The sequence below is a fragment of the Cupressus sempervirens genome, chromosome 10, assembly GCF_028749045.1.
Source record: "Cupressus sempervirens isolate cs-2001-9-10 chromosome 10, ASM2874904v1, whole genome shotgun sequence".
Taxonomy (NCBI): domain Eukaryota; kingdom Viridiplantae; phylum Streptophyta; class Pinopsida; order Cupressales; family Cupressaceae; genus Cupressus; species Cupressus sempervirens.
Window position 1 is genome coordinate 476,561,370 of NC_143127.1, and position 144,179 is coordinate 476,705,548.

General features: G+C 33.7%; 1 protein-coding gene across 1 annotated transcript; it reads right to left on the reverse strand.

Annotated features, from left to right (window-relative positions):
- Window positions 1-35,592: 35,592 nt before the first annotated feature.
- On the reverse strand, window positions 35,593-78,529 carry LOC149534757 (uncharacterized). Its single transcript, XM_089806070.1, has 3 exons — window positions 78,431-78,529; window positions 78,128-78,192; window positions 35,593-36,895 (listed from the first exon to the last, which is right to left on the reverse strand). Exons 1-3 carry the CDS (start codon window positions 78,527-78,529, stop codon window positions 35,593-35,595), a joined length of 1,467 nt encoding a protein of 488 aa, XP_089662196.1.
- Between the last annotated feature and the right edge of the window lie 65,650 nt (window positions 78,530-144,179).

Here is a 144,179-nt window from a genome sequence, read left to right on the forward strand (position 1 = left end):
TTGAGGATTTCCCAATTAATTATAATAAGACCTCATTAAGATATTGCATATTTTTGTAATTACAAATCACTGTTGGCTAAGATCCTTTACAACTTCTCACATGTGCAACCTCCATCCTTGCATATTCAATGACATTGTCACCAAGGTGTCTTCTATCATAGTCTAACTGCACTCATCATGATTCTATCCCAGTTAAGAAATATAAATCAATCATCAGAACCCACTTATTAGGTACTTTGTCTTCTTATTGTCTTCTATAATTCAAGTACATCTTCTACATGCCTTCAACTCTATTATGTACACTTGTCCACTTCATTAAGATATAGTGTATAATACTTCTTTAACTACATTTGGCCTAATAATCAATACATGGTTTGTACGACCTCCTTCTATGTCTACTACTCTGCCAGTCTTCAAAGAAACAATACTATGTTGAAAAAAAATGATACAGTCATAAATGCAACATGTCACTCATGTACATAGTCCCTCCAACACTTAGGATACTCCTTTGAAGGAATACCATCATCATTCATGCTAAAAATCTCCCTGTTTGGCATTGATGGAAACATAGATGAAAAACATCTAAGTTCCAGGAATACTATATCAAAATTTCTATTGTTGTTGTTCTCTTCTTTTCAAATCCTCTTTATCAATCAAATCTGAAACTCACTAGAACAATGCTCTATGATTTCTCATTCTTAGGATTAACATTAGTTTTTCGTGATCTAACTCATAGGAACAACTTACATGGATGGAAATCATTTATTTACAACTTCTCCCCCATTATGTTAGAGAGCTTATTTTTTCCATCTACAACACCTCTCCCCCATACGTAAGAGTTTTCATCTTCAAAAATTCTCCCCCATACATAGGAGATGTTTTTCATGCAATCTCTCCTCCTTTGACATCCATGATAAAGGATTTATTATGTTAATCATCTACTCCAAGTCTTCAATCACCTCAAGTGTCCAAATGCATTGTTTTATAACAACTACCAAGAGTCCTTGATGACTCTGCTCATCACAGATACTCCCCTATAAAGGAAGCATTAGGATTTAGTCTAGACAAATAATAGTGCTCTGTACCATTGAATTCATGCACTTTCTGCATCATCTACTTAGTAGGGGCATAACCCCAAGCATACCTTGTAAATACTCAAATGTATCTTTGGGTAATGGCTTTGTAAAGATATTCACAATCTACTCTTTTGTACTTACATATTCTAATATGATCTCTTTCTTCGCAAATTTCTCTCTCAAAACATGATACTTAATAGATATATGCTTAGTCTTAAAATGCAACATAGGATTCTTAGACATACTCATTGTACTTATGTTATCACAATGTATGATAATAAGTTGTGAAAATTCTATCCCAATGTCCTTGAACATCTGCTTCATCCACATCATGATCTAATTATAATTGTTTTCTTCTTCTACATACTCTACTTTTGCTGTACTCTATGAAATATAATCTTCTTTCTTTCTCATCCAAGAAACCAATCTTCTTCCAAGAAAAAATGCTCCACCACTTGCACTCTTTTTATCATCTGTATATGCACTCAAAGTAAAATCACTTGATCTACCATACCATAATCCAAAATTAGGTGTACCCTTCAAATATTTGAATATTCTCTTTATTGTTGAATAATTTGATTCCTTAGGATCATCTTAAAATACTTCTACTATCCAAATTTTATTTTCTATATCTGGTCTGGTGTGAGTCATATATTGCAAACCTTGAATCATAGATTTATACTTCTTTTTCTCAATTGTAGCTGCCTCATCTTTGCTAGATAACTTGTGTCCAGTTATCATAGGTGTACCAACAAGCTTAGAACTTTCTAAGCCAAATCTTTTCAACAAGTCTATCAAATACTTATCGTGTGATAAGAAAATACCATCACTGTAGTCTATAGACCCAAGAGAAATTTCATATCACCAATCATACTCATCTCAAATTTATTTTTCATTTCATCAGCAAATTTATCATTTGCTTCATCATTTCCTCTAAAGACTACGTCATCAAAAAATATCACAATGATAAAAAATACATTCTAAATTTCTTTCAAATACAATTTTCTATCTACCATACCTTTAGGGAATCCTAATTTTGCCAAATATTTGTCCAATCTTGTATACCAAGTTCTAGGTGCTTTGTTTAGACCATACAATGCTTTCTTCAATCTGTATACCATGTCTTTGTCTTTTATCAAAGGAAATCCTTCAGGCTTCTCAATGTGGACCTCTTCTCCAAGTTCTCCATTCAGAAATATTGACTTTACATCCATCTGATATACTTTGGACTTTTACTTGCTGCATAAGCTAATGAAATTCTTAAAATTTCAAGTCTGGCAACAAGGGAAAATGTTTACTTATAGTCTATGTCTTCTTGCGATAAATATCCTTTGCATACAAATATTGTTTTATTCCTCACAACTTCACCTTGTTCATTCATCTTATTTCTTAAAACCCATTTAGTTCCTATAACATTATTGTCTTTAGGTCTAGGAACCAATTCTCATGTCTCATTCATCACAATATGATCTACTTCTTTCTTCATTTCTTGAATCTAGTGATCATCCTTGCATTCAACTTTAGAAATTAGACACAATTCTTCATGTACTCTATTTCTTCTTATAACTCCTTTGTCTTTTCTTTCAATAATATGATTTTTCAAGGTAGTTCTTTGTCAAATTCTTGTTCAGTGTAGGTTTTCTTGCTTCAATTCTTACTTCTTCTCTAGGTTTAGATCTTGGTTCTTCTCTTTGTTCAACAATTTGAACATCATTCTGAAAATCATTGTTACTCTCAAAGAAAACTTCAATATTCTCTCTAATAGGTTTAGGATTATCTTCTTCTTAATCAAAATTTTAATCCAACATTCTTTCTTTAACTCCAAACTTTTCATCCACTTTTTTGCACTCAACAATAGTATTAGTTCTTTGATTAAAACATCTATAACCTTTTTTTTCAATGAATAACTAAGAAACATACCTTCATCACTTCTTGCAACAAATTTACCAATATCATCATCTCTCTTTATGTAACACTTCCAAAAATTCTAAAATATTTCACTAAAGGTGCATGTCCAAAACATAATTCATAGGAAGTATTGTGTATACCTTTTTTGATCTTCACTATATTCATGGTGCATATTGTTGTGTTGACTGCTTCTCTCCAAAATTTCTTAGATACATCATTCTCAACATCATTTCTCTTATTGCTTCTATTACAAACCTATTCCTTCTTTCATAAATTCCATCTTGATTAGGAGTCTTAGGTGTTGATTGTTCTCTCTTAATACCATTTTCTTCACAAAAGATGTTGAACTCTCTACCTCTATCTGATCTCAAACATTTTATCTTTACAACATATTCATTCTCAACTCTATTCTTGAACAAGTTAAACATTTCAAATGCCTTAAACTTTTCTTTAAGAAATGATACCCACAACATTGTAGTGAAATCATCAACAAAAATCATAGAGTACCTTTTACCATTAAATCCTCTTGTTTTGGTAGGACCACTCAAATCTGTATGAACAATCTCCAATTTCTTTGTGGTAGTAAACTTCTTGCTAGGAAAGGAAAATTTCTTCTACTTTGGCATGACACATTCTTTGAAAATAACATTAGTAGGTTTCATAATTTTAGGTAGATCCCTAATAGAAAATGCACTACCATCCTTCACAATGTTATCAAAGCTTATATGATAAAATCTTCTATGCCATAACCAAATGTTATCCACCTTTGCAACCAAATAAGTCATCTCTATTGGATTCAATTGAAACACACTATCTCTAGATCTTGTACCAGTGCTAATTAGCTTCCCATCTTTATCCTTGATGATACATGTCTTCTCTGTGAGTTGCAGTAGATAACCTTTACCAACCAACTGTACAATACTCAATACGTTATGCTTTAATCCATCAACAAAATAAACATCACCAGTGTTAGTCTTTCCATCAAGAGTAATAGATCTTATACCCTTCATGTGATAGGCTAAATTCTTAACAACTTTAAAAATTCCTCCATCATGATTACTAAACTTTACAAACTTATTGATGTCTCTAGTCATATGATGTGAACATCCACTATCTATAATCCAAACATATTTCTCTTCAACTTGCGAAACTAGGAATTTTTCTTCTCCAATTTCTTTTTTAGGATTTTCTTCTTTTATAGCTACAAATCCTAATTCATCACCACTTTCACTCTAAAGTCTTTCTTTGGACTCATCATCTTTATTTTCATACAAATAATCTCTAGGTCTTCTAGACTTGAAATTCTTCTTATACTTTTTCTTGCTTTTAGGATAGTTAGAAGCATAATGACCAAATTCATTACAAGTCCAACATTTAAAAATTCTCTTACCATCTAGTTTTCTTCTTATAAGTAGAGAATTTCCTTCTTCAATTCTTCTATCCTCCTTAGATCTAGATCTGTTGATGCTAGGATAGTCTTCACTTGTGCTTGCACTTCTTGGTAAAGAAGGATGAACACTCAATGCACTAATAGTTGTTTCCACTCTAAAAAATTATCCAAATTATTTTAAGCTTACTTCTAGTGATTCTAATATTCCAAGTAAAGTCTCTTTGGTAAACTTCTCAATGTGAGGTATCACTTGCTCAATCATTTTTGTTGTTTGTCTGAATGGCAACATCAAAGTTTTTGAAACATTCCATTTAATCTCATCTTCATCTTTAGATCCCAAACAAGACTTCAATCCTACAACAATGTCTAATATTCTTCCAATATAGATTCTCATAGATTCATATTCCATCATTTTAGCATCTTGAAACAAATATATCTAGTTCTATAGTTTGATTCTTTTAGCATGCTTATCTCCTTCAAAAGTAGATTCCAAGGCTACCCAAATTTCATGAGAGGTCTCTAAGAATTTCACCTGGTTGTGTTCATTCTTAGGAAAAGCTACCAATAATGCTTCTCTGGTAATCATATTACACATAAACAGATCTCTTTCACCTTCACTGCATTCCTCAAGTTTGCTTTCTTCCACAATTTTCTTTTTAGTCAAGTTGTCATCAGCCAATACCTTGGACCCAAGCATAGCAAATGAATCTTGATCTTCTCCTTCTATCTGTCATAGTCAACTCCATCAAATTTTGGAATTTCTTTTCTAAAGTGACCCACCATTGTTCTCCTTAAGTTGTTAAGCTTTTTCTTCAAGGACTTGATGCTCTAATACCAATTGTTAGAAAGTAAACTCCACCAAGATAATTTGGGGGGGGGGGGGTTTAATTAGTTATCCAACCATTAAAACATTTATTAACCTTATTAATCCTTGACCATATGAGAAATATAACTAGCAACCATAAGAAGATACTCATACACAATAAAACTAGATATGTTAACTAAGGAAACCCTTGATTAGAGGTAAAATCCTGGTGGGGATGATACCCACAAAATGATGTACTAATATAAAAGGTCCTTGTAAGAGGATGGACTTTTTTAGGAGCCAATGAAATGCACTCACTACATATCAATCCCTATTAGGAGATTTTGAATCCCCATTAGGTGATTCCAACCCTTTTAGGAGTTATAGAAGGCAAATGAACCCATTGTCCAAATAGCTTCAGGGGTAAGATCATTGAATCTCACTAATCTCTAATCTCTATATTATTCCTTACCGAATAATAGAAATGAAACAATCCAATCTCCTTCTCTGTCCTCTTGTATGGACCAAGCCTCTTCTAGATCTCAATACCAGATTACCAATTTTGCATCCAAATAATCCCTTGGATCACTTACAAACATTTACCAACTTCGCATATCACTTGCGCTCTTTCTCTCATCAATCACATACTTCATCAAAAGGAAAATAACCTTCCTTTATACCATATCCTCAAAATAATTCCTCGAGCTAGCCTTGAGGCTTTACCAATTACTTATAATTGGACCTCATTAAGATATTATGTCTTTTCATAATTACAAATCACTGTTGGCTCATAATCTTTACAAATTATCACATGTGCAACCTCTGTCCTTGCACACTCACTTACATTGTCACTAGGCTATCTTCTATCATAGTCTAACTGCACTCATTACGATTCTATCCTAGTTAAGATATATAAATATATCATCAAAAACTACTTATTAGATACTATGTTTGTTTATTGACTTATGTAAATCAAGCACATCTTCTACAGGTCTTCAATTCTCTATATGTACACTTATCTACTTCATCAAGATATAATGTAGAATACATCCTTAACTACGCTTGACTTGATAACCAATTCATAGTCTATATGAACTCATTCTCTACCTATTGCCAATCTTCCTAGAAACAATACTATGTTTACATCAATGACAAACATAGTCATGAATCCAACATGTCAATCATGTACACAATGTCTCCAATGCTTAGGATAATCCCCCAAAGAAATATATGCCATATTTATGCTAATATAACTTTCTTGAATCCCATACTTCTACCAATCCTTTTTTCTTGTCTTATACTTCCTATCTAATTTAACTTTTTCTCGAGGAAGTCTTGTGCTAAAAAATATGTTTTTTCATAGTATTCATAGCACTTCAATCCTTTAATAATGATGTTTATTGATTTCAAGTGTATTTATTTTTCCTTTTGAATCTATTTCTCGATTTTATTTTCAATTATTTGTTTGATCTATTGAAAATTTGTTTACCACTTGGGCCCAAAATTTTGCCTCTTTTACTTGCTTCTTTAATTCATTTTCTCTCAATACCATATCTGCTAAGGTTGCCTAAACCTCCTCTATTTGTATTGTGGGCACTGATTTTGTTGGTTTAGGGCAACCTCTCTCCATTATTTTCTCATAGACCGTATCTTGTTTGAGGATGATTAGTTCTTCCCAACCTCTCTCAATGTCATTCTTAGACTTAAAACCTACTTTTTTAGCCATTTGTTTTCTCTTTTAAGTTCCCAACTAGCTACAACAATTTTGTACAACTTTTGACTTTCTAGTTGCCCCTTAGCCACTAAAGCTTCAAGTCTCCTTTTAATGTCCATAAGGTCATTTAGATACAACTCTAATGACCAAAGAAAGTGGGAGGAAGAGAGGTTGCATGACTCTTGTATAAACCCCCCTTCACTTGCCTTTTGTTGACCACTTTTTCTATCACATTATCTTTGATTCCTTCTTGAACTATTTGGTCATCTGCTACATCTATTGTATCTACTATAGGGTCCTTTTAGGTACCTAAAGATAGGTTTTTAGCTTCCTTAGGAAGAACCATGAATTTTTTTTTCTTCCAAGCTTGTCTCCATTTTAGGATCCCCAGATGTTAATTTTTCATTCATGTGTTTATGTTGCATGTTTTCCCTTAATGATCTTATTGTAAAATGGATTTTCATTCTAAGATAAACCATGGTTATGCTTGTATGATAAAGATTACATTGTGTCCTTTGTACCAGCCCTAAACTACTTGGGTGAAGGATTTTACCCAAGCTATAACTATTATTATACCCTTGAACCCTTATTATTGAATGACTTAGCTCCAAACTCAGAATGTTCCACATGGGTTTAGAGGAGTCTAGAGGAGCTAGAGACCCAAGAAGCCCAAAAACTCAAAGTGTCTCTATCTCTATCCTCATTCCTTAGCTTGTCTCCCAAAATAAGGTCTAACAAATTTGGTTGCAATGGAAACATGTGTGACATCTATTACTCTACTTGCTCTGATGGAACTCCATTTTTTCCCAAAAATAAATTGACTATAGTTTAAATTTTGTCAATAGATAGCAAAAAACTATAAAAATCTGTCATTGACGTGTCTTACCATCGTGAATAGATCAAATTTTTGGTTTGTCCAATTTTTGAGGAAGCAACAATTGTGAAAGTAAGGAAAATGGACATCAGAAATAGAAAACTCCACTTGAAGAACTAACAATTAGAAGATAGATAAAAATAGCCCCATCATATGAGTTTGTTTTGTATTGCTTGAGAGGCCCCAACCATCTTCAATTTTCTCAAATCTACAATAAATTTTTTGTAGTTCTCCCAATTTTGCAACCACAACCAATTTTTCCCTAAATAAGGAGGAAGAGGAAGATAATGAAATTGCAAAGACTCAGGTGTTCTATATCTACCAAATTTACCCTTTTCATCCCCTATCCTACAACATAGAGTAATCATTTTTACATTGAAAGGTGAGAAATCTCAAAAGATACCTTACATTGTAATATAGCTAGTTAAATTTTATTTTTAAATTTGTTCTCCTTTACTCTAGAGAGTTGGGATCTTTGTTCTCTTTTCATAGGATTTCTATCTAGAATGTTTATTAATTTTAATGCTAAGAAAATGTAATGCATATATTTAGACATAGGACATGGAAGGTTTTGAGAGATAATGTCTTATGCCTACCATAAATCCAAGTTGGTAGGATTAATAAATTCCAAATAGACTTAACTCTTATTCAATGTCTAAATAAATACACTTTTATTCTATAATTTTGTTGTAAGAAATTAAACAAATAACTTTTATTTTGTTATTCATTTTCTTAATGAATTTGATTTTAAAATATTTATTTTGATAAAAAATTTAATTAATATAAATTTCTTAAATATAACTTATTTACAACCATCAATACTACTATTTTTTTAAAAAATGTCATTATAAGAATTTTATTTCTATATTGTTTCATTTTTTTCCATTAAGTAGATTTACAAAAACAATAATTCAAAGATATTTAAATCAAATAAAAATGTCTTTAATATTACTATTTTTATTTGAAAAAATATATTTAATAATTTTATTTTTGTACAAGTTTTTTATATGTGTTTTAAATTTTAATTCTAAAAAGAAAAACATTATGTTTTGTTTTGATTAAGTAAAAACAGGTTTTAAAGGATCCCAAACCTTTACATTAGCAGAGTTCTAGAGAAAAGCAAGAGAGAAGAACAATAGAGAAAAGTAACCAATAACAATAAGAAAGAGACCTCAAAAAACAAATAAGAGGTCACAGAAGATAGACTTGGAAAAGACAACAAAAGTCCAGCAAAGGAACAACAACCGACCAACTAAGGAGTATTTATCAGGTTCATAGCCTGGTCCACCAGATTATGCATGGTTTTAGTAGCAGGCTTCACCTAATCTTTGTTATTGGTTTCCCAAATCTTCTTTGAATGGTCCTGGGTATGTTTGCTTGGTCCTTGAGAATCAACCCCCGAAGGGAAATCCTGGCCCTTATCTGCGTCATTCTTCTTCAGGAAAATAATTACATTATCCACCAAATGTTTAAGCTATTTATCCATGTTACCCATCCTAGTTTCAAGTTTGGACACCTTCCCCTGAATGTTACTGATATCCTTAACCATGACCCTTTGCTTAGCTTCCATCATAGGGATCTTATGCATTAGGTTTTTCACTTCTTCAACATTCCCTATGACCTCCGAAGCTTATCAATGTGCTCACCTAATGTTCTTTCCCCTTTGGCCGTTTTGCTCAATTGATCCATTTCCTTGTTCAACAACAACATTTTATGCTTGAGGATACCAATCTCCTTTTGAATAGATCCAGGGTTGCCAAAAAGTTCCTTAGAAGACCCTAGCCCTCCTTCGGCATCATCACCCAAATTAGACTTAGACCCCTGTTCACTGCCATCTCCATAATTAGAATCCTCACTCTTCTTAGTACCATATTTATCCTTTTGTCACTACAAGGAATTTCATTTCCTCTCCAAACATTGAGCCAAGGGCTCATCATCAGAATGAGGGGAAACCCACTCATCTTGACAGCCCTTACCCTTTCCTTTGCTACCACCCCTTTTTTTGATATGCTCTTTGATAATTTCCTTGACAAAATCACTTTCCTAGTCCCGATCAAAATCTTCCTTCTCATTATTCTTTTTCTTCTTTTTAGTACAACCATCTGAGCCTTTTTTTGAGCTAACTAGACCCCCCTTTGGCCTCATCTTGCATCTTAGAGTCATAGCCCTTATCCTGAATACTCCCTTTAGTATCTTGATCAACCCCTTTCAAGGTTCTGGGTTTTAGAATTTTTTTTAATTTCAGCACATTCATAATCAAGACCATGAGACCTTAATGGAAAACATGTTCACCAGTTAGGTCTTGTTGGATGGCCTGGGTTGAAATGCTAAGAGATTGCAAAAGATAGGAAGGAAAATTAAACCTAATATCATGTAAGAAATGATTTGCTAGCACAAAGTGGTAGCCATACAATTTTGTATATCTTCCATCTAGAATCAAGTATTCCATAATTACAAAGAACACAAAATGCCAAGGATGAGAAACAAAGGCCAGGTTAAAATACGAGTTACCTATCTTAACCAAACAATTTCTCTCCTAATTTGTCTCAACAAATTCATCAATTGCCTTACCCAAGATCTTCCTCTCCCTATAAAAGTTGATCCCATCCAAATCCAATCCAGTAGCCTCTGTAATGGTCTCTTCCATGGCATCTATCCTCTGGTTCCCGACCAACACAGAGCTATCCTTGCAAGATTTAACAAACTGGTGTGTAATTGTAGGGTTATTTCCTTTGAGTCTCTCCATATAACTAGTGAAATTGTCATGCCTGAGAATGTCCCACACCTCCAATTTGTTCTTCCACTTTGCACAGCTAGGCTATTCCACCCATTTTCTCTTTCCCCCCATAATCTTTGTGTCTGATACACTGGTTTGCTTGGTCTGAAAACCCCTGATCACTTTGTGAACACCACTACCAAATCAAGGAGAAGAAGAGACAACCTAGAATCTATGTGAACTGCCCACATTCCTAAAAATTAAAGTGCACCTCACTTCAAAGGAGTTAAAATCATAATTCACTAACATCATCATTATTAAAGGATTTTTTCTGAGATTTCCATTTATCATGCTTAACATGATCATGGCCATTAGGAGGTAAAGTATTATATGACTCCTGTATGATCTTTTGATCATTACACCAAGCTAAATTCAAAGCCCAATTGGTTAAACCATTGGCTTCCCTATAGTTATGGGATATTATGCAATTTTGGGATGAATTAATAATATTAATAACCTTAGAAATAATATTGTTGATAGTCCAGGAAGGTGGGTTGATTTTATTTAGACAATTAATGATATTGAGGGAATCACCTTCAATCCAAATATTCTTCAAATTCAAACTTTTGGCATAAATAAGACCATGAAGAGCAGTAGAGGCTTCAACAACGTGATTGGTTTGACACCCTAAAGGTATAGCCATACCACCAACAAAGTTGCCATTAAAATTTCTAATCACCACTCCACATCCAACAATACTCAGGTTCCCTTTCGAGGCCCCATCAAAGTCAATCTTAAACCAATTTTTTGGCGGACAATCCCATCTTGCATTATCCCTTGGGTTAGGATCCTTTGTGTTCAAATTCAAACTCTTGATATTCCAATTATTAATCACCCCAACATCCCACTCATTACAAGGGTGTTGTCCAGTACCACAAATTTTGATATTTTCATGCAAAAGGACCTTGATTTTATGGAAAACCTAAATTGGATTTGACTCTACCCCTCTAAAGATCTTGTCATTACGTTCCTTCCATAGGCCCCGACACAGATAAGGAAGAGTAAAATCCCATAATTTAATAATCAAAGAATTCTTGGAGGGATCTTTCGAACAAGAAAAGAACAGCTGGATGGTAGCATGAGGGACCCAGTCCATGTTCATTAAAATCCAAATTTTATCCCAAACCTTCTTAGTAAAGGAATAATGAAGCATAATATGATCCACCAATTCCTCGTCATTCTTGCAAAGAACACATCGATTAACAATGAAGAACCCTCACTTCTTAAGATGGTCAAGAGTTAATATGTTGCAAAAGAATCCAAAAGAAGATATTAACTTTAGGAGTCATACCTTTCACCCATTCCATAGCCCAACAAGTTACACCATGATCCTCAAAAGAGTTAGCGAAGGTTGAAGTAATAGAGTACATACCATTAGGATCGGCTTTCCAAATTAGAACATCCTCTTCATGGTTCAAACTACAAGCATTCAAGCATTTAGCAAGCTCTACCAAATTCAGATCCACCCTAAGAAGATTCACCCACAAATCATCCTTTCAATAATCATTGACCATAGTACCAAACTAATTCTTGCACTGCTCCATATACCCATTCCACCTTGGGTCTTCACAAAGGGGGTGATCCAAAATCCATATGTCTTCCCAAAAAAGGACTTTCAATCCATTTCCTACCTTCCATTTTACTCCTCTCCTTAAGATATATTTAAATTTTTGAGCATTCTTCCAGATATGAGAACCCCTTGATCAACATTAGAGAAAAGGAAATGTTGAAAGTCAAAGTTATCCCTATTATATTTATCAGTCCAGATATTCCTCCATTCCGCCTCTTCCTTGTGCCATCTCCAAAGAAGTTTAGCTAGTAAGAGTTCATTCATAGTAGAAATCCTTCATAGCCCAAGCCCACCCTTCCCCCTGGGAATACAAACATTCTTCCATGCAATAAGAGGAAGTCTCTTTTTAGTCTCCATACTAGTCCACAAGAAATTCTTCTATATTTTCTCAATAACAAGTGCATACTTTCTCGAGATTTTAAAGACACTCAAAGCATAGAGCGGGACACTTTGAAGGATAGATTTCAAAACAATAACCTTCCTAGCCTGACTTAGGAGAGATCCCTTCCAACCAGAAAGTTTCAAGTGTATTTTATCAATCTAAGAATTCCAAAAGTTGTCAAGAAGGGATAATCCCAAAGGTAACCCCAAATAATTTCCTAGCAAGGAGCCACTCTCACAACCAATAATCCTTTTAATCTTTAATTTTCTAGCCTCACTAGCATTGATAAAATAAATCACACTTTGACTCAAATTAATGGTTTGACCAATGGCATCCCCATAATCAGTCAAAGCCTTCTTAATGTTCCTAGCATTTCTCACAGAGGCCTCCCCCATGACGATAGAGTCATCCACAAATTTTTGGTCCGAACACACGAGAGACAAGGAAGAAGGGCCGAGGCCCACAAAATCTCCTTTCACCACCATATTATTCACAAATCTTCCCAAGCATGTAGCCATCTAAGGCCCCTTGAAGCCTTAAAGAAAGAGGAAGGGGAACCATTAACAATCACTGAAAAAGAAGCCAAAGAGATTAACATAAAGATAAGATCCCTAAATCTCTTATTAAAGCCAAACGCTTCCAACCCCCTAAGAAGGAAGTTCTAGTCGACTCTATCACAAGCTTTAGAGAGATCAAGCTTGAGAAGAAACCCTTCCTTCTTAGAAACTACTAGAGAATGAGTGTTTTCATGAACAAAGATGATGGAGTCCAAGATCTATCTACCCAAAACAAAACCATTTTGTTATTTAGAAATGATACCCAGAAGAATGGAGAGAATTCTAAGAGTAAGAACTTCAGAAATAATCTTATAGAAAGAATTACACAAATTGATAGGCCTAAACTAATCCATGCTATCAACACCCAACTTCTTAGGGATAAGGGCAATAAAGGTCCCATTTAACTCTTTGACAAGTTTTTAGAACCAAAAAATTCTGTAACACCATTACTAACATTAGCCCCAATGATATGCCAATATTTATGAAAGAACAGAAGAGGAAACCCATCAAGACTAGGGGCCTTATCGCCCTCAAAAGAAAAAAACATCCTTAGAAATCTCATCCAAAAAAGGAATGAAGTAAGGGATGAGTTTTATGCCTCATAGATGCAAGAAGGAATACTCTCCAGGAACATTTGTTGCTTGTCTAAATTCAAATCTGGGTCACATTGCAACAACCTACCAAAGAACTCCATAGCCTCCCTTTTAATGATCTCTTCATTATCAGTCAACCCTTCATCCGTTTTCAGTTTGGAGATTCTATTAACCATCCTATGCTTCAAGGTAGTCATATGAAAGAACTTGGTATTCCTGTCTCCTTATTTAAGAAAGACCTTTCGAGAGTGCTATCTCCAAAACGTTTCCTCCTTAGAAATAAGATCATGAAGTTCAACCAATTTATTACTATCCTCTTCCCTAGAAACTATCTCATATGCATCAGCCTGAATCCTATCTTGAATGTCTTTAAGCTCCTCCAAAATCTTCTTTTTATTCTAAAAAATTGTTACCAAAGGTAGTTTTATTCTAGATTTTAATATTCTTCTTGACATTTTTCAATTTAGCAGCCACTCTAAACATAGTTGTACCCTCAACATTGATGTTCCACCACTCCTTAATGAGGCTCTCCAAATTAGGATGAAGAGTCCACATTTTTTCAAATCTAAAGGGAAAAATCTTATGAAAGTTAATTTTGTCAGTAGCAAAGAAGATAAGATAGTGATTAGAACCCACTCAAACCTGAGCATTGAGTGAGCATTTATAATTCAAAATCCACTCATTACTGATAAGAGCACGATCCAACCTAACCTAAATTAAATCCTTACCAGCTCTTCTATTCATCCATGTTTGCTCAATCCCATGTAAATGAAGATCATGGGGTAGATGAAGGTCAATAAAGTTCATAAGATCTAATCTGTTATCCAGAGTGGTCAGATTGCCTCCCCATTTTTTAGATTCCTTCAAGGGGTATTAAAGTCCCCTATCACCAACCACTTATCCTCAGCAAAAAGCTTTCTCTAATTAGAAATTTCTTCCCACAGAGCGTTCCTCCCCCATTTGGTGTTGGGGGCATAAACATTAGTAAGGACCCAACTAAAACTATCTTTTGAATTAACAAAATGCACATTCATCATATTTCTGCTCTAATAAATGAGTTCCCCCTAAATCCATTTATTAATCCAAGAAACCACAAAACTACTTGAAGCTCCATCAGAATCACTTCCAAAAATCTTTCCTCCCTTAAAAATAGAAAGGCATTCCACCTTTTCCTTGAGCATCTTAGTTTCTTGAATAACAAAAATATCAAGCCTATTATCCCTAATCATATTTTTTAAAATGTCATGTTTGTGAGGGTTATTTAACCCTCAAATATTTCATGAAATGATCTTCATAATTTAACAAAATGTTTAGATTCAAGGATAGTTCTCTGACTGCCATCATCAATGCTCCTGTTAGCCTCAACTGTTCTTTTGTGAAAATTTGAGGGTCTTCTAGCAGAAGATGGAGAAGACCCAACATCACCATTCTTGAGAGTATTCTTCAACCCAAACTTACCCTTAGCCAGTTTTGGATCAACTTTGGATCCCTTCTTGTTGTTTTTCACTAGGGCAAAGTCCTCATCTTTTTTATTATTTTTCTTCCTACCCCTAGACTATTTCCCTACTACTGTCCAATTAGCCTCAAAACTATCCTCTTCCTAGTATACTTCCTCAATATGAGAAATAGTAAGAATGTCCTTGACAACTCCACTAACAAAGACACCATCCTTCAACCCAAGATCATGGTCTAGAAGATCTATCTTCTTTTGAGATCCATCTTCAACAAAAGCCTAATCTTTCTTTGAAAGAATCCCCAAGGCTTCCTAATTTTGCTGTAGGCAAACATTCTTAGGATTCCCCAAAGCTGCCAAGGTAGAGGTAGTCACAATATTCACCTTCGTCAAGGGTGATGCAGAATCAAGATTTTGGAGAGGATCATAAAATATAGAGGGTGCTTTAGAAACCACCACAAGATTGCTACTCACCACAACAGAGCATATAGAAAGATCCTTTGGGGGAGCAGACAAGTCTGCATCCACCCCAACACTCTTTGATGGATCTATCTTTACTGAGTTAAGATCTTGGTGGGGAGAAAAAATCGCTCCCTCCATAGGAATAATGCTCTCATTAGGACACTTAGATTGATCCTTTGGAGGAGTAGACACCTCAACTGCTGCCTCCACCCCTTTTGATAGATCTTTCTTTACCCAAATTTTCTTACTCTTCTTAGCCTTTCCTTTTAGAGAAGGACATTTCTTAGCCCAGTGACCTACTTTCTTGTAATGGAAGCAAGCAAAAGGGATAGATTCATACTCAATCCTTTGATCCCAAACGCCAAGTTTAGATTTCATAGAAATAGATTCAAGAAGATCCACACCACGGGATACCCCAACACAAAATCTAGCATAATTCTATCTCCTCCTAGAAATAGTCATCGGATCTAAAGAGAGGAGTTCCCCAAAAGTATTGGCCATGCCCTTGAATACATCTTCCACCTATAACTCAAGAGGGAGACCATGTAGTTTCACCCAAACAAGGGCTTGAATAGCTAAATCATCCAATGAGTAAAGATTGGGGGCCCATTTCTATAACAGCAGGGTATGCTTCCCCATAACCCATGGGCTACTAGAAAGGATATCTCGCTTATCCTCATCACAAGAAAAATAGAAGGAGAGACAACCTTTGGCCATTGCAGAGATGTCCACTTGACCCTTCAAACACCATTTTCTCCACACAAAAGCTCACACATTTTCAATATTGGATCTCACTCCAATGAAGAGCCCCACCAAGGTAGAGTCCATACAGGAGATATTTCTATCAATGATCTGATCAAGAATTTTGATAGAGAACTCACCTTTTTCCTTCACAAAGATGTCTTTGACTAGCAGGAAAGCAGACTTTCCAGTAGGTTGAATCCCAAACAAACTTGACCATTTTTAATTCCCCCCTTCTGAATCTGCCAAGAACCTGCCATCATCACCATCCCTAGATTCAACATCCCCAGGTTTGACAAAGGAATCCCTAGACTACTCACCAAGTATAGAGGAATTCAAATTTTGATTAGCGCTCGAACTCTCCCCGCTCCTGCTCGCCATTGAAAAAGGTAGTTATTCTTACTAGAGTGTGTTATTTCTCACTTTGAAAATTATAATAAATATAATATATTAGCATATATTAAATTTTAATATTTTATAATAGTGAAGAAAAACATAAAAATATTTTTATTTCCTTTTCTTATCCATTTTAATCTATATATACTTATTGTCTTTTAATGTAAAAATTGCCACATGAGACCATAGCAGAAAGTGATGTGGTTGAAGAGTAACACATGAACTTAAAAGATTGAGGAGACAACATATGTGCAATTTCTAATTTTTCAGAATTTTATATGTGATCATATATGTATAATTTCTTTAAAAAAATAATGCAAAACTAAAATAACATTATTTACAAAATTTGAATTATTTCTATTTGTTTGATGATGCATTTATAAATGCCCTTTATTTGTAAGAATTTGGAGTGGTGGGAAAGTGTTCAAAATATATTCATGAACAAAATTTTAATTATTAAATGAAGTTATAGTTAATATTAGAAGAGACACGAATAGTCTAGAAAGAGATTGAAGATTAGAGGTGAAATTAAATTTAAATACCTTGTCAGGATAATTTTTTTGAGTGGTTGTCTTTTCATTTTAATTATATCATTATAGTTCCAAGAATAGAGGAAACATCAAAGTAGGTGTATAGGTTTTAAAGGCCTTTAATTCGATATTTGGTTGCAATAATTGGCTTCCCTGAAGAACATTTATGATCTTGAACATGCCTAAAATAATGAAACCCAAACTCATTGGGAAACAATTAGGTATTACTAGCACTAAACAAGATTCAAACTATAACTATATAATGGTCACATGGTTAGGCATGATCACGATGTCCATATAATGAAACATTTGAATTTAAAAATCTTTAACACATTTTTTGTTTTTTACTTAAACTTAATATACCCACTAAAAATTTCACATTGATAAAAAAATTCAAATGACTAACCAATAAATCTAGTCATCGAAAATTCAAATGACTAACCAATAAATCTTGTCATGAATAGACATATATATTCATGATACACTTTATTAAATACATATAATAGATGTATAGTTATTTTAAATATTCATTTGTACTCTTCCTATGTTAAACTCTTCATACACATTTTTCATAGTTGCGAACAAGAATTAAGAATAATTAATTGTTCTTAAACTTCTATAAATACACATATTAAACTTAATATTTTGTAGATTGATACATTATAAACAGATTTTTTGTAAATTATATTGGCTTATTAATATTGAAATCTAATTGCATTTTTATAAACTTTAACAATTTATTACAATATATTAATTTGTTTTTAGGTAACTTTATTTTGAATTTATAATTTTTTTATAAAATAATAGATTCTAACATAAGCTCTATTAATTTAAAAGTAATAACTTTGATTTGTAAAGATTAAACATTACTATTTTTAGTTATCTTTCAACAAGAACTTGATTTTTGTATTTTGTATGATTGCAACCACTATTCAACTGTTTCATTGTTAACAAAAGCAATATTTCAAATTTAACTCACATTTTTTACAATAATTTTAGAAAGTTTACCTTCCAATCTAAATCTTAACTACTACCAATTTTAATTTCTAAATTAAAAATTATTTCTTATATTATTTAGTTATTATAATTTTTGTTAACATGCTTGACTATTGCAATTCAAATTATAAAATGACAATCTGTATAAAAATTGAATAATTTAATTTACCTTACACTTTTTTTACAATAATTTTTACCTCTCAAAATGGACCAACAATCTAGGAAGTGGGCTTTGCAACTATATGACTATGGTGATGTATCCATCGCTGGCAGCCATACCCTATGCAGAACCCCGTGGCTTCTTTTTGGACCTATTCATAGCCTTAGTCACTTTTCTTGGTGTTTGTGTTCCTTTTTTGGTGTCCTTACCATCATCTGTTTTACATCCCTATACATTTTTTAGTCTTTTTGGTTCTTTTAGTGCTAGGTAGGGTTTTTGATAACATGCCTATGGAGCCAAGTCCTCTTGGCTCCCAACCTAGTTCACTTGTGTGTAACTCGGGAGGTTTGAAGGATAATAATCACTCTAAATATGGGATGTATATTGATAGGGGTAGTCTAAAAAATGATTGCAATGCCAACCATGATAAGGCAGTACTAGTTAATGATAAAGGAGATGTTAGGCCCTTGTATAAGGTTGTGTTGTCTGAATAATCTAGGCCTGAATGTCCACCATCGACATCTTTTAAATGAATTTTTCTATAGGAAAGAAGGTATTTCAAGAGGACCCACAACTGATGGAGGTGGATTGGGTGGGGGAGTATCCGAAGGAGCAACTGCCAGAAATAGTCAAAATGGTAAGCCCACTCCCCATGACTTGAAAACTCTTTCCCTCTCTCCTAATGAATATATGGTTTTGGCCATTAGGAAAGAGCAATTGAGGTTGAAATACATTGCTATCTTCTTTTTTTGTTTAGATAAAGATTCCTTACCTTCTCGCAAAATCTTTGATGATTGGATTCCTAACATTTGGGGAATAAAGTTAGGAATTCAAATAGTTTCTATAGAAGTATCCAAAAAAGGTTATTTGTGGTTTTCTTCAAAATTTATGGAATGCAAGAAAGAGTTCTGAAAAATAATTATTGGAATGTGGGTAGATCTCTTTTTAGAGCCTCTCAATGGTTGGCCAAAGGTAAAGTTGAACAGGTTGTGGTGTGTTCCACCCCACGTTGGATTGAAATTAAAAATCTCCAACCAAAGTTTTGGCGTTTCATTGCCCAAATCATCCAACCTCTTGGTTTTGTGTTACAAGTTGAAGATGCTAGATATACATTACGACATCTTAATGCTAGGATTCTGCTTACCCTAGCACCCAATATTGAATTCCACAAGTTCATTTTGATGTACTTAGAAGAAGAAAGGTTTGTTTGGGAAGTTTCTCTTCTAGGGTATTTAGGGACATGCTTCCATTATAAAAAGAAAAAGGAGTGTCTAACTCTTAGTAGCTTGCAAAACCTTAGATTGGATAGTAATATTAATGTTAACCCTAAAGAAGGTGAAAAGTTGGGCCAATCTAACAAGATGCTTCTACTATTCATAAATCTATGATTAGTGAATCAAATTTGAATAATCCATCTTCGAATGAGGTTTTGGATGTGAATAAGGATTCTCTTGAGAATTATGATGGAGGCTTGTCTAAAAAAATAGTTGAGGAGACTACTGATAGTGGTAAATATATTAGCCTAAATAACCCTTTATTTGAAGATGATTTTGAAGTGATGCTAGCCTTAGGCTCTGGTGTCCCCAGTTCCCTAATTGGTTGTCAACCATATTCTAATGTTGACAGTGGCAAGGTTGAGGAAAATAATCAAGATTCACTCCCACCCAAGCTTAATGCTCATCAAATTTCTCTTAAGACCATTAATGAAAGAGTTAAGAGTATTAGGAAAACTACCATTGAACCTCTGAATTGAGATAAGATTATAACCATGATACTAAAATCTATAGTGGTTTGTAATAAAAATGATAATGTAGGTGAGTCCATGAATGAGGAATCATTTACTAAAGTTACCAATAAAAATGCTAAGAAAAGGAGGGAAATGATTGAAAGAAACTCTCTCTCTCGAATGATAGTAGGAAATCTAGTATAGTTATTCCAAATTATTTTAATGGATTATATAATTTAACAACAAATCTCTACATTCTAAATGATACACATACAATTGGAATGTGAGAGGTTTAGAGATGTCTAATAGGAAATATATGGCTAGAAAATGGTGTAATAGTCTTAAAGCTAAAGACATTATTTACTTGCAAGAAATTAAGATTGTGGGTTTTCAGGCTTATACCATTTTGAAATTTTTATGGGACTAATCTATTGGTTTTTATTCTAGCCATCCTAGAGGCAAAGGTGGAACTGCTATTATGGTAAGAGCACAATGGCCTGATGAGTTAACCTCAAAATGGTTCCTCTCCTTGCCAAAGAGCCTTGTGGATCACCTTTCTGCATAAAAAATTCTCAATTGGAGTCTGCAATATATATGCCCCTAATGATTATAGGGATCATGTTGCATTGCTGGAATGATTATCTAATAATCTACCCAAAGCACATTGGATCTTTCTTGGAGATTTTAATATGGTGGAAAATAAAAAGGATAAAAGTGGGGGAAATGCATACTAATGGAAAGGAAATGAGTAGTTTTTTTTTGGCCTAATTTCAAGAGGAAGTTTAGAATTTTTGACCCTTTGGCTCTTAAGAAGAAGTCTTATTCTGATATCTAATTAACCTGGTGTAATAACTAATATGGGCATCAAAGAGTCTACTTTCAACTGGATAGAATTTATATTGAAGAACATATATTTTCTATTAAAAAACAAGATGGACATACCCATCTTTGTGTCTCTTCTTCTACTATGTCAGATCACCATCCAATCTATGACAGTGTCTTTATGGACAATATTTCTAATAGTAGGAAGAAAAATAAAAGTTTCAAACTCAATAATTCCTTGCTTAAAGATGATGATAATGACGAGGCCATTAAAATGATGACCAATCTCTGTAAACTTTTCAATCCAAAAATGCAACCTAGGGATATGCAAAATATTTTAGCCAACATCTTGGAGGAAGCTATATCAAATCATTGGAAAGAAATAAGCTATTGAAAGAAAAAAGGAGGAACAATTGGTACAAATTATTCTAAACTCGACTAAAAAAGGAATTAAAATTTTAGGGTTGTGACTCTCAATTGGAAGAGAAGGTTGTAGAGATTAAATGTCAACTAAGGAACTATCAACAATACAAAATAAAAGGTCAGAAGACCAAAGCTAGAATGAACTGGATGAAGGATGGAGATAGAGGGACCAAGTATTTTTTAATATCATTAGAGCCAAACATAAAAGATAATTGATTGAGAATATATAGATTAGTGGTGATGTTACCAATGACCATAATTGTATCAAGGATGCCTTCTTTAGATTCTATAACTTGATCTCTTTACCTCATAATTCAATGAGAATAAGAAAAATGATCTAGAGCAAAGCCTCAATATTATCCCAAAGAAGATCTCAAATCATATAGCTAAGAAACTTGAAATGCCTATAACCCTTGAAGAAATTGTAGCTGAAATTCTCTTTCTTGATAATCATAAATCACTTGGCCCTAATGGCTTGCCAGCTAAATTCTATAAACATAATGTGGAGTGGATTTCTCCCAAGTTCTTTGAATTAAATGAAGATGCTTTCAATTAAACTAGGGTCACTAGGTGTTGACATTTACATAGGAGTCAGCAAAGTTATTACCTAAAGGTGGAGACAAATCTCAAGCTAGGAATTGGAGACCCATTACACTATTAAATATATCCTACAAGATTGTGGCTAAGGTTCTTGCTAGAAGAATTGGAGGTCTACTTAATGAATTTATATCCATAACTCAAAAAGGGTCCATAAAGGGGAGGTTTATTCTTGAGAATTTGATTACAAGTTGGGAAGCTATGCATTAGGCTAGGAATGAAGAGAAACATGTAGTAATGGTTTTATTAAATTTTGAAAAAGCTTATAGTTGAATTGAATGACCCTTCATTAGGGGTATTTTGCTTGCTTTTGGGTTTCCTGTCTATTTGTACAAATGGATTGATATTCTTCTTAAGGATTCTTCTATTGTCATTGATATAAATGGTGAACTCACTGATAGTATTACTCTACAAAGATTTATTGTATTTCTTTAGATGGTTATTTCTTTTAAGAAAACTTGTTGTTGGTAATACTTTACCTCATGATTTAGGTAGTCCTATTGTTTGTGGTGTGTTCTATGTTCCTAAATCTTATGAATATGTATTATTTGAATGTGAATATTCTCATAGGTTTTGGTCCATTTTTTTTTGTATCACCTATTGCCTAGAACAATAGACTTGGTCTCTCATGGAGTGAAGTTTTAGATGGCTTTGTGGAGTCTCTTGATTTTAATGATAGCATTTTTTGGTTTTTTTTAACTTATGGAATTTTATGGTTTCTTTGGACGAAGATGAATGGAGAGGGTTTTCAAAAGAGGAGGTAGCTTGCTAAATTTGGATGAAATCTCATTCATTTTCATATTATGTCATAGGATGTTGCAACCATAGAAATCTCTAGAGACAAATTCATGGTGCTAATGCTAGATGGTCAAATCTTGATTCACAAAGAGGATGTAGTCTCGTGCCAATACTTTTCTATCTACAAGGATATGCTTAGCCAAAGAGAAATTGATAATTTGAACCAGTTCATCAAGAAGCTAAGTAGTGAAGATAGATCTGTTGATACAAATAGAGTACATCATGATCAAGCAATATCGGGACACAAATATTAGTAATATTGATAGGCCACTACTGGATGTATGGAAAGACATCTCTCTCTCATGTTGTGTTATTTCAATGGACTTTTTATATTAACATATTATATAGATTGCAGGTTACTGAAGAATGTAAATGTATATGCTTCAGCAGGTAGCTACTCAGATGCTACCTAAACATTTTCCAAGTTCTTTTTTTTTTTTATACTGCTACTATTTTTGTAACTCAAAATTCTTATATTTTATTGATGTAATCCAAATATGTTCACTATGTTAATACAAAATAATTTTTACCTCTCAATTTAAATCTCAATTATTTCCAATTTTTTAATTTTAAACTAATCATTACCTTAATTTTGATTATGAAATATATTATTTAACTATGGTAAAAACTATTTAACGTTTAATGTTAATAAACATTATTAAACAAAACAAACATTGCATAGACATTCCTGTTCATTTTCATAGATGGAATGATATTAAGTTGCCATTGAACATCATTTAATTTGATCTCCATTTTGGTGCACATCAATTTGGTAGATTTTTTTTTCCTTGAGATCATACATATTTGATTAGTTTAGGAATTTCAATCCCATGTACAATATCTGGTATTTTGATAATACAAAATTAATGGTCAAAATTTTATGACACTTTAAACAGGAACTCTGGGTTTATAATTTGAACATGATTTTGATTCAACTACTTTTGGAAATGAGTAAAAAATATTGTTGATTGACAAGACCAAACACGACGATTCACTATCTTACACCTACCATTGATAGTCATTGTGTAGGAAATTCAATTTTGTTACAACCTCACTCTCATGACTATTTCATTTTTCAACAACTTGCACGCAATAAGTTGTGAGCTCACGCAAGTTTCTAGCTCACCATGTAAAAAACCCTTGAACTACGTCTCACACATTTCCAGTTTCCTTTTCTTGCTCATACCGTTTCCATCCTTGTTTTCTTGTATATTAGATTTCATTGCTTGTTGTGCAAAGGTGATTATTTATAATTTTGTATTAGAATTTGTTGGTTTTTCTTCTGCAATCTTAGAAATTGAGTCATGCTACAAAAACTCTTTGTTTGATTTAAACTATTATTATTTCATAGGTTTATGCTATTATTTTTTTTTTTGTTCATTTATCTAAGTTTTTGTCTTTTTAGCATTATATACATTTGAGATTTCAAAATAGAATTGTTGTATTCGTAGACTGATTTAATGAAATGATCTTGGTCCTTTTTTTTTCAAGAATCATGCACAACCATGTTGTAAACACTTATGGTATTGAATTTAAATTTTTTCGACAAATGTTAAATGTTAAATATCTATATGTGTGTGTGTTTGTGTGTTTTTGTATTTCTAAAATTTAAGCTATTAATTATTTCTAATTTTCCACATAATTTAAATGTGAATTGAAAATATTTGTCCAAAATAATAGTATTAGAAATTATAAAAAATAAAATATAACAATAATAAAAAATAACTTAATTTCTAAAATTTTGTAAAATAGTTTTTAATTTAAAAATTGTTTATCCACAATGTAATAACAACAACAAAAATCTTTAACTAAAACAATGTTGAAAATTACGATGAAATTTTTTAGATGTCGAAACAATTAATGGTAAACAAAACTCTGGGAGCCGCGCTTATGATTTGTAAATTTATTTTTTCAATTTTGACTAATGGAAAGGAAGGGAGTGCATAATTATATATTAGAGATGTTTAAGTTTGACCAATGCTAACTCATCATGAGAGAAAATATATTCAAGTTTCAATCATTATCACTTGTGTTCATTATCAACAAAACTTAATCAACAACCCAAGATAACAACAATATTGACTCATCCAAAGTAAATGTCCATGTCAGGCAGTTAAATAAAATGAAGACATAACATGATGCCAAAGGTTTGGGATAGGAGGAAATAGAGTAACCATCATGAATAAGTGCCATCGTAAATAATCTCTCTAAATGAAAAATGAAGGTCAAACAAAGAGGATAGAGGACTTAGAACTTTGAATATAGAAACAACGTAAAACAAAATAGGTACCATGGTCTGGTTGGGTATGAGAATAGGAACTAGATCAAAAGAACCTAGTAAATTAGTATAAAACAAAGAAAAAGTGCCTCCCATTGTAATGCAGGCTGAGGGAAAAAATTATAATTCTTTTCTAATGTGTTTGTTTCTCATTGTAAATTGCACAAATGGAGACATAGATAGATCAATGGGATAAGATGAGGGAAGCAAAAGGATACAATTGGAGCATGGCAAAAGGAGGAGCAATGAAAAGTTCACCAATAAATTTTAGGATGACTTCAAGAATCGAGAACCTTACATTTTCTAGAGGACCAACAAGGATTTAAGCTAGGGGGAATGATGAGACCATTTTATGGTCTATTTTGTTCCAAGTTTTCCTAGTTTGTCAGCCTAGAAGTTAGTCTATTGTATTTCTTAAAAAACTCTTTTAAGTAATATATGTATAAAGACCTTTATACTATTTGTATAGTCATTTTTTTAATGCACCGATGATAAAGGGATGAAATAATTAATCAACAATACATATGGATAAATTGGTTATCTTTTATAATATATGCTTTCATTATTAATTAAAAATGTGCAACCTGTCTTGCAACCTAATACATCCTCAATTGCAAGAATGTATTAGTTCATTTCTATTTATTAAAATAGAATGATGATGTAATTGTAGGTTGTAAATATGACACATTCTTATACTAACCACCTTTTGCAGGACTAAGTTAGCAAGCACATGGAAATCACTAGTCAAGAGGACTCTGGACTAACTAATTCAACAATTGTTATAATCTAAGTGGAAGGCTGACTACCATGAATGCATTCACTTACTAGTGAATGAGTCAAACTAGAAACTACGTTACCTGAGTGTAGATCTAGTTGGGAAGGAGCCTATATTTCTATTGAGCAATTAATAATAATAAAAACCTGTTATGTCAAGATGAGGAAATATCTCTTTTTTTTTTTTGTAACTAAGTAGAATTCTGCTATATCTTGTGCAGCTAAAATGACCATTTTTGGGAGTCAATTAGGATGTCTTTTGTTATAAATAAGTTGCCTTTAGAATTTTAGTTAGTTATTTTTGCAAGAAGTCTTATTGTAATCTTAGGTGACATTAGTTAATACAATTTATATTCAATATGTACTTGGTTGCTAGTAATGAAAATAAAGGTTTATGTTCCAACAAGTTTATATTGAGTTTTTCTAAGGGGAGCCACTTAGCGACTGAAATTTTTTGTTCCTTTTATTTTCTTAGGCATTTTCTAGTACTTCATTGTTCCTATAGCCACAACGTGAAAGAATGTGTGGTCATCCTACAACAAAGACATAAAAAAGTAGAATCTTTTTTGGTCCCTGGATTTTTACTAAATAGCATAAATTAGCTTAATCTTTTAAGTACTTATCTACCATCATGCAACAAAGACACAACAAAGTAGAATCTTTTTTGGTTACTAGATTTTTACTAAATAGCATAAATTACCTGAATCTTTTAAGTTCTTGTCTACATAAGTTTTTTTTAGTCAAATAGTTGAATATTTCAAGAATGCAATGTTTCCTTTCACTATAATATTGATGGAATTTATTGTGACTTAGTGCATATACCTTGTTGTACTATTTCAAGTTCACATACCTGGGTTGATATGTTAAATGAGCCTATGAGTCAATTGGTATCTTCTTTGTGGATGTCCAATCCATAGGCAAAGGGTAATTTATCCTAGTTTCTAATTGGGAATAATTGGCTAAGAACATATATCCACATATATGCTTTTAATTCTACAAAACCCTATTGAGTTTCATAGAATTAAAAACACATGCCTAAAGTTTTACAAAACCTAATTGAGTTTTTAAATAGTTAAAAACTCAAAAGTGCACTGTGTTTAGCTAATAGGCTTGGATAACGAATTTGAGGGTTATGCATTTTATTTTCCTCAATTTCTTTCCTTTTTCATGTCTTTGGTTCGTCCAAGTCAGTTCCTCAACTTATTGTCCTAGCATTTACACATAGTCAATTGGGTATGTGTAAAATTATGACCTTAATTTCACATGCCTTGTGAGATTTCAAACCATATATATTTTTTCTATTTTTGGAGAATATTAACATATTATAACTTTTCCTTTCATTATCAATGTCTCCATGGTTCTCAAAGACACATGTGTACCATTTTCTTAGTACTTTTGATATCTTGCATCAAAATACAAAAATATTCAACAAAAAAATACATAGCTTCTATATCTCACTCTTAACTATCTTGAACTATCAAAGGGTTGTTCAACATGCTAAATTCAACTATATCTTTTTTGATGTGCATGTCAAACACTATGTTATATTTTCTTGAAAAAATCAGAATAATTTTTTCGTGTGCAACAACTTTTATCCTCTTAATCTTATCTTTGCTTTTAAAATTTTAGTAGTTTAGAAACTAGATTTAGAGCACTTCAATTTATTTATTTTCAAATCTTCTATTTTTTAGTGCATTGGTCTCAATTTCTTCTTCCAAGTTCAATTTTACATGATTTTAGAAAAATAAAGTGGTCACTTATGCTCCCCTATTTGCATACCATCTTGGTGCCCTTATCCAAGCATAAGGAATTTTTTTTCTTTTTCCTTTTTAACTTTCTTTTTCAATTACACGTGTTTCCTTTGGACAAGTATAATTTATCATTAATATATTCACATTTTGACATGCTTGGAAATAGTCTACCTTTCCACTTGTTCCAAATGTAAATAATCTCCCTTTCCTCTTATTCCAAACATAAGTTGTTCCTAATAGGTAATTTTTGAGTACACATTATCTAGCTTTATTCTATTTGTCATCTTTATTTGAGTTATTAGATTTTAATCAAGTGGTTGTTCTATATATGTAATTTATGTGATGTTTTCCTAATTGTGTTTTTATGGAAATTCACATTGTCATATGAAAGTTTCTACACTATTAATTCCATAGAGCATTATAGTAAAATAGTCTCTATCACATTCGTGATAGAATCCCATATTTGATTTTATAATAATTTTTGTATATGTATATCTGCTCTAAATTTTATGTTTTAGATCTAAACCATCAAACTTCAAATCAAGAATATCTAATCTAGCCTTCATCATTACTTAATCATTCCCTCATGTAGAATATTAAGTTTTTGATAATGGTTAGTAAACTAAAATAAAATATTATTGGTAAGAGAATTCAAGGGGCATCCTAGAAAAACTTTTTTAGGAGTGTAATAATTGCTTGTTACTATAAGTTCATCAAGAAAGTTAGAAAAATGCCTTGGCATACATTTTAGTCTTATTACTAGTTAGATTATTTTTTTCATACATCTTTTAGATTGTTTATGAATGTGTAATAAATAATTGATGAAGGTGTCTTATAATGAGGAGGAAAATAGTTACACCTAACACAAAACTGTGTCAAATGATGTATGATAATCATATCAAACAATCTCTTTAAAAAAAACCAAAAGAAAATGAAAATTTGTAAATATTAAACATTTGCCACTTTTCACACTTCTTAACTTTCAACCAAGAAGTGAAATATCATTGAAGTTGTAGACTGGTCAAAATAATTTGTGAAATAACATCTAAATCATAAAATTGTTACTGATGGACAATCTCTATGTAGGAACATGAAAAACTAGGTCTAGGAGTTTCACTTACCTTGCAAATAGACACCGCCTTAACTCATAGTGAAATCAATCCTCATTCCACCTTAAAGCCATGAAGAACACCATGATTCCTAACAATCTATAGGGTTGGGACTATTGCTGCATTTTTTTCAAGAGGAGGAACCCTAGATTGCCTTGTTTACTCAACAAAGGTCTTAAGGTGGGCTATTGGCACCTTAGTGGTTTGACTAAAATATTACACCTATGTAAGTTCAATTTTTCAATTACTAAACATTAATATTTTGAGTCATTTGTGCTCCATGTTCAATCCTTGACCTTAATACAACCATGTAATCAAATATTATGAATGCATAAGAGTAATATAAGAACCATGTTATTATAAGGCTAGTAAATAAAATGATGTCATAACCATATGATATACATGGTAAAAGCATATGTATTTAAGGGATGAAACGTTGAACCACTCCGGACAGCGAAGGAGGAGGCCTAGGTAACAAACGCGTGGCATCAAATAGTTCGCATTTAGAACGCATGAGATCAACGTAGCCCGGGCATATGACTCTGTTTTGTATTTAATTTGCTTGAGAGTCCCCAATGCCATCTTCAATTTTCTCAAATCTACAGTTCAAATTTTGCCGGTCTCTCAATTTGGCAGCCGCAGCCAATTTTGCCCTAAATAATGTGGAAGAGGAAGAGGAAGAGATGTTCGGGTGCGTATGAAATTTCTGAGATTCAGATGTTCCTCTACTGCCAAAGAAATTCTGACTGAGTATGAAATTGCTGAGATTCAGATGTTCCATTTCTGCCAAATTCACCCTTTCAACCCCCCTTCCTGCAACATAGAGCAATCATTTATACAACGGAAGGTGAGGAATATCAAAACCTAGCTTTACATTATAATATAACCAATCTAAAATTTGTTCTCCTTTGCTTCGAGTTGGGATCTTTGTTCTATTTTTCATAGGATTCCTAACTGGAATGTTTATTAATTTAAATGGTAAAAAATGTAATGCAGATATTTAGACATAAGACATGGACGGCTTTTGTGAGAGAATGCCCTATGCCTACCATAGGTCCAAACAGATGGACGCACAGCCAAAAGCCCACAACTTCAAAAACAGTAATAAGCTGACTATCAAATTAGTTCCCAATTATTGATGAATAATGTATCTTGACATCTCTCTCATCTGCTGGCTTATTTGCCAATACGAATTGCAGGATTAAACAAATAGAAAAGGGAAAACCAGCAGAAACTGAAAGTGGTTATAATGTGGCTGGAGACAACAACGAACATGTAGATAATGCTAATCAGATTACTCACTTGTCATGGTTTCAGTAAGCTCTATTGTTTGAATCTCTTCTCGTAGGATCATTTTTGTGTGTGTGTATTTTATTCTCTTTCCCAACATCTATCTTGTCACAAACACAAGTAGAAAATATCATGAAAACTTTCATCTGTAAGGCCAATAAAACCATCTTCAAGCTTTCATCTATAAGTTATAGTCTATAACTCTTATTAGCAAGTAGCAAGTAGCTCAGACCAAAAACTGGCTACCTTCTGTTTGGGACCTGCCGAGGATGTCCTACATGATACAGGGAGAGCCATTACACTAATAAAGAGGATACCCATGACCCTAGCTTCTAGTGCTTAGTCGGGTGAGAGGTATAATGCAAGCCATCTATTAGAAAATATCATCAAAATTTTCATCTGTAAAGCCAATAAAAATTTCATCTATAAGTTATAATCAATAACTCTCATGAGCAAGTAGCAATACCCAGTGCCAGAATCCATCCTCATTGGTGACCATTAAAGAAGAAGATTGTAGCAGGTATCTAAGTAATGTCAAAATACTCGGCGTTTCCTTGGCATTCACAACCATTAAAGTTATTGACAGTACAATCCTTAATACTCTCTGTATAGATTTTGGGTCCAGGGTCAGAGTGAAATTTTGATATAAAAAGTACCAAAACAGATGTCTAAGACCATTCCTATATTTCCAAACATTGGTTAACCATTAGAGGAAAATAGTACACAATTTCATTAAGCCATATTTAAGCCGAGAGGTTTTCTACAGTGGCAGCGATCTTCAATGTAAACATTTCTCACTTTGGAAAAAAAATTGACGTTCATTTACATGTCGGAAAAACAAAATAGAAATAAACTAAATATAATTATAATTAAATTCGTGAAAATTAGAAGAAATGGAAGTAAAAATGAGCCAGATCAAGAGTCTCAAATCATTTTGTCATGCCTCTTAGAGTCACATAAATATGTGTGATGATGAAAATTATGGGATTATGAAAATAGGGCCTCAAAAAGGATATCTCTCGACTTATTTTATATATATAAAATATATATAAGCTAGTTTATTTTATTTCCCATCACATTCAAAACAGACTAAAAGCAAAAGGCTATTCGATTCCTGAGCTCAAAACAAGATTTTTGTAACATGTGGTGAAGAATGTTCAACTGCCTACAAATGACTTACAGTAGAAATTTAAAAAAAGAGACACCAAATGCAATTTCTCTGCAGTTGCTTCAGTCTATTCACAGTTAGATTTTTGCAACCTTTTAAACGAATCAGCAAATGGCCAAGATATGTATATATATATATATAATTGAAAAAAGTTTATATATATAAGACGCAGTACACTGAAGTAAAGTTTCACTTTTGTTAATGAAGTAATAGTTTTAGTTTTGTTCATATTCGGAAACATGCAGTGTAATTAATCAAATGTTTTTTAAATTTTTTAAATCTAGAGGTACGTTAGTAGTAGTTAACTATTAGTTTTTTGTGTAATTATGCATTAATAGAGTTGAGATTAAAAAATCAGTAATTTATGAATGCAGTTTAAGATAGAATTAAGGATTAATTTCTAAGAAAATTATTTCTGTTATATTTAATCAGTTTTTTAATTATAAATCATATATATATATATATGAATGAGCAATCTTCCAAATTCCGTTTGCGGATAGGTTTCTTGTTTCTCGTTTCTGGTAATAAAGCATGCTAGAAAAAATGTCATGTTCTGAAAGATTATATATTGATTTGCCTCATGTATTTGAAACTAACACAGATCAGAAACTTCATAAAGACTCACAAAATAATATTAATCAATCATGATCCTTCAAGAGGCTGAACTAGTTAGAAAAGTATCATTCAGATGAATATCTGGGTGTTTTCTTGCTGAAAACATATATCAACTTGTTGCTGCATAATGAGAATAATTATGGTGATCCAGAACTTAAACAGGCACCAACCATTTTACAAAGACTTCTTGTTTTTGTTGGCAGAACTTATTCTTGTTAAAAATTGCATTTGGAAGTACACCTCTTGCCCTTCAAGATGATTTGTTCGCTGAACTTATCTTTGTTTAAAAATGTATTTCTATATTTCTTCGATTTCACAATACATGATGAATTGTTTTCTATTGACTGTTACAGTTAATATTTCAATTGGCTTGAGAAATGAAATCTGAAGATTCCTTTGCTCTCTAAGCCAACACAGTGGTTAATATGATTTAGGATAGATACATGAATGAAAGCAAAATCTCTAGTTCATGTCACTTGAGAAGTAAATACCAAGGTATAAAGATTCAAATTAAATAACTATTTTCACACCACATAATTCTGTAAATTCCAAAGCTGCTGCAAGATGGTGTACAAACTGTGCAAATTCTATTGATTGCAATCTGAGGAATAACTTATTAATAATTACATTTGCAATTTCTTCTCAGACGCCTTAATCCACTCCAGGGAATGAGTAATTGCATCCTGTATGTAATAATCACATTTGTAATTACATCTTCAATCACCTATCCCTCCAGTGAATGAGCAACCTCATTCTTGGCCAGATCAGACATCACTTGAGGCCAATCTTTTTTCATCACTATGATTTCATTGCATCTAAGATACACCCCAGAATTAGCCATAACATCTGCCAATCTGTTCCCTTCTCTATAAACATGAGTGCATTTCCACTCTTGAAAAGTATCACAAAGAAGTCGAGCATTTCGGATCAGAACATGTTTTTTCCAATCTCCATGTCCTTCACTGTTAAGAGCTTTGACAACATCCATGCAATCGCCTTCTACTTCTAAATTTGTCCATCCATGATCTGCTGCAATTTGGATGCCTCTGAACAAGGCTCTTGCCTCAGCATAATAACTGGATTGGCATCCATAGGATTCAGCGTACACAGCTAGGATGCTCCCTTTGTCATCTCGGAATACTCCTCCCCCTCCTGCTCTTCCCGGATTACCCTTGGAAGCTCCATCAAAATTCAGCTTGACCCAATTCTTGCTTGGCCTCTGCCATTTCACATTCTCTCTTCCAATTCTGCACGCGTTCACATTCTTTCTTCTGATTCTGCTGCCATTCACATGCTCTGTTTTGACTTCTTTCTTTGCATTCTCATTCTCTGTTGGGAATCTCGCATGCTCTTTCACGTTCTCTGCCTTGACTCTGCTTGAGCCAACTGCCCTCCATACTCTTTGGATGCACACACTGCCCTCCATCCTCCTTAATCATCATTCACATCTAATTACGTTGCAATCTCATGCTCCTTATGTTGCTATTTTATCACCTGCGTCTATTTATATTTATCATTTGCATGCTTTTCCCTCCCTTTTTTAGTGAATAGAGCACACGTTGAGCTATATTTTTAGAGGAAAACATACAGTTAACTCTTATTCAATTTCCAAATATATACATATTTATTCTATAATTTTATTTTAAAAAATTAAGGAAATAACATTTATTTTGTTATTTAAAAAAAAAAAAAAAATTTGATTAAAATATTTTTTAATAATATTTTAAATTAATAGAAATTTCTTAAATATTACTTATCTATAATCATCAGTAGTATTATTCTTTTACAAAATGCCATTACAAGAATGAAAATTATAATAAATGTAATAAATTAACATATATTTTATAAAAATGAAAAAGCAGAATATAGAAATATTTTGATTTTCTTATTGAAATGCTTTCTATCGTGGAAAATTAAATTAAAAGTTGTTTGGACGTATTAGCCGCTATCCAAATAATACCATTGCTTTCTTTACCTCATTTGTTTTTGTTAAAGGCGAAAGTAAAACAAGTGCCACGAAGTGGCGGCAGCGTCTATGTAGCCGCGACTCAATTGCTCTCAATAAATCATTTTTAACAATTTATTAATTAGCTTCAAAGTTATTTGTGAAGTGTTTGTTATTTTTTTATTTATTAAACGTATTACAATTAAAGTAAATTGGTGGGCTAGTTAGCCACTGGCTAAAGTGGCTAAGTAGATATTTGAATTTTGTTTTAGAATTATTCATTTTATAGTGCACTAAATTATAAGATATGTTTTAGTTTAATAGTTAATAGTTAGTTTACCAATTAAATAAATATATAAATATTAGTTTAGTGAAGGTCATTTGAATAAATATTAATGTGTCTTAAATTAGATGTAAATAGAGAATGTGAATAATTTATTTTATATATATATCTAAGAATAATATAAATTGTTTAAATTTGAATATGGTTTACATAATTATTTTAAACTTTTTTATAAATAATACTACGTATTAAAATAAAATAGAGAATATCTAGATAATAATTAAATTTTAGATGTTATTAAATATTTTAAAAAAATTATATAAAGAAAATAGTATAAATCTAATTAACATTATATTGAATTAATAGAAAAGAATATAATGTATTTAATAATAATTTATTTTTTATCATATTGATTTCATTTTGAGCATAAAAAATCATAAGATCTTTAATAAATATTTTTCTTTGTATTGCTTGTCTATGTTATGTTGAAATGATGGAAAGTAAAAGAATTTCCAAAATAGTTGGATCATGGGGACAATGAGTTAGATCATGGCAACAATAATGGGGTCATGGTGAAAGATGATTGAAAATTAACAAAATTTATAGTCCAATATTCATAAATCTCCATATATGAGTCTGTTGGTAAACAGATTTGTCACAGAAAAATGGCCCAACGGAATGTGTGGCAAACCGTTCACAACAGTTGGATAGGCCCTTGATATCTGACCTTCCTCTGCGTTTCGAGGGGCAGCTCCCTCATATGATATAATTTTGAAGCTTTTCAAATAGATATAAAATTAAAATGAAAGGGGAGAAAGCTCATGATGACGAATGCACCACACGACTTCAAAGCTTTCTCAAACTACTAACTTAAAATTGCTAATAACAATGATCAAGATCTACGCTTGAAAAACTATTACTAGCACAACGTTGATCCACAGATTCATAAACATCTACACCATACCATGAGAATGCTCACTACAAAGAGAATCAACATTTGAAACAATTTAGATTCGAAAAGAGGGAACTCAAACTGCACATTCCATTATTTTCTTGCACCAAGAAAGCAATAGAGATTTTTCAATTCAGAGATAAAAAGTGTACATACTTTCCAAAATTTATCCCTAGATCAAAACTTCAGCATGGTGTTCCCTTATTTTCCCCCTAAAAGTCCCCTTTACAAAGCCCAAAAGAGCCCTTATATAGACATAGAGGTTAATAACTACCCTTCTGTGGTTAGTAACTACCTCTCAAATATGTGATTTGGGTGAGGTTAATTAACCTCAACGAAATTAACCTCAAATAACAATGACCACTAATTGAAATGTATAGCTTAGAACATGTCTTCAGATGGTCGAATCATTGACTTGTTGTGTTACTTGATAAGACTCTTCTTCATGATCATCGCCAAGTTGGACATATTGAGTATGGACAAAGAAATAATCCTTCACAACATCAATTGCTCATACACTGACTGTAGAAGGAAATGTAAATAGATCTGGTTTCAACCCAAACTGTTGCATTTGATTAAAGAGTTGCAATGCCTCCTCGCCAAGAGAACTAAAACTTTAGCAACACATAAATCACTTCATGAAGATTGTCAGCCCGCTGCAACTATCTAATAGTTTTTTCAAGAAATGCATCTCTTTCCTGAAACCCTAGGATTGGAATGAGTAGATTTAGGCAAAGAAAAAGCTTTATGCATGTCCGTGGGTCTCTTTTCTCTTGGAAATCGGATGCTTTCACCTGATAAACTCCCTCTGTTTTGATAGACATTTGATCTGGATCCGTGTGATTGCTCAGTGGGTAGAGCCACATTCAATGCCTTGACACTTGCACATCCCATAAAGCTTCCTCCACTTGATCTCCTCTGCCGTGAAAGACTTGTGTTTTGCAAAAAATAAGCGTGCTTTTTCTTCATAGTCTTAATCTCCTTGTAATCCAATGAGAAATTCCCAATACTGGCCTTGTCCATGGTATCTCCGCTGGTTATGCTCCAATCCACCGACACGTCGCTGGGTTCACAACATGAACTTCTCGCAGAGGGCATCACGTTGTCTCCAAAATGATACCCCAGCGCCTCTGGATAACTCGATTGGATGCTCAAGCTCTCATCCATGGAATCCCTATTCCTCCTCAATGGATAGCACGCTGTGGCTTGCGTGGTTATGCTCTGTATTTCAAATAGATCCGCACTTGAATCGCTCTCCTTGTCTTGCTCCACATCCCCATTATTGTCCCCTCCAAATTTGGATACTTGATCAGAGTTTGAGTCCAAGAGACCGAAATGTTTGTGCAAATCTTGTTCAGCAGTACGGGTAAAGGGAGAGTGAAATACCTCCAATGATAACCTTGGATTGTCTTCGGACTTCATCGGCAGGGCTGAGAAGGAGAACCCATTTTCTTTTTTTTTCTTTTCTTTTGATAAACTCAGGTGTTCATGAAATGTTTTCGTAGCTCCTCCATTGATGATGTTGCTGTTGACATCACTGAACTCTGAGGCAGTGTCGGCAAAGCCCTCTGCTCGCTGCATTTCAATGGACCTGGTCAGAACTCTTTTTCCGAGACCTGGATAACTGTACTGCATTGAGCTAAGAGAGTTGTTCATCAATGCATTCGACGTCATGGAATTCGACACTGATGGAGCCCGCCTGCTTGCTATCAGAGTGTCATCGATGTCCACAGATCTTTTATCTGAGCAAGGACAACTGCGGCACCCAAATGCCCACTTCCCTGAACTTCTTTTCCCGTTATTTACTGCCATGTTACGAGCTGAATAATTACCGGTTGCCATTGAAAGCAGCCCTGCTTGGCTATTCCAGCTGGCCTTAGAAGACGCCGAGGGAGTGCCATGAGTGGACACCCCTGGCCTAAAGCTTTGATTCGATGCAACAATGGAAGATGCGGGGGATGGAAATGGATGATGCTGATCTCTGTTTCAAAGATGCTGATCTCTAAATCCTTTGTTAATCTCCCAAGCTCCGGCAGTCTCTTACTGCACATGATGAATTTTCAGGAACTTCATTTGATTCATTTCCATTGTTATTGCCAATGGCCCTCATGTACATATCTGACTTCTTATGGAAGATTTTGAAGCAAGTTAATAACTGCCTTATAGAGGTTAAGAAAAACGTATTTTAGTGGTTAACATTAACCTTTTACTTGGAGGTTAAGAAAAATGTATTTTGGTGGTTAACATTAACCTTTTAAGAAGTTACAGGTTAAGAAATACGTGTTTTTGGCGGCAATCATTAACCTTATATATCTTGAGGCTCAGAAGCTAGATTTCAATGATCTCAAGTGCTGTACGGAACTGCTAACAAGCCGGGGACATGGAGACTTAAAGATTTGCAGATTTCACAGATAGAATGATCAATTTAAGGCTTAAAACCAGGCAAGTTTTAAATACGAACCATGACTTATAAAATTGAAAGAATTTTATAACCAAGCAACAGAGTCTAATTGATTCAACCAAATAAAACGTAGAAAAATAATTTAGAAAAATGATAACGTTAAAATTTTTATATCTAGTTTAAAAAAAATTTTGCATCTCGTTTTTAAAAATATAATATTTATATAAAATAGATAAAAAAATTAATTTAGGAAAATATTTTTTAAAAATTTAATATTTATATAAAATAGAGAAGAAAAATAATTTAGAAAAATGGTACTATTAAATTTTTTTATATCTAGTTCTTAAAAAATTTTGCATTTGGTTTTTAAAAAATATAATATTTATATAAAATAGACAAAAACATAAATTCTAATTGATATATCAAATTTGATTTAATAAAAAAATTCAAAATATGTCACAATAGTACTTAGCCTACTGAGAAGGGTGGTGTCTACGGAGCAAAATTTATGCACTTCTATTCAATGTAAATATTAATTATAAAATTTTCATAAAATTGAGTAATTTTTAATTATAAAATAATATTTATATAATTTAATATGTACATTTGTAAATAATAAATAGATGTAATACATATAAATTTGACGGTGATGAATAAATATGATGTAATAAATAAGAAATAGAATATAACTATTTAATTTTAATACATAGTTTATAAAAACTTAATAATAATTTATATATCTTATAGAATTGAATTGTTTCTTTTTTGTGATTATTTTCTTTTTTTTTGATTGGTAAGAGGCCGAAGCCATGATTAATTATTGTGTTATGATTAAATTATTATTATTTATTAAGCGCTTGAGTAGATTTGAACCCAAGACCTTTCCAAGAAGAGGCTCACAATTTACCATTGTGTTGTAGGCTCTTGCCTCTTTAGTATGTTTTTTGATGTAAAATATAATTAATAATTCAATATTAAAATATATATATTTAAGTTTTAAACATATTTAAACTAAATGATAAATTGTTTAAATAAAAAATATTAATAATAATCAATGATATAATTTATAAATTGTAACATTTATCAATTATACATATTACAAACACTATTATAAAATATAATTAAAAAATAATATTGTTTAATTTATTTTTATAAAAGTAAAATAATAGTAATAATTTAACTATTTTTATTAAAAAATTAAAGTTTTTAAAAAATTAGAAATTCAAATACAAAGATATAACATATTGAAATTATATTGCTATTGAGAATTAATATTGATTTGACATATTGTGTGAGGTGGAAAATAAAATGATTGAAAAATAATAATAAATCTTATCATCCTGTCATAAATGTGGAAAAAATAAAGTTGTAATTAATGCATACATGAAGTTGTTAGAAAATATTTGTATTTTTGTTAGAAGAAAATTAATTTTCTCCCCCACCAAAAATAGTATGGACCAATAGAATGAAAGAAAAATATGATTTATAAAATAATAAAAAATAAGAAAAAGATATAAACATTTGAGATTTCATATAATCTTTTAAATTCTTTGGTTTGATCGGTTAGTGTTAATGTGATAATAGCATGACATGAATGCATAAGTATTCCTATCATGGGCAGGAACTAAAAATTAGGGTGAGGCGTTATATATCACGATGGAAAGGAAAAATCAACACCTTAAATGCAAGAAGTGACAGACACTTCCTTAAATTGGTTATGTGCAACTCGTCATCATTATCTCTAGTGTAATGATAATTTTATCTAACATAATATTGGGCCTTTTTTCTGAAATTATTTAAGATTAGAAACATAAGGTAATTTCATTTTATTATAGATTAGATATAAAGTTTTAAATTCAAACAATTATTAATAGTTATTGAATTATTTCAAATTAGTTTGTAATAATTTTAATATTTTTATTAATATATAAAATTCTTATTATTTATATCAAACAAAATGTTGGTTGCAAATCTAAAATAGTAATTATTCATTTTAATTTTAATTTTAATTTGAACAAGTTTTAAAGCTTAGAATTATATTATTATAAAATCAAAATAGTTAATATTTAGAACATTTTTAATCATATGACATTTTTATTTATTTGACACCCTTCACATGAAGAAATACAACAAGTTGTGAGTACATTGTCTCAATGACTTTGTTTTTGTGAAATACGAACGTCATCTCCCTCAAAAAAATATAGAGAATACAATTGGTAAGGAATGTATAGATTTGGAGGATTGACAAATACAAAGACAAGAGTGCACAAGATGAAGATGACACGATTATTGAGTTTAAGCAAGATATGAAAGGTACAATTATAGCAGAAGAGCAAGACAGTGGATTTAACAACATCATTGCAAATGACAAACCTAAGTTAGAGAAGTTATTGCCAATTAGTTTGAGGGTGGTATTGGGACTCAAAATTGCAAGCCCAAATTGAGGACCATTTAAATTTTTTTGCTAAAATGAAACCCTTTTAAGGACTTTTCATGCATACACCCAACTGATTTTTTGAGTCATAGGATACGTTCAAAGTGCTCATTGCCCTTCATTTAGTATGTTCATGCACCTCAAGTAGTTGGTTAGAATTTTTGAGCCATTTTGAGCATTTGAGAAATCTACATTCTTGCATGTGTGAAATAGAGTCCAGAGGGCTAGCTTGCAATTGAATATCTTACACTCGGTAAAGTCTCATGATTCATTGTTTTTGAAATGTCTAGTATGCATATCAAAGAACCTATGTTTTAGATTTTGATTCATTTTGATATGTTTTGATAAGGTTTTGAGTTCTCAAAAGTTGGTTGTTTATTGTTGTCATGCCGATGGTACATTGCTTTGAATTCTAGGAGGCCCTGTTTGATAGTGAATATTTTATGACCCATTAGGCATCTTGAGAAATTGGTCACACCATTGCATTATGGTCATAAAATACATTTTATGTTTGCATTTTCAAGGTCTAATGAATCCATTTAATGAGTTTTGCAAACTAATTCCATTAGAGAAACGTTAAAATAACCCAGTTGTCTTTATGATAGTTTAGCAAGTAGCCTTGTTTGACCAATTTATCTTTGGCCCATTTGAATCTATTGAGAAAAATTATTTTCCACTAGACTCTAGGGATCAAAGACATATTATGTGTCAACTTTGAGCTTATGAAAAATCTATTTGATTAGTTTTCAAACGTGATTCCAAGTGGAGTTTCTAAAGTTCTATTGGTAATTAAAACTGTAGATTGATCACAAGGCATGTTCTTGATGCTATAACTCTGAAACCATCAAAGATGTGGCCAAATGAATTTCACCACTATGTTCTAGATTGAAAATACTTCAAGTGTGCTAATTTCCAAGTCTTGATGAATCCGTGTGCATACTTTCCCAAACTCATTCTGTTTGCAAAAATCACTATTTTTCTACTATACCTAGTTCCACAATTCTCAAAAGCCAACTTTGTATACTTGCCAAATTTGTCCAGTTATTCATCATGAGCCCAAATTGTGGTATATTACTCTCCATATAAGAGTCGACTAATGCCCCAGTTTTCATATCCCGAAGTGGTCATTTGACGTATTTTCAAAATAGAAACTAGATGCAATTATTTGTTTCTAACTTATTGTTTGCAGGATCATAATGAAGTGACTTTTGACACTCAATATCTTTTGACTAAATAATTTTCATAAGGTGAGATATTTTAGACTAAAAGAGTGTGCACTGGAGAATTTAAATACAAGGTTTCAAGGCTTGGTCGAGTGTTTTAGTTAGTTTTTAAAGCCAATTTTAGAGGCTCTCGGCACGAAATTGATAAGTTGTAGAAAAGGGTAAAGAATGGTTTTAAAATGATCAAGCAATGATCAATTTTAAGTCTAATTAGTGAAATGAGTTTAGTGGATCGTGTTAAAGGGTCAGATGTTTGAGTTTGATTTTTTTCTAGCTGGACCCACTTTGGGGCTTGATTGTTTTCATTGGACTTGATGTAGAGTGCATTCGATGTTGGAAAGACGAGAATGAAGAATGGTTTTAGAATGATCAAGAAATGATCAATTTTAAGTCTAATCAGTGAAATGAGTTTAGTGGATCGTGTTAAAGGGTCAAGTGTTTGAGTTTGATTTTCTTTTTTAGCTAGACCCACTTTAGGGCCAAATTGTTTTCATTAGACTTGATGCGAAGTGCATTCGATGTTGGAAAGACAAGAATGATTCTATTGCAGAAGGGGCCCAACTTGAGGTAGTTTCATTTGCAAAATAGAGATGGATAGTGTAAAGGAGCTAACCCAATGGTTATAATTGAAAAAAAAATGAAATTTGGTGATAAATAAGCAATCACTAGTCCATGATAACCCATTGTGACTTCCATGTCAAACAATGGAGTTTGTGCACCGGTATGTTGAAGTTTTACTAGTGCTACTGCAAGAGAAGGAAACCCTACTCTAGGGAAACAAATGAGTTGTTTTATCTACTCTCCATTATATGTATTGAATGCCCAACTAGACCTTTGAGGCACTGAGGCAATTGAAGACACAAATCAATGCAGCTAACTTGCGAATGAGTTTCCATTGCACAATAAGTAGAGGGGATTAAACTTAGGAGTGACACTATTTAAAGATGAATACTGATTTTTCTATTGCCAGTCTGAGGTGAAGTCTCTCAACCAGTGATGTATATGTGTAAGAGAAGTATTTTATAAACAAATCAGAAACAAAGATGGCCCATGTCTTCAATTATGTGTTACTCTTAGTACCCAAGCATGACCATGATCAAATGGAGGAAAATTTTCCATCTTTTAGAGTAAGGATACCAATCCAAAGGAAGAAGCATCAGAAAAGAAAATAAATTGCCTTAAGCATTTTTACATTACCTAGTCTGGATTGTAATTGAGGGTGTGATGATGTTTTCATAAAATATCACATGAAGAGGCATGAGCCAAAAATTGAATAGGGATGAACCCTACTACAACTTGGATTAGTTTCCCGAAGTGCATTTTTTTTTATACTAAATTTTAGGCAACCCATCCTAATCTGGCACACACCCACATGGCCTTTGCAAAACTGGTGTTGAATATGCAATAAATTGGAGGATGCACGTTAGTTTTTCCTGTGATTTAAGTATATAAAATGAAGAACATACCTACATAAGGTATGAAGAAAAGGGCATTGCCACCATTAGTAAAATTGGAAATGATGACAAATTTTATGCGTAGCCTCTGAGAAGATGCGACAATTAGAGGAGTCACTTGTATTAAGTTTGATAATTGGGATTAAAGAAGATAGGAGCAAGGATGCTATAAGATGATGTTGTTTGGGTGTGGAATTGTAAAGGATAGCTCTAAGCCATATATCCCACATCTATTGTGTGTTAGGGATAGTTTGTGTTTTTATATACACATTGGCATATGGTAAGTATCATTAGAAAACACTTTTGGGAGGAAGACAATGCTCATGCATGGGCCCTAGATGGAGCTAGGTGTGGTAGGGGAGAAATTTTGACTATCGACTCAGAATAACATGGACATCTGGCTGATGAATATACATCTAACATGTGGCATGGAATTCAAGGCAGAGAGATATATCTATAGTTAGCAAAGTGAGCAACGACATTGCGCATGCAGTCAAAGAGCAATTTTGTTGGTTATAGAAGACTTTAGCATAATATGGCCGCGTAGTGGAAAAAATCCAGTTAGTTCCAATTTGAAGATGAAGGTCTCAAAGTTGTGAGCGGATGACAAATGGCATGCAGGCCCCACTCAAGGATGATATGGTAATGATCTAGTTACTTCTAGAAGCCATTCAAGTGTGCCATGTGGCACCTATTCAAAGCATTCCATGTGGCACCTAGCTAGTGGTTGACCAAAATTTGACCATGTGCATTGTGAGGGTAATTAGTCTTCAAAATTTCATAGTGATCTTTTAAATTTTTTCCTCATGAGATGAGTGCTCAAGATATATTAAAAGTTTTTAAAGGGTGAAATGGGCCCACACTTTTAAATTATATATTTTTTCATTATAAAGTTTTAACTTTATAATAAAGTGACAAATTTTCAATGAAGAAGAAATTTATTATGCATCCATACTCTAAAACTTCAAAATCTTACCAATGGGGTCATTTTTATCTTGATATAGGATGATTATATACCGTTGGAAAGGTCTCAAGATGAGCAATCACTTAACCCAAATTTATGTAGGTGTAACTAGGTAAAATTTATTCATAGTTTTGTAAAATTGAGGCTTTTTAAAGCAAATTGTGTTTTTCTTCCATGGAGCATGAATTTAAGTTTTAGAGCAAATTGTCAAGGGGGTCTACTTCTGATTTGGCATGGATGTTTCTAGGAGTGGTATTCTACCTTGGAGGCCTTCTAGTAATGTTTTTATCACATGTTTTAATAGCAGATCTAGTCTCCTTTTAGTAGTTGTTTCCTTCATCATTTGGAGATATTTGGATAAATTTGTTGGGGCAAATGATGGAGATCTAATATGCAATTAGGAGAGGAGAGATGAGATGAGAGATGCTTTGCAACATCATGTGGAAGAACTTCAAGTGGACATTTGGAACTTTAGATTAGATTAGGGATTCTTCAACTTCATATATCTTCCTTTTTCTCTCCTTGTACATGGTGGTTCCAGTCTATTGAGCAAGGCTCTAGCTATGATTCCACTAGATTCTCAACATTTTTGTCTTTGATGAACAACAATATTGAAGTCATAAGTGATAGTTCTGGTCCTTTCTGTGTTGTATGAGTTATTTTCATGCATCTTGAACATATTTGTCTCAAAGAAATGAGTACAAAGCAATAGATGATCATAGTTTCATTTTGATTCTTGTCTCTCATTTTGATTGTAATTGAGGGTGTGATAACATTTTCATAAAAGATCACATGAAGAGAAACAAGCCAAAAAATGAATAGGGATGAACCCTACTACAACTTGAATTAGTTTCCCTTAACTTGGAGTGTAGATGTTTTTTTTTACTACTCTCCTCAATTTCAAGCAACCCATCCTAATTTGGCACACACTCACATGGTCTTTGCAAAACTGGTGGTGAATCTGCAATAAGTTGGAGGAGGCATGTTAGTTTTTCCTATGATTTAAGTATACAAAATGAAGAACAGACCTACGTAAGGCATGAAGGAAAGGGAATTGCCACCAATAGGAAAATTGAAGACAATGAAATTTTTTATGCCTAGTTGAGAAGATGTGGCAATTAGAGGAGTCACCTGTATTAAGTTTGCTAATTGGGATTAGAGAAGATAGGAAAAAGGATGGTGTAGGATGATGTCATTTGGGTGTAGAATTGTAAAGGATAGCTCTAAACCGTATATCCCACATCTATTGTGTGCCAGCAATAGTTTGTGTTTTTATATACACACTGTCATGTGGTAAGTATCAAAATAAAACACTTTGGGAGGAAGACAAGGCTCATGCATGGGCCCTAGACAGAGCTAGGCATGGCAGGGAAGAAATTTTGACTATTGGCTCAAAATAACATGGACATCTGACAGATGAATAGACATCTAGAATGTGGCATGGAAATCAAGGTAGGCATGACAAGCACGACCTCACAAAGATAAATATGTGGTTAGCAAGGTGAGCAACAACATTATGCATGTGGTCAAAGTGCAACTTTGTCGATTATAGGAGACTTTAGCATAATATGGTCGTGGTTATGGTTAACCAACAACATCTCTAAGCATGCTTTTGGTTATGGTTGGTGGTTGAGATGTCGTGACTAACCACTAGAGGTTAGTCGCACCTCTCCATAGTTAGTGCCAATTTGAAGATGAAGGTCCCGAAGTTGCGAGTGGATGACAAATGACATGCAGGCCCCACTCAAGGATGATGTGACAATAACCCGATCACTTCTAGGAGCCATTCAAAGCATGCCATGTGGCACCTAGTTGGTGGTTGACTGATATTTGACCATGTGTATTGGGAGGGTAATTAATGTTCAAAATTTCAAAGTGATCTTTTAAATTTTTTCCTCATGAGATGAGCACTCAAGAAATATTAAAAGGTTTTACAAGATGAAATGGGCCCGCACTTTTAAATTAATCTATTTTTTTCCATTATAGTTTCACCTTTATAATAAAGTGACAAATTTTCAATGAAGAATAAATTTGTTATGCATCCATAGTCTAAAACTTCAAAAGCTTACCAAGGGAATCATTTTTATCCTGATATAGGACTATTATATACCATTGGAAAGGTCTCAAGACCAGTAATCCATTTTTGTAACCCAAATGTGTGCAAGTGCAATTGGGTAGACATTATTCATAGTTTTGTACAACTGAGGCTTTCTAAAACAAATTGCCTTTTTCTTCCATGAAGCATCAATTTTAGTTTTAGAGAAAACCATCAAGTGGATCTTCTTTTGATTTGGCATGGATGTTTTTAGGAGTGGAATTCTACCTTTGAGGCCTTTTAGTGATGTTTTTAGCACAAGTTTTAGTAGAAGATCTGGTCTCCTTTTAGAAGTTGTTTCCTTCGTCATTTGGAGATATTTGGATTAGTTTGTTGGGGCAAACTAATATGCAATTGGGAGAGGAGAACATCATGTGGAAGAACTTCAAGTGGACATTTGGCACTTCATATTAGATCTGGGATTCTTCTACTTCATATATCTTTCTCTTTTCTCTCATTGTATGTGGTTGGTTCCAGTCTATTGAATAAGGCTCTAATTGTGATTCCACTAGATTCTCAACATTTTTCTCTTTGATGAACAACAATATTGAAGTCATAAGTGATATTTCTAGTCTTTTGTGTGTTGTATGAGTTACTTTCATGCATCTTGAATGTATGTCTCAAAGGCATGAATATAAAACAACAAATGAACATAGTTTCATTTTGATTCTTGTCTCTCATATTTTTTGTTTGCAATTTTTTGTGGTTTATTGACAAAGAACATAGATCTCAATTGCATCTCATTTTGGGTTATGTCTTGATGTGTTTTTCCATTAATTCAAAGAATCAAGTAAGTGCTTGATGTATCTTGGAAGGATTGCAGGTTTCAATGGGAGGATTTTGATGAGTATGAGATTCAGTTTGAAAATTGATGTCTGATTCACAAAGTGAAAGGATAGATCACTAATATCTTGATGTATGTTGTGATTTGTGGAATACCCAATGGATAGGGCACTAATTAGTCATAGGATCTACATGTTTCTTATTGTTTCATATGTGAGTTATGTTGAAATCAATTAATAATCAAAATTGTTTTCCCTTTTGTGTTGAAGAGATAAAATGATAACCCCCACTTAGCTTGTGAATCTCATAGGTCATGTTATTAGCTATTTCATACCTTGTTAGTGCATAAGTGAAGAAGATTCAAGGGTTTTATTTTATTTTTTCAAATTCAAATCTATATTTTGCATTGGTCATATAGATGAATCTAAGGTCTATCGCCCTAGGTTTTGTAGAGCCTGAAGTGAAGGAGTTTAGCCTTATAGTTGGGCTTGATGTTAGAATAGATGTGTTGGATATGAGAAGTAGCAACACGTTAGATATATTTGTTCTTATCATTGGGTTGTTTAAAACTTATTAAATCAAGAGCCAACAGGTGTAGCCTTTGACTTTGTGCTACAGAGATTGGAGCCACAAGCTAACAAAAAATAGAAGGACCTCACCCAGATATTCATTCGAATGAGGAAGATGAAATTATAAATTTTTGTAAGGAGAAGAAGCAAATGGAGAAGGAGAACACTGAGAAAAAGGAATAGGGGAAGATCAAGTGGAAAAAGAAGACACAAATTGAGATGCATAATAAGAAGGAATAGAAGTAGGAGAACAAGAAAAAAGAGAACACAAAGAAGAAAGTGGAGAGGGAAAATATGCAAAAGGAGGAGAAGGAGAAAACCAAGGAGGAGGAGAAGGGGAAGATGAAATGGAAGAAGAAGCAACAAAAGAAGATGATGAAGAAGAGGAGAAGAAGAAATAAACAAAAAATAGAAGAAGAAAAAGAAAGAGGAGGAGAAGATGGATAAGAAAGAGACAGAGAAGGAGAAGGAAGATGGATAATAAAAAGAAGCATAAAGAGGAGGAGAATGAGGATAAGTTAAGAAGAAGAAAAATGAGGAGGAGAAAAAGGGAAGAAGAAGCAAAAAGAGGAGGAGAAGTACAAGAAAAGGGAGGATAAGATGATGAAGAAGGGGAAGGAGAAGGAGGAGAGGAAGAGGTGGTGGTGGAAGAGGAGAACACGAGGAAGAGGAAGAGGAGAAGGAAAAGTTGAGGAAGAGGATGAAAGAGTAGTATTGATAGCTGATTCTACTTCCATAAATTAGTTGAGATCACACCAGAACAATCTTGGAATCATCTCCAACATCAACACAAACAATTCTTGGAGACCTCTCCAACATCAACACAAATAATTGAGACATAACATGGGTGTAAGCTAAACAAACCACTATATTCAAACTATGCAAATTTGTAAAACATATTGCAATTTACTACATAGATTATAGTATGAGAAGTATTAAAGAATGAAAAATTACTCAAAAATGAAACATGTAGTCCACCTTTTCAAATGATGCAAAATATCTTGCTATCAATGTAATCCTTCACTTAAATAGAGAAAAAAAAGAGAGAGATACACATTCCTATTTGTTGTCTTACTTATTTTGTTAAAATAATTTAATTTAATAAATATATTTTACTATCTGCTAAAACATTGCACCTCTTTTTGATGAAACTGCTAGCATATACTTCTTGTTGAAGTGCTTATTTTTTATGTAAAAGTTGCAAGATGAGACCATAACAGAGATGTGGTTGAAGAGCAACACATGAACATAGAAGATCGAGTAGACAATAGATGTGCAATTTCTATTTTTCAAAATTTAATATGATCACAGTGATCATATATGTATAATAAAAAAAAATGTTTGTGTAAATTTTAAAATGACATTATTTAAAAATTTTGAATTATTTCTTTTACTTTGATTATGCATTTATAAATTCTCTTTATTTGTAAGAATTTGGAGCAATGAGAATGTGTTAGAAATATATTTATGAAAAAAAATTTAATTATTAAAAGAAGTTTTAATTAAGATTAGAAGATATGTGAATAGTCTCAAAAAGAGATTGAGGATTGGAGGGTAAATTAAATTCAAATACCTTTGTTGTGTTAGGATAAAACCATAGACAAAAATAAAAACTACATGTAAATATAACCAATAATAGAAAATAATAGATCACACAGAAATGAACACAAGGCACCAAGATTTAATGTGGTTCACCCAATCCCTGGGCTACGTCCACCAAATTGCAAGTTTGATATTATTACAATCCAGTGATTACAACCTGATTACAATCCTTAATCCCTTATAGCTCAATACCACTACAAGAAGAAATTTCACATCACAACATAACAAAAATACCTAACCCTAAACCCTTTTATACAAGTATTTTATGCCATTTTAGGGTTACAACATGTCGGCCATATGTCAGCCATATGTCAGCTACAACGTCGGCCACAACCCAAATTTTTTTTTCAGGGCGATGCCCCAAACCCCAAAGAATTTATGAAGTATGTACAGTACTTTCTTGATCAGTCACCACAATCTAACAATCTCCCACTTGGGGACTAATCATGCTCCACACTAAACAAAAATCTCCCTATTGGAGACTGATCCTGTAGCAATACCACTACCACATTGGGCTCCCACTGGATCAAACCACCCTGGACTCTGTTGTTCTTTTATTCATGTTCAGTCTGGAAGACCAACCAAAGCTAAAGAGGAGTTCAACTTCTCCCTTGTTACAACCTTTCTCAACATATCTATTGGGTTTTCACTTGTATGTATCTTCTCCATCTTTAATTGTCCATCCTCCAAAACTGACTGAATGAAATGGTACCACAACTATATGTGTTTGGTCTTAGAATGCAAAGCTGAATTCTTTGCAAGATGAATGACACTCTGAATATCTATGAAAAAATAATTATCCTTTTGAGGATGTCCCAATTCTTCCATGAAGAACTGAAGCCATATCATCTCCTTGGCTACCTCCATAGCAGCAACATACTCTACCTTTGTAGTGGATAGAGCATCAATCTTCTATAACCTAGAAACCCAACTCACGGTTGCCCACCAACAGTAAAGACATAACCTGTAGTACTCCGCCTGCTATCAATATCCCTTTCCAAATCTTAGTCAACATAGCCCTATAAATCAGTAGTAGAGCCCCCAAAGTGTAAACACTTATTGGATGTGCCTCTCAAATATCTGAGAATCCATTTGACTGCATTCCAATGCTCAATTCTTGGATGACTCATATACCTGCTAACGACTCTCACTGCATGTGCAATATCTAGCCTAGTGCATACCATAGCATACATCAAGCTTCCTACAGCTAAAACATAGGGTACCTTGGACATCTTATCCTCCTCTTGTTGTGTCTTGGGACACATCTTTTTAATCAACTTCAAAGGACTAGGTAAAGGCGTGCTAACAACTTTAGCATTTTCCATAGAGAAATGTTGCAACACCTTCTCAACATAATCATCCTAAGATAGCGTCAATGTTCTATTCTTCCTATCTCTGCAAATCTTCATACCAAGGATTTGTTTTGCTGCCCCCAAATCCTTCATAGAAAATGCATGTGCTAATTGGTGTTTTAGCCCCTTAATATGATCCATGTTAGGCCCAGCTACAAGCATATCATCAACATATAAGCATAAAATAATTTAGCTATCACCATCCAACCTCTTAAAATAAACACAGTAATCTGAATGACACCTATTATATCCACACTCATGCATAAAACTGTCAAATTTTAGATACCATTGTCGAGGTGCTTGCTTCAAGATATAAACTTTTCTTCGATTTGTACACTAAGTTCTCCTTACCTTTGACCTCAAAACCCTATGGCTGAGCCATATATATTTTTTCATTCAAATCACCATAAAGGAAGGCTATTTTATCATTAAGCTGCTTTAAATGCAAATCTTCAGTAGTCGCAAGGCTTAAAATAGTATGGATAGACGTCATTTTAACAACAGGAGAAAATATCTCATCAAAATCAATTCCCTTTTTCTGTGCAAATCCTTTTACAACTAACCTAGCTTTAAATCTTTTTGTATCTCCTTCCTCTTCTTTCAACCTATAAACCCACTTATTCTGTAAAGCTCTTTTACTTGTAGGAAACTTGCACAAATCCCATGTCTTATTCTTCAACAAAGAGTCCATTTCATCTTTCATTGCAGACTCCCACTGAATCTTAGTATCCACCTACACAGCTTCATCATAACTTTCAGGTTCACCAGCATTAGTAAGTAAAATAGAATACAAAGAGGGAGAAAATCTTTGTGGAGGTCTAATTTGCCTCGTTAACCATCTAACATTCATCGATGTGTGTGATATTTGTTTTTTTGGTTGTTGCAAATCATGAGGAATGGTTGGAACATCAGCTTTTGGAGTATCATCCAACACTACATAATCATCTTCTTTCTTCTCATGTTGCTGCAACAGATCTTTGTACAACACTTTCTCATTGAATATGACATCTTGACTTCTTACAATTTTATGATTTTCAAAATCCCAAAGCCTATAACCAAATTTATTAATGCCATATCTAACAAAGAAACATTTCTTTGATTTAGCTTCTAGCTTGGTTCGATTTTCAAAGTCTATATGAGCAAAAGCTTCACAACCGAAGGTCTTGAGAAAAGAATAACTCACCTTCTTACCAGTCCATGCCTCCTCTAGAATACCACAGCCCAAAAGAGTAGAGGGACCTCTATTAATCAAATATACAGTAGTATTGATAGCCTCTGCCCACATGTGTAAGGGCAACCTAGCATGCAACCTCATGCTCCTTGCATGCTCCATTATAGTCCTATTCATGCGTTCATCCAATTCATTTTCTTGTGGAGTCCTTGGAACAATTTTTTGTCTACGAATACCATTAGTGGAGCAATAATCTTCAAATTCATGACTGCAATACTCACCACCATTATCAGATCCGAGACATTTTAATTTCTTATCAGTCTCATTTTCTACAAAGCATTTCCATTTCTTAAAAGTTTGAAATACATTAGATTTTTGTCTAAGGAAATAAACCCATACTTTTCTAGTTGCATCATCAATAAATGTAACATAATAATGAGAGCCACCAAGGGAAGATACCTGAGCCGGTCCTCATACATCTGTATGCACAAGCTCTAATTTCTCCTTTTTGTTTTCCTTCCCAGTCTTTACAAAACTCTCTCTTTTGTTTTCCATACGCAAAAATTTCACAGAAATCCATATTAACACATTTCAGACATGGTAAAACTTTCTTTGAATGGAGTACTTTAATACCTTTCTCACTTATGTGCCCAAGTCTATTGTGACACAATGCTGTATCAGAATCTACAACAGCTATTTGTTCTCCTTGCTCAACTACAACAATTGTTCTTGAACATTCATTTTTCTCTGAAACAATCAAAGTAGAAGGAACAATATGACCTGTACAAAGATATAAGGTGCCTACTTTCACACCTTTTGCTACTACAAGGGAACCTTTTGAAATCTTCTAATTTTTATCATTAAAAGTAACTACACAACCCTCATCACTGAGTTACCCTGCTGATATTAAATTCTTACTTAGCCTTGGAACATGTCTTACCTCATGTAGTAGCCAATGATTCCCATTCTGCAACTTAATCTTAATTTTTCCCTTTCCAAAAATTTGACAAGATTCATTATCCCCTAAATAGACATGCCCAAAATCCCCTTGGACATAATCAATGAAATAACCTTTATGAGGTGTAGCATGAAATGAAGCACCAAAATCTAAAACCAATGAATCATCAACACTTTCTAAAGACAAAAGCAAAGCATCCTCTTCGGATTTGTTACTTACCACATTTGCCTCCTTGTCTCCATCTGATTTATCTCCTTCATTTTTCTTTTGATTCCAGCAATCTTTCTTTTTATGACCTAGTTTCCCACAGTACCAGCAGTCATTCGGCCCTCTTGATTGAGATCTCTTCCCTTTTGACTTTCCTCTTGATTTCCCCCAATTTCTAGAGTTACTTTCTCTCTCAGTCGTTCTACCACTGATTTGTGCATTCAAAGAGCTTCCTAGTGTAGATCCACCTGAGGATTTCTTATGAGTTTCCTCACTTAAAACAACACTGATCACATCATCATATTTTAGGGTACTAGATCCAGGAACAAAATTACTCACCGCCATTACCAAGCCATTCTAGCTTTTAGGCAAAGAACACAAAATCAAGAGAGCCCTGATTTCTTCATCAAAATTGACACCCATAGAAGATAACTGACTAGTAATAGTATTAAACTCATTTAAATGATCTACAATAGACCCACCTTCTATAATTTTCATATTAAATAAATGCTTCATGAGAAATACCTTGTTTGAATAAGAGGGCTTTTCATACAATGTCGCTAGGGTTTTTATCAACTCTTCTGTCGTCATCGCTTTTGTAATATTAAATGCCACTGATGGTGCTAGGCATAACCAAATAATTTTAAGTGCCTTTCTGTCCAAAAGATCTCATTCATCATTTGACATAGATCCCTAATTCTTGGCTTTGCCTTCCAATAGCTTCCATAAATCCTTCTGATAAAGATAGTCTTCCATTTGCATCTTTCATAACTAGAAGTTCTGCCCATTAAACCTATCAACCCTTATCTTACCCTCATCTACCATTGCTCCCACTCAACTGTGAGACTCCCACTTAACTGTGAGACTTTCCTACAGAGGATAACTGAAAGATAACCTCGCTCTGATACCACTTGTTAGGATAAAAGCACTGATAAAAATAAAAACTACATGCAAATATAACCAATAACAAAAAATAATAGATCACACAAAAATGAACACAAGGCACCAAGATTTAACGTGGTTCACCCAATGCTTGGGCTACGTCCACCAAGCTGCAAGTCTGATATTATTACAATATAGTGATTACAACTTGATTACAATCCTTAATCCCTTACAGCTCAATACTACTGCAAGAAGCGATTTCACATCACAACATAACAAAAATACCCAACCCTAAACCCTTTTATACAAGTATTTTATGCCATTTTTAGGGTTACAACATGTCGGCCATATGTCGGCCATATGTCGGCTACAATACTTTCCTGATCAGTCACCACAATCTAACATGTCAGGCAATTTTTTTTTGAGTGGGAGTCTTTTCATTTTAATTATATCATATTAGTTCCAAGAAGAGAGGAACCATCAAAGTAGGTGTATAGATAGGTTTTAGAGGCCTTAAAGTTGGTATTTGATTGCAATAATTGGATTCCCTTAAGAAGGTTTTTGATCTTGAATATGTTTGAAATAATACAACCCAAACTCAATAGGTATATACATAGTATTTGGTTGCAATAAATGGCTTCCCTTAAGTAGGTTTTTGATCTTGAACATGCAGAAAATAATACAACCCAAACTTGGAAGGAGACAATTAGGTATTATTAGCACTAAACAAGATTCAACCTCTAACTATACAATAGTCACATGGCAGGGCATGATGTCCATATAGTGAAATGTCTTAATTTAAAAATCTAAAAAACATGTTTTTTGGTTTTTACTTGCAAAATAACTTCAGTTGGAAGAATCCAAGATTTACAAAAGTTGTATCAACAAAGACGTTTACCAAATCGTACTCTACAGGGGAAACTCAGAGAGAATTGTACTGTCCAAATAGTCTATTGGGTCCTGCAAACCAATATACTCTTGCCTAGGTAAATAAGTAACAAGTTAGCAACAAATCTAGATCTTGAATAGTTCTAATAATTGAAGTTCTAATCAACAAAATTTAATATTATCCACTAAAAACTCCATGGATAGAAAAATTCAAATGACTAACCAATAAATCTTGTCATGGAGTACCATGCAATAATTGTTAAGTGTATAATATGATAGTCTTTAACTATCAATAACAACATTCTTCGGGGCATTTTTTTGTACTATTTTAACTTATTATATCACATTCCTATATGTGTTTCACTAAGAAAAATAAAAGCAACATAAAAAATGAAATAAAACAAAACCAATATTTTGGGGAAAAAAATTGTATGTAGAAAGAACATGACAATAAATTCCCTTTACATTGATATAATGAAAAGCTTTACATTAATATAGAGCCATCTAAATTCCTATAACAACATGCAAGGAAAAAGTCCTATAAAAACATGAAGAAAAAGTGGACTTTATTTTTAGACATGCACAAAAATGCGTTTCACTAAAAAAAAAAAGAAAAACATTTGGAAAGATTAAAAAACCAAAAGAAACATTTGGAAAGAAATTTCTATATGTAGGAAGAATGTGACAATAAATTCCCTTTACATTAATATAGAACCATCAACATGAAAGGGAAAATGAACTCTATTTTTATGCATAAAAATGTGTTTCACTATAAAATAAAAGCAACATTTAGGAAAGAAATTTCTAAAACTTATTTATGTACAAAGAATGTAACATGTAGGAAAGAAATTTCTGAAATTTATGTATGTAGAAAGAATGTGACAATAATTTCCCTTTACATTTAACATAGAACCATCTAAATTCCTATAAAAACATGCAAGGGAAAATGAACTCTATTTGTAGACATGATGAACTCTATTTGTAGACATGCACAAAGACCCAACCAAATTTAGAGAAGAGAAATGAAAGAACACATTTTTTTATATTAATAAAGGATTGAAAAGATTGGATACGTATTCATGTATTAAACACCTTAAATAAATGGTTTTTAATATAGCTAATCATGTACCTAATATTTTAGGCCCTTAAATTCCCCCAAATTGTTGTGGGTACTTTAAAAGAGATTTGGTCTTCTTACTTTCCATCTTAATCTTCTACCTAATATTTTAGATTGTTAAATTTCTCCTTAATTGTTGTGGGTACTTTAGAAGAGATTTAGTCTCTAGACTCTCATGAACCTCTACTACCATGAACCATTATGGATTAAACTACTCCATATCCTAAGCGCCTCCTATAATAAACACAAAATCTATCCTCATGCCTTCATCATACTTAATATTGTGAAAGTGTTAGAAATGCTTTAGAATAACTGAGAGCGGGGGTGAATTAGTTATTCAAGGTCCAAAATGTCCAATTCAAACTTTTTTTTTTCACTAAGTGTAGTGAGTCCATTCAACCATACATTCATCCAAACTTTAATATTCCTATTCAACAAGTTACTATAAATCAACATGCAAGCATAACACATAAAAGATCAACACATAACACAATGATTTACGTGGAAACCCAATTTGGAAAAAACCAACAATAACATGTTACTCAATTCTCACTCTTCTAAAGTGATGCCCTATGAAAGGCCTGCCCTGTTAAAAGCTTACAACACACTATTAAATGTGACCTGGTTAAAGGATTTAACAACCCTATTCGAAGTGGGCCTGGTTAGAGGACTTTAGAACATTCACTTGGAATGCCACTTTGTTAAAGGATTTATAAATGACTTTTAGACCAACCTAAGTCCATAGGATTTTCCTTCTATCCTAACTGATACAATTGCTAGAGAGTAACAATTAGGGATTTTCACCTGATTACATAATACAACTCAACTTGTAGATCTCAGAACACTTCTCAGTTCTTCTTCATCTGCTTGGCATTCAGTCTATGCAACTCTTAACAACTTGGCCTCCTTTCAAGCTTAGTATCCTTGAGTCTCCATGCTCAATTTACCAGTGCAATCATCTCTTCTTGATCACTTGTAGAAGTAGAGTCTCTGTGCTCTGTTCTTCCTTCTCCCAAATGTCTTCTCCTTGACACCCATCTAACTACTTCACAATTTGGCACTCTAGTAGCTCTTGCTTCTTGGTCTATGACTTCTTAAATAGAAGTCTTAGAGTTCCTTTTCTCGCTCAATTCTTCCTTCCTTTAATTTCAATTCATATAGATTAGGTAGGATTCATTGTATCTAACTCATATTATGTTTCTTCTAGAAACATCATGAAGAATCCTCTCGAACTCTCTCCAAAATAGGTTACGTAGAATTCTGTACCACTAGCTCATCATCCTTATCCTCCAAATAGTTCACAAAATTCAAGGTAACAACTATGTTGGCTTAGATTTGGAAAATCTTTGACTTTTAAAATAATGCAACAGCTTGGCACTATTGAAATCTTGATGCTCGACACATACTGTGTTACTCAGCATCAACAACATTTTTAGTGATACTCGACAGCTAAAGCTCACTCAGTACCAACTAAGATTTTTTGATGCTCAACACCTAATACTTTGCTCGACACTTGAACTTCACTCAACACCTGAAGATCACTCGGCACACACTAGATTTTTCTTTTGCTCGGCTCCAATTGAAAATTTGCTCGACTTCAACTACCTTGCTCGACACCCACTAATGAACTAAGTTTAAGCTTTGTAGTCAAAATTGTTACAACTTATTCCTCCAATGTTTCTAAGTGTGACCAACCTCTATATCTTTGAGTATGTTATCAATACATCATTTACTCATTTTCTTAACTGATCGTTACCCTTTAATACAACATCATAACTCAATAGTTCCCTCAAATGCTTTTGTTACATCTTATTGATTAAATCCTCTTCATCAATCAACTAAGTGATAGTACTTAGATCTTATAAGTAATTTTCATCCCTACAAATAGTAGGTTTGACATCAATGTCAAAACAATGATTGAAAATATTCTGTTAACAACAATCTCCCTCTTTAAATCAATCTTCTTCATCAATGATATTTTCAATCAAATTTCCAACAATATCCCTCTTTGGCATTGATGGCAAACCAAACTAATCAACCATTAGACTAAACTATTTAACCAAATTCAAACTAGGTTATAACAATAAGTCAAATGCCAAAAAGTAATTGTGTTACCATCAGTTTTCACATCTCCCTCTATCTTCATTTGATCAATTTCTACATTTTCTCCCTCTTTCTTCATTCTTGATCTACTCAATAGTTGTTAATCAGTTTCTTGACATTTCTCCGTCTTGGACAACAATGCCAATGACATATTAGCATCTTATCATGCAAGTGTAGCATTTGTAAGTTCATTCAATTTCTCCCTCTATCACCTTGCTTGTGACTAATTTTGAACTTTCAACACTTCAATTACTTTAGGCATGAATCCTAAACTAAACATCCTCTGCATCAATGTGTAAAATCTTCAACAATCATGGAAAAAAGTAATTGTGTTACCATCAGTTTTCACATCTCCCTCTATCTTCATTTGATTAGTTTCTACTTTTCTCCCTCTTTCTTCATTCTTGATCTACTCAACACTCTTTGATCAATTTCTTAACATTTCTCCCTCTTGGACAATAATGCCAAAGACATATTAGTATCTTATCGTGCAAGTGTAGCATTTGCAAGTTCATTCAACTTCTCCCTCGATCACCTTGCTTGTGAATAATTTTGAACTTTCAACACTACAAATACTTCAAGCATGAATCCTAAAGTAAACATCCTCTGCATCAATGTGTAAAATCTTCAACAATTAGCTAATTTGATGTAGAATAGTTTTACTTATTCTTAAGTAGCCTTGGCTAGGGGTATCACCCCTAACTTACCTCTAAGATAATCAAAAGCATATTTAGGTAGTTCTTTGGTCAAAATATCAACACTCTATTCCTTTGAGCTAACATACTCCATCTTCACTTGTTTGTCTTCCACCAACTCTCTTACATAGTGATACTTGATTGCAATGTGCTTGGTTTTAGCATGCATTACAAGATTCTTTGATATGTTGGTAGCACTTGTATTATCATAGTAAAGTATCACAGGCTCATTTACTTCTTCCTTCACACCTTGCAACAAATGTTTGATCCATACAATATTGGTGCAATTGATAGCAACTGCAACATATTTAGCTTTTGGAGTGGACTATGAGGTACAACTTTGCTTTTTTTTGGTCCATGTAATCAATCTTTTTCCCAAGAAAAGTGCTCCTCCACTAGTGCTCTTTCTATCATCAATATTACCTCCCCAATCTGCATTAGTGTAGGATTTTAGTTCAAAAATTTCACTCCTCTTATAGTACAAACCATTGTCATTAGTTCCTTTTAGATACCTCATTATTCTCTTCACTACCATCAGATGATTTTCTCTTGGATTTGCAAAAAATCTTGCCACTATTCCAACAACCAATGCAATTTTTGGTCTACTATGTACAACATATTGCAACTTTCCAATCATTGATCTATACAATGTCTGATTCACTTCAGCACTCTAATCATTCTTGGATAACTTATGTCTTGTTGCCATTGGTGTGCTAACTAGCTTTGAGTCTTCTAACCCAAATGTTTTGAGTATCTACTTGATGTATTTTGATTGGGCCACAAATATTCCATGCTTCAATTGATGTACTTGCAATCCAACAAATAATTTGATTTCTCCAAACATTGACATCTCAAACTCATGCTTCATTTGATCAGCAAGATTTTTGCATAGAGCATCTTTTCCTTCAAATATTATATCATCAATAAAGATTTTAGATATCAAAATGTCTTTACCTTTTTTTTCCTTGATATGCAAGTTGCTGTTGTCATCTGTTCTCTCAAATCTCATCTTCAAAAGATATTTGTGCAGTCTCTCATACCATGCTCTAGGTGCTTGCTTCAAACCATAAAGTGCCTTGTGCAATTTGCAAACCATATCTTTTTTTTTTTGTCATCAACAAATCCCTCTGGTTGTTCTATCTAGACTTCCTCTTCTAGTATACCATTCAAAAAAGTAGACTTTACATTCATTTGGTAGACTTTGAAACCTTTGTATGTAGCATATGCAAGTAATGTTCTTATTCCTTCCATTCTTGCAACTGGGGCAAATGTTTCCCCATAATCTACTCCTTCTTGTGCATAGCCTTTGAAAACTAATCTAACTTTATTTCTTGTTATCTCACAATTCTCATCAAGTTTGTTCCTAAACACCCATTTGGTACCAATTACATTCTTGTCAGTTGGTCTAGGAACTAGGGTCTAGGTTTTTTTTTTTCTCAATCTAATCTATCTCCTCTTCCATAGCTTTATACCAATCATCATCTTGTAGAGCATCTTTCACTATTTTAGGCTCAACCTTGCTCAACAAACATGATTCATTTCTTAGTCTATTCCTTGTCATTTATCTAGCATCCTTGTCACCAATGATTTGATCTACAGAGTGATGTTATCTTACATACTTGGCTAATCTTGGTTTTGTCCTTCTTTCCATGTTTGATCCTTCAGCTTCAAAGTCATTTTTCTCTTCTCCATCTTGTATTTCATCATTTCTTTCATATGTACTATTCTCAAAATGTGCATTTTCTACATTCTATAGCTCAACTTCTAAATGCAGCTCGACATTCACTGGCTGTGACTTGGTTGATACTAAGATTTGTTGTTGATTCCTAATTTGATTGATAGCATTGTCTTCAATAGTCATTCTTTCATAGAAGTATACAAATGATCTATAATCTTTTGATTGTTTAGTTCCATCAACCTCAACTTCTGTATGCTCATTAAAATTTATATTTGTACTCTCGACAATCTTGTTAGTGTTAGTGTTCAAACACTTATATGCTTTGCTTCTAGTGGTGTATCCAAGAAATATGCCTTCATCACTTTTTGCATCAAACTTGCCATTTCTAATGTCTTTAAGAATATAGCATTTACAACCAAAGACTTTGAAATGTCTAACATTAGGTGAGTGACCATATCATAGTTCAAAAGGTGTTACATTTGTACCTTTCTTGACTTTGACTCTATTCAATGTGTAGACTACATCGCTTATAGCTTCTCTCTAGTACTTTAGTACAAAATTTTTCTCCGTCATCAAAGTTCTTGCATAGTCTAACACTGATCTATTCCTTCTTTCAGCAATACCATTCTACGATGGAGATCTTGATGCTAATGTTTGCCTCTTGATACCTTTGTCATTACGGAATACTTCAAATTCTTTTGATGTAAACTCACCTCCTCTGTTTGATCTTAAGCACTTTAGACTATTTCCTGTTTCCTTCTCAACTCTAGCCAAACACCACTTAAACATTTAAAATGCATCATATTTTTTCGTTAAGAACATAGTAGTCATCATCTTGGAATAGTCATCTAGAAATAGCATTATGTATTTGTCTCTTAGGTAACTTTGCACTTCTATTAGACCACATAAGTCTGTATGGACTAGCTCTAGTACTTCTTTGGAAGTGTATGTTTTACTTTTGAAACTAGATTTAGTGATCTTCTCTAGTTGACATTGTTTGCACATTGTGTTTTCAAATTTTTTCAATTTGGGAAAATCTTCAACTTTCTTCTTTTTGCTGATGCTAGTCAGATTTTCAAAGTTAACGTGACACAATCTTTTATGCCATAACCACACATCATGAAGTCTAATAACAAGACAAGTTACATCTTCCATATCTAGATAAAATAAGTTACTCCTAGTTTGTTCACCTTTTCCAATCAAATTTCCATCAATGTCATAGATCTTGACAATTTTGTTTCCAAACTCTACTTTGCAACTTACATTGCCTAACTAAGATAAACTTAACAAGTTGTAGTTCAATCCTTTAACATAGTATACATTATCACATGAAATTTTCTATGTGAGTTTAATTGAACCTTTTCCTTTGGTTTGACATGGAGCGTCATTACCAAATCTAACACTATTTCCATCATATTGAGTAAAGGTAATGAACTTACTTTTATCTCCTGTCATGTGATGTGAGCATCCACTGTCTATGATCTATTTGTCATTCTTGTTCACATAGGTAACCAATACTATTGCTTCATCTTCATCTTTATCTGATTCATCCTTCATGGCCACATAGACTACTTCATCATCATTCTCATCAGAATCTTCTTCAACAATGTAGCATCTTTTGCATTTTTCCTTGTAGTCTTTGCTATCATCTTCTCTATTGTTCTTGTACTTGTTTCCTTCTTTGTAGTTCTTCTTCTATGTACATCTTGCAACAATATGACCTACTTCATTATAATTAAAACATATGATAGGGAGCTTACCTTTGAATTTTCCTTTGCCTCTATGGAATCTCCTAGCTAGTAGTGCTTCTAACTATTCCACATCTTCCTCATCTCTACTGCTATCACTAGATGCATGTTTTCCTTTTCTTCTCTTCTTGCTTGATGTCTCTTCCTCAGTGTCTTTTATTGTCATCTTGGCCTTGAAAGCAGATTCAAGGTTCTTAGGTCTGTAGTTGTCAAAGTTAGATAACTCAAATGCAATAACTCTTCCCACTATTCCTTCAAAGGTTAGTGTGTTTCCTTGTACACACCTTAGATCTTGGATAGCTGAAAATCTAATAGCATAGACAAGGAGCAGAGTTCTAAATATTTTTTGTTGACAGTTTCTTCTTCCAATTGACCATAAAGACTTCTTATTGCACTTACCACTTCTTTCGTTCTAGCAGGATATTGACCAACATTCTCTCCATCCTCCATTTTCATGTCATCAAACTTTCCTCTAGGGCTTTCTCTATTTCCTCTTTAGACATTTTGATCTCCTCCATAGATATTTGTTAGGGCTTTCCACATCTTGAATGTAGTGTCACAATCTTTGATGTCATCATATTCTACATAGCTGAGTGTAGAAGCAATCTCCAGCATTGCCTGACTGTGCTCCTTCCTTTTATTCAAATCTTTTGCAGTAAGAGGTCTAGCTGGATGTATGTGCTCTATTCCAATTGAGGTTTTTGCATAATCACCTATTGATCCAAGTTGCAGTTCCATCAAACTCTGTCATGCAATGAAGTTATCTTTGTTGAGCTTGGGAACTTCTCTCTTGGACATCTTGATCTTCTTGCTTCTAGTAACTTGAAACTAAATCAGTAGATGGCTCTGATACCAATTGTTAGAAATACTTTAGAATAACTGTGAGGGTGGGTGAATCAATTATTCAAGGTCCAACATGTCCAATTCAAACTTTTTTTCTTCTCACTAAGTGTAGTGAGCCCATTCAACCATACATTCATCCAAGCTTTGATATTTTTATTCAGCAAGTTAGTGTAAATCAACATGCAAGCATAACACATAAAAGATCAACACATAACACAATGATTTACGTGGAAACTCAATTTGGGAAAAACCACCAGTAACATGCTAGTCAATTCTCACTCTTTTGAAGTGATGCCCTGTGAAAGGCCTACACTATTAAAGGCTCACAACACACTATTAAATGTGACCTAGTTAAAGGATTTAACCACCCTATTAGAAGTGGGCTTGGTTAGAGGACTTTAGAACAGTCACTTGGAATGCCACCCTGTTAAAGGATTTACAAATGGTTGTTAGGCCAATCTAAGTCCATAGGATTTTCCTTCTATCCTAACTGATACAATTGCTAGAGAGTAACAATTAAGAATTTTGATCTAATTATAGAATACAACTCAACTTGCAGATCTTAGATCACTTCTCAACTCTTCTTCATCTTCCTAACATTCAGTCTTTCAAACTCTTGACAGCTTGCCCTTCTTTCAAGCTTAGTCTCCTTGAGTCTCCATGCTCAATTTACTAGTTCAATCATCTCTTCTTGACTGCTTGTAGAAGCAGAGTCTCTGTGCTATGCTCTTCCTTCTCCTAGATGTCTTCTCCTTGACACCCTTCTAACCACTTCACAATTTGGCACTCTAGCAACTCTTGCTTCTTGGTCTATGACTTCTTAAATAGAAGTCTTAGAGTTCCTTTTCTCACTCGATTCGTCCCTCCTTTAATTTAAATTCATATGGATTAGGTAGGATTCATTGTATTTAACCCATATTATGTTTCTTCTAGAAACATCATGAAGAATCCTCTTGAATTTGTTTCAAAATGGTTTACATAGAATTTTATGCCACCAACTAATCATCCTTATCCTCCAAACAGTTCACAAAATTCAAGGTAACAACTATGTTGGCTTAGATTTGGCGAATCTTCGACTTTTAAAATAATGTAGCAACTCAACACTATTGAAATCCTAATGCTTGGCACATACTGTATTACTCGGCATCAACTACATTTGTACTGATACTCGGCAATTGAAGTTCACTTGACACCAACTAAGATTTTCTAATGCTCGACACCTAATACTTTGCTCGGCACTCAAACTTCACTTGGCACCTAAAGATTACTCGGCACACACTAGATTTTCCTTTTGCTCGGCTCCAACTAAAAATTTTCTCAGCTTCAACTAGCTTGCTTGGCACCCACTAATGAACTTAGTTTAAGATTTCCAGTCAACCTTGTTACAACTTATTCCTCCAACATTTCTAAGTGTGACCAACCTCTATATCTTTGAGTATGTTATCAATACATCATTTAATCATTGTCTTAACTGATCCTTGCACCTCATTACAACATCATAACTCAATCATTCCCTTAGGTTCTTTTGTTACATCTTGTTGATCAAATCCTCTTGATCAATCAACTAAGTGATAGTACTTAGATCTTATGAGCAATTTCCATTCCTACAAATAACAGATTTGACATCAATGACAAAACACTAATTGAAAATATTCTATTAACAACAATTTCCCTCTTTGAATCAATCTTCTTCATCAATGATCTTTTCAATCAAATTTCCAACAGAAAGTGCACTATCCCTCCCATATTACCACCTTGGCTTCATATACAATCTATGATGAGACTCATTTAATATTCTTTACCTAATATATTTACTCTTCAACTATCCTTTCCGTAACTATGTCTCTTTGTCCTAATTCCTAAGATTTATTCCATTCTAAATCATTTGTTCAAATTACAACCTACTCAATAATCTTCTTGCCATTCTAAGAAATTTATTACTTTCCCTCTTGATCGGAATAAGTTACAATTACCACTCAAGCTCATTTTCATATATTGATTTACAATTTGACTTTTTTCTAATAGATAAACAACCTAAGCTTGATACATTATAAAGTACATAGATACATCTAGATAATCAACTTTTAGTCCCAAGTTACATTTTTCAGCCTTCCTTTTAGGACATTCCTCGCCATTTCCTTCTTCTTTTGTTTCTAATCAAGGTCTATATACAATCTAAACACTACATCTTGCACTTATGTTAAGGATATAGCTTTGAAAAGTCATGAAACATGAAAACAAAAATACCATAGAAACAAAATATGAAGTGATAAAATAAATGTTTTAAACAAAAATAAAATATACATCTAATAGAGAAAATTAGTCATTCCTCAGCTGAGAAAACATATCTTAAGTAGCTCAATTATCAAATTGTTTTACACCAAAGAGTGTTTTGCAAACTTAGTTACATTAAAATACAAAAATAATAAACCTATGTTACTCTATTGGCATAAAATGGGGGGAGAGAGGCTCCCTACCATTTTGAATGTCTATTGAGTCCAAACTGGATGACTCCAAAACCTCCAAATTCATTTCAAACTCATTTTCCCACACTCCAACACCATCTCTTGCAAAAAATTTGTTTATCCAATCATATGATCTTGGGATGAAAGATGTAGACAGTGGGTAAAAGATAAGGAAATACCCTTGAATCTTCCTGAGGATAATGAGATGAAAAATATGGTTGAAATTTTAAAAATCTAACCCATCCCTAATTCATATGGAGTTCCTATATTGAAATTTTGTTTTCTTTTGTTTGACCTTCTTCTATACTTATATTAGCTAATTCATCCACTATTTGATAATTTCCCTCCTGATAGATATGATCGATTGTGATCTCATCAAAGGTTTGACATAGTGAGAGGGCTCTAATGTCTAATTTATTAATGTCTCTTGTTGGACATTAATAAATTTATCTTATCTTATCTAGATAATTTTGAGTCCAATCTCCAATTAGTGAGGGATCCTTTCCTTGTATCATTTATTATAATGCAAAATCTTCTCCAATCTCTAGATTCTTGCAAAAAAGAGTTTTGCATAGTTCTAGCCATTCTACTAAATCTATTAATTTCGTCCAATTGTTAGTTTCAATTCCTATAGATCTTGTAACTTTTCTATCTCCATGTCTTATAAGTTATTGATACTACAACCAATTCCTTCTCTTCTTGGATTCCCTCTTGAAGCTCCCTCAAAATTGAGTTTAAACCATCCTTCCTTGGGTAGTTGCTATTGGCACATCTTTCAATTGCTTTTTCAAGTTCCTCCCCTATTCTCATAAAACGGGTGCAGGTTGGGGGTTGCGGGTGGTATTTTAATACCTATCCACTTCCCTCTCATTTTCTCATCCCAATGAGACATTATAACTTCCTCCTTTTGTTTATTCAAAACCCAACTTTTGGTAAATTCAATAGAAAAAGTATCAATTTTTAATTAGAAGTTGTTCTACATTCACCTTCTTATCTTGAAAAATTCTTTAATTGTGTTCCTTCCATAATTCTCATAGGAGTATGGAAGGTGTAGATATCTATAAAGAGTTATAAATACTATCATTTCGAAGGAGGGGCCAAACATGTAGCATATAAATTTGTATGTGTAAAATCTAGTCTTTTGGGATCACATGTAAATTAAAAAATGGTAGTAGCATATGTATATATCAAGATTTGAATCAAACAATAGACTACTAGTATCATTGTGTTTCACTTTAGTAGTGCAACCAATAGAAAGAGTCCCACATGACCTCTGAGCAACTCAACAAGGGCACCCAAATGAGACCTTGTTGGTGTGCTCAAGATTGAGGGATGTGGATTTTCTCTCCCCAAACACAACTATTGAATCCCAAGATTTGATAAATGACCAATGAAATGAAACTAGGTTAAATGAGTGAAGAACAATTCAAGCAATGGTTATGGAGGAAACTATGCTCAAAAGCATTCAAAGATGTGAAGGTGGGTGCAAACAAGTATATCTGATGATGCAATGCTATATGAAAATGCAAAAAACATGCAAGATATTAAAAGACCACCAAAGGTTGGCAATAATCATAAAATCTCTAAAAAAACTCTAGAATTAAACTAGCATGATACCAATACAATGGAGGAGATGAAAATTGCTTGAGACATGGGTTCTATTTATAGGCTTGAGGGAGACCTTCAGGAGGTGACATATATATGGCATCCACATAAGTGCCACAAGGGAGACACATGGGCTAAAGGGCAAGCCATGTAAAAGTCAAAAAGAGCCTTTATGATTTGAGTGGCTCAAGATTTGCTCACACATGTGTTAGCAACCTTGGAGAAAGGAGTGAGGGACAAGAATGTAAGTCCTTTTTGGAGAAGTTAATAAAAGGGGGGCTCATTGGGCTTTGAGTTTCTCACAAATGTGTGAGCAACCACTTAGGGCTAAAAAGATGCTTAAGAGGGAGTTTAAAATTAATAAAGTGGGTGTAGCAAGTGGGTAGGCTTGGGAAGATGAGAGTGATGGGTGGTAGGCTAGGTTCTAGGTGGGATTAAGATTAAATCAAATAGGATTTAATTTAATCATACGATTAGAGAATTTAATAAAGTGGAGGGAATTAAATGAATTATAATTTATTTAAAAGAGGATTTGTGCAACAGTTTGTATTAAATAAATTTAATATATTAGGGGTAGTATTTAAATTAAATTTAAATGTATTAAGGACTGAACCTATTTAATTAAATAAATTTAATTAAAATAAGTAAAAGAATACAAAAAATAAAATTAATTAATAAATAATCAATTATAGGGTCAAGGGAAATATTAATAAATTAATATAGTATTTTGGGATGATTTTAAGCATTTATATTTTGCCCCTCTTTGATGTAGTGTTGGGACAACATTGCATCAAATAGAAGAAAACATAAGTTTCCCCAGAGAGGAGAGGAGTCCTAGGAGTTGCATCATAATGATGACAAGGGAGGAGGGTGCCCCGTCAAAAAAATGGCAAAATGGACCCATTTTGCCTAATTTTCTCAAAAAAGAGCATGAGAGGAAAAAGGACAGAAAGACATAAATTAGAATTTTGCATGACTTATGAGATAGATAGGAATGAACAAGATGATGGTCACTTGCCCCAAAAATATGGATAATGAATCCAAATGCATCCTAACTACATGATATTGATGGGTTCAGTTGTGTTCATATGGGAGAGCACACCCTAGTTTGATTTTGCAAGAGAAGTTATTTATCAGATGCTATATTAACATAGATGATAAAGTTCCTTTGCATGGACTATACTCTCAAACATAATATAGATTTCATAGCTATGATGGAATAAATGACATATACACATTGGAAAGGTCTGCACACACCCAAAGTCTTTTTAGGGATCTTGGTGGAAAGTGTGCTAACTCATTGCCCTAGTGTGAAATTCATACCATATCTCAAAAATTGACATTGATATGCCAAAGAATCAATAACATAATCATACTGCAAATGACATATTTAGTCAATGCAAGTTATTCAAGCATCACCAAGATATTGACGATTGAGGAAAACTTGAAGAGGCAACTATTGACACAAAAAAATGAAAAAAAAAAAACCTCTTTACCAAGTAGTCATTCAGTCCATAGTTCTTTCCATGCACTTTATTGTGAAAGGTAAATTTGATATGCGAACGTAGGAAGGATTCATCCTAAAGGGAAACGATTGATCATTTGATTGAATGTTGTTGAAATGTTTCTGATTGGTTCACTGGCAATTATTTTGAAAGGAACAAGGTTCTCAAATCATTTAATGTTAGTATGATTTTTTGTCAATTCTATTTGCAATCACTATTTTTATGAGCTCAGTTTGACAAGATGAAGGTCATTGTCATGAGAAGAGATGATGAGTAGAATAATTTGGACAAGATGGTGGATGAAGGAATAACTTGATTGAATTAGCAAAATGATTGTGATAAGATTGGGTTGAAGAAAAAGATAGTTAGATAAGATGGAAATTGATTTGTATGAAATGATTGGAAGGAGGGAATGTGATTAGAATAAAGGATAAGTGAATTGATTGCATGAATTAAAAGAAATAAAAATTGATGGAAGGTGGAATATATTAGAACCAATGATAACAGAGAGCCAAGGAATGGTAAATGTATGGTAAGGGTGGGGAGATTTTTATGGATGAGATGATATAGGGATGAAATGAAAGGTGAAAGAATATGGGGAACCAAATGATATGGTATCGGACAATGGGGAGCCAAGGACCATGTTTCAAAGGAGTTAAAATTTCTCATACCAAGGATAGGAAAATGAAAGGAAATATGGTGGGAAAGGATGCATGAAAATGGATAGATGGTGTATAAATGATACACATGGAAGAATTGGAGGTTCATGAATTGTTTCCAAAACATATATGGATATTATTACTTCTTTTTTTGTTATTTTTGGTTCGTTTAGTCTTGATCACAAGAAATGGTATGAAAGTGGAAGAGATATGAATATAGAACATAAGAGGGAGGGTATGAATATGAAACATAGGAATTGCATGAGATAATCAAGATCAAGGAAATATGAAAGGAGGATGGGATTATGTAGGATTATGGATGGAGGATGGATGAAATGAACATGTTGAGGACTATAGGATACAAGTTATGTATATGATGTCAAGATCAAATATGTGAAAGGATAGTGAGAATATGTAGGATAATGTGTGGATAATGAGAAAGGGATATGGAAGGTGCATATGGATGGATCAAAGTAAAATGATAATCAAGATGAAAGTTGGAAAAGGATGATGAATGGTAGATGGAAATGTGGAAGATATATAAGGCAATGCAGTATGGATCGAGCTTTCCCTGAGTGCAAGTGGAAGAGGAAAAGTTAATGGATGGATAAGTGGAATTGGAAGACAGTGGATACATGATAGGAAAACAAAGGGAGGAATCAAGCATCTAGATAGATGGATGGTATCCCTTGACATTTATTTCTCTTTCTTTTTTATTTTCAAGGAATTTTTACTATTTTATCATAGATGCTAGTAGGAAAATGAAAATAATGATGAAATGGGTTGGGAAATGGAGGACAAGGACTTATGATATTTTTTGGATTAAGGGGGTGGACTGGTTGGGAGGAAAAAAAGGTGTAATAGGTAAGAGGAATTTTTGGAGGATATGTAGGAGAAAGTTTGAATTTTCAGATATATAGACCCAAAAATGGATGAAGGATATGATGGAGTTAGGATGGTGGATTTGGGTTCATAAGGACCCAAAATGGATTTGGAAAATGGAAGTTTGAAGGATTTATGAATGAAGGAAGCTTTAGATTAGTAACATTGGATGCCATTTTGAATTTTTCTTTCTAATTCATTGCTTCATTGAATAGCTTTGGAATCCACATGATTTTTGAATTTTTTATATTGAGCCTTTGCTGGTTTTTAATTTCTTCTTGCTTTTGGATTACATTTTTCTTTTTTTGAACATATCTTTTAGAGGTGACATATTGATCCTTGGATTTTTGTGGTTATTTGGCTTTATTCACTGTGTTTTTGGCATCCAATTTTCTTCCATTGGCCATGCTACAAGTTTGTGAGGATAAATAGTATGGAGAGACATGGGTGAAATTATGGAGGGTGAACATTGGAAAGAATTCAAGGATGTGTGCCTTTGTTGATTTGTAATAGGTATATAAGGGGATGGTGTGGAAAACATGCATATGGTGGATGGATGTATGTAAGGACCCAAAATGGATGGAAATGGGGAAGAGAGGTTATTATGGATATAAGATCCCAAAATGGACTTGGAATATGGATGATGGGAGCATTTAGGTTTGGATGGAGTAATTTTGGATTTGGAAGGAGTGGAAGGCATACTAACATTTTGAGACATTATTTGTTTAATGGGATACTTATTATTTTCAATACAAGATGTGAGTCAATGTATATGGGGTTCATGGATGGATTGGATTAATTTTATGGAATCTTGTGGAGGTTTAGGATCATGAGGGGGATTATTAGGGATAATAGGATCTTGAGATGGATTGGGATCATGAAATATAAATGAAGGGGTACTTTTATCTTGACTTATAAGAGGATTATGTGGTGGAATGATTGGATCATGAAATGGAACAAAATAATATAATAGAGTGGAGAGAATGGAACAATGAGATGGAGTGATTTGATCTTGACATGGAGGAGTATTAGTGGATGAAGTGGAAGGAACATCTTCATGAAGTGGAGGATCAATGGATGTTAACTCTTGAGATGGAGGGGAATTAGTAATGGGTGAAATAGAGGTAATGTCTTAATCTTGATTAGGAAGGGGATCATGAGATGGATTAAGAGGGATAAATGGATTTTGAGGGGTAAGGGAATAATGGGATGGAGAAGTTCTTGGATCTAGAGGAGAAGAGGAATCCATAATGACATGCTTTGGAGCAAGTTCTTGACATGGCATTGGTTGTATGACTTTGGGTGATTGGATCACTTTATTTCTAGTTTTGTACTTAGACAAGCTTTCTACCAATGATTGTGGGACAAAGACATACTTACTACAATGTGGGGTTGATGTTGGTTTTGGAGGATTAGGATTGGGTGGCGATTGAGAGCTAGGTAGGGTATTGTGATGATGGTTTTGGACATTAAGCTCAAAGAATGGGGAATTACATGGAGGATTTGGGTTGGATGGGACATGAGGATTATGGACTTGGAAACATGGGGGAAGAGGACATATGCTTTGGAAGGTAGATTTTTTCTTTTGACCTTTGTTTTGTAGGCTAAGGACATAATTCTTGAGTTCTTCAATTTCTTTGGCAATGATATTTCTTTTGAGGAATTATGTGGCTTTCCCTTGTCAAAGGTAGAGGGAGAATAATAAATGTGAGATGGATTCGGATTGGACATGCAATTTTGAGGACTAACTTCATACAGAGGTTGAATGGGAAGTATAACTCCAAAATGCCTTTGAATATCTTCAACCGTTTGGTTAAGACAATTCTTAACCATGGAGCTTAGATGAGGAGTGATGAAAGATTTGATGATGGATGCACTATGACCTTAGGACTAGGAACAATTTTGGACTTTGTTTTGATTTTATTTGGATGAAGGTTTGAGATAACCTTGATTTAGATAAAGACCTTATGATATTGAAAACTAATTGGATGTTGGATTTTGGAGATGGACAAATGATCCAATCTTAGAATAGGACACAAAATAGATGACTCAATGCTTGGCAATGAGAAAATGATCCCAAGTGAGAGATCACAACTATGACAATGTTTGCTAAGGATAAAGGTCTAATATCACACTTTGGAAAGATCTTTCTACCTAAATATTGGATTGAATCTTGATGAAGGAGAATGAGTATTGATGATTTTGATTTGAGTCAAACTTGAATATGATCAAATGTGGGTCATTCAAGATAAATAGGATTAAAGTATAAGGATTATGATGGTGCTCCTAAGTCCAAAGTAGAAGATTTTGTGAAGATTTGAATTAGAAGAGGATTTAAATAGATGAAGTTTGAAAGATATATTTTGGATAAAGATTTAAGAATTATTTAGAAAGTCTCATTGAGAGAGTCTCTTGAGATATTGAAAGAGTCTCATGGGGGGTTTCATTGTACATATCGTCTTGAGAGAGTCTTTTGAGATATTTCATTTGTGCATCCTTTTCTATCTCTTTTTGGAGTAGGGTTTTTCCCATTTCTTTTCTCTATTTCTCTGTTTCATTGAGATTTGGTTTTGATTGGGCACCTCATTAGGCCTTGTTGTCGAAACCCAAGTTTTTCTTTCAGCATTGTAGTTTCCTTTCTTTTTCTTGTATTGTTTGTAGCTACATTGTTTCTCATCTTAAAGAGCGGGGGCGTTGGGGGGGTGGTGTTAGAGTAAAAGGTTAAGTTAATTTCATTTGTTAATTTACCTTTACTCCCTTCTTAAGATTTTCATTTATGCACTTACATTTTCATTTAATAATTAATTAGTAATTATTAAATGTCATTTACCTCTTAGGGTTTCCGTTTTAGGTTTTCAATCTCCTTCTATAAGAATTGATCAATTGTAAATTTCATCTTGTCTTTTTAGTCTGATAATATATTTTTCATATTCTTAGAGAAAACCCCCGATCTCTTATTTCTCGTTTCTTCTCTGTGGTAGGTTCTTACATGCATGTGTTCTTTGGGTTTTATGGATTTCTATTTCTCAAATCCTATAATAACCTCACATATCATTATTGAAATTGCCACTTAAGTCCTTAAGAAATTCATTAATTTGCAATATCACAAGTTTTTCATTTTACCACTTAACTATGTCTTTTCCTAGAAATAAATTTTGCAAGTAGAAAGTATACATAACAGGATTTCTCAAAACTTAAATAGTTGTCTCTTATCTTTGTTGGTAAAAGTTGACTTCTAGGCATCACACTCAAATGATAACTAACATCTTCTTTTACCATTCCAAATGTCACATGAATTACTCTATCGAGAGCGTTGTTGAATCTACTTGGTTGATAAACTCTATAACCAATTACCATTGATGAAAACCTTACTTTCAAATCTTCAATGCTACTGACCTTCATGGCTCTTAAGTCAAATTTTTCTTTTGTTAGTTGTGTATTAAGTTTTCTACTTTCATTCCAATAGATGGCAATTCATTGATTGTGCATAATCCAATAACTTTATGGATGATTTCCTTTGCTATCACATGTGGTATATCTAACTACAACATTTCCTCATCAAGTTTGTTGGAAATGTAAGAGAAGTAACTAAGAGGGGAGGGGTGAATCAGTTACCACAAAAGCAAATCATTTCCCCCTTAGATGTCAATACAAACTTCCACTTATCATATAATACTACAAAGCTCAGTTAACAATATAATTTTATTGTTACTTAGTGTTGGGCATTTGTTTTGCACAAGGTCAACGACAAGAATCTATTGTGTAATTCCTCTCTTGAAAAGAAAATCTTTTTAAGGATCCACTCCAAGGTTTAGTATTTGTCTTGCGACGTACCAAAATCTGCTCAGTAGAAGATAAATGTGAATGTTCACAAGGAGGCCTTTGCTAGTTCTAAAATTCTTTTAGCTTGGAATCAAAGTAAATATGTTCACTATCTCAAAATATCACACCAAAAGAGAACAATATTTTTTTTATTTTCTATTTTTTTTTCAATGAATGTAACTCTAACAATGTAGCTACTATGAGGTCCTATTCTAACAGGGGGTTAGTAAAGCAAATAATGAAACTGAAAGAAAATAACATGAAATTAAATGACTTGAAATTGAAATTCTTAAATGGACATAAGCTACAGAACACAACACGTTGTGAGTAAAACCTTCGAAGAAATCGGTAGGAAACTAATGAAAATAGGAGCAACACTTCCTAGAATCCACTGATGCAATCACTGGTGAGAATCTTTAACAAGTTGAATGATGTTTCACTCTTCATCAAATTGCAAGGCCACATATAGTACGCTCATGCGAGACAAAAAGCTATGTAGACATAATTGGGTCATCTCTTCTCAAGCTCATTATGTCAGCAAAATTCGTATATCTATATTAAACACCAGAACTAAAGGATCGCACAACCATAAACAACATAATAAACCTTTGGCTCAATCACAATCTCATGAATAAAATCCAAAAATAATGACACATTTAGGGAAGAATAACTACAATTCAAATGCTAGCACCAAAAGCATAATTTTATTGTATAATAACGGCGGCCTTTGTTACATTTTACAATGGGTTATTTATAAGAAATCATCTCCTCAATTTGTGTTGAGAGTGAGAGATATCTTGATGCAATAAAATACTTTTAAAACATTTAAACAAACTAAATATATACAAATTGACAATCTAACTGGTGCTTAGAGGGACTCCATCCATATTTTATTCATTAATTGGATGCATGAGCCCTTTACATGTCAAAAACAATGAAAGCATGAGAGAGAAAGTAAGAGGAAGCCATCAGTCAAAATGGAACTGAATGGAGGTGCTAAAAATAGAAGCTAGCCTTTCACTCAGCATGTGTCAAAGTTAACTTGCAATCAAAATGTGTTCCCAATGCATGGAAAGTGCTATTTTTGGATCTGGTAGTCAACTGTTGGTGCACCTCTGAATTGCAGACCTACGGAGCTGCAGACCTATAGAGCTGTAGAGCTACAGAACTCAACTGGGTCAAAACCTCAAAATTTTACTATGTGTCAAAATTGAAATTCTAGCATCTGGGTTTTGTTTATCTTCATCCTAAAGCTATATTTGGATGTTTTCCCTTGAATTTCTCTATCATCTTAGTAATCTTAGCAGCATATGGAAGATCCAAAGCCTCATACTTATCCTTAACCTTTTGCTTATAGTTGTCTACCTCAATTCAAGTCTCTGCAAAATCTTTGAGTTTGGTGTCCAACTCTAACAATGCTTCCTCTATTCTGAAGGCTTGTCTGATGTCTTCATCACTGGATGCTTCCTCTAAAGTCTTCCTAAAATTTTCCATGACTACCTCAACTGGCAATAGCTTCTCTCATTCTTCATCTTCAAAAATGTCCAAGCATACATCACTGTACAACTTTTCTACTTCCAAAATTTTCTCTCGGGCTTGGTCCTTGAGCATATGTATCTCATCATGCAATGTTTCCATCACTTTATTTCCATCTAAAATATTCTCTATCCAATCATCTATCATGTCTAACTCTTCTCTAGTATATACATCAATTAGAATGTAGTATCTTTGCCCTTTTATGGCTTGTAGAGTTTGCAAATCCTTGCTCCATGCTCATAGCTCATCCATTATATTGAAGTCCTACCTCAAAATTCCCACGATCTTATCAACATTCTCTTGTGTAGCATGCAAAAACTTGAAACTTCTTGTGATTATAGTGACATCCTTATCCTCAAGATTGTCTCGCCAATCTTGACAAGCTCTCAAAAATGGATTGAGCCATGCACCTTCCCCTTCTCTAAGAATATTACTCAAAGTCTCCTCAGGGCATTCAGAATCAAGAGGACCAATAGCTTTAGCTAGATATCCCTTTAGGATCTCAAATTTCCTTTGAAGTGTTCTGATTTCAATCTCATCCTGTTCCATGTGGCTAAGAACCTCTTTGACTCCCATAGTCATCGTCTATTGGGATGTATCCCATGTAGGCTTTCCTAACATAATATCTTTCACTTCATAGTCCTCAAGACTAACAAATTTTGCATCTATACCTTCGGGAGGGTGAGCCACTTGTGCAAATAAGTCTTGGTTCTATGTAGTAGTGACAAATGCAAATGGCATTGCATCATGTAATGGAGACTCAGGGTTGTTCAAAATCTCTACAATGTCACAAATATCATCCTCTGAAGCACAAAATTGATTCTTAGCACTTCTCATTATTTCCTTTTGAAACCATCTTGGGATATGTCTCTCTATAGCCTTGGCTCTAGATAATGAAGGGATGTGTTTAACTACCTCCTTCCCTTTATTTCTCTTTCTTGGAGTCTCCTACTGTGAGGACTCTTCTTCTATAGTCTCAATTTCTATAGATCCTATAGTTTGATCCTCAACTTCTTGAGAAGGTTGTTGTACACATTCTACTATATGTGCCTCTTTTGATGGCTCATCAGTAACCCTTGGTTCTGGTTTCTCTTTAATGATGATTCCTTTTGAACATGTTCTTCTTCTAAACTCGAAGGTGGAGGAGTCCCTAAACCCTTATCTACCATCATGACTTGTGGTGGAGATGGAGGAGTGAGATGAGGACCTTGTGTCTCAAGTGGCATCTATGTCCGATCTTGCTATTGAAGTTCACCTATAGGGGTGTCTCTAATCTTATCTCCAACTAACTTTTTACCCACAGGCATGAAATCAAAATCTAGGATGGAGAGAACATCTTCACTTTGCTCCCTTTTCTCACTTCATCTTCCAAAGAAGAGAGTTCTACCATTTCTACTTGGGTGGGTGGTAGGGTATTCATGGCACTCTTTCTTCTTTCCAATTTTGTGGCTTTTTCTAGCTGAGTTCCCCTTTGTAGAGGCACTTGTTCCTCTTCATCTAATTCTTTTTCCTCCTCATCTAATTCTTCCTCTAGAATGGTCTCAGGAATAGATGGATTAGGCACTAATCTTTTATAGACTCTTTGCCTCTTGTTCATTCTAACCTTGATCCTCTTTTGTTTTTGTGGAACCATAGGAGAAGTGGGCTCCTCATGCACTAGAGGAATGGAGGTCTTTGGAATTTCTCCCTCCTCTCATTGACTTGACAAAATAGGAGGCAATGGAAATTCAACCTGGATATGAGAAGCTCCACCATCCTGGGTCTCTTGGGGACTTGATTCCTATTGTTGGGAAGGGACTTGTTCTTCAACATGCTTTGTCTAAAACCTTTGAGGAGAGGCTCTCTTCCTGTTTCCCTTCCTCTCTGAAGGGTGGTAATATCCCACTAGATGATCAAGCTAGTAGACTATTTCAGGCCTAATAGGAGACTAGAGTGCAAAGATAGGAACTGTGACTTTCCTTCCCTTACCCCTTTCTAGGCAAGCATGCACATGGAAGATCACTATATCTGGAATTAGATCAAGTGGAAAAGGTTTCTTGATCAAACTCTTTGTCATTCAAATAACATGTCTCATTTGATGATTAATATCATCTCCTTCCTCTCTATCAACTTCTGCATTCAGAATGGGTCTCTCATCAACTTTATCTATATTGAATAGAGGATCCAATAGTTCCTTAGAATCTTGTAGCCTTATCCATCAGGGACAGTCAAATGGAGAGCCTTCTCTGCTAGATACAAAGTCATCCTACAATAGTGTCTAATGCAGACATTATAGTCATTTGTGGCATTCATCCAATGATCTTCAATGGCATTTGCATGATAGAACTTCTTTCCTACCAGGTTTTCCACTTTACCAACATTGTCAAAGAATGGCTGATGAGAGTTATACTCTTCAAGAGGGCAGTTCTCCCATTCCCACTCGAAAGTTAGGATATCCTACTTTCTCTTCACCTGATATGCTCCTATTACAAAAGGCCAATCCCAACAAGGTCTCCATTGTCTTTTGATCCTCTCATAAGCTAACTCAATCTATCAAGATATTTCCATTAGGAACAACTTGTCACTTGGGTACCTTGCGAGTTTCTTCAGATTGATAGATGCACCACCTACCCGAATGTATGTAAATATTGAAACTAGATGAAATATGCTCTAAGAGTTGTGATCTATGCCTTAGCTTCCTTAGACAATCTCTTCCCATAGTCTCCTTCTATGAATCAAATGATGGAAAAGATGAAGGTGTCATTTACAATCCTGTACTCTTTGCTCTATGGCGAGAGCTTCTTCTTCACCAACTAAGGATAGGCTATATATGGCCATGCATTAGGGTCCTGCATACTACCTTTCTTGTATAACCCAGGATAGCTCGTTGCCCTTGCTACCAGTAGGTACACCACATAAGAAGTCATATAGAATTTCTTATTATTCTTTACTATCCTCAACTGATCACACAAGTTCTCACTTAGCATGATGGCCCAATCTAGTGGTATCTTCGCATGCCTGATAGCCTCAATGAAGTTGACCATAAATGGAGTGAGATAGTCTGTTGCAGGTAAGCCCATGACTTTTCTCAGGAGAATGATTGAGTATCTGATGTCATCCTTCATGTATCCCCATGTCATATCCACTTTTTTGATTGTCTTTCACTTTGCTGATTAGCTTCTCAATGAAGTATAAGGAATGTATGATGTCGATGGCCTCCTAGTGGTGATCTTTATACCATCTCTCAGCTGCTTTGTAGAAGAGTCTAATGAATTGATTAGGTCTAGGTAGATGGAAAACTATCTCGATGTTATTAGGTCATATATCTAAGACCACTTCTCTAGTGATGCTCTTGACCACCCTTTCATCAAGAACAAAATATTGGGATAAGGTCATGATCAACTCAGCCGATTGTACCATCCCTAGATGTGATGCTACATTCACTAATTTAGAATAGATTAATGCAGACCTCAAGGTTGACCTTTTCATTGGATTGTTGTAGACTCTTAGGAATTCTCCCAAGTTTGTGTGCCTGAGGTTCGTGTCTTTAATCTCAATATAATCATCATGTAACCGTGATTTTGGGGTCACACCTTGAAATTTGTAAACAACTGGTTTTGTTGCTGATCTGAATGTAGACACCATTTGATTGTGTTACCTGCACATCATGAGAAAGAAAACATGATCAGTCACTAGATAGCAAAAAACATAAGCCAAAAAAAAAGTCCCCTTTCGAGACTTATTCATTACATTTGATTTTTTTTTTTTGGATTTAAACTTATTAAAAAATAAAGAAAAAAATGAAGAAAGTATGACCCGCATGGGAACACACATCGAGGAAAATGTGTGAGATGCAAACTTGTGCACACAAGTGGCACACGGTGTGGGACACAAACCCATGCACATGGCATGGGTGGCGTGCCCAGCGCTAGGGCACAAGATGCAATGCCCATGCATGTAGCATGGGTGGCATTGGATACAGCACCCACGCTCATGGTACGAGTGGCGCAAATAGCTAGGGCATGAGCTAAAATGCCTGTATGTGTGATGTGGGTGGTGCACCTAGTGCCAAGACACTGGAAATGGCACTCATGGACGTGGTGCGGGTGGCTCACCTAGCGCCAAGGCATTGGACAGAAAACTTGCATGTGTGCTGTAGGTGGCATGTTTAGCACTAAGGCAAGAGACACAATTCCTATGCGTGTGGCATGGGTGGCATGCCCAGTACCAAGGCACTGGACATAGCACTCATGTGCATGAAGCAGGTGGCATGCCCATACTAAGGCATGGGACGTGATGCCCTCACGTGCGATGCGGATGGCACACCTAGCGCTAAGGTGCGAGCATCACGTAGGGCATAAAAAAAGGTGAGGGGGAGGGTATAGTGAAAACTCACCTCTACTCCTCTTCAAAACATGCACAAACCAAATGAGGAGAGAGGGGAGAGGGGAGGGGATTTATAGCCCTCCCTTTCTCTTTGCACAAAAACATAAAGCACGCTATGACTTGACACGTACTCATGCGAATGAGGGGAGGTGAGCAAATTTTTTAATTTATTTTTGCTTTTCCAGATTTTTTGATTTTTTATGTTTTTTCAAACTTTTTTATGCAACTTTTAAACAAATTTTCTTCTCCTAACTCTCAAATTGTGAGTCCAGGAATCAAAAAAAGGTAGGGGGTCCCCATTCTTGGTGAGGAATGGGGCATGTGTTGTGAATACCATAACACTTAGTTAACAAAGCAATCTTATGATTTATTTATCTATTTTATCCTTTAGTAACTTAGTTGTAGAAACTTAAAACATAAGAAAATAACATGAACACAGATGGCACCAATATTTGATGTGGAAATCTAATTTGGGAAAAAATCACCTTGCAACTAGTCACAATAATTTTCACTCTTTTGAAGTGAGCCCTATTACAAAACATACTATTAAGTATGACCCTGTTAGAGGATTTAGATCACCCTGTTAGGAGTGGACTTGTTAGAGGTCTTCAAACACTTCAATCTTGAAACGTCACATTGTTAGAGGTTTTAAAAAATAATTGTTAAGTCAACTCTGTTAAGATTTTTTTTTTCCTACTACAATGGGTAGAAAGATATAATAATTTGACTTGATTTCTAAAGCAACTTCCATTGTAGATTTAGATCTTTGTTTTGGCTTGACCTATAGATCCTTTCTGATTAGATGTTCTTTGCAGTTTATCTTCCACACTATCCTACATTACCTTTCCTTTACTCACATATCCATATTATTTCATATTCCACTTGCTAGAATTATCCTCACAACTTGACCTTATGTATATATCATAAGCTAGAAAAGTAAGCTAAATGTCCTTTTAAAACATCCAAATGGTTGACCTTAATTAATAAAATATTTGACAATTACATTATGTTGTCACTCAGTCAACACTAGAACTGAACACACAATTGATACTATGACTCCATCAATGCTCGACCACTCAGTCCATACTGAAAGTAGGAATCCATTCATTAACCAATTTCTTAGTTAATAGTAGAAAGTATTCATTACCCAATTGCTCAGTTAATAATTAGATACACAAGGTTAGTACTATAAACTCTTTATTGCTTGGTTAATACTGAAATTTGTGTAAACATCAATGACAATCTAAAATTGAAGAATTATTTCCAAAAAACTCTCTCTTTGGCATTTATGGTAACACAACATGTCAACATAAGTTGATAAAGGTATGAGAAATTAGATAATATCCTTTGTTTCATTCTAATTCACATCCATACCAACTCCTTCTCAGATTCGTCTTGGACTTGTCTCTATTGTTTTCATGTTACATCTTTGCCATCATTTTCTCCCTCTTAGTTGTACATTCAATCATTTGAATATCAAGAATCTCTCTCTTTCTTATTAATACCAATCTTTTCACAATCTTCCATGTTGACAAAAAAATCTCCCTCTTTGACATCAATTGCCAAAGGATATCAAATTTGAAATTACAATCTACCTTTGTACTAATTCATATGCAATATGCTCTACATTCACACCTAAAGTGTGGCACTCTACATCAACTTGAACAATCTTCAATGGAGCTTGGTTGATGCCACACTATCTTATGCTTAGTGAGCATTAGATATGGGAATGACCCCTAATTTACCTCTTAGATATATAAATCCATCATCAGGTAAAGTTTTAGTAAATATATCTACTATCTGCTCCTTGGTGTGTACATATTCCAATCTCGCCTCTTTGTCTTGAACCAATTCCCTTAGGAAATGATATTTGATTGCAATGTGTTTTGTCATTGAGTGCATCACTAGATTTTTGGATGCAGTGATTGCACTTGTGTTATCAAAATAGATAACCATTGGTTCCTTGATTTATTCCTTCATTCTTGACATCAATTTCTTGATCCACATTATGTTAGAACAATTAATTGGTGCAACAACATACTCTTCTTCTGCTATGGACTAAGAAATAAAATTCCACTTCTTGCTTGTCCAAGACACTAGCCTCTTTCCAAGAAAGAATGCTCCTCCACTAGTACTTTTTTTTTGTCCTAAGTGCTTCCTACCCAATTTGCATCAGAAAAGGCTCTTAACTAAAGTTTTCCTAATTTCTTGTACCATAGCCCATAGTCTTTAGTTCCTTTTAGATATCTCAAAATTATTTTGACTCTCATCATGTGATTTTCTTTAGGATTAAGAGAGAATCTTGCAATGATGCCAACTGCTAATGCAATATAAGGTCTAGTGTGAAACACGTAATGAAGTTTCCCAATCATTGATCTATAAGTAGTCTAATTAACTTCTTTTGAATCCTCATTCTTTGAGAGCTTATGTCCAATAGACATAGGTGTCCCAACTAACTTGGAATCTTCCATTCTAAATAATTTCAATATTTAGCTGATGTATTTTGATTGAGTGATGAATATCCCATCCTTTATCTGATTAACTATAGACCCACAAAAAATTTAATTTTCTCCAAACATAGACATTTCAAATTCTTTTCTCATTTCTTTAGCAAAAGATATGCTCAAAATCTCATGTCCTCCAAATATGATGTCATCTACAAATATTTTTTGCAAGCAATATATTGTCTTGTGGTCCTTCCTTGATATACAAAATCCTATTATCATATATTTTCTCAAAACCATTTTTTACCAAATATCCATGTAGTCTTTCATAGCATGCTCTATAAGCTTGCTTTCATCCATATAGAGATTTATGAAGTTTACATACCATATTTCTTTGGCTTGGATCAAAGAAACCTTTAGGCTATTCAATGTAGACTTCTTCTAAGACTCCATTCAAGAAAGCTAATTTGACATCCATCTGATATAATTTGAATCTCTTTTATGCTGCATAAGCTAGAAGTGTTATGACTCCTTCAAGTATTGCAACAGGGGAAAATGTTTCCCCATAATCAATACTTTCTACTTAAGCACAACCTTTGCATACAAGTATTTCCTTGTTTCTTGTCACTTCTCCTTTCTCATTCATCTTGTTTCTGAATATCCATTTTGTACCAATCACATTTTTATTTTTGGGTCTAGGAACAAGAGACCAAGGTTTATTCTTTTATATTTGTTCTATCTCGCCATTCATTGCTTCTATCTAACTTTGATTTTCTAAAGTCAACTTCACTAAGTAAACATGTACCTTTTAAATTTTTCCTTCTCATATTGTCTTCATTCTCTCCTCCAATTATTTGATTAAGTGTATGATGCCTTCTAAAAATTTGTGCAAGCATTAGATATTTCTTTCTTTATTTCGAACTTGGTTCACTCGGTTCTCCTAGATGTTCATCCTTTTGCTCGGGACCCTCTAGCTAATTTGACTATAACTCAAGTTGTACTACTTGGGGTTGCAACTTAGGTTGAACTAACTATGACTTAGGTGCTTTTGTCTGTGACTCAGGTTGAACTGCTAGTGAATTGATAGGTGCACTTAGTTGTTGATTGGCTTCAACCATCTAAGGTAAAATTTTAGGTTCCTCTCCATAATAGACAAACTTTCTATAATCTTTAGGCTCTTTTCTGCTTTTCTCTTCACTTCTTTCTACAAACTCATCAATTTTCACATGGGAACTCTTTATGATTTTGTGAGGAGTAAGATTCAAACATTTGCATCCCTTGCTTTTATTGGAGTACCCTAGGAATATTCCTTCATCATTTTTTGCATCAAGATTTCCTTTCCTTAGATCTTTCAAGATGTAACACTTGCTTTCAAATACTTCAAGATAAAAAAACATTAGGCTTATATCCATACTATAATTCATAAGGTGTTTTTTTTGTACCTTTCTTCAATTGAACTTGGTTCAGTGTATGAACTACTATGCTGATTGCTTCTCTTTAGTATTTTGGCGCAACATTGTTCTCTATCAATAGTTTCCTTGCACATTCCATGGTAGATATGTTTTTTCTTTCTACTATACCATTTTTCTCTAGAGTCCTAAGAATCGATACTATCTTTTGATTCCTCTTTCATTACATGAACTCATTGAATTCATTTGAGATGAATTCTCCTCTATATGATCTTAGACATTTTAGATTCTTCCTTATTTCTTTCTTAACTCTAGCCAAATTACATTTTAACTTTTAAAAAACATTAAACTTATCCTTTAGAAACATTACAGTCATCATCCTAGAATAATCATAAAAAAATAAAATAAAATATATATCTTCACAACCACTTTTCCCACCTATTGGCCCACAAAGATCTATGTGAACTAGTTCTGAAACTTCTTTAGAATTGTAAGATTTACTCTTGAAACTTATTTTACTCATTTTACCAATTTGACATTGTTTGCACATGCCCATCTTAAGTTTCTTTAGATAAGGTATGCCTCTTACTCTATTTTTCTTGCTTATAATGACCAAGTTATCAAAGTTAACATACACATTATTTTATGCCATAGCTAACTTTCTTCTATTTGAGCTATCAAACAAGAACTCGTTGAGTTCTAGGTAAAACAAATTTTCTTTTTTCTAATTTCCAGCTCCTACTAGTTTTCCTCTTCTATCCAATAATTTAGCTTTTCCATTCATGAATTCAACCTTGTATCCTATATTGTTCAACTATGCTAGACTAAGTAGATTATGTCTTAATCCTTCAACCCAATAGGAGTTCTCACATTTTATTCCATCAGCTAATGCTATGATTCCTTTTCCCTTGATATAACATGGTTCATTTTTTCTAAATATAATACTTCCACCATCATACTGTTTGAAATGTTCAGATTTAGTTTTATCACTAGTCATGTGATGAGAACAACCACTATCTATGATCTGTGTATATTTTTTCTAACATGAGAGATAAGTGTCATCTTTTCATTTTCCTCATAATCAGATTCATCTTTAACAACAATATAAACTACTTCATCTTCATCATTATCACTATCAGAATCTTTTGCAATGCAACATGATTTCTTACCTTTTCCTTTGAAGTCCTTGTAGCTTTTGAAGTTTTTCTTTCCTTTTAACTTATTGACCCTCTTTTTCATCTTTATCTTCCTTGTTTGGACACCTTGCAACAATGTGACCAACTTCTTAACATGAAAAATAAATCAATGAAATTTTACCTTTGAATTTTCCTTTTCCTCTTGCTACTCTTTTTGCTAGAAGAGCTTCAATGACTTAAAGATATTCATCTAACTCATCTTCTTCTTCACTGTCAACTTGTTTTCCTTTTGAGTTTCGTCTGTTTCTTTTTAGGTTCAAGGGTTAGTTTTGCTTTGATGTAGGTTCAAGATTGTGAGAAGAAGGAGCATAGTTATAAAAGTTATCCACATCAATGCAGTCAATTTTCCCATAAGAGTATCTAGGGTTAGATCATGTGTTGTATTGCATCTCATCTCTTGAATAGTTGAAACTCTAATTGCATAAATTAGAAGAAGAGTTCTTAATACCTTGTTGATTATTGTTTCATCATCAATTTTACCTCATGTAGCTCTGATTTTACTTAAACTATCTTTGATGATGCTTTCATTGTATTAGGTGACGTTCTCACCTTATTTCATTTTCAATTGATCAAATTCACTTCTTAACTTTCTACTTTGGCTCTTGGAACATTTTCATCACCTCCAAAGACTTTCTTCACCTTGTCCCACATGTCAAATGCAATAAGAAAATATTTGACTTCATCAAATTCAGAATAGTTCAAAGAGGATGCAATATCAATCATTATAATATTGTGATATTTTTCTTCATTTATTTGCTCCGCAATCATAGGCTTGGGTGGTGGCACATATTTGTTCTCCATGTAGAACACAATAGCATCAATGATGTTTGATATATGTACATTCATCAAGTCCTGCCATGTTAATTTTTTTTCTATCTTAAGCTTAGGGATCTGCCTTCTATAAGACATCCTAATCTTTATCTTAGGTCCTTAAAACCTTTTCCTACAAGCACCAATTTCTCTTATACCAATTGTTGGAAATTTAAGAGGAGTAACTAAGAGGGGAGGGGTGAATCAGTTACCACAAAGGGTATGTGTAGGATCACAGTCAACCAAATTATGACCTTAAGTGGCAGTGAAAAATCAAAAACTTAGGGTTATGTTAATTTGACACATGATTTTAAAGTAGTTCTAGACTTTATATCAAACATTTGTAACAAAAGAATCTATAGGAAATTGAATGTAGTTTCTAAACTACTAGGCCTTATGTGAAGAAAAATAATTTGATTGGTCAAAATTTTAGATTTTAATGCAATGCTACAAAAATTTTGAAGGTGAAAATAAAAAGTAGGTGTATGTATGTTCACCTTAATCAAAATCAAATGCTAATATTTTTTTAATATAATTATAGATATAAAAAGGTAGACTCATGCCCAGATATGACACATTTTTTTGGGTATTTTTATTCTAAATAAATAATTAAATATGAATTTTCTACTAAAACTTTTTTAGAATAAAAAAACTCATGTTTAACCACCTTAGTTAATTGAAAATATTATAAAATTAATTTTTTCTTCTTCTTATACTAGGCAAAGCATAGAATGTGATGTAACATTTGGATTTTAAAATATTATACCATTTTAAAGTTATATCTATTTTTCAATTAGTATGCCAATCAACAGTTTATAAACATCTTCATTAAAAACTAACTAATAAATACTTATCTAACTCATAATTTGATAGTAATTATATTGATGAAATATTGAGATAATTCTTAAACAACTTTTTTTTTCATTGAATTTGGATGAAAAAAATATTGTTAGACCAGTCAAAGTCTAAATGTTAGAAAAATATAGCTCAAACACATATTTTTTGAGTTGACCAAAGAGGTTTGGTAAATACCAAGCCTAATTGGGTACCCAAAATGTGGCAGCAAAATACAAAATTTTAAATTTGAGAAAGTGGGAACCAATTATACAATTTTAAACCAAAAGGCAGACAAAAATATTTAAATATATTTTACATTTAAGATATAATGATATTTGAATATTATTATTTTTTATTTTATCATTAAATATTATATAATAAATTTTATTGTTATAATATTATATATGATATTAAATATCATTAGATAGTATATTAGGATAATATTACTATAAATTATTATATAGTATTTTATATTATCTACAATATTATATATATTATCTATATATTATTCTTATTATATGTATAATATTAAATATACCATATTAAATATACTACTAAAAAATATATTTTAACATAGTATTAGAAATTATTACATATAATTATATAGTTTATTAAGTTACAATATGTTGCAAGGTGTCTTATGACTCCCTAAGGATACATGTCGTGATGAAATGGGTCAAAGGGGGTCATAGGCCAGCCTATGACCCCATTCAACCCATATCATCAATTACCATATGTCCCTAGGGGTTTTAGGGCCCCTAGGAACAAATATCACAATGAAATGGGTTGAAGGGGGTTGCAAGCTATTCTATGACCCATTCAACCCATATGATCGATTACAATATGTTCTTAGGGGTACTATATGTCACAATGAAATGGGTCAAAGAGGGTCATAGGTTAGCCTACAACCCCCTTCAACCCATATCATTGATTACCATATGTGGACACATGTCACAATGAAATGGGTTGAAGAAGGTTGTAGGTTGTCCTATGACCTCATTCCACCCATATGATTGATTACAATATGTCCCTAGTGGTCCTAGGACCCCTAGAGACACATGTCATGATGAAATTGGTCAAAGGGAGTTGTAGGTTAGCCTATGAGCCCACTCGACCCATATGATTGATTATGATATGTTCATAAGGGTCCCTAGTATGTAACTTTGAAACCACTGATCTTGGCATCAAATTTTTAGTGCCATTAGCTCTAGATAGGTGGGAGAACCCTAGTGACACCCTTGTTTCAACCAAAGAGAGCCTACAATGTTTGTGGCCACCCTATACGGAAGAGTCTCTAAAATTCTCTAGGTGCATATGGAGATTGATCTTCTGAGGTTTGTAACTCAAAGCTCATGGGGACTATTAGTGAAACGTTGAATGCTACAGGATGGTAATGTCAAGGTCTACAATAACCTATCTTATTTTAGAGATATCACATTCCATATGGATTTGGCATAGGGATCTCACTCGATGCCAAAACTTGCAATGTGCTTCAGTTCATTGGTGCATTATTGTGTAACTTTGAAACAACTAATATTGGCATCAAATAATTAGTGCCATTAGCTCCAAATGGGTAGGTGAACCCCAGTGACAACTTATTTTGACCACAGAGAGCCTACAACATTCATGGCCACCTTTTATCGAAGTCTCTAAGATGCTCTAAATGCGTTTGGAGACCGATCTTCTAAGGGTCATAACTTGAAGGTCATGAGGGCTTTCAGTGAAATATGGAGTGCTATAGGATGGTCCTATCAATATCTACAATAACTTAGTAACACTTAGTGACAACACTATTTTGACCACAGAGCCCCTATAATGTTTGCGACCACTACATACTAAAACATCTTGTAAGACCAAAGATGAGCTCCTAAGACTAAATTGGCCATGGATTTGGCTAATTGTAGACATTTTAAGGGATTGCAAAGATCATTTAAAATTAAACACATATGATATAATTTCAAATTAAACATTGCATCAAAATTTGATAATAAATACTATTTAAATATTCTTCACAAATTATTTAATTTGAATTGAATCTGACAAACATGATCAAAATGAATGATATTCCATAAACATGAACACTACACACGATCCATGATAGATTGAACAATACTATACTAAATTTATATATATATATATATATATATATATATATATATATATATATATATATACACCCTTGTGCACATAAATTACAAAACTATATATCAAAATACATGCATCCGTAGACAAATTATGGAAATATATATCAAAGTTCATATATCCATAGACAAATTATGCAAATATATTTCAAAATACATAGGTCCATATACAAAATGTGGCTGATCATGCCATCAAAATATGTATAGTATAAATGTTTATGTATACAATGTGACATCTGCCATCTCAAAATGTCTCATGATGCATCTTATGACAACTATACTATCCTATGTTGCTGCTAGGTCATTAAAATGTAGACTCTTCCCTAAACTAGGTGGATTAGATGCCTCATACATAAACAAAAAAGGAAAATCAAAAGTTAGACTAATAGCTTTATATGATTCTATTCATCTAACATTGAATTACTCAAATGCATAATGATCCCTTTTTAATGAAGATTTATAGTTTTAAACTTTCATCATAAACACCTATCTCATCAACCTCCTATGATGATCAAGACTTCTTGGCAATGCTTGAACCTAATTGATTGTTGCTTGTATATGTTCAAGTATGGTTGTCATATGGATCTAAAACTTAAAATATAACATTATAATTCATAACATACTAAATTTATAACATATAATCAAGAATTCAAACTATAACTTACCTCTATCGACTCCTCTGGATATAATGGTTGTATGAGAAAAGATACAAAACTATGATATCCAACCTGCTACACACTAGGTGTTTCCTATGAGATACAAAATCCTAGTTGTTAATATCATGGAAATTATTTTTGAATTTTATTATGTAAATAAGAAAAATTAAAAATAAATGATACTTATACATATGATGGGACTCTCAATGCAAATAGAAATGTTAAAGGGTTTGTGATGCTGAATTTGCCTAAACTCATCACCAGTGGCCACAACTTGTACAATAAAGAATGCAATTAAATTTTATTAGCACAAATATTTTACAAGAAAGTGTCAATATTTAATCACTTTAAAAGAACCTAATTACCTTTCCCTTGTTAATGGGTTTTGTGTCACCCCCCACACTTTGCCCCCCACTGACAGGTGATACTTAGAAGAGAAAAGAAAGATTAGAAGCCATATATATTCCAATATCAAATAGAAAAACAATGAGAACACAACATAATGTACCATAGATCTCTCAAGGCCAAATGAAATAGTTGAGAGCATGACATCATCAACCTATTTGAGCTCGTCCTCAGTCATCAATTAAACATGAATGAAGACCACATACATGTATAAGTTAGTATGGGTTGAGATTATTTTATTGTAAAGATTAAATTTAAATCACATATCATAGATGCTATAACAAAAAAATCTATACATGTACCAACATAGAAGGATCCCATGGCTTTGAATACCCTTCCTCTCTCATGTCAGGGTGTATAGTCTTTGTAGGCATGTCTATTGTATCGTCCTCCTTAAATAGAAACTGATACTCATAATGAACACCAACAAAACCTAGATAAATATTCTTGCATGTTATGCAATTATGTGGCACACAAACATGTGATGAACTTGCTGATGATGAACTCATGCCAACATCATCAGCAAAGGGAGGCAACGCCAACCTATCCTGAGATATCAATAGGCTACTCAATCTATGGATGACTCTAATAGTCTAAGAGCTAGCCTTTGCAATGATATCAAGATGCTTCATTGGAGGAGGGGGGATACATTAGTAGGGGGGAGAAAAGTGCTAGCTTTCTTCCACTCAGCAAAGGGTCTATCCTAAGGAGCTCCTCCTCCTACACCCATGTTGGGCCTCATGCTCTAGTAGTTCACCTTGAGGTGCAACACAAATTTAGAATACAATTTTCTAATGAAATAGAATGACACCTCCAAATTATTATGTAGAGGTTTGTCAAAAACCATCCACCAATGATACTAAAAGTTCACAAACATAGCCTCATTTGTGTTAATTGATAATTTGAACTTTGTGCGGTCTACTTTTTTACCAATTTTTGGGTTCGCAAAAAGGTTAACTATATCATGTTTACTTATTTTTAGGTCTACAATCTAATCATAGTCTAACCCATCATCAAACATGGAATGCATTTTCTTACACCAGTGAAGAGTAGGATTTTGTTCATTAGTAAGTGTCTAAATATTATCCACTATGGTGTTTAACATGGATAACATGGGAGCCAATGCAAGTATAGTGTTATATGTGGTTGTAAACCCCTACATTTGGTAAGATTTTCTTGTATCAAATCTTCAATTCAAGGATGGTTTTGAGGGGGTAGAGGATCATTTGGTGGATGGTTTTGAGAGGGTACAAGATCATTTGGGGGAGGATTTTGAGGAACATTATTTCATCGCTTAGTGTTATCAATATCATTCAGATCAGCCATACCTATTAAATTGTAAATAATCTAAAAAATACTTTGTATTAATAGTTTTTAATTAAAATAACATAATTCAATGGTTTCTATTAAAAAACCTAATTTTAAATATAATTGATTGAAAACCATCAAATAAATTTTTTTTTTTTCTTACATGAATCATGTACCCATTTTCATATCAAATACCTGAAAGGGGAGAACAAACAACAAAAAATGATTGCTCTATTTTTTTAAATTATTAAATTCTAGTCACACATTTTTGGTATCTGATCTCATCGGATACTCAATATGATATCGGGTTCTTGATAATGGATTGGATACCCGACAAGAGTTGGTCTAACCTTTTTGATTTGGTATTAGGATGAGTGGAAATAAGTTAGAGTGGATTTTAAAACACTTTTAGATGTTTTAAAACTCCACCTTTTTCACATTACCACTTTTTGGCACATCATGATCCTGCACATACCCCAAAAAAAAATCCCTTTTCCCTTAGATGTCAATACAAACTTTCTCTTATCATGTAATACTCAAAATCTCGGTTAACAAAAGACATTTATTGTTACTTAATTAATAAGACAATCTTAAGTTTTATTTACCTATTTTATCCTTTAGTAACTTAGTTGCAAAAACTTAAAACATAAGAAATAACATGAACACATATGAAACCAAGATTTAATGTGGAAAAAAACTCCTTGCAACCAATCACAATAATGTTCACTCTTCTAAAGTGAGCCCTATTAGGAGCCAACCTTGTTAAAGATTACAAAACATACTATTAAGTATGACCTTGTTAGAGGATTTAAATCATCTTGTTAGGAGTGCCCTGTTTAGAGGTTTTAGAAAATGAATGTTAATTCAACTCTATTTTAAGAATTTTTTGTACTATTATAATGGTTGGAAAGAAACATCAATTTGACCTAATTTATGAAGCAAATTCCTTTCTAGATTCAGATCTTTGTTCTAGCTTGACCTCTAGATCCTTTCTAATAAGATGTTCCTTGCAGTTTATCTTCCACACTATCCTACTTTTCTTTTCCTTTGCTCACATATCCATATTATTTTATATTCCATTTGGTATAATTTTCCTCACAACTTGACCTTACTTATGTATCATAAGCTAGATAAGTCTAATGAATACCCTTCTAAAACATCAATAAAAATCCAAATAGTCAGCCTTAATTAAATATTTGACAATTTCATTCTATTGTAACTTGGTCAACACTTGAAGAACACTCAGTTGACACCATGACTCCTTTAATTGCCAACCACTTGTCCAATACTAAAAGTAGGAATCCATTCATGAACCAATTGCTTGGTTAATACTGATAAGTCTTCATTACCCTACTGCTTGGTTAATATTGAGATACACAAGATTAATATTGTAAACTCTTTATTGCTTAGTTAATACTAACATTTGTGTAGGCATCAATGCCAATGTACAATTGAAGAATTGTTTCCAACATAAGTCTTCTCAATACATATATGATCTATTCATGTTGAAATTTATTTAGGATGCATGTTGTACATATGAAGCCTTTTGTTTCCAAATGTCTATGCACATTCCTCAATCTATTTTTAACACACAATTTATCATACACTTTGTTAGTTTCATTTACTTCTAGCTCCTTAATTTTGTAATAAAGATAGGACCAAACATCTTCTATCAATTATACACCTAGTGGTATCAAAGATGGGACACCTATCATGTATATTTCACTTGCCTTCATTAGATGCAGTTTGAATTTGTCTTATGGCTTCTCCATCACATCAATCAAAATAGGGTATAACTTTTTGTTTCATTTTTTTGCCTTGATTCCAACACTAAAACCCTTTCACTATTTAGAAGAATATTCTTGACTTTGTTGTTTCATATTCTTTTTAATTGAATCTTTTCCTGTACTTTCAATTTCACACCAAATACAATAACAATATTTATAATAAATATCTTCTTAAGAGTGTTACTAGATAGAACTGGTCATTATTTTCCCTTATTTATGCATGAAAATAGTCATTGCACCTCTTCCAATTGGTAATAATACTTTTCATTGGCTAAAGGTAGTTGTCATTATAACCTTGTTTACATTGATTAAAGTGTCTACTTTTCAATGTTACCCATTCACAATTTCCTATTAAGCTTTCATTATACATTTATAAGGCCTAGTCATCACATTACATCTTTCTATGCAAATTTTAAATGACTATCCATACCTTTTGGGGATAGGTAAGTGATGTACTTCATTTAGGTAACCACCCTAAGTCAATGCTTGATTTTGATTGATGAAGTCCACCACACTTATGGTTGATGTCTTTTGGTGTCTCGACTTCTTCCTTGCAATCTTTTTTTTTTTTCATATCTTGTTCCTTAATTCTCACTACCTTTACATTAACAACATTTTTCCCTTTTTTGTCCATTGACTAGTTGGATGATTGGTTCTTCATCCTACAATATTTTTCTAAATAACCAATCTTGTGACACATGAAACACATCATCTCCCATTGTTCTCATTATACATTTTATTTCCATCTCATGCCAATTTTTGTTTCCTGCTAATTTTCTTAGACAAATATGTACATCTGTACTTATAATTCGTCCCTAAATTTTACTAAAACAAAATGCAAAGTTAGACAACATAAATATAAACATTTACCTTTTAGTTCCATACATTAGATATTTTAGATTAAATAACTAATAAATATGTTAGATTTCACAATGACACTTTAGGAAACTATTTATTGCATTAATTATATTTCTTCCTCTACTACCTAAACAACAAGTTGAATCTTTTATATTTTAATATACCCTACCATTCATTAAATTACAATCTCCATTTTATGAATTAAGTTACAAGGCTTCTATAAAAATACAATTTCAACCTAGTCCTATATAATTTTGTACTATGCTTTTAATAAATAAATATTTCAAGAACCGATTTTATAGATTTTTTCTACATAATTTCCAAATATATATACATTTATATTCTTGGAATATTATGCACAAGATAAAAGTACAACACAATGAGATAATCTCTCATATAATTTACATAATAAGTATAGTTAAACTTCTTGCTACAAAATAACATCATCATCTTTAAAAAAAAAAAAATCCAATCTAGAGTTCTGACAAAGGTAAACCTATAATGAATAGCAACATGCCCATAGAAATATCACCTCCTAATCATGGGCCTTTTTCAAGGCCACCCCGAGCTAGAAGAACTAGATCCCAAATCAGATTTCACATAAACCACAAAACATAACAAACACATTAAAAAAAAAATGAACCAACACAATATTAACCACCCTTTTTCCAAGCTTCACAAAAAACCTTTATTGCTCTAAATATGGGGTGAAAGTGGATAACACATTAAGGAGAATACCACATAAAAAAGTAACAAGAGTAACATTCCTTAATAAGGCTGCAAAATATCCATTGCTATCATATAGAAAATATCAATCCTATATGCCCCTTAATAAGGTTTGCTAGCCATAACCCCACTTATACCCCCCATTTTCATAGTGACATATAGAGCCCATAACATTCTTATTGCATCCCTCTCCTCTTTAAGAAAAGAATCTACACTCTAATGGTGTCCCTGTACCTTTTCCCCAAGGTTATTTCAACCTCCCAAAGAAGAGATAAGCCTTAAAACACCTTTGAACAACACAAAAGAAGAAAAAAATCACAATAACATGAAACAGACACAAATTTCTTGTAATACTACATCTTCTTATGACAACAAAACTCATACAAAAATTGTTTATCTACATTTTCTCAACAAGAAAATAAATTACACAAGGAAAGAGAAAAGCCAACCTTGATCCAAGCTATGAGAAGGGAAGTTAACAAAGAGTCTCCTTCCAAATCCTCCAAAAATATCTCTCTCAGAATGTCCCAAGGTTAGCGAGTGGCTAAACACTTGTCCAACAATGGAGGAACCCACCTAAAAGGCTCTACACATTTTCTACAAATCTCTTGTAGAAAGTATGAGCTCTCCATGCTTAACCTAATTCAACAATAACTGAAATTATTGCAAATTAAAAGCTTACAATGTGTAAATACCTCAACGATGTTTACATTTAGGTATTTCTCAAATTTATTTAAAATCTCTACAATCACCTTTGCAATCCTTCTCTATTGTTTGATCTCTCTAGTAGCTCAAATGGTGATAATAAACCTGATTTTACGGTTTAAATCCTTGATAATATTTTTTGTTATTAACATGTTTAGAACATAGTAAAAAAATATGATATATTTTAAACTGTATGATCAAACTTATGGTGATCATTCAAAGCTCAACATAAACTTTTGTGAACACATATATAGGATCAATAAAGCCTTACATACCTCGTGCTAAGCTTGCATTCCTTTGTATTTGATTTTGGGGTTTAATGATTTGCCAATGAAGTTATCCTCCTATGGAAATGATAGTCATTTAGGTTGAAGATGAGGGTTTTGTGCTTGGAACTTCTCCCTCTTTTCATTGCATTAACCTATTCTTTTTCCTTCTCTACTTTGTTTCTATCAACATGGCCCTCCTTCACAAAAGTCTTTTCAATGCTTCTATATTGTGCAATATAATTACATTATTGTTCCTTCTTCCAACATTATTATTCATTCTAAAATTGGTTTTTTTTCATGTTTTTTACAAAACCATTGAATATGTAATACCTATTTGTGTGACCCAAATTATTGCAGTTGTAAAATGTTGTTAGTTCATGTATTTTTCAGAAAGTTGCCTTTATTTTAATTTCCTTCCTTTGGAATCTTTGGTTTGATTTCCCCCTTAGCCCAAAATTTTCCTAAGTGCATAGCATGCAAGTTTTCCTAAAGCTAAATCTTTCTTTTTGTTTGATGTTAGTCAGAAACTATTTCTTTTACTAAAGTTCTAAACTTTTGAACTTTCTAAATATCAAACCTTTTGGAACTTTTGAACCTATTTGAACCTACTAAACCACTTTGAATCTCATTTGAACTAGTTCAAAATGATTTGGCACTTTAAGAGCATTCTCTCAAAAGACAAGTGGGACCTAATATAGACAAGTGTCAAAGCTAAAGGAGGCTAAACATCATGAATGTGAAAGTGGACCTGTGTACCTCTAGATGAGATAAGGAAAGGAAAGATGACACATGTATTAATGAAAAAGAGGGTGATTATGATGAAGTTAAATTTATTTGAAATAATTAAATGGAAAACTCCTACAAAAAAAGGCTGAAGAAAATGATGAGGTTAACACATGACAAGGTGATCATTTTGAGGTAAAAGGTTGTAAGGATGAAAAAATATTCATTTATGGGAATTACTATAAAGGGTCTTGTCATAGTGAATTGAAAAACAAGTAAATCTTACTAAAATCTCATCCTCTATGTTAATTAATTATTTACATCATTTAAAATAGATTCATCCTTAAAGGTGAGTTTACATTCATTTTGAATATTAGCTGTAGAGATATGAAGGATAGAGGATTCACTAGGTTCAGAAGAATTACTTCTACAAGTTCAAAGGAGATCTTATGATGTTTCTTCACTTCCTATTTCTAGTTCTCAACAAATTTCTCTTTGGGTTTAGTTGAGTATTGTGATTTTCATCAAGAATTGGGAAAAAAAGAAATCTTCCCTAGATTTCTTTGGTAACCATGTTAGTATGTATTATAAGTCATTTATTAACTGATATATATTTAAGGGGGGTCAACATATAGAGGTTTTTGATAAAATCTTGTCAAATGTAGAAGTTGAATTCATGGGGGAAATCATGAATAGTGAGTTATTACATGCCACAACTTTCCCTCAAGCCATTATCATCTCTAAACTAGTTCAAGAATGTGTTAATCACAATGACATTAGGTCTTGATGCAATTGGAAAAATGAAGGAATAATTTTTCTTTCAATAGACTGAGGCACCATCACATCTATGTTCAATATATTGTATGAAACTTTTTTTGATTTTACTTGTTGGAAATATAGATGGAGTAACTGAGAGGGGGGCGGGGGGTGGGGAATTAGTTACTACAAAAATAAATCCACAAATCCCTTAGATGTCTTAAATAACTAGTTACTACTGTCACTCACTAGCCACACAAAAAAATGCTATAACTCGATAGATGTACTACATCATTCACTAAGATTTCACATGCATGCATAAAAGAAATAACATCAACACAAGAGACACCAAATTTAACATGAAAACCCAATATGGGAAAAACCACCAAGTAACTAGCTACTGATTTTCACTCTTTTGAAGTGAGCCCTATTAGGAGCCAACCTTGTTAAAGGTTACAAAACACATTGTTAGGTGTGACCTTGTTAGAGGATTTATTCACCCTGCTAGGAGTGGCCTTGCTAGAGGGATTTAGAACAATTCAATAGAACTATCCACCTTGTTAGAGGATTTAAAAAATGGCTATTAGATCAACTCTATTAAGAGATTTAGAAATCATTGCTACAATTGTGAGAAAGTAACAATGAGTTGACCTGAATGAGATGTAACTAAACTTTGCTAGTATAGATCTCTATTCTACTTCACTAGATACTCTCTGATCACATACAAATTTTTTTCTCCTCAAGGATATCTAATCCTTCTTCAAAATTCGTTCACAGTTTCCTCTTCACACAACCAACTGACTTGCATGCTCACTCATTACAACATAGAATTCACAATTTGACCTCTTATTTATACCTTACAAATTGTCGAGTCGACTCATTTACAAGTTAAAATTATCAATATTCATTACATCAGTCGACTACAATTATTACATGAAAAAATTAAGCTTTATTTCCCAAAATAATGAAATCCTTCATTGGCCGACCCTACTCGATAAACACTTCTATAGAAATGATTTTCAGTGTTAACCAAGTGAAGCTCGGTAAACACTGTGAACTCTACAAAATCCTTTGGAGACTGAGTGAACTCAGTAAACACTGACTTTCCTTCACTAACCTTGTGAGCTCAGTAGAAACTAACTTCTACCACAGAAACCTTCGACGACTAAGTGAGCTCGATAAGAACTATTTCCATAGAGTATATTCAGGAATGCTTGGCAGACTCTATAATTTACTTTGCTAACCAACTGAGCTCAGTAGACTTTGTTTGGTAATTGATATGACATTTGTGTAATATTAAAGACAACACACAATTAAACAATTGTATCCAACAATCTCCCTCTTTGGCATTGATGGCAACACAACATGTCATTGCAGAATGAAATTTGAGAACAAGTCTTTTTCTAATAGAATATTTCTCCCTCTTAGATTTTGTGCCACAAATTTCTCAAATATAGTAATCTCCCTTTGTGAAGGAATTACATAACTTCTTTTTAAACATCAAACTCTTCATAAATGAATTCAAATTTTAGAAGGATATGACAATACACTCTCCCTCTTTGACAACACATGCCAAAGACAACACAAACCAAATGAATAATAATGCACCTTATGTACTAATTCATATGCAATATTTCTATAACTATGCTACATCAACTGATAGATCTTCAACTTGGTACCTATTGATGCATCACTAAAACTTTATTTTAGTGAGCTTCAGATAGGGGAATGACCCCTAGCTTACCTCTTAGATACAAGAATGAATCCTTAGGTAATGGCTTAGTGAATATGTTAGCAATTTTTTCCTTTGTATGGACATATTCCTATCTAATCTCCTTATCTTGCACCAATTATCCAACAAAGTGATATTTTATTGCAATGTGCTTGGTTTGTGAATGCATTACTAGATTTTTAGATATGTTGATTGCACTTGTATTGTGACAAAACATAACAAATGGTTCTTTGATTTCCACCTTCATGCCTTCCAATAATTGTTTGAAGCAAACAATATTACTACTACTATAACATACTTTGCTTTAGTTGTAGATTGGGATGTGCAATTTTGCTTTTTACTTGTCCAAGAAACCAACCTCTTTCCAAGAAAGAATGCTCCTCCACTTGTACTTTTTCTATCATTAGTGTTTCCTTCCCAATCTCGATTTGTAAACACTTTCAAGTGCCTTTCATAATCCATAATCCATAATCTTCAATGCCTTTCAAATATCTCATGATCATTTTGATTGCCATCATGTGATTTTCTCTTGGTTTTGCTAAAAATCTTGCTACAATACTAACGACAAGAGCAATATCTGGCCTTGTATGAACTACATACTACAACTTTTCAATCATTGATCTATATAATGTTTGTTCTACCTCTTTTGATTCATCATCCTTGGTAAGCTTTAGTCCTGTGCACATAGGAGTCCGAACTAGTTTATAATCTTCTATCCCAAACTTTTTGAGTATCTCCTTGATGTATTTAGATTAAGTGATGTAGATACAATTCCTTCTTTGCTAAATTTGAAGACCAACAAAGAATTTAATTTCACTAAACATTGACATCTCAAATTCCTTGTTCATTTTCTCTAAAAATTCTTTGCATAGATCATTATTTCCTATTAAATAAGTGTCATCCACAAATATTTCTGCCAAAACAATTTTTTTATTTTGTCCTTCCTTGATATACAAGCTATTGTTATCATTAGTTCTTTCAAAACCAATCTGAATAAGATAGTTATGCAATCTTTCATACCATGCTCTAGGGGCTTGTTTCAGACCATATAATGCTTTGTGTAATTTTTAGACAATGTCTTTCTTGTTTGGATCAACAAAACCTTCAGGTTGCTCAATGTAGACTTCTTCATCTAGTATACCATTGAGAAATGTAGATTTTATATCCATCTGATAAACCTTAAATCCTTTGTATGTAGCATATGCAAGTAAGATCCTGACACCTTCCAATCTTGCAACAGGAGCAAAAGTTTCTCCATAGTCTATTCCTTCTTTTTGAGAGTTTCCTTTACATACTAGTCTAGCTTTGTTCCTTGATACCTTACCATCTTCATTCAACTTATTTCTAAATACCCACTTAGTTCCAATCACATTTTTGTCTTTTGGCCTAGGTACAAGAGTCCATGTTTTGTTCTTCTCTATTTGTTTTATCTCTTCATTCATAACCTCAATCCAACTTTCATTTTGTAATGCATCTTTGAAATTTCTAGGTTCAAAATCAGCAAGTAAAAAAGTACCTTTTAGCTTACTTCTTGTCATAGTGCCTTCATATTTGTCTCCAATAATTTCATTTGGTGCATGATGTGTCTTGACATACTTGGCTAATACAAGTTCCTTTCCTTTTGAATGAATTACATTGTCATCCTCTTGTATTTCAACTTTAGGTTTTGGCTGCTCTATCTACTACTCGAGAGTCCTTCAGACTCAGTAGCATCTGAATGTGACTCAGGTTTCTGTAGCCCAGTTTGAACTTCTTGCAACTTAATGACTGAAGACTCAAGAGTAGAAGTTTCCTGATTGATAGATGTATCTGGCATTGTATCAGGTTCATTGAAAAAAAATCTCCTATAATCTTCTAGCTCTTTTTTGCTTTCTTCTTTAGTCCTTTCTACAAACTCATCAACTTTCACATGTGCACTTTCTATGACTTTGTGAGTAGACAAATTCAAACATCTATATGCTTTACTCTTGCAAGAATATCCCAAAAATATTCCTTCATCACCCTTCACATCAAATTTACCTTTTTTAGATTCTTTCCAAATATAAAATTTGTTCCAAATACTTTTAGGTAACTTACATTGGGTTTATAGCCATACCATAACTCATAGGTGGCTTTGAATGAGTCCTTCTTCAACTATACTTGATTCAAGGTATGAACTGCAGTGCTGATAGCTTCCTTCCAGTATTTGATAGCAATGTTCTTTTCAATCATTAAAGTTCTTGTATCATCCATGATAGATATGTTCCTCCTTTCAACTATTCCATTTTGCTCAAGATTTCTAGGGGTTGATACCTGTCTTTTGATTTCCCTTTCAATGCAAAAGTTATTGAACTCATGGGAGATGAATTCACCACCTCTATCTGACCTCAAACATTTTAGTCTTTTCCCTATTTTCTTCTCTACTCTAGCAAAATACCATTTGAACTTCTCAAATGCTTCTAATTTCTCTCTCAAATACATGACAGTCATCATTCTAGAGTAATCATCAACAAAAAGAATAAAATTTTTTTCTCTAGTATAGCTCTTAATTCCAATAGGTCCACACAAATCAATATGCACAATTTCTAAAACTTCTTTAGACTGATAGCTCTTACTTTTAAAGCTAGTCTTTCCCATCTTATCAATCTGACAATTCTTGCATAGACCACCATTAGGTTTCTTTATACTAGGAATGCCTCTTACTTTCCTAAATTTTCTTATTTTCACCAAGTTATCAAAATTTACATGACCTAACCTTCTGTGCAATAACCAACTTTCTTCAACTTGAGCAATAAAGCCTGAACATTCACTGAGTTCAAGATAGAACAAGTTACCTTTTGTTTCTATGCCCAATCTAATTAGATTTTCTTTGTCATCCAATAGTCTTGCTTTTCCATGCATGAATTCCACTTTAACTCCAATATTCATTGGCTATGCCACACTCAACAGATTGTGTTTTAGTCCTTCAACCCAATATTCATTATCACTTACAAGCTCTTTGGTTATTGAGATTCTTCCTCTTCCTTTTATACAATAAGTTTCATTATTACAAAACCTCACACTACCACCATCGTAGTCTTCAAAATGTTCAAACTTTTTTTTATCACCAGTCATATGATGTGAACAACCAATGTCTATGATCCATGTATCATTTTTACTCACATGAGAGATAAGTGCCATTCTATCTTCCTCATCATTATTAGATTCATCTTTCACAACAATGTAAACAATTTCATCTTCACTATCATCATAATCATTAGAATCCTTAGCCATGAAACATGTTTTCTTACCTTTGTCCTTGAATGATTGGAAGTCTTTCTTGCAATTGCACTTGTGACCTTTTTTTTCATCCTTATTTTGCTTGTTTGGGCACCTAAAAACAATATGACCAATTTCCTCACATGAAAAAAAAAATTAAAGGAACCTTACCTTTGTATTTCCCTTTGCCTCTAGAATATTTCCTTGCAAGCAGAGCTTCAACAACCTCAAGATCATTGTCAGAACTCTATTCTGATTCTTCTTCGCTTTTTGATAAAGAATCCTTTATCTTCTTGCCTTTTTATTTGAGTGAAATCTTGGCTTCAAATGTTGATTCAATGTTCTTGGAAGCTGGAACACAGTTCTCATAGTTATTTAGCTCAAATGTAGTCAATCTTCCTACTATGGCCTCTAAATTTATCTTATGATTTGCTTCACATCTTCTTTCTTGAATTGTAGAAACTCTAATTGCATAAATGGGAAGTAATGTTTTAAGAACTTTACTTACAACTATTTCCTATTAATATCTCCTCTAGAAGCCTTGATTGCACTGATGACTACTTTGACTCTTTCAACACATTTGGCAATGTTTTCATCCTCTCTCATCTTCATTTGATCAAATTGTCCTCTTAGACTTTTCTTTTTTTGGCTCTTCTCACATTGTCATCACTTCCATAGATATCCTTCAACTTTTTCCACATTCTAAAGGTAGTTTTGTAGTCCTTGACATCATCAAATTCTTCATAGCTTAGGGTAGATGCAATTTCTATCATCATGGTGTTATGAGTCTTCTTCTTAGTAATGTCATTGATAGATAGCGTATCAAAAGTAGTTACATATGCTTCATCATGATATTTCAATTATGTATCTCTAATGGAAGCCAGATGGAGTCTCATGAGACCTTGCCATGCTGAAAATTTATCCCTATTAAGCCTTGGATTTTCCCTTTTGTAAGACATCCTAATCTCTAGCTTAGATCCTTGAAATCCTTCCTACAAGCACCAAAAGCTCTGATACCAATTGTTGGAAATATAGATGATGTAACTAAGAGGGGGGGGGGGGGGGGGGGGGGGGGGGGCGGGGCGCGGTTAATCCATTACTACAAAAATAAATCCACATATCCCTAAGATGTATTAAATAACTAGTTACTTCTATCACTTGGTAGCCACATAGAAATGTTGTAACTCAGTAGATGTACTACATGTTAACTTATTAAGAATTCACAAAGATTTAACATGCATGCATAAAAGACATAACATCAACACAAGAGACATCGAATTTAATGTGGAAACCCAATATGGGAAAAACTACCAAGTAACTAGCTACGGATTTTCACTCTTCTGAAGTCTAATTTTAACTCTTTTGAAGTGAGCCCTATTAGGAGCCAACCCTATTAAAGGTTACAAAACACACTGTTAGGTGTGACCTTTTTAGAGGATTTATCCACCCTACTAGGAGTGGCCTTGCTAGAGGACTTTAGAATAATTCAACAGAACTATCCACCTTGTTAGAGGATTCACAAAATGGCTGTCAGATCAACTCTGTTAAGAGATTTAGAAATCACTACTACAATTGTGAGAAAGTAACAATGAGTTGACCTGAATGAGATGCAATTGAACTTTTTTGATACAGATCTCTATTCTACTTCACTAGATCCTCTCTGATCAAATACAACTTTTGTACTCCTCAAGGATACTTGATCCTTCTTCAAAATTTGCTCACACTTTCCTCTTCACCCAATCAACTCACTTGCATGCTCGCTCATTACAACTTAGAATTCACAACTTGACCTTTTATTTATACCTTATAAATTGTCAAGTCAACCCATTTACAAGTTAAAATTATCAATAATTATTACATCAGTTGGCTACAATTATTACATGCAAAAATTAAGCTTTATTTCCCAAAACAATGAAATCCTTCATTGGCTGACCTTTCTCAGTAAACACTGCTCTAGAAATGATTTTCAGTGTTAACCAAGTGAAGCTTGATAAACACTGCAAACTTTGCAAAATCCTTTGGAGACTGAGTGAACTCGGTAAACACTAACTTTCCTTTGCTGACCTTGTGAGGTAAGTAGAAACTAACTTCTACCATAGAAACCTTTAACAACTGAGTGAGCTTGATAGAAACTGTTTCCATATAGTATATTCAGGAATGCTTGGTAGACTCTGTAATTCACTTTTCTGACCAACTGAGCTCAATAGACTCTATCTAATAACTGATATGACATTTGTGTAACATAAAAGACAACACACAATTGAACAATTGTATCCAACATTACCATTACCCAATCTTACATCAATTTCAATGAGAACTCTAGAAAGAATCATTTTGTCAATGTACACTAAGAAAAGTGCACTTTCGTAAACCCTTCTATCCAAGGTTTTTCATAGATTGGAAAGCTTGATTGCCAGCTTAAAACTCCCTAGTCATGGAGTGCAAAAGCATACAAATGAACATAAAGTGGCTCCCAGATGAGCCTTAGAAATGTAGCCCTTGCTAGTAAACTATGAAATGGGAAATTCTTTGAGCAAGAGCAAGAATGCTATTGTCAAAGAACTCTTGAATATGCAATGCAAGGATGAGAGTAAACTAAGATGAAATGCACAATGAAACTAAGCTAAGCAAATGAAAGAGTTATCTCCATACTAATTAGACTATATGATCTAAACTACTTGCAAAAGAACTACACTATATGCAAACTAAACTAGGATGCCATGTAACAAAATGCTATGGATGCAAGGAATGTAGCAAAGAAAATGGTATTCTCCACAAAAGCTCTCAAGCATTCAAATAGAAATCCTGTAACATAATAATACTCAAGAGTGTGGATTCTTTAAGGGGTAAATATCTCTTCCTTTTAAAGCCATACAAATGGTAGAGATCAAGATTGAGATGCTGGATGATTGATGGTTGAATTCAAAAATTAGAGGGATCCGTGTGCACACACAAGTCAACCAATAGAAAATGAGTTGACTTTTCATATAAGACAAAAGTCTCACAAGCCTTAAAGAACTTTATGTGTGTACTTTAAGTGGGTTAGAAGAATGGAGTCTAAGGGACATGTTCTTTTAATCAAATAATGAACTTAGGATAGCATAGTCAAACCATAGGTTATAATCAAATTAATTGATTATTAGCAATTTGGTCTAGGTAAATGATTAAATAAATTAGCCAAAATGCTAAGAAGGGAGCTAATAGTCTAGATGACCATTTTTAGGTGATTACATTTTCCCCTTTTTGAATAATGTGTGATCAATTTTGGAACACATTACGTCAAAGAAAACATAAGCCAAGTAGGTAGCAATAGATATAGATATCTGATTCTAAAGAATGAAATGTAGAAAGAAATAGAAAATCCTAAATGCATAGCCTGATAGTGATAGTACTCAACATTAGGAAAAGAAAGATGATGTCAAAATCGAAGAAGGATGTTAACACCTAGCAAAGTAGATAGATCAAGAGCAAGTGAAAAGATCAATCATATGGTCCTAAGAAATAAACAACTGTAACAAGCGATGATAGAGTATTTCTACCCCCTTGGGATGTAAATTGAAATGAGGTAAGGAGAATGTAGAAATAAGCTAGATATGAATAAATTGAGATATAACAATGTCCAAGATGACAGATGAATGATTAGAACCAAAGAGTGACTATAAGAAACTGATAGAATGCCCCAGTTTGATCAAAGTTGACTATGAAGGATAAAGCATAAAAATTAGGTCAAATCAAGTAGAAAAGTGATTTTAAGCATTAAAAGGTGAATAGAAGGAGATATGAAGTGTAGAAATGGTGAAGACATGAAGAAATGAAGATGCCTGAGCGATGATTCAGAGATTAAAGCTCAGAAGGTCAGCTAACTACTCAGAAGAAGGTAGAATTTTAAAATGTGATTTTGACCATCAAGATAAACTTAGATTTCAATTTTGATCTCAAAAATGGATCCAGAACATTGAAATTAGCTAGGGGTGCAATTTTTGCACAATTTTGAGGGGTTTGAAAATTAGGTCAAAAATGAGGTTAGGGGCTATAAAAGGGGCCCAAGTGTCATTTTCAAAATCATTTTGTCTTTTATGCTTTGTTGAGAGCTTGTGAGTTTTTGAGAGGCTACCATGGATTTGGTGAATATTCCACTTCACTGACACCATTTTGAGCACAATCGGTTGCACAATCAACTAGAGCAGTATGGGGTGCTAGTAAGCGACCTCTTTTTGTCATTATTTTGAGCTCTTTTGATGTTTTTCATACATTTGTAGGGATTTCTACAAACTATTGTGCGATACAAAAAAATTATTGCACGGGTACTGCAAAAAATATCGGCAATAGATTTTTGCCCAAAATGTATCACATGAATGTTATATAGTTTATCATATGGGACATACCCATATGTTGCATGAATCGGTGCAAAATGTTGCACAATAGAATTGTGTCACATGTCTTTAGAAAAAGTATCACATGATACTATGTGAATAAATTATGTTGCCTACATGTAGAAAATTTATCACAACTATTTTTTAGCATATTTTTGTGAATTTTTGCATTATGATCATGTTTTTGATGTGTTACTAATGTGTACATGTTGTGTGTTGATAGGAGGTATTTCTAGTGCTACTGATTAGAGCCCCCAAAGTGGTGGGGTTGCATGTTGTACAATATTTGAGCAATGATGAGCATGTTGCCATATCTACTATGGGTTTGTGATGGGTCATACAAATGCCCCACATATAGGCAAACCATGGATTGTTGAATGTGCTGGCTGAGTGATGGCACAATGAGCATAACACCTTTCATCTATTGACTAGAGAGGCCTCAATTACATTGGAAGATGTGCATCACATTCTTTGAGTTCCATGTCACGGTGAGCTAGTAAGTTGTTTGATTGATTGTTCTTGTCATGTTTTGCAAATATTGATGCAAGCGATACTAATGTTAACCTTGTTTATGTCATAGGTGTACTATGATTAGACCCGACAAAGGGATGAGTGATGATGCAATAGTTGTTTCATGATGTCACCATTTTAGACAACCATCTAGGTTGGGAGTGATTGATTGTTGAGTATGGAGTAGATTTCCCTTTTCCTAGCTTAATATGTCTATTGGTAGCTCAAGCTTTGGTGATAGACAGGGGCTCGAAGGGCTTCCCACTAGGATGGGGTCAACTAGTGTTTGATCTAATTGCATGGCCACGTAGGATGGCATGAGGGCCAGCGATACTAGTAGAGATGTACCATGAGTTGCATGAGATAGTTTATCATGAGGGCCACTTGTAGGCATGCAGTGCAATGGTGGCACAAATCTAGTCCTAGAAGCACATTATTATGATCCAACCATAGGTGCAACCACAAGAGTGGAGCCAGCCATACATTTTTTGTTATAGAGGATTTATCCCACAGACACATATTGGGGATGTGACCTATTATCAACATATCTTTGATGAGCTAACAACATTCTCATCCCGACCTTACCAAGAGTGTCGCAGATGGTCTAATGCATGGGAGTTGGACTATATGAGATATAGCAGGCCACTAGTGGGTAGGAAGGCAGATGTAGTGGAGTGATTTTTGATCAACCAAGTATGGCAATAGTTTGTAGAGTGATAGGTGATATCACTGCAGACTACCACCTATGCTCAAATGCATTTTGATGAGGCATAGATATTGATTTTTGATGCTAGATTATTAGACAATAGTATAGGATAGAACAACTCTAGTTCCAACTCCCTAGGATTATAGCCTAGATGTGGTACATGTAAGGGCATATCTTACATACTTATACAAGAGATAGAGGCACTCATTTTTGCAATTTATAGAACCTTATGTGCTACCAATAGGAGGGGAACATAGAGATGGTGAAGGCAGGAGTGGAGGTGGAGGTGGAGGTAGGGGTGTGAGACAGATGGAGGTTGGAGAGGGATCCTAATTAGGGAGGAGGAGGACATGAGCATAAGCCATGTGGGAGATGGAGGAGGAAGAGATTCCACTGAGGTAATGGTGAGCAAGGAGAGTAGAGGCAGAGCCAAAGCAACTACCTAGGGGGTGATGATCAAGATGCACAGATATGTACTTTAGAGGTGGAGCTATAGGCATCTTGAGTGGCAATTGTGGTGCGAGATCAATAGCTCATAGATAAGTGGGCACAAGGAGATGAGCTCTGTAGGGAGCTGTGAGATGTTGTGAGGCAAGAGGTAGCTCATCATGGTGCCCATGATGCATACTATTATGCCACCTATAGGGGTTTAGTGCCACTAGGGTAGGGACTTCCTCATTACTCAAAGTAGGCAAGTAGATAAGAGGGTGCAGTACAATTGCTAGATAGGAGATAGGCTCCACCACTAGAGCCACCACCTCCTCCTTCTACAAAGGGTGGGAGTTAGTCATAGGCTGATACTAATAGTTTTGACATTTTGATTGTATAGCATGTATTTTTGAGATAGATATCCAGATTTTGAATCTCATTTTTGTATATGTATTGTGACACATTGATATATATATATATGAGATACTGGATTTGATTGGCAGTCTTGTGTACTTGTCTCAAATGGATGTTTTAGCATTTTGATTTTTGTGTAATGTTTTAGTTTCTATTTCTTGCTCATGTATGCATTTGTTTGGATACTTATGCTCATGTATCTCTCTTATGTATGATGTTTTTAGCTCTCATGTGTATGATATAGACTTTATGTTTCTAAAAATATGTGACACTTGGATAAATTCAATGTGATGTTTAGAATAACCCCTTGTGATGACAGGATAGCAAGATTGATATGAAATGAAAGATCAAGAATTTGAAAGACATGATAAAGAAAGAAAAGAAGGACATGAAAGTAGTTGGTTGATATGTTTGTGAAAAGGATAAAGAAAGAGTTCTCCCCATATGTAGGAATGCAAGACTAGACTAGAAAAATGATCCTAAAATGCAAGCTAGTATGTAAAGTGGTTTACTGGCAAGGGAGACATAACATTTAGACTCTTATTTCATCATTGAGCACTTATTAGAGGCATCATGATATCATACAACCATCACTAGTATAACTATGAGGATAGAAATATGATTGATATCAGATAAGTATGTGGAAATCTAGTCTAAGCATCAAAGACATAGAAATCAAGATGACTATGTGATCAGATTCCCTAAGTTTAGTATAGCAAGATTAGACTTGCATCAAGGCATAAGTGCAAAAATAACCCTTGAGTTCCATCCTACAAAAAATAGTCAAGGATGATATGTTTATAAGTCAAAGTGTCAAATAGGACAAGCATGAATGCTTAAAACACTATAGACAAATAAAGTATACCCACAAGCAGAAATCAAGAAAAAATGCCCCATGCCCCCAGTCTTCTAGTCAATGACATCCTTGAGAGACCATTAGGGAGGGAACATATAGTAAATAAATCATCATAAAAAACACATAAAGTAAATAAAGATCAACATAGCTCAATTGTTTAAGTGTTTAAGTCAATGTGTGTAAGTTACTTGGCCATTTCTTCAAGACTTGACTCTGATAGTGAGAAATATTGTAACATCGAAGACCACAGGTAAACTATCTAAAAAGTGTTGAGAAACACTTAATGTCAAGGTGGAGGTAGTGTTAAGAAACACTGTTTGGTGAGTTGTCAAAGAAACCCTAATTCACAAGAATACCTCAATAGGCTAAGTAGCTATGCCCCCAAGACGAGGACAAGAAACAATCTCAAGCTAGAAAGCATGTAGTGAAATGAGTGATTGAGATTGATAGGCATAGGTGCAAGGGTCTCAAGAAGTGCTTGTTTCCAAGTTTTTACCACTTGGTAGATTTCTTTTTTTTAGGACTTTTTTCAAATTTTTTGATTTTTTTGGGGACAAATCAAAGTGTCTATTGCTAGGTTTTCACTAATATGATCATTTTTTCAGGACATTTTCTGATTTTTAGGATTTTTTTCAGGATCATAAATATGTACAAGATAGTTGAGTTGTATGCCTTTAAGCATAGAACTTTTTTAAGTGTAGGACATTAATAGACTCTACAAGTTCTTCACCTTCAGGAGTAGATAGTTGATAAGCACCAGACCCAAATGTTGTTGTGATAATGTATGGACCTAACCAATTGGGTTAAAACTTTCCCTTCTACTCTCTATGTTGTTGATTCTTTGGATTTTCTCTAAGAACAAGGTCACCAACTTGAAACTCACATGGATGAACCTTTTTGTTATATTGAGTAGACATGTGCTTCTGATAAGCCCTCATGTGATCAAAAGCTATCTTATGACACTCATCAAGGGTCTCTAATTCCTATATTTGCATAGCTCTATGGTCTTCATTAGTTATCAACCCATGTAAAGAGATGTGTAAGGAGGGGATCTCTACTTGTAATGGGAGAAAATCCTTACAACCATAGACTAAAAAAAAGGGCATGGCACCTATAGGAGTATGAATGGTAGTTATGTAGGCCCAAAGTGTTGGATTTATTTGTATGTGCCAATCTCTCCTAGATTATGAACTATGTGATGCAAGATTTTCAGCAATGTTTTGTTGGAGGCCTTTTCTTGGCCATTCCCTTGAGGTAATAAATAGAAGAACAATATTGTTTGATCTAAAACTTCTTGCATAGCTATCTTAGGTCCTTAGTTTTGAATTGTCCTCCATTATCAGTGACAATAGAGGAAGGAATACCATATTGATAAATGATGTGATTTAGTATAAATAGGGCACTATGTTTTCCTATAGCAATAGATAATGACACAACTTCAACCCATTTAGTGAAATATTCAGTTGTTGTAATAATGAACTTGTGTCCACTAGATGAACTTGGGTGAATTTTCCTGACCAAGTCAAAGGCCCATTTTTGAAATGGCCAATATGTCACAGAAGGAATCAACTCACGTATAGGAGCATTAATTAAATTACCATGGAGTTGACATTTTTAACAAGACTTGGCATAATGAACAACATCAACTTGCATAGTTGTCCAGTAATAACCTACTCTAAGTAGCATTTGAGAAAGTGCAAGGCCATTAGAATGTGTCCCACAAATGCCATCATGGACTTTGGCAAGTGCCTTTTTGGAATCTTCTAGCTCTAAACACCTAAGCAATGTTTCGTCTAGACCCTTCCTATACAAGTCACCAAAGACCAAAATGTAATGTGAGGCATTGCAAAGGAATTGGCATTTTTGGTTGTGTGTGAGGTTGTTAGGAATAATTTGATGATGCAGGTAAGAGAAGATGGTGGCATAGCAGGAGGAATCTTGATATACAATGATGTAGATCACTTGATTATCAAAGGAATCATAGACAAGATGATGTAGTTCTTCCACCAAGAACTCAAATCAAGATTCATGTTTTTGTAGTTGGAGAATAGATGCCAAAGTGGCCATAGCATCAGTAGCTTTATTTTTTTCTCTAGGAATTTGCTGAAATGTCACAAAAGTGAAGTAGTTCTTTTTATAAGGTATCAAATTGTCAACTTTCATTTGATAGTCATTATTTACTTGGTTAATAAAAAGTTGGGAATCTTCGTAGATATGCAATTTAGTTATTCTGCATTCAAGAGCCATCTTGATCCCATTTGTTAAAGCCTCGTATTCTGCCACATTATTTGTACAAGGGAACAAGAGTTTGTAAGATTTGGGAATCATATACCCATGAGGGGAAACAAATAATATACCTACTCTAGCTTTGCTTTGTGTATGAGAACCATCAAAGAACATTTTGCATGTTCTCTTAGTGATGTACATAATTGAGGCATCTAGAAATTCAGCTTGTATGGGTGTTGTATCCTCTAGAGGAAAATCAGCTAGTTGATTAGCAATAGCTTTTCCTTTGATGGCTTTACATTCGATATACTGAATGTCAAATTTTGAAAGAATTATCATCCATTTAGCTAGATGACAAGTAAGCACAACTTTGCTCAACAGATGTTTCAAAGGATCAATTTTAGCAACTAGGTGGACTATATGTGATAAGATGTAATGTTGAAGCTTTTGAGAAGCAAAGACCACTACATGACAAGCTTTCTCGATGTTGGTATAATTCATCTCATAAGAAAGAAAAGTTTGACTAATATAATATATAGCCCATTCTTTACCAGTCTCATCCCTTTGGGCTAATAACTCTCCTAAAGAAGAAGTTGTACCTATACAAGATCAAAGGTTTTCTTGGAATAGGTGGCATCAAAATTGGAGGTTTTGCCAAGTACCCTTTGATTTGATCTAGACTTTGTTGACATTCTTCATTCTAGATATGAGTAGAACCTTTGTTAAAATTCTTGTTGAAAGGTTGAACTTTATTAGCCAATTGAGAAATAAACCTTCTTATGGATGTAGATATTAGAGTATTTTTAAATTTATACTTATTAATTAAATCATATTGATTTAATTATATAAGTTTCTATTACTCTAGTTACTTAAGCTTCATTTAGGTGCATTATTAATTAATTATTAATTAATAATGTGCAACCTAGTTTTTTAGTTTAGGGTTTCTATCTCACCTTTATAAGGTTGAGCATTGTACTTTTTTCATTATCTCTTATGCATTTTTCATTTGAGAGCAACTTTTCTTCTATCTCCATTTTTTAGCAAACCCTTGCCTCTTCTCATCTTTTTCTTCTGTGATAGGTTTTTGCATGCAGGGATTCGAAGGCTTTGTGGATTTGATTGGCTTATTTGCTCAAATCCTACATGGTATCAGAGCCAGATCCGTTTATAGCTTGTTCGTGATTTGGAGAAAAAGGAGAACGAGGGTTTGGCAGAACAAATCTAGAATTTTTTGGGTATTTTTTGAGAAAATAGGGGGGTCACTATTTTTTGGAGCAGGTTGAGGCCAAACGGACATCACGGATGGATTTAGAAGGCATAAAAACCCCTATTTCCATATAAAATTTGTTTGATTTGGACAACGTTGCTCCAAGAGGCAAATTTTTTTAGCCCAGCAGGGCCGTACGGCCTCCTTCACGCAGATCGAGGCATTTTTTTTTTTTAAATGTAAAAATTTTTTGTTTCGGGTCGCTCCGCCCCGGTGCCACCCCGCAACCACCGAAGCGCCGCCCATGCCCAGCCGGAGCTCAGCCGCAGCCGGCGGACCACCCATGGTGCAACCTTCGCCCCACTGCCAGCACTGCAGGCAGCGCCACCAGCGTTTACCGCCCGGGCACCACCTCCTCTAGTGGCACCGCCACTTGCAGCAGTCTCGACATGACATCACCTAACCAGCCGATGATGTCATCAATCTGGCAACTGGATTTTTTCCTGGTGACTGGCTGTTGAAGGCCATACGGCCGTCAAGTTTTTTTGCATGCCTGTATTTTTCCAAAGAGCTCCCTTCTTGGACCTGCAGTTGGTTTTTTGGCCTTAACTTGGGCATACGGAGGTCTTTTTCTGATTCGAAAGAAGCACCAGAAAGCTAGTTCAAAGATGGAGACAATGGTACTAATTTCGTTTCATTTTGAGTTCATTTGAGCTTCCAATTTTAGTGTTTAAGTAGAGACTTCTATTTCCCTCTTCTCTTCATCCGAAATCCAGGTTCTTTTCTCAATTTTTATACTTTCTATAGTTGTTTTCTTTGGTATTTGAGGGATATCATTATACATTGTGGGGGGGGGCACTTTCTTTTCTGTACTTTAATTCAGAATAAGACCCTTCTACTTCCGTCTTCTTCTCTCAATGGCGGACTCCTATGTCATCTGCCTTACACCACACAACTACCATACTTGGAAAGGACAAATGACTAGATTGCTTATGGAAAAGGGGTTATGGTCATGTCTTGATGCAGCTCAGCCAGTTCTACAGAGGCCTTATGAGCTTCTTATGCAGCGCAATAAAATGGATGAGGCAATGGGCCTCATTGCAATGAATATTTTAGAGGGGTTACTGTTTCACTTGGATGGTTTGAATACACCCAGGGCTATGTGGGACAAGTTTTCAACCTTATTTGGCACAATGAATCAATTCAGGATTCTACAAATAGATGCGGAGTTTACCTCCTTGATTCCTAAATCATTCACCAGCATTGAGGATTTCTTGATGAAATTCAAGTCTCTTCGATCTATGTTACAGGTTGCAGGAAAGACAAAATCTGATAATGAGTGTATCTTTCTGATACTGTCCAAGCTTCAAGGACCTTATCATATTTTCACTTCTACCTTCTACTCCACTATGGATGCTCTAGGTGCACGATATGTTATGCCCTCTTTTGAGATTTTTTGTGACCGGTTGACTCGTGAGAAATCAAAGCTCACTAGTATGGATTCTCTTACTAGTTCATAGTCACAGGCATTGATTGCCAAGCCACCTCAGAGCACACAGAAGCCGAAGCAGTTATCAAATTCCTCTTCTCAGCACTCTACTGGCCCACCATCTTCTTCTAAGAAGGAGAAACAGAAGACTAAGAGACCTACATGTTCCTATTGTCAGAAGGGAACACATGATGAGTCACTTTGTTATCAGAAGAAGTTTGATGGTTATGAGAAACAAATAGCAGATTTGCAAGCTCTTCTTCAGAAGAGCAATCTTTTCTCTCCATCCTCTTCTGGCTCACAGGGGTCTGCTTATCAGTCTTCTTCTATCAATCCTATAGCTGAACAGGATCTTGGAAAGGGTCATGCATTGCGGGCTTCTTTCACATTCCCTTCACAGGTTCCTTGGATACTGGATTCAGGTGCTTCTCACCATATGGCATCTTCTCGAGAGATCTTCTCTTCTTTTGAGGCTTCTCCTATTCCCCATATTATCATTGGGAATAACACTATTATGACAGTCTGCAGGAAAGGCACTGTATGCATTCAGGATGGCACATTCAATGATGTGTTGTATGTTCCATCTCTATCTGCAAACCTTCTCTCGGTTTATCAAATTTCTCACAGTGGGTCCGGGAAGACAGTTGAGTTCACTCCAGATTCAGTTTTCATCTGGGATAGTATGACAGGAGGTATTTTTGCTACAGGGACAGTTGATCTTTCCACCCATCTCTACTCCTTTTCACACTTTGGTCCACCTTTTCCAGAGCACGACTCTCCTCCTTTGAGAGAGCATCATGTGGTACAGTCAGGTTTCTTGAACCTTTGTGTGGTTCCTGAGACTACTGTTGTAACTACCTTGCCACCTCCTCTTGAGCTCTTTTTTGTTTAGCAGAGTTCTTCTTCAGCACTGCTTGATCCTCCAGCTCCATTCATCAAGCCACCAGGTGCAGTTGTTGAAAATTCTACAAAGGACATTCATCTCCTCTTTGATGATAGTGTCAGCACACCTGTCATACCACTTACATTGGGGATTCCCTTTCAGGATCCTCGTGTCTAATCCTTTGAGCATCAGCTCGGCCTTCCAGTGACACCTCAGCTTTTGAGGTTCCCTCTACAGTGTCCACTACCTTTCACTCCTCTGCACTGGAGTCACAATGGTTTGTTCATTCATCCAGGGGTTCTTTCATTCTGGGGGGGCTTTGGAGCCTTGAACCTCTCTCACGGGGGGGGGTTAAAGTCATGCATTGTACTTATGGCTTTGAGAGACTCTCTTGAAGTCATTATATCTCTTTTTGGAGAGGAGTTTTTCCCACTGGGTTTTCTCCTTTACTCCAGTTTATAGAGATTTCCTTGTACTGGGTACCTGATTAGGCCTTGTTGCCAGGACCCACTTGTTTTTTTCTTTCATAGCTTTTCTTTGCTAGGTAAGCTTACTCCTTGCTTTCAGCTTAAGGGGGGGTATTAGAGTATTTTTTAATTTATACTTATTAATTAAATCATATTGATTTAATTATATAAGTTTCTATTACTTTAGTTACTTAAGCTTCATTTAGGTGCATTATTAATTAATTATTAATTAATAATGTGCAACCTATTTTTTAGTTTAGGGTTTCTATCTCACCTTTATAAGGTTGAGCATTGTACTTTTTCATTATCTCTTATGCATTTTTCATTTGAGAGCAACTTTTCTTCTATCTCCATTTTTTAGCAAACCCTTGCCTCTTCTCGTCTTTTTCTTCTGTGACAGGTTTTTGCATGCAGGGATTCGAAGGCTTTGTGGATTGGATTGGCTTATTTGCTCAAATCCTATAGTAGACATCCTTGTAGACTTCTAAGTTAGCTGATATTTTTTGGAGGAGGCATATCCATGATAGCCTGGACTTTATCAGTGTCAACCTCAATAACTTTGGATTAGATAATGTAGCCTAGCAATTTTCACGAAGTGACACCAAAGGCACACTTTTTTGGATTTAGCCTAAGTTGGAATTGTTCCATACAGTCCAATATCAAACTAAGGTCTTGAAGGTGTATATCTCTTGTTCTAGATTTTTCCAATATGTCATCAACATAGTCTTCCATATTTTTATGCATCATATCATGGAATATGGTGGTCATTGCTCTTTGGTAGGTAACACCGACATTCTTGAGCCCAAAAGGCATGACATTTCAATAGAAAGTACCCCATGCACATGTGAAGGCTGTCTTCTCTTGATCAAATGGAGCTATCTTAATTTGATTATACCCAGAATACCCATCCATAAGGGAGTACAATTCATACCTCACAGTTGTGTCTACTATCATATCAATGTTTGGTAGCGAGAAATCATCCTTGGGGCATGCTTTGTTAAGATCTCTAAAATTATTACAAACTCAGATGGTTTTATCATGCTTGGATATAGGTACAATGTTGGAGATCCATTCTGCATTGTCAATTTCTCTAATAAAATTTGCACTCAAAAGTTTTTCCAACTCGGCTTTCACCAACAATGCTACATGTGGATGCATCTTCCTTAATTTTTGTTTAACAAGCTTGATATTCGGAGAAATAGACAAATGATGCATGATAGGATCTTTGTCAAGCCTAGGCATGTTCGAGTATGTCCATCCAAAATTGATCTTTTTATCTTGAAAAAATTAGGCAAATTGCTCCTTTTCTTCAACTAACAATGATTGAGCTACATGAATAATTTTAGGAGATTCCTCTATCCCAAAGTTGATTGGTTGCATTGGCTCAATGAGAACCAATGATCTATCTTTAAAATAGCTGGGTAGACTACCAAGTACCTCATTTGTAGGTGCCTCAAAGAGATTTTTGCTGTTAGATACATCTTCATTTTTACTATTTTTAGGTTCAGATACCACCACAATGTGGTTTTTTCCATCTGATTGTTTGTTATTTCTTTTAATTTTATGACTAAGGTACTTGATATCTGATTCTATCATGTGAATTGTGGGTTCACTGGTCGAAGAAGTGACAAGTTCAATGGCATTTACGTAAGAAGCGATCTCATAGTCATTTCAAAAAGAGGTTATTTTTGGTGTCTAATGTTGAATGGACCAATCTATGAGATCAAGATGAATCAATGAGAGTGAGGTAGAAGCTTCAAGGTTATTGATGTGAACAGAGTCACCTCTAGTGACATGCAAAGTTAAGCCTATATTGAATGTTGCAAAGGTATCTAGATTAGGAATAGTCCTAAAGGGACTAGCGTGACCCACTAAAGCATTTTGCAAGCCAAACTCATTGGACATCACACTAGACTCATCTACCACATTTGATTGAATTGCATAAGTGTGAATGACATCAACCTCAAGTTCACAAGATGTGTCTGATAAACTTTCCCATTCATACTCTTGAGAGTTCATACTTTAACCTCTAGCAATTAGATGAGATATATTTTGTCTAATCCATTCTATATTTAAATCTTCAAGGTTAGATTCATCCTATTCTAGCTATCTAGAGGTGGAAGCGTCATCATTATTATTGGTAGTGAATGTTTCTTCTCCCCAAAGAAGAGAGGTTATAGGTATAAATTCTTCATCTTGTGAAGTGGCAGAAACAAAGGGAGAATCATCATCCTCTAATTCACTAGATATGGGCACATTTTTAGTAGACTCTAGCATATTATTTTCTAGCCCAAATCCTAGGCCAATAGTGTCTTGAGCATCACAACCTTGAGTATAACTTGAAGGTTCAACTAGAGCTTTTTCATTACTAGTTAAGGACCCATGACCTTGATAGCCCATTTTTGCAAGCATCTTATATCCTTGTTGATATCATTTGGGAGAAATGGGAGTGGTGATTGCAATATCCTCTTCACCTTCCTCTCCCCTGTATATCCAATCTTTAATAGCTTGTTCTTCTTTTTCTACTTCCAAGGGAACTGAGGACTAGAAAAAAGTGTCAAAAAGAGTCATGGCATATATAGAAGGTTTCTTGTTGGTAGATGGCTTCCGATAAGATTGGGGGGAAATAGGTAGAGCAGCCATAGAGTCTAAAGTGTATTTGCCCATACCAAGACTCATCATTTTCATTTTTTGTTCACACTCTATAAGGGATAGTGTTGGCTCATGAGAAGAGTGATTGTGTGAAACCAACATTTCAACAATAGACAATGTGTTGATGGTCATTAAGTTGTCATTGGGGATGATTACTTCAGTACCATTAAAAGGAAAATTGATGCACTAATAGTATGTAGAAGGCATCGCTTGCATGTCATGAATCCATGGTCATCCCAATGACAGATTATATGCAAGGGGTATATCTAGGACTCGGAAAACAACATCTTTTTCCATTGGACCAAATCTAATTGGTAGCACAATTAGACCCTTGGAAGGTCTTTCAACCTCATCATAAGCTTTTATGTTGATCTTGCACCTAGGATCAATAGAAAATTTTGACATTCCCAACTATTGGATCATATTAAAGGAAATAATGTTTAACCCTGCACCATTTTCTATCAAGAATTGATGAACACGAGTACAAAAGATTTGGACTTTGACATGGAGAGAAAGGTTGTGGGGATGACTAGGAGCTTAGTCATATTATTTAGAAAAGGTGAGATGATGAGGTGAAGAGATGTGATTCACCATAGCTTGGAACTGTTCTGCATCTTTATTTGTGGGAATATTGGCATAGTGTAAATATTTTTCAAGGATATCCTTGTGCAAGGGAGATAACTCTAACAACTCAAAAATAAAAATTTGAGCTGGGGTACATTGTAATTGACTGACAAGGTCATAGTTAGAGATCTTGGAAGTGGTTGGTTGTTTAAAAGATGAGGCATTCTTGGAATCCTAGGCAACTTCTAGAACAACCTTAGATTACCCCCTAATAATAGCATTAGGTGGTTCACTTTTTGATGAAAAAGAATCAACCACTAGGAGCACCACCTTAGGTCTAGAGTCATTATGATATTGAAGAAAATTGCACATTTTTAAGACAAATTTAGGTCATTTTTCTACATATCAATTGTCATCATTATAACTTGCCATGCATAAATACTCAATGGGCTCAAGCATATGTATAACATTGTTAGTGTTAGAATAAGCATAGCTGATCTTGACATCATGATTCTTTTTAGTAGCTTTAGAAGTTTCATTGTTCTCATATGTTTTAATAGGAGGACTCAATTTGGTGAACTATTCCATAGCTTTCCCTCTTAAACTCCTAGGGAATAACCTTCTAAGAAAGGTTTCTTCATGCATGAAATCCATGTTAAGAGCATAAACATGCCTCACATGATCATGAGGATCACCATTTTCATCGTATTTTTCATACTTAGGAACCTCTATATCCTTAGGAAATGGTAGCATGTAGAGACTCCTATCAAATGGAAGTGCACATATTGATTCAACAAATGAAGTTTCAGGTGGTTCTTTTGAAGCTTGCAGTTGTGTAAATTGTTTCCTCAATTCTTGTATTTCTTGCCTTAATATTTCAGCTTTAGTGGGTTCTCGTTTTGGAATTATGCACTCTATCTCAAAATCTTGGGAAAGTTTCAATCCTCTTTCTACCATGTATCAGAAGTATTGGTTTCCATTTTCCTCTATAGCTCTAAGCATTAGTTTTTGAGCAAAGCCATCTTGTTGAAATTTTATAACATCTTCACTAGTTACTTCTTCATCACTTTCATGATGAGAAGGGCATGTGCCCATGGCGACTCTAGGAGTTTTTGGAGCTATTTTGTTGCCATCATTGCCATCAAAAGGATTTTGAGAGCATGCCCCCTTGTTCCCTTCATGGTGAGTATAGTTATTGTTTTCAACTTGTTGATGTTCTTTCTCCCTAGCATACATGGCTTCAAAGATCCTTTGATTTTCATAGCATTGTTCCTCTAAATGATGTCGGATTTCATCAAGGTGCACCATAGTGGCCAAACCATTCTCATCCTTAGGTGTCTCATAACATGTGCCAAATGGGTTCTCAAAATTGTAAAGTGAATTATGCCTAGCATTAGCTATTTGCATTTCAATAGGCTTAGGGTCTTCCACACAAGGCTATTTGTGAGGACATCTAGGTGGGGTTTCTAATTGTTTGAAAACAAAAGGGGTATGGCTACCACTCCCAACTTGAAATCTAGTTGTATCTAGCACGTAAGGACTTGTCTTTGTTTAATAGGACAAGAAAAGTAAGTTAGATTTGAAGCTTTTACAATCAAGATTAGTCACGTGTCAAAGTGTGATAGATGGCTTGTCAAACAATGCTCAAGAATTTATAGCACTGGTGACTTGAGCCAAGCAAGCAAGCAAGAAGCTTTATAGCAAGTAGCTAAAAAAATGGTAACTAGATTTTGACAAGTGATTTATTAGTGATGTTTCAAGACTTACATTTGATGGACTAAACCCATCTTTTCAACCTAGGACAGCTTCCTAACATACAGATGTGCAACTAGAACCCAGGTAATGGAAGTGACGCACCCTAGACCAAAAAAACCAAAATGCAGACTCTATTTTGGCAAGGAATAGTTCCAGGTGATACTTTCTTAGTTACCAAGTGATAGTAGGAAAACATAAAAAGTCATACGATACTCTTCAGAATAGAAGGGCGATACTTTTCTTGCAAATGATAGTTTGCACAAAGTGATATGATAGACCTTAGTATATAAGGGCGATATAACTCATAACAGGCAGGCAATACAATTTTGGAAAATTATAGTTGCACAATATTTCCTTAGAGACCAAGTGATAAAGTGCTAGTTTGTGTGTTCAAAAGACTAGTTTTGACTCCAAGTTTTGTGTTTTAGTTTTGACAATCAGGTGATTTTTTGAATTAGACAATGTATGTTTCTAGTTCATGTCAGTTATCAACAAGGTTTGTAAATAGTAAGTGTTTTAACATGTCTTTAAACAATTGAACAAGGGTAAAAACAACCTTGCCAACAGGCACTTGTGATATGATAACAACCTTTCTACTAATATTACCGCAATTGTTTGATGTGCAAGAATGTTAACACTGCTCAACACAAAGCCAAGCAATCTACCTTAAGGTCACAGTTTATTACTCAACAACTTGGCCCACATTTGATGCCCCTTCACCTCAAACCAAGTGGTTACCCACAATAGATATTGGCTTTGTCGTGGAAATGCCATAAGCATAACAAGGGGAACACATATGGTGAGTGTAAATCTTGGAGTGATCTAGGTAGTCCACTAGGATCGATCCTTGCACCAAGAAGTTGAGAGGCAAAATAAGGTGGATACTAACCTAGCGTGTCTAGATAGGGCTTTCGTTCATAGTGTTCCTCTTGCACCTAATTAAGGGACACCCCACCTTGTGGTGGGTAATAGATCTCACGGTCACAAGAGCACCTTAAGCATTCTTTCTTAGTGATCTCACCATGATCAAAATCCCATAAGCAATCACACTAAGCGAAGACAAAAACTACATCTACCAAGGTTTTGTGTCCTTGATAGCCTTGAGTTTATAGTGGGTTGGAAGAGCCAAGTAATTTTCTTGTCCCCACTTGGGTTGTTCCTCTTAGGTTGTTTTCGAGAGCAGGCCCTCTAAAGGATCCTAATTACCATAAAATGGATCCACTCTCAAGGGTCAAGATTTTTGATTCACCTCAAGGGTGAAGAGCATACTCTCCTACCTTAATTGATTCCCCAAACATGCCAAGAAGATTGAATTATCTACTTACTTTCAAAATCCAAAGGTGGGTCAATATTTTTGATTCATCACAAGGGTGAAGAACATACTCTTCTATCACCAAGGAATTCCAATTACAAGTTTAATGTGCCCACAAAAAAATGAATAACTAGTAGATGTTGCACATGAAATAAAAAAACAAGAAAATGTTTGATTTTTATGTGTTGAACAACCCTACAAACAACTGTTAGTAACCCTTTTGCATTTAGATCTTTGACATGCATTCTTTTAAGCAATGTTTCAAGTTTACAAAATGGCAACCTGCAACCACAACTGTTAGCACCATGAGTTAGCTCTAAAAATAAAAGGAAACCTATAAATGGACCTCTATAAAATGGTTTAAAGACCTATAAAAACCAACAACCAGTCAACAATAATTGAAAATTGACTAAAAAAACCTCAAACAACAAGCAATCTCTATTAGGTGATAGTTTTAACTAGAAGACTATCATACGATACTTCTCAATATAGCCATGCGAAATAACTTCTCTGTGCGATATATTTTCTTTAGCTAGATGAAAAAAAATTATATACAAAGGTGATAGAATCTAGTATGGCCATGTGACACTATTTCAAAAAAGGTATCACACAAAATTAGTGTGAACTATCATACGAAACTAGAAAAATATCACTTAGAACTATGACTATAAATAAAATAAAATGTGGGTCAGTGAATGAAAAAAATGATGAAAACAACAAAAAAGACGACAAAACCCACTGTTCTACCCCATGGTGGGCACCAAAAATGTACACTAATAAAAGTGCACTTCCCTAAACCCTTCTATCCAAGGTTTTCCATAGATTACAAAACTTGAATGCCAGTTTAGAGCTCCCTAGTCATGGAGTGCAAAAGCATACAAATGAACATTAAGTGGCTCTTAGTTGAGCCTTAGAAATGTAGCCTTTGCTAGTAAACTATGAAATGGGAGATTCTTTGAGAAAGAGCAAGAATGTTATTGTCAAAGAACTCTTGAATATGAAATGCAAGGATGAGAGTAAACTAAGATGAAATGCATAATGCAACTAAGCTAAGCAAATGAAAGAGTTACCCACATACTAATTAGACTATGTGATCTAAACTACTTGCAAAAGAACTACACTATATGCAAACTAAACTAGGATGCAAGGAATGTAGCCAAGAAAATGGTATTCTCCACACAAGCTCTCAAGCATTCAAATAGAAGTCCTGCAACATAACAATACTCAAGAGTGTGGATCCTTTGAGGGGGAAAGTTCTCTTCCTTTTAAAGTCATATGAATGGTAGAGATCAAGATTGAGATGGTGGATGATCAATGGTTGAATTCAAAAATGAAAGGGATCCATGTGCACACACAAGTTAGCCAATAGAAAATGAGTTGACTTGTCATATGAGAAAAAAGTCTCACAAGCCTTTTCTTTTAATTACAAAATAGAAAAAGAACTTCATGTATGAACTTTAAGTGGCTTAGAAGAATGGGGTCTAAGGGACATGTTCTTTTAATCAAATAATGAACTTAGGATAGCATAGTCAAACCATAGGTTGTAATAAAATTAAGTGATTATTAGCAATTTAGTCTAGGTAAATGATTAATTAAATTAGCCAAAATGATGAGAAGGGGGCTGATAGTCTAGATGACTATTTTTAGCTAATTACAGTCATAACCTATCATTGGATTGAAAATTTCTATAAAGGAGGTTCATGACTTCCAAAGAGTTTAAGCAAAGATCATACAAAGCCTTACATTCATGATTTACTGGTCATATTACATAGAATCAAAGGTTCACCTTAAGTATACCTTTTTGAAGATCAGATGTATCACTTTATTTATAATATTTTGGATGGAAAAAATATCTGAATTGGGCTGAAATTATAACAGGTTCTATGAGGGATCAACTAAAGCTAACACAAAAACATAAAGAAAGAATACTTCATGTCCTCATACCTCATCTATTGTTTGGCTTGTATTCAAGATGTCACCCCTTTTCCACATGAGCCTTGGAATGATAAAGTCTTTATATATAACTATTGCCCTTACCTATAGAAGAGCCAAGTACTGACTGATTACAGAAAGCTTCATGATGTTTTCCTAGGAAAACTATGTTTTGAAGTGGCAGGTAAAGGATAAGAAAGGGTTTCTTTAGAGACTTTACAATGCATACAAGTGTATTGTAGTTTTTTCACCTAGTTCTATAGGTCTACATACCTTAGGGTTGGAGGATTTGATGAAGAACCTTTAAGGTTGCCTATATTTTCTATGGATTATTTCATTCTAGCTAAATCTCATCATCGACTGGTAGTGGTAATAGTAAAGTTTTTACCTAAAGATAAGGACAATTTTTTTCCAATGAGAATTGGAAATCTTTCATTCAAATGTCTAGAGGATGTTTTAAATATTGGATTGGTTTGGGAATTTTTGATTTTAAATTCCATCAAACTAGACAAGAATTTGACAATAAAGGATTTGTTGGGAGAGTCCTAGAAGTGGGAGATCATTTCTCACCTATACCTCTCTTAGAGAATTAATGAGGAGATATCCTAAATGAAAGAGAAGTTCAAATCATGACTCATTCCTGGATGGTGTTGTCACATGTTATGGTCTTCAAGTTAAAACTGAATCTAAAGGGAGTACAAGAGGATAGTTTAGAATTTTTTGAACTTGAATACCTTAAGAAAAATGATCACCCCATACCTCTTATTGATTGGTCTGAACCCAAAATGAACAATATAATGCAAATAAATAATGGTGTTATTGAATACACCAAAAAATGGGTTCAACATAAGAGGATAGAAGGAACATCTTAGTTTCAAACTCAAGTTACAACCCAAGAATTCCCTTCTTCCTCCTATGCTAATACAATATTTTCCACTTATTTTGTAGGTAACAAAAAGTGTTTCAAGGTAGTTGTTTCAAAAATGGTTCAAAACCAACCTATGGTACAAAGAACTAGGTCCAAGTCAAGGCTCAAGAAACAAAGTCATATGGCAACACATGAACAAACTATAATAGATCTTGATGTAGATCAAGAGAGAAGTGAAGGTTCAATAGATAAGGAAAAATAAGTTTAAACCACTTTGGATAGCATTTGACAGGTTTAGGATTCATTGAGTACACCCATAAAAGACCTAGTAGGGGTTGAACCTTCTTCAATGATACTAAACTGGTTGACTAATTCTGTTGACAAGAAAATAAGTTTGGTTCCAGTCTCTATAGCTATAAGGGATATGGTGATGAAATATACTGCTAAACTCTCAAAACCTAAAAGAATGAAAAGTTCTACCCACTTAATAAAAGATACCAAAATAGGGGAGGTAAATAGAAGTTTCCTTTGTTCAAATCTTTTGAGGCCAATTTAAAAGTGATCAAAGAAACAACCAACCTCACTCTTGCAAATTTTACAAAGGTAGAACAAATTGAGCCTATATTGACCCTTTGTATGGACCACTTGCCAAAATATACTGGACAACTTAGCATAATGAAATGCTATCGTGACATGTGGAAGGTACAACTACTAAGCCTAAGGACTACCAATTCAAGTATGCTTCATGAGTTTTTGGGTGTCTATTATGGGTGGAAGATGACACAAGATGCAAGTGGTGATGTAGAACAATTTGGGAAAAAAGCTCCCAGTTCACTAGATTAATGGGTCTCTTTATAAATTTTTTTAAAACACTTTTGAGAACTCTTATGTTTTAATAAGAACTTTTGTTAACTATTGAGGGGTTTGGGTTTTTAGGGAGACACCATTTGATGTAAACTATTTAAAGTAGATTTGAAAGATTGATTAGGGGTTAGAAGATAACAAAAACAAAATGTGACATTTTTTTGTGATCTTTGTTAGTATATAGCCAAATGTTATCTTTTTTACAATGATAATAGAAATAATTTAGTATCTAGTATATGATCGATCTCTTGCAATTGGACTAAGAATCATTGCAAAATGAATGAGTCATAAGATTAATCTAAAACTGTGTGTTTAATATTTAATTGAAGAAATTTTCTTTGAAGGGGTTTCTTTGAATTCTTTGGTTTATTATGATATTTGTTTCATCAATAATTACTTGATTCAAATATAACTATTATCTTCTAAGAAATATATGAATGTTTGAACATTGGAAGAACTTTGTGTTTTCTTGATTAGTTATCCTTTATTATAACCATTTGTCAATGACCACTCATCTAAAAATGAGTATGTTGTCTTTAATTGTTTTCTAGTAATAATTAAGATTTTGTGTTTAGTTTCAAAACTCATTGTATATCCAACAGGGGAACTGTACCCCAAAAAAAAATTAGAGGGGACGTAACCATTGAACCTGCCCAACAATTGCAAATATTTTTGTCTTCAATATAGAGAGGGAGATAGGGTCAATAAATAATCATTAGTATGAAGATAAATATGTTCACCAACACATGTAGAAATAAAATTTCCATACCTGGGTCCATGCTAATCAACTTTCATTCTACTATATTTGGTTGTGTGTCCAAAACTATTACATTTGTAACATTTTACACCATTGTTTATAAAATTCTTTGATTACTAAAGGTATTCTTGCTATCATGTTAGATATTTCATTTTATCTTCCATTAGATCATTGATTAGGTCTCTTATATTCATGTGATTTATATCCATAAAGTAAAAAATTGAAACAAAGTGAAAGGTTTGGAATTTGTATTAGCTTTACAACTTTTCTTCATGTGCCAATATTTATTGTAAGAATATCATCTTCCTTTAAATGATTTCCCTACATAGGTTCTTGCTCAATCATGCTTTTAGGTTCCTTAGAACATTCACCTTCCACATATCCAATCCATGTCATATCCCCATGAGGCTTCTTCTGCATTAGTTGTTCATCAAGTTTTTAAGTCCTTGAATATAACTTATAAAGATGTAACTTAGTCTCAACAAGTTCACATTTCAAAATATTAGTTTACTTCTCAAGTTCCTTGTACTTAATCTTTGAATAACCAAGTTCATATTTTTTCTTGTCAGGATAAGTGTTCAAATATTTATATTCATTATCTTTTCCTTTCAACTCTTTCTTTCTCATATTTTCTTTCATTTGTAACCTTGACTAACTGAAGTGATCTAACCTCAAGTTCATCTTTGAGTTCTTGATTTCCCTTCTTGATTTTTACAACTATATTTGATTCTTTGATCTAGTTGGCATAAATATTTTCTTTCACTCCCTAAAATATCAATTTGATCCTTGATCTTCTTAATATAATCTTGTGCATCCTTGAGTTTAATCTTTAATCTTTTCCTTTCTTCACTTGCTTGATCCAAACCTTCATGTGCCACTTTAAAGTTCCTTTACAAGTCATTTGTATCTATTGTGAGCTTCCTTAAGATGTTAAAATTCTTCTAAGTATCTACAATCTATAAATAATTCTTATAAATAGAAAATACTAAATAGGAGGGTGAATCAGTATATAGCAACACTTTTACATAAACTAATTATTTCCAAACTTAACCATAAGTGAGAATAATTGAATAAAATAAAAATTTAACAAAACAACAATAAGAAAACCCTAAAAAATTGATTACCTATGAAGGTAGGATGAGGCAACTAGTCAAGGATAGTGGTCATTATATGGACATGATACATTCCATTTTGTGTGTAGTAGTGGCTAGTATTGGCAAGAGAAGCAATGAGGAAATTATTTCTCCTATGCCTACCCAGATGACTAGTGGACAAAGAAGAAGGGCTAAGAAAAGCACAAAAAGAGCAATTGAAGTTGCTCCTATATCAAATGTCGAAGGTCTCCTTTAGGAGGATGTTGCTACTGCTAAAGATTTGACTAAAGTTGTGGATGAGCTAGAGTAATTTCCTACTTTTTTGCTATAGGTTCTGGTTGTTGGTCTAGGTTTCTAGTCCTAGCTTTGTTTGTTGTGTTTTTTCTATTATTTTCCTCTAGCTTTATTTTGTTTATCTACTACTATTAGGTTCCAGGTCCTTGTAAACCCTGATGGACTCTATTTTAAATATCTTTTTTTATGGGGTTTTAGGTCTCCTCAAAACCAATTTTTATCATAATCCAAAAAATAAGAAACACATAATGCTTGATTTTTTTTGAGGAAACCCTAGCCAAGGAAAAACCTTGGTGGGGATGATACCCACAGCAATGCAATAGTCAAAAAGTTTTATATTAGATGCTTTTATCTAGTTAAGATTTTATAACACACATTAACTACATGAGTCTTTGTTAGAGGACTAGACCTTGTTAGAGGTCTCAACCCTATTAGGAGTTGTAATACAATGGAGATCATTGCTCTTAAAAAGACATAGATCTACACAACAAGTAATGGATACAATAACAAAATTATTGTACTAATATTTGTTATATTTGATTAGTCCTTTATATATCTCGCATCTATTTCTTCCAATGAAAACATTGATCACATATAATGATCAAAACATAGTTACAACATCATATATTAAGTTTTCATGATATGTGCATAGATACATGATACTTCACATCACCAAAACACCCTTATAATTATTCTATCTAGCCAACCTTGAAGATGAAATGTGTAAACACTTATCCAAAACTTATTATCAAAATTTCTAACTAAGGCTTAACATCTAGGATGTCATTTGTACATTACTAACCAATTAAATTGACAAGGAAATTCAATTCCTTAGGTCAGAATGTCCAATGTTTGCCTCTTATCTTGAAGTTTGCAATATAGACCTATCTTCTCTTTATCCAACTAAAACATGTGCCAAATGATATATTAACTCAAAAAAACATAAATATATCATATATAGACTTCATATTAACAATATCCAAAATTTTGGTTATTAATACTTATCCAATGAAACTTGCTAATTCAAACAATACCTTTGTTGATAGATATCCTGGAATCAAGAAATTTTATCATCAAATAAAATCCAAAACATAATATTAATCCAAGCAACCTTACTATCTGATAGTGTTTCCATAAATGATAACATCCATGCATTCATAACTACCTACTTGCCAAAACAGGAACCCTAGATGTGTTAGGGTCATAATGTGCACCCTAACTATCAAATTCCAACCCTTCAACTCTACCTTGAGACTTTAGAATATCAAAATAATTTGGAACCTCTCTGAGGAAAAACTCACAATAGAGTTTCCTTAAAAATAATATAGAAACTTCATTATTGTTTCAAGGAGAGGAATAAAAGACCAACCACCATATCTCCCAAAATATTTTTATATTTCATTATTCAAAAGTTAATGAATTGGGAACCTCTTTTTTTAAGTTTGTATTATATCATTTGACCTTGACTTTTTACACAATTAACAAATATTATCATTTGTGATTCTTTCCCTTTTCACATCCTCACATGATAGTTTATTTGCATAATACTGTCTTTGGTATTCTCTATTATTATGCCATAAATTAATTTGTTTGTTAACTATGCCTATGTGGGTCAAGATAGATTTTAGTGAATGTGCAATTGTTTTCCTTGTGGGATTCTCCTAACTAAAGATTCTAATCTGATTTCCCTCTTTATTCGATTTAACAATTTTTCATGCATTATAGGAGGAGGTCTTTGGATAGGCGGAGGTAATTGGGGTTCATATTAATTTTTTTTTGTTTATTCTAAGGGTTTTGTGGAGGATCTTGTGGAGGTTTATCTTCTTGCACAAGTTTCTATTGGAAATTACAATTGAAACAATTGTTATGTTTCCATTGATGTCAAATCTACTGATGAGACATGTTTCTATTTGATATAAAATGTCATATCTATTTGATTGATGAAGAGGATTTGAGAATTTTTTCATAACAAAAGAACCTAGAGGAAAGGTTGAGTTATGAAAAGGAAGCTACAATGGACACTTTTATTAATTAGACTTTGACAAGATAATTTGAATGTTTACATTATGAAGACATGTGAAGAGACTAACATATTTCATAACCTTGATTGAGAAATATAACAAAAGATTAAGGAACTTGATGTTCATGCCAAGGAATGCTAGTGTCAACTGATTGACCAAGTACCAGAACATAAAAGTTGAGCACTAGTACAAGCTAAGTGAAGCTTAGTGTTGACCAAGAATCAATATCAACTGAATGATCCAATGATAACCAAGTGATGATTGAGTGATAGTATTTTGAATGTGTCTGAGAAATCTTGATTTCCAACTGACTCGATTTATTTCTTGGGATATGAAAAGCATGTTGAAGATAAGGATTAATGTGTTGGATTATTTAATTCAAGCAGAGGATTAGGTGAGATACCAAATGAATAGATTCTGTGAGAAGTTTCTAGAGATGAACATATATAATGAATATGTCAGATCAAATCACAAACTCAAAGATCTATGGTGATTGTGAGAAATGAAAAAGGCCTAGAATTATCTATTTAAGTAGGTAAATGTGAAAAATCTATGAGGAAGCGTACGATGATGTGGAAGTGGATGCATGTGGAATAGAAACAATTAGAGCAATGAATTCATTTGTAGAGGATGCTCAAGGAGTGATCAAGAATATCCAAGTGAAAAGATTGTATACACATGTGAATTTTTTCTAGTTAGATGGAACAAAAATGTTGAGGTTGATAAGTAGATCTAAGAAGAAGGCTTAAGTATTTTGTAAAGAAAAGGGTGATTACTTGAAGGGTTTCCAAGAAAATCAAGGACAAAGGTAAAAAGGAAGGTTTATTATGGAATCAACACATAAACTAAACAAAGATCTAAAATTAAAAAGTGAGTTGTAATCATACACGTCAAACCCTACTATTTTTTCTAATCATTGAAATTCTTTTAATCAAGCTTGACTGAATAGTTAATTAGGACTTAATAGTCTTTATAATCCTTTAACCAGGTGACATTCTAATTGAAATTTCTAAAGTCCTCTAACCAGACCACTCAATAGGGTTACATGCAACAATGTGCATTATAATGTTTAATAGGGTTGACTCCTAATAGGGCTCACTTTAGAAGAGTGAAAAGGTGGTGAGATGTTGCTAGTGGTTTCTCCCAAATTGGGTTTCCACGTTAAATCCTAGTGTCAAACTTGTGTTAATTTTTTTTATGGTGTTTTATATTTTAAATTTTTACATTATGCAAATATGATATATTGGGACAATGAATTATTAGTTATTATTATTCATATTATAGTAGAGACCGAGTAGCAGGATAGGATGAACAAAAAAGTGTTTAAGTGTTCAATAGGTACTAATGGACCTTGATTAACTGATCCCCATCCCCCTCTCTTTTAGCTATTCTAAGCATTCTAACAATTGGTATCAAAGCTCTATACTTATAAAGAGAAGTTTGAAGGTACTTAAAGCTAAAGATCATGACTCACAAAAGGGGGGTACCAAAACTAAACAAGGAGAACTTTCCTCCATGGTAAATTTAATGAGGTTGCATATATTATTGGTGATGCTGCAATAAAATTTGTAGACAATGAATATGTGAAGATAGAAATTGTTCCTCTGACTACTCAACAATTGATTAAAAAGCAAGAAGATAATCAACAAATGTTGGAGATTACTTCAGCCCTAAACTATGTTGAGTTTGACAATATAAAATATTATGAAAGTGCAAAATAAATGTGGGGCAAACTAAAGACCATATATGGAGGAGATGATAATCTCTTAAGAGAAAAATCAGAGAGCTTGAGGGAAAAAATTGATGCAATGAAAATGACAGAAGGCGAGAACATAGTGCATTATTGCATAAGAATCAAGGAAGTTGTTAATGCTATTAAAGGTGAAAATGGGACAATTGAAGATGAAACAATGATAAGAAATCTATTGAGGACCCCACTTCTTGTATATGTCATTAGGGTTTCTACAATAAAAGAATTGATATGTACTTCAGGTAACAGTTTGACTTTAGAAGGTGTAACTAGTAGACTTACTAGTTTTGAGATGTCTAATTTTGATAACTACATGCTTGGTATCATTGAGTCTTCTTTTAAGTTACAATATGTTCTTAGCAAAAGAAAAGGAAAACATGTAAAGAATGACAATGACATTTCTAAAGATGAACTTGAAGCACTTATTACAAAAATATTTCGAAGAGGCAGAGGTAAATACAAAGTTAAATTACTTATAATTTATTTTTCATGCAACAAGGTTGGTCATATTGCTACAAGATGCCTTGACAGGGAAGACAAAGATGAGAGAAGGGAAAGAAAGTACAAAGGAAGGAGAGATGGTTGAGACTATAAGGAAAAAAGGACAAAGGTAAGAAATCTTGTTCCATTGCTGAAGAAGAAACTTACACTAAATTTGAAAGTAATGATGATGAATTTCTCTATGTTTTTATGAAAGAAGATTCTGCCGAAGATGAGAAAATTGCATTAATTTCATATGTGAACAAAAGTGATATATGGATAATTGATAGTGGTTTCTCCAATCATATTATTAGAGATAGAAAACAATTTGAGGACATAGGACCATACAAGGGTGGTTGTGTTAAATTTGGTAATGATATTCCATGTATTGTGAAAGGTAAAGGGACTATTTGATTGACTGACAAAATCAAGTCCGACAATGTTTATTGGGTGGAAGGACTTCAACTATAATTTTTTGAGTGTTTTAAAGTTTAAAAAATTAGGATATAAAGTTGAATTCCATCACAGAAAAGCCAGTATATATGATGTTGATGGCAAGCTGATTGGAAGTGGTGATCAGACAAAAGGTAACTTATCCTATCTAGACTTATCTGATGTGACATGTTTGTTTGCACAACAACAAGATTTTTGGTTATGAAAAAAAAGGTTATTTCATGTAAAATTTGATAATTTGGTGAACAATGGTAAAATTAAGAAAGTAAGAGGGTTGCCAAAACTAAAGAAGGCTGACAATGCTATGAGTAAACAATGTCAATTAGGGAAAATGACAAAGTGTAGTTTCAAGAGAAAAACATACACATCTAGTGATATTTTGGAATTAGTTCATACTGACCTATGTGGACCTATTGATGTTCAAAGATATTATGGAGATAAGTATTTCATTCTGTTTGTTGATGATTACTCTAGGATGATCACTGTGATGTTTCTTATAGCTGAATCTAATGTTTTTTAGTTATTTAATTGGTATTTGGCTAGAGTTGAAAAATAAATAGGGAAGAGTTTGAAGTGTTAGAGATCTAATAGAGGTGGTGAATTCATTTCCAACGAGTTCAATACATTCTGCAATGATGGAGGAATCAAAAGATAAATGTCAGCACTGAGGACCCCTCCTCAGAATGTGATAGCTTAAAGGAGAAACAAATCAATAATGGATTGTGCTAGAAAATTGATGATAGAGAAGAATGTATCATAGAAATATTGGAGAGAAGTTGTTAGTACTATTTTCTATACCTTGAACAAAGTGCAGGTCAACAAATGTACAAATTCTAGACCTTTTGAACTATTGTATGGATATGCTCCTAATGTGAAATATTTCAAAATACTTAGGAAGCAAATGCTACATATTTAAAGATAAAAAGAATGGAAAAATTTATTCTAAGAGTGATGAAGGTCTATTCCTAGGATATTTCACCAAGAGTAATGCTTATGAGTGTTTAAACTCTAACACTAACAAAGTGAAGGAAAGTGTAATTATGAAAATTGATGAATTTGTAGAAAGGAATAATGTTGAATGTAAGAAAGAACCTAAAGATTATAGTACATTCATATATGTAGATGATGGTACTCCCAACACTCCTACTGAACAAGAAAAAAAATCTACAATTTCCTAGGAGAGAGGGAATGTTGAGGTGCTACAACTGATTGCCAAGCTATAGACAATGGGTGTCGAGCAATAGGTAGAAGATGTTGAGTCACAAACAAATAATCCAAACCATTAGATAGATAGTATTAAGCATGAAAAACCTGAAATTGAACCTAAACAAGAAAGAGATAATGAGCCTAATATTATTTTTCAAGATGAATCTATTAAAGAACAGAGAAGGAGATCACATGTGCTAGCTAAGTATGTAAGAAGACATCATAAATCTAAATAAATTATTGAGATGAAAAATCTATTTTTATGATAAGAAAGTGAATAAAAAATGATACATGATTACATTGTGAATTTGAGCCCAAATTAGTGAAAAATGGTCTAGATAATGAAGATTAGATCTAGGCAATGAATGAAGAAATTAAACAGATTCAAAAGAACAACACTTGGACCCTAGTACCAAGACCAAAAAATAAATGTTATTGGAACAAAGTGGGTTTTGCAGGAATAAGCTAAATGAAAAAGTGAGGGTACAAGGGATAAAATTGGATTGGTATGCAAAGGATAAACTCAAGAAGAAGGAGTTGACTATGGACAAACTTTCACTCCTATAGAAAATCTAGAAGGATTTGAAACTCTTCTTGCATACTCAACCTACAAAAACTTTAAGGTATATCATATGGATGTCAAATCTACATTTTTGAATGGTATACTTTAGGAAGAAGTGTACATAAAACATCCTAAAGTATTTGTGGACCTAGACAAGAAGAATATAGATGTACTATACAAAGCTCTATATGGATTGAAACAATCTCCATGAGCATGGTATGAAAGATTATAAAATTACTTGGTGAAGATTGGTTTTGAAAGGACAACAATAATCTATACTTGAAATCTAGTAAGAACAGTGAGGTACTACTATATGAAATTTTTGTTGGTGACATTATATTTGAAGGAAAAGAAGCATTATGCAAATCATTTTCTGATGAAACAAAGAAGGAATTTGAAATTTCAATGTTTGGTGAAATCAAATTCTTTGTTGCTTTGCAAATTTATCAAATGAAGTTTGGTATTTTTATTACTCAGTTCAAATATATCAAGGAGATACTAATTTTTTTTAGAATGGAAGAATCAAGACCATTAATCACACCTATGTCTATAGGACATAAGTTATCCAAAAATGATGAATTTTTTGATGTGAACCAAACACAATACATATCAATGATTAGAAAATTGTAATATGTTGTTCATAGAAGACCTGATATTGCATTAGTTATTGGGAAAGTTGCTAGATTTTTAGCAAATCCTAAGGAAAACCATATGATGACAGTGAAAAGGATATCAAGATATCTGAAATGTATAGAAAACTATGGATTGTATTATAACAAGAGTGATAGTTTTGAATTAAAGGCATCCACTGACTATGATTAGGCAAAAATTATTGATGACAAAACAAAACTAGTGGAGGTGCATTCTTTCTAAGAAAGAGATTGGTGTCATTGAAAAGTAAGAAACAAAACTGTATTTTGCAATCAATAGCTAAAGTTGAGTATGTGGCAGCTATAATGAACTATTCAAACATCATGTGGATCAAACAATTATTGAAAGGAATGAAGGAAGAAATTATAGATCCAATGGTTATATATTGTGATAACACTAGTGCTATCAACATATCAAAAAATCTTGTGATACACAAAAAACTAAATACATTTCTATCAAGTATCATTACATGATAGAACTAGTTCAAGATAAAGAAGTGAAGTTGGAATATGTACACACCAAAGACAAAATTGCTGACATATTCACTAAAGTATTACCTAAATATTCTCATTAATATCTCAAAGTTAATCTAGGGGTGATTCCCCTAAGCAAAGAAACTTAAGGAAAGATGGTTCTATACATCAAATGTGCTAATCAAAATACCCTACACATTGATGCAAAGAGTTCTACTTTAGGAGGTGCCTACGATAGTAAAGTAAAGTATAGAAGAAGAATGACATAACCGACCAATCATATACAAATGACAGATGAAGAATTCAACCCTAACATGTAATTATCTACATTATCAAGATGCATGAAGAAAATGAAGCCAAGAGAGATAGTGTATTTGGCATTATTGTCAAAGAGGGAGAGTATGTATACAAATATAGATGAGAAATGTATAAAAGAGATTGTATACAATTGTAAGAGCAAGAATTTATAGATGCACACTGGTAGAAATATCTATGATAGAGGGAGTCTAAACTTAGAACTTAGAGGGATTTTTTAAGATTGCACGGATGAGAATCATAATGAAACTAAGGATATTGGTTACTCATGGAAGTGAAATCTTTTGGATTGTATGGTAAAAAAGAGGGATACTATATTCATAAAATAAAATATTTGAAGTGTTTCCATCAATACCAAAGAGGAAGATTGTTGGAAACTACAATTGAAATAATTTTTATGTTGTCATTGATGTCAAATCTATTGATGAGACATGTTGCTATCTAATCTAAAATGTTATATATATTTTATTGATGAAGACAATTTGAGAAGTTTCTCATAGAAAAATCACCTAGAAGAAAGGTTGAGTTATGAAAAGGAAGATACAATGGACGCTTTGATTAGTTAGACTTTGACAAGATAATTTGATTGTTTACATTAAGAAGACATGTGAAGAGATTGAAATATTGCATAACCTTTACTAAGAAATAAAAAAAAAATATTAAGGAGCTTGAAGTTCATGCTAAGCACCAAAACATAACAAGCCAAGTGAAACTTAGTGTTGACCAAGAATCAATATCAACCGAGTGATCCAATAATTTGAGTGTCAGAACCAAGTAATGACCGAGTGACAATATTTTGAATGTGTATGAGAAATTTTGATTTCCACTTGACATGGTTAATTTATTGGGCTATGGAAAGCATGTTGAAGATAAGGATTGATGTGTTGGATCATTTAATTCAAGGAGAGGATTAGGTGAGATACCTAATGAATGAATTTCATGAGAAGTTTCTAGACATGAACATATACAATGAACATGTTGGATCAAATTGCAAACCCTAAGATCTATTGTGATTGTGAGAAATGACAAAGGACCAAAATTGTCTATTTAAGGAGGTAAATGTGCAAATTTCATGAGGGAATGTATGAGTATGTGGGATTGGATGCATGTGGAAGAGATAGGATCATAATAGTGAAGTCACTTGTAGAGGATGATCAAGGAGTGATCAAGAATATGCAATGGCAAAGACTATATACACATGTGAATGGTTTCCAATGAGATGGAACAAAGATATTGAGGTTGATAAGTAGATCTAAGAAGATTGCTTAATTTTGCGATGAAGAGAAGGGTGATTTCTTGAAGGGTTGCCAAGAAAATCTAGGACAAAGGTGACAAGGAAGTCTTATTAGGGAATCATCACATGAACTGAACAATGATCTTAAATTTGAAAGTGAGTTGTAATCATATAGATCAAACCCTACTATTTTTTTTCTAATAATTTTAAAAAATTTATTTTGAAATCCTTTTAATTAAGGTTGATCTAATAGTCATTAAGGACTTAATAGTCTATGTAAATCCTTTAACCAGTTGACATTCTAATGGAATGTTCTAAAGTCCTCTAGCTAGGTCACTCTTAATAGGTTGATTAAATCCTTTGACCAAGTCACATTTAATAGTGTGTATTAACCTTTAATAGGGTTGGCTCCTAACAAGGATCACTTTGAAAGAGTGAAAAATTGGTGACATGTTGCTGGTGGTTTTCCTAAATTGGGTTTCCACATTAAATCCTAGTGTCAAACTTGTCTTGAATGTTTTTATGATGTTGTACATTTCAAATTTTTACATTTTGCAAATCTTTTAAATTAGAAAAATGAGTTGTTGGCAATATGGCTAAGTAGGAGAAGTTAGAGCTGACATTTATGGAAAAATATATCTCAAAGTGTGAAGGCATAGTTAACAGTTAAAGATCCCACAGTTGGATGCATAAAATTGTCTAATTGTTAGACAATTTCATTGGCAATATAGATATAGTTTTCCTCAGTACATATGATACAATACTATTTGGCACATGCACAGTTAAGGTGATGAGGTCACAACCCAAGACAAAATGAACACAATAGGAAAAGGGGAATATTATTATTAGGAGTAATGTGCTATTACATTTAGTACAAGAAAAATAGACTCCATGACATGCCATATGGGGTTACAATGTTATCAAATCTTGGAGAAAAAAAACCTCTTCACAATACTTTCTCCTGAACTCCACCAAAAACTATGTTTACAATGCCAAAAATGACCATAAGTAACTTGAATTAGGTTTAGGGTTAGGAATAAATTTTAGACTATGCCACAGTTGGATGCATAAAATTGTCTAATTGTTAAGATCCCACAGTTGGATGCATAAAATTGTCTAATTGTTAGACAATTTCATTGGCAATATAGATATAGTTTTCCTCAGTACATATGATACAATACTATTTGGCACATGCACAGTTAAGGTGATGAGGTCACAACCCAAGACAAAATGAACACAATAGGAAAAGGGGAATATTATTATTAGGAGTAATGTGCTATTACATTTAGTACAAGAAAAATAGACTCCATGACATGCCATATGGGGTTACAATGTTATCAAATCTTGGAGAAAAAAAACCTCTTCACAATACTTTCTCCTGAACTCCACCAAAAACTATGTTTACAATGCCAAAAATGACCATAAGTAACCTGAATTAGGTTTAGGGTTAGGAATAAATTTTAGACTATGCCATTTGGCATCCACCACCAAAACAGAAGGTTCTAGAAAACATGTTAGAAGTTAGTGAAAAATTAGAAGAATCCAGAAATGGTAGTCCAATTTTCATGAGGCATAACTTTTGATCTAGGACTCCGATTGATGAACCGTTTACATTTTCAAAAAGCTCTCCAAGCACTCTATAGCCCTATGGTTGAGCTTTTCTCATCCCCTATTTTCAAATGTATACATGGCCATTTAGTGCCTCAAATCTAACTTTGAAGCACTCTTAGGGTGTCTCTAGACAACTTAAAACTATAATAACTTTCAAATTGTAAAGCCTTTTGACCTGTTTCTTTTTTTACAGTGCTTTAATATACAAGTATAATCATCCATACAACTTACACCATCTAACTTATCCTAATTATGACTCAATTACAAAATAACATGTTTTCTACATTGGCACATATCCCAAGGTGCTTGAAAACACTAACCCAAAAAACCAATAGTGGAACTATGAGAGTTGGAATCTCTATTTGACCCAAATGGGAATCCAAAAATAAAAATATATTAAATAGAAACTAAGACTAAGCATATTTTTGGGTTATATAAGATTGCCCTTACACCACTAGATGCTCTTGCATTAGACACCTAGGCTAAATTGAAAATTGACCCTGTCACTTATAGCTAGTAGAGGAAAACCCAAATGGAAAACCTCTGATGTGGATATCCAAGTTGAATCCTCCACTAGTCTTCCTTTCCACTTCATGAGGTATTCTTCATACTACCTATTTTTGGTACTCTGGCCCACACGAATATCAAAAAATTCTTCAATCTCTTCCTTCTTAGAAGTAGGAATTAGACATGGCTCCAACATCAACTCCTCCTCCGCACCATCATCATGATATTCTATTAAGTTTGCAATATTAAAAATAGGAGAAATGTGAATCCCATCTGGCAACTCCATCTTATATGCATTTCCTGAATCATGTTTCTTTAAAATTTTGTAGGAGCCAAATTTTTTCATCTAGTACTCCTATTCATAGAATTATTGTAAGAAAATTTGCCTTCTGGCAGAATCAAATCCCATCTCTTGGGCTTATCTCCTACTAAGCACCTCAACAAATTGTCCAAACTTCTATTCATTACTTCTTTTTTTCTATCAGCTTGCGAATGATGTGCAAAACTAAACTTCAATTCTATCTTCAACTTCTTCCACAAAGTCCTCCAGAAATACCCAACAAATTTAGTATCTCTGTTAGAAACAATAATTTTTGGGAGACGATGTAGCCTCACCACCTCTCTCTAAAACCAATTTGTAATATGCACTACATCATGAGTCTTGTGGTATGGAATGAAATGTTTCATCTTGGAGAACCTATCAACCAACATACTTGACAGCTCTGCACAAACTTCTTCACATCCTATGACAATTGAGGCCAAAACTAATGTTAACTAATAGTGGCAATGATTTTATCTCAACTAAAGTGTCCTGCCATCCCTCTATTGTGTTTCTTCTTGTTCAAGTTCTCCCTCATGGAAGTTCTTGGAATATATAATTGATTTCCCTTGAACAACATACCATCCCAAATCATGTAATCTAGCCACCTAGTCCTATCAAGAGTAATAGGTTCTTTACAAGCCTTTTCAAAGTCAAGATCCTTAGGGTATAGATTCTTGTGTTCATCAAACCCAACCACTTCAACTTGAATTTCTATTAGCAAAAATTGTCTCCTACTTAATGCATCTGTAAACCTATTAGACCTTTCACCTCTATGTTTCAATACAAATGTATATCTTTGCATGAACTCTACCCATTTCAAATGTCTCTAATTCAATTTACCTTGGCTATTTTAGGTACTACAATGATTGATGATTAGTATAAAAGACATTTTTTTTTGAAAAGAAATAATGTCTTCATTCTTTAAGGCCTGGACTATTGCATAGAATTCCTAATCATAAATAGAATACCTCTTCTTTGCATCATTCAATTTTTCACTAAAATAGGCAATAGGTTTACCTTCTTGGCTCAACGCAACCCCAACATCACTACCACTAGCATCGCAATCCACCTAGAACACTTGGTTGAAATCAGGAAGTACCAACACAAGTTGCTCTATCACCTTCTTCTTTAGTAATTCAAAACTTCTTGCACCTCCTATAGTCCACTTGAACTCTTTTCTATTCCCTCTTATTGTTTCAATTAGGGGTGCACATATACTACTAAAATTCCTATTGAACTTCCTGTAAAAACTAGCCAAACCATGGAATTACCTCACCTCAGTGGTAGACCTTGGGGTAGGCCATTCCAAGATGAACTTCACCTTCTTTTGGTCCATTTTGAGATCTTCAACTGATACAACAAACCCCAAATAGACTAACTCCCTTTTGAAAAAGCTACACTTCTTCAAATTAATCAATAATTTCTCTTCCCTTAACCTTTCAAGGACACTAAAAATGTGCAATAAATGTTCATCCAAAGAGTTACTGAAAATCAAAATATCATCCAGATAGACAATAACAATTTTTCCCAAAAATTTCTTTAGTACCTCATTCATAAGCCACATGAAGGTGCTTTTCACATTGGTCAATCCAAAGGGCACGACTGACCAATCATATAGACCCTCCTTGGTCTGGAATGTAGTCTTCCACTTAGCTCCCTCTCGTATCTATATCTAGTGATAACCACCCTTAAGATCTATCTTTGTGAAGTACTGAGCTCCACTAAAGAAGTCCATCATTGGCAAAGGAAACCAATACTTGATGGTTATTTTATTTATAGCATGAGAGTCTCTACACAATCTCCACTCTCCATCCTTCTTTGGTACCAACAATGTAGGTACTACACATGGACTTAGGCTCTCTCGAATTAAACCTTTCTTCAACAGCTCCTAAACTTGTCTATTTAGCTCCTTAGTCTTAGTAGGAGTCATCCTATGAGTAGCCTTGTTTGGAAAACTAGCTCCAAGGACTAAATCTATTTGATGAATAATTTGCCTTATTAGCAGCAACCCTTCTGGAACATTATCAGAGATGACATCTCCATACTCACTTAATAGACCTGAAACCTCAAGTGGAACTTCACCACTACTTTCCTTATCCTTTCTAGGAATTAAATCATAACACATGATAATGTTTCATGCCATCTAGAAGTTTTCTTCCATTTTCAAGACATACCCTAGCACTACTAAATACTTTTTCACCATCCTTTATCAAGGGCTTCAATTTGTGGAGAACTCCATCCATTTTTAGGGAGTATGTATTTTTGTGACCATCATGTATAGCATGCTTATCAAATTACCATGATCTTCCCAATAATAAATGGTAGACATCCATTGGGATGATTTCATAGAGAGCCTCATCATGGTAACTCCCAATCTTTAACTTTACCAAACATTTCTCACTAACTAGGACCTTACGATGATAGGGATGGGGATGTTTCTCCCTCTTGAGCTTTAGCTTTGAGACCATTTCTTTTGATACCAAGTTGTCAGTGCTCCCACCATCAACAATCACATCACAACATTTACCCTCACAGTTGCACCTGGTATGAAACAAACTCCTCATTTTTCTAGGTTTAGTCTCACCACTCAACAAGACCCTTTCATTAACTAGAACCTATCCTCTTTTTGAATCTTCTGAATGCAATGGCTATGCATCATCATCCACATGAGTAACCCTTGCTTGACCATTAGCTCTCTTATTTGCACTTCCTTGGCATTGAAGAAATTTGTAGGCAAGATGACTTTCTTCATTGCAATGAAAATAGGTACCATGGAAGCCTCCTCTTCTTGAACCTTGTGCACATCCTCTACCTCTTCCTCTTTGATCTCCAAATTTTTGATCATGGGAGTAGTTGAAACCCTCGTTCCTCTATTTTCAATTGGTACTCAGATCTTCATTTTTCTTTTGGTTCTCATTTTGGCCTCCAAATGACCTACCATCATCCCTTCCTCCTTGACTATGCCCTCTTTGGCTTCCATAAAACTTTTTGTTTAACTTCTCCTCAACTCACAAGGAAAACTAGTATGCCTCTTTAATGCTAGTCATTCTAACAAGAGTTAACTCCTCTTGAATGCTAGGTCTTAACCCATTAAGGTAATGGGCTATTAGAATTACAATAGGAAAGATAAAATTTTGAGGGGGGAGGGTTAATTAGTAGTTTAAACTTCTACCCATAAAAACTTTCACCACACATGCATCTCACACATTTACTAAGTAAACTGAAATACCATCTAAAGCATATATATCTAAAACATGTAAAAAAGTAAACACATATGACACCAGATATGATTACCCAAAAACCCTCCAATGAGAAGGTAAAACTATGGTGGGTATGACACACACAAATCATCACTATTGCAATAATAAAGTGTATCTAATGAAGGTTACAATGTTTGGTCATGAGACATGATCTACCCTATGAAAGGTCTACTCTATTAAAGGCTTACAAAGATTGTTAGGTCTCACCTTACTAAAAGATTTCAACACCTTGTTAGAAGTGTGTCTTGTTAAAGGAAATCAACTCACAATTAAGTACCCTAGTAAAGGATTTCAATACAGCTTGTAAGGACTACTCTATTAAGAGATTTGACTTATTCACCTACTAGAATGACTCAACAGTGATCCTATAGTTAGCACTTGATTTCCTGATGACAGATCACCTCTAAGCTAATGTATCCTTGATCCTTCTTGATCAAATGTCTCTTTGTTGTTTGCTATCTTCTTTACTATGTTCTCCTTTAACTAATTTTGTAATGTATTCTCAGATCATAACTCTTTAGCCACCTTGAATGCTCTATTTGCACATGCAAACTTCTCTCCTCACTCCTTCATACACCTTCTTCTCATCATAGATAGTTTAGGGTTTTTCCTCCTTAAGAAGACTTTGGTGACTTAGGGTTAGGTATGAACCAATGGCTATGATTCATCCATTTTTCTACTTAAACCTTCCCTTTTTCTAATTAGCTACATGTAATGCATTGGGAATCCAAATTAGGATTCATCCTTATCTCCAAATATCATAATTCAATCTTTAAGTCAACTAAAAAATGGTTTACATAGTTGTTTGTGCCATTACAAAAAATTATAAAAAAATTGTCTTACTTAGCGTCTGAAATCTCTGATGCTCAACATATACTATTTTCTACAATTTGACTTAGCATCTATATCACTCAACACACACTACTTATTTGGCTCCTAAATTACTTTGCATATACTATTTTCTTGGCACATGAGTGGCTCGATAGTCACTGTGGACTTGGCATGCTCTATTATATACATGTTGTGCTCATCATGTAGTACTTATTCGACATGAACTAAGTAAATGACTAAAGTGTATAGATACTCACTTGTCAAAACCAATCTGAGATCAACATAGGAAACCTTCTCCTTGTTTACTTCTGCATGCCCCACCCTAATAAGGACTTGGTAAAACTCCTCTATGTATTCCTAGATAGATTTTCTTACTTGCTTTAACCCTTACATATTCTTGAACAAATCAATCTTGTAATCAATAAGAATGAACTACTTCTTTAGTTTTTTCACCATGTGATCCCACCTTGTGATTTTCTCCTTTCCTCTTCTATTTCTTTCCAACTAAACCTCTTACCACCAAATTTTTGCATGGAATTTCATTTTGGCCTTTGAAAAATTAACCCTATCAGGGTCCCTAATATCCTCATACTCAAAATATTCCTCTAGCTCATTGATCCAGTCGATCAACTCATCCGGGTTTAGATTTCTCAAAAACATGCTGATGTCAATTTTAGGTCTTTTTTCCAGCTTTGTAATGGCCCTAAAAAGATTATTTTCCACCTAGTTTAGGAATTCTCCATATCCTTCCCCTTCTTGCACAATATTTCCTTCTTCTTTATTTTCCTCCTCACTTTCATCGCTTATGCCAATATTCATCCCTCTACGAATCTCCTCTTGCAATGCTTGAACTTGTCTCTAGAGGGCTCTAACCTTAGGAGGAACAACTCCAACCCTTCCATGATGCTCCCTTTGTGGAGGCATCTTCTTTCTATATCAAAACCCACAACCACACAGTCATGGTGCAAACTACCTCATAGTCAATGCTTTGTCTACATACTTAGGAAAACTCGTTCTAATACCACTTACTAAGGGCACAACCTAAGACAAAATGAACACAATAGGAAAAGGGGAATATTATTATCATAAGAGATATGCTATTACATTTGGTGCAACAAAAATAGACTCCATGACATGCCATATGGGCTTACAATGTTATCATATTTTGGAGAAAAAACCTTCTTACAGTACCTTCTCCCAAACTCCACAAAAAACTATTTTTTACAGTACCAAAAATGACCTTAAGTAACCTGAATTAAGTTTAGAGTTAGGAATAAATTTTAGAATATTCCATTTGGCATCCACCTCCAAAACAAAAGGTTCTAGAAAACACATCAGAAGTTGGTGCAAAATTAGAAGAATCCAAAAATGGTAGTCCAACTTTAGGAAGGCATAACTTTTGATTCAGGTCTCTGATTGACAAACCGTTTACATTTTTGGAAAAATATCTAAGTGCTCTATAGCCTTATGGATGATATTTTATCATTTCCCATTTTTTATGCCCATATGAGGGTCGTTTACTACATAAATTTTGACTTTAAAGTGCTCTTAGGGGGTCTCCAAGCAACTTAAAACTACAATAACTTTCAAACCGTAAAGCCTTTTGACCTGATTCTTTTTTTGTAGTGCTTTAAATTAAAAATATAATCATCCCTCTAACTTAAACCCTCTAACTCATCTTAATTATGGCTCAATTAAAAAATAACCTATTTTCTACATTGACACATATCCCAAGGTGCTCAAAAAAACTAACCCAGAAAACCAATAATGGAACTATGAGAGTTGAAATCTCTATTTGACCCAAATGGGTATCTAGAAATAAAAAAATATTAAATATAAACTAACACTAAGCATATTTTTGGGTGATATAGGATTGCCCTTACACTACTGGATGCTCCTACATCATAAAGATAGGCAATACATATTGTATTG

Bases quoted from the DNA above. Each gene is read 5' to 3' on its own strand.
- LOC149534757 (XM_089806070.1), bottom strand. From the start codon at position 78,529: ATGAGCGTGGGTGCTGTATCCAATGCCACCCATGCTACATGCATGGGC. The intron at 78,193-78,430 runs GTTTGTGTCCCA...CATGATGTGCAG, and splicing joins CACCCATGCCATGTGCATGG to GTAACACAATCAAATGGTGT. The intron at 36,896-78,127 runs GTGTGACCCCAA...TCTTTGAAACAG, and splicing joins AGTTGTTTACAAATTTCAAG to AGATCAGCATCATCCATTTC.